The 144179-nt window shown below is 39.3% G+C and overlaps 2 protein-coding genes across 4 annotated transcripts; one reads left to right on the top strand and one right to left on the bottom strand.

Moving 5' to 3' along the window:
* Positions 1–27119: 27119 nt before the first annotated feature.
* OSGIN2 (oxidative stress induced growth inhibitor family member 2) lies at positions 27120–55800 on the top strand. Of its 3 annotated transcripts, none has more exons than XM_062188284.1 (6): positions 27120–27186; positions 33891–34045; positions 42937–43073; positions 43579–43770; positions 48978–49069; positions 52822–55799. In XM_062188284.1, the coding sequence occupies exons 2-6, from the start codon at positions 33979–33981 to the stop codon at positions 53849–53851; spliced, it is 1518 nt and encodes a 505-aa protein (XP_062044268.1). In that variant the 5' UTR covers positions 27120–27186; positions 33891–33978; the 3' UTR covers positions 53852–55799. The 3 variants fall into 3 exon arrangements, with proteins under 3 accessions (XP_062044268.1, XP_062044266.1, XP_062044267.1); XM_062188282.1 differs by lacking the exon at positions 27120–27186 and adding an exon at positions 27203–27306 and having other exon boundaries at positions 52822–55800; XM_062188283.1 differs by lacking the exon at positions 27120–27186 and adding an exon at positions 30447–31582.
* An 8903-nt stretch (positions 55801–64703) lies between these two features.
* NBN (nibrin) lies at positions 64704–122714 on the bottom strand. Its single transcript, XM_062188281.1, has 16 exons — positions 122582–122714; positions 121063–121196; positions 119864–120012; positions 119269–119428; positions 115878–115981; positions 105950–106067; positions 105164–105357; positions 99126–99223; positions 98281–98410; positions 94266–94532; positions 91503–91947; positions 87004–87075; positions 84729–84881; positions 82501–82614; positions 66622–66671; positions 64704–64884 (listed from the first exon to the last, which is right to left on the bottom strand). The coding sequence occupies exons 1-16, from the start codon at positions 122616–122618 to the stop codon at positions 64854–64856; spliced, it is 2256 nt and encodes a 751-aa protein (XP_062044265.1). The 5' UTR covers positions 122619–122714; the 3' UTR covers positions 64704–64853.
* Positions 122715–144179: the final 21465 nt, after the last annotated feature.

Genomic DNA, 144179 nt, shown 5'->3' with positions numbered 1-144179 from the left:
CTCTTTGTGTAATTCTGACTTTCAAATAAAATAAAATAAATCTTTAAAAAAATATACTTTGGATAAGTCTGAATTGTTTATGTACTCACAGGACTGGGCAGGTGATACTTTAGTGTCAACATGCCTTGGTAATTCTAGATCACCAAGAAGACAGAAAAAAGCTTGGAACTAAAAAAGCAGCTAAACTAACCAAATTGCAGTGGTGCTTTCAGATCAAAATGTTATATATCTGGAAGAACTGCACTTTCTAATCAGCATTTTGTTTATTTTTTAAAGACTTATTTATTATTTATTTGAAAGGCAGAGTTACAGAGGCAGAGAGAGAGAGAGAGAGAGAGAGAGAGAGAGGTCTTCCATCCGCTGGTTCACTTTCCAGATGGCCACAACTGCTGGAGCTACGCCAATTTGAAGCCAGGAGCCAGGAGCCAGGAGCCTCTTCCAGGTCTCCCACGTGGGTACAGGGGCCCAAGGAGTTGGGCCATCTTCTACTGCTTTCCCAGGCCACAGCAGAGAGCTGGATTGGAAGTGGAGCAGTCGGGTCTCGAACCAGCACCTATATGGGATGCCAGCACCGCAGGCGGCGGCTTTACCTGTTATGCCACAGCACCAGCCCCGCACAAAAATATTAACTTCAGTTCTAAAGGAGAGATTCTTGAAGAACTTATACTACCCACATATTGCTATGCAAGGAGCATTAAAATAGGAACAAAATTTTCTACAAAATATAAAACCCACTCTTACTTATGCACATGAAAATAGCACCCTCAAAACTAGATCAATCTTAACAGCTATCTTCAGGCTCTCAGTGTCTTTCAAACCAAATAACTCTAATTTTTATTGCATTGTAAGATGATTGATGAGAAAATCAATATATTTCCTTTTACATGTAAGTAGGTTATAAGCTGGCATAGTGTATAAAGAGAATTCCTTGACATTTCAATTTTAAAATTAGGAGAAAAATGTTAGTCTTTGGAGATCTTCTCCCCCACCATGTTTTATCCCAATTATTTTATTTCAGTCAGTTGTGCAACATTTTTAGTATCTCCATAAATAACTTCATAATGTTTACTTCAAGATGCAGTCTTACATTTCAAACTAAAAAAGTACCATCACTGAAATGTTTTTTCCTTTATTTCAAATATTAATACATTTTTTAAAAGTTATGCTTTTATGTCAAATTTAATTCTTTGAATCAGCTGGGACCATATGAGGATGCAGTTTTTGCTGCCCCTATAAGACCAATGGTATTTCTGATCTAACAAGGCACATAATATTCCAAATTACATTTCAAAAGGGCTAGCATTGTACCGTAGAGGCTTAAGATGCCACCTAAGATGCCAGCATACCATGTGAGCAGCACCTTTTGAGTCCAGGCTGCTCTACTTCTGATCCACCTCCCTGCTAAGGCACCTAGGAAGGGGCCAGCACCATGGCATGGCGGGTTAAGCCACTTTGTGCATGCCGCCATCTCTTATTGGCACCAGTTCGAGTCCTGGCTGCTCCACTTCCAATCCAGCTCTCTGCTAATGTGCCTGGGAAAGCAATAGAGGATGGCCCAATTCCTTGGGCCCCTGCACCCACATGGGAGACTAGAAAGACGCCCCAGATTCCTGGCCTGGGCCTGGCCCATCCCTGGCTGTTGCAGCCATTTGGGGAGTGAATCAGTGAATGGATCTCTCTATCTCCCCCCTCTCTCTCACATAAATAAACAAATCTAAAATAAATAAATAATGTGAAAGCAGTGGAAGATGGTATAGTACTTGGGCCTCTGTCATTCATGTGGGAAACTCAGATGGAGTTTCATCACGGCCATTTGGGGATTCAATCAGTGGATGGAAGATCTGTGTGTGTGTGTGTGTGTTTCTGTAACTCTTTCAAACAAATAAAAAATCTTTAAAACAAATTACATTTCAAAGATTACATCAGTCTTCAATCCTTCAGTGTATAATGATGGCCAAAGAGTTAAAATTCTTTTTTTACCATACGAACGTATTCTGAAAAACTACTTAAAGGCAAATATCCATACATCTTCCACCTTGTGTAAAATAAGTGGACAATAAACATTTATTGGTAATAATGCATTTCTAACTGCCTCTTCAGCAATTTTAAAATGTTTTCTGAAAAGATTTACTTATTTATTTGAAAGACAGAGTTACAGAGAGGCAGAGGCAGAGGGAGAGAGAGCTTTCCATCTGCTGGTTCACTCCTCAAATGGCCACAATAGCAGGAACTGGGCTGATCTGAAGCCAGGAGACTCCCTCTGGGTCTCTCACACAGGTACAGGATCCCAAAGACTTGGGCCATCTTCTACTGCTTTCCCAGACCATATCAAACGGCTGGATGGAAAGTGGAGCAGCCAGGACTTGAACCGGTGTCCATATGAGAGGTCAGCACTACAGACGGCAGCTTTACCTGCTATGCCACAACACCAGTCCCTAAAATATAATAATATTGAGACGGTATTTAAACATTGAATGTTTTAACATTAAAATAGTCTGATAGTCTGATTTCTTTTCTTTTTTTTTTTTTTTTTTTACATGCAGAGTGGATAGTGAGAGAGAGAGAGAGACAGAGAGAAAGGTCTTCCTTTACCTTTGGTTCACCCTCCAATGGCCGCTGCAGCTGGTGCGCTGCACCCAGCGCACCACGCTGATCCAAAGCCAGGAGCCAGGTGCTTCTCCTGGTCTCCCATGCAGGTGCAGGGCCCAAGGACTTGGCCCATCCTCCACTGCACTCCCGGGCCACAGCAGAGAGCTGGATGGGAAGAAGGGTAACCGGGACAGAATCCAATGCCCTGACCGGAACTATGGCCTGGGAAAACAATAGAGGATGGCCCAATTCCTTGGGCCCCTGCACCCACATGGGAGACTCAGAGGAAGCTCCTGGCTCCTGGCTTCAGATTGGTGCACCTCCGGCCATTGCGGCCGATTGGGGAGTGAATCAGAGGATGGAAGACTCTCTCTCTCTCTCTCTCTCTCTCTCTCTCTCTCTCTCTGCCTCTCCTTCTCTGTGTAACTCTTTCAAATAAATAAATAAATCTTAAAAAAGATATTTATAGTAAAGGAAAATTTACAACAGATTCATCCTCATTCCATTTGCAAGAAATACTAATACATGGTAGACTGTCTACAACTGTGTCTCTTTGTCAGAGCACTATTAGTTGAGTAAAATCAAAACCAAAGATCTTGAGGTTTTTGGGGAACACTGCAATAAAAACACAGAATAAAATATTTTGAGATTTTTTAAAAAAGATTTATTTATTTATTTGAAAGGTAGAGTTACAGAAAGGAAGAGGCAGACAGAGAGATAGAGAGAGGTCTTCTATCTGCTGGTTTACTCCTCAAATGGCCACAATGGCTGGAGCTGTGCCAGTCCAAAGCCAGGAGCCAGGAGCTGCTTCTTGGTCTCCCTCATAGGTGCAGGGGCCCATATCAGACAGCTGGATCGGAAGTAGAGCAGCCGGGAATTGAACCAGCACCCATACGGGATGCCAGCACTGCAGGCAGCAGCTTTACCCACTACTCCATAGCCCCGGCCCCGAGATTTTATTTTTTAAGCGTCTACAGAACCAGTCTATGAATACACATCATATGAACAAAGACTTCACAAAAGAAGTAAATATTATCCAAAGACAACAGAGGAGGAAACTGAACCTCAGGTCTAGTGTTTAGTTTGAAATCATAGTGACAATGAGGAGCCAAACTTGCACCTCTCTGACTTTGAAACTCTTTGAAGCTCATGATTTAAAGCATTATTTTCACAATTCTTAATCAAATATGAAATCTTTTCTATACCAAGCAAAATTCTGATTTACAAATTTATAGACACAAGACTTAATGAAACTATTTAAAATATGTAACGTAAATTATTTCTATCCTAAGCAAATTGCTCCTATAGATAATACAAAATAATCAAAATCCTCATATCCTATGACTAAGCAGAACTATTTAATTCATATCTCTCCAACAGAAATATTCTCTAAGCAGGAAGTAATATATGACTATTTAATTCATATCTCCAATAGAAATATTCTCTAATCAGAAGTAACATACACTTGAGAAAATTCTTAAGAGCATTTTTGGAATTATAAAGACTAAGAAACAAATTCAAGTTGGGGACTTTTTAAATAAATTGTGATAATAGTCTTTCATAAATAATAAAATTCAGCCTCTTAAAATAAATTAGATATATAAATGGTAGAAGGATACACATGTCATTAAATAAAAAAAGTAAGCTACAGAATATGTTAGTCAAGATAGGATGTATTTTTTTGTTTTATTTAAAAAAAAAACACAAGGTATCATGTAAAAAAAGATGTAATAGGATAGAAAAAATGAATTGTTAAAAATGTTTACATCTCAGAAGGGAAGGTTGCAGGGGAAAATAGACAAAGAAGTAACATAAATATTAATATAAAAAACAGTGTGAGATAAGAATAGCTATTTTAATTTTAGGGAATCATTTGCCATATCTTAATCTTCATGTTCAAGTAAACTTCTTCCTAAGAGATCTTAACAGTAGCACATTGCCCTAGTTAAAAAAGAAAGGCATATCTCTTAATCATCCTAAATTTTACTATAATACTTCTGATATAAGTGCTTTTAAGATGCAAGGTAAGGGGAAAATCTGAACTAGTAAAATTGGTGAATTACTCTAATGACTAGGTAACAGTCATTTTTGCTGGTGACAGGTTTTCCAATTATTTTCTTTCATCAGAAGTGAGAAGGGATTTAACCCATTAACTGATGTATTTTAAAAACATGTTGCGGCGCCGGCACACCGGGTTCTAGTCCCGGTCGGGGCACCGATCCTGTCCCGGTTGCCCCTCTTCCAGGCCAGCTCTCTGCTGTGGCCAGGGAGTGCAGTGGAGGATGGCCCAAGTCCTTGGGCCCTGCACCCCATGGGAGACCAGGAGAAGCACCTGGCTCCTGCCATCGGATCAGCGCGGTGCGCTGGCCGCAGCGCGCTACCGCGGCGGCCATTGGAGGGTGAACCAACGGCAAAAAGGAAGACCTTTCTCTCTATCTCTCTCTCTCACTGTCCACTCTGCCTGTCAAAAAAAAAAAAAAACATGTTTTTATGATAGATCCTTATGTGGGATTTTTGGGGGATGTATAATTTGGAGACTTCAAAATGACAGTTATACAACAAAATTTTACATGCTTATATACTTACTTTTATAACTTATTTAAAATTTCTTAGCAAATGAAATATATATTAAAATAGGTATGGATATATTAAATATTAAATATATATTTAAACTATATTAAATATATATTTTTAAATAGTTCAGTTCTCAGCCTACCTACTAGTAAAATTCAGCAATGTAAAATTATACTTGCTTGAATATTTTAAAAAACAGATCCATCCATCTCCTTAAGGAGTCAATTCCAGTAAAATTTTACCTTTTGTTTTTCATAATTGTATAAACTTTATTTAATCTATTTCTTTTATGGATCAATTAAGATGGTATTTAAAACTCAGTTGAGATAAAAATATAATACACAGAGCTGCAGGATCACAGAAAATATTTTTAATTCAAAATGGATATTTTTGTGCAGAGAAATATGATGAGGTGAATCAAGGCAAGATTTTCAAGCTTAAAATTACATTAAAAGTATTAAGAGAGAATGGAATATGAATCTGAATCCAAAAAGAAAAAGGAATTATGAAATATTTGACTTGTTACAGGAAGCTTGTACATCTATATATATATATATATATATATATATATATATATATATATATATAAATCTATGTTACTAATTTTCAAAATAGTGACTGGCATTGTGACCTGGCATGTAAATCGCCACCTGTGATGTGGGAGGTATCCCATTTGGGTGCTGGTTTGTGTCTGGGCTGCTCCATTTCCAATCCAGTTCCCTGATAATGGACTGGGAAAAAGGGCAGAAGATGGCCCAAATATTTGGGCCCCTGCCCTCCACATGGGCGACCCAACCCAGCTTCTGCTTGGCTCAACCCTGGCCATTGTGGCCACTTGGGTAAGTAAACCAGCAGATGGAAGATGTTTTCTCTCTGTCTATAACTCTGACATACATTTATATATTTATGTATATATATATATATATATGTTATGTATATACTTAGATTTATGTTATTCATTTGAAAGGCAGAAGCTTCTTCTCAGTCAACCACGTGGGTGTAAGGGGCCCAAGCACTTAGTCCATCTTCTGATGCTTTTTCAGGTACATTAGCAAGGAGTTGGATAAGAAGTGGAACAGCTGGGACTTGAACTGGCACCCATATGGAATGCCAGCGCTACAAGCGGCAGCTTTACCTGCTGCACCACAAAGTCGGCCCATAATTCTGACTTTTAAATAAATAAACATAATTTTTTTTAATTTGAAAAAAAAAAAAAACTGGGGCTGGCACTGTGACTTAGAAGGAAAAGTCTTTGGCTGCAATGCAGGTATCCCATATGGACGCCAGTTCAATTCCCAGCTGCTCCACTTCTGATCCAGCTCTCAGCTATGGCCTGGGAAAAGCAGCAGAAAATGGCCCAAGTACTTGGGCCCCTGTGCCCAGGTGAGAAACCTGGAAGAAGCTCCTGGCTCCTGGCTTCGGATTGGCCTAGCTACTGCAGTTGCAGCCTTTGCAGAGTGAACAAGCAAATGGATGATTTCTTTTTCATCTCTCCCTTTCTCTCTTTGTAACTCTGCCTTTCAAATAAATAAACAAATCCTTAAAAAACGCAAAAACAGAATAATATATTATAAACCCCGTCACCTACCTTCAACAATTACTAAAATTTTACCAATTTTATTTCATCTATTTCCCATTTTTTCTCATTTTAAAGCCTATTTCTAAATATTTTCATAATCAATCATATATTTATAAAGTAGATGATGGTAGGTATCAATTTAACTGCATTTACCTTGATTCCTAGCCCCTATCCCTAATGACTATGATGTAGGCATTACAGTACACAGACCCCCCCTCACCTTAGCCAGCAGTTTGCCTGTCTCCATTCTGATGATTATAAGTCAACTCCTTACTAAAGATTAATTCAATAAATTAAGGGTGTGGCACAAGGGTCAGGATGGCCCCTCAGAAACTTGAACTGCAGGACTCAGAATTCAATCACCACCTCTACAGCTAACACACTAGAGGCACAGGTAATCAAAGCCAAAATTGGCAAATGGGATTACATCAAATTGAGAAGCTTCTGCAAAAGAAATACTCAGGAAAGTGAAGAGGCAACCGAAATAATGGGAGAAATTATTTGCAAACTATACAACTGATAAAGGATTAATAACCAGAATCTATAAAGAAATCAAGAAACTCAACAAAACCAAAACAAATAACCCAGTTAAGAAATGGCCATCAGGCACATGAAAAAATGAAAAATGCTCAGGATCGCTAGCCACCAGGGAAATGCAAATCAAAAACACAAAGACTGCGGGGCGCCAGATTCTGTCCTGGTTGCTCCTCTTCCAGTCCAGCTCTCTGCTGTGGGCCGGGAGTGCAGTGCAGGATGGCCCAAGTGCTGGGGCCCTGCACCCCATGGGAGACCAGGAGAAGCACCTGGCTCCTGGCTTCGGATCGGCGCAGCACACCTGGTCACAACACGCCGGCCATAGCGGCCATTTGCGGGGTGAACCAATGGAAAAAGGAAGACCTTTCTCTCTGTCTCTCTCTCTCTCACTGTCTAACTCTACCTGTCAAAAATAAATAAATTAATTAATTAAAATTAAAAAAAAGACAATGAGGTTTTACCTCATCCCAGTTAGAATGGCTTTCATACAGAAATCAACAAACAAATGCTGGTGAGGATGTTGGCAAAAAGGTACCCTAATCTTTTGTTGGTGGGAATATAAACTGGTGCAACCACTGTGGAAGACAGTATGGAGAAGCCTCAGAAATCTGAAAATAGACCTACTACATATAACCCAGCCATCCCACTCCTGAGAATTTACCCAAAGGAAATTAAATCAGCATATGAAAGAGTTATCTACACCTTCATGTTTATTGCAGTTCAATTCACAATAGCTAAGATATGGAATCAACCCAGATGTCCATGTACTGAAGATTGGATAAAGAAATTATTGGATCTGTACACCATGGAGTACTGGAAAGAGGTAAAAGAAAAATGAAATCTGGTCATTTGCAAAAAATGGATGACTCTGGAAAACATCTTACTTAGTGAAATAAGCCAGTCCCAAAGGGACAAATACCATATGTTCCTTACCTGTGATAACTAATTGAGCACCTAAAAGGCAATCTGTAGAAGTGAAATTAACACTTTGAGAAGCAATGACTTTGAACAGCCCTTGTCTTGACTGTTGAAGAACATTTTATCATACTACTTGTTGAACTCTTTACTTAACATAGAGTTAATCATATGTGTATAAAGTTAATTGAAAATAGATCTTAGTGGCTGGCGCTGCAGCTCACTAGGCTAATCCTCCACCTGCAGCGCCGGCACCCCGGGTTCTAGTCCCAGTCGGAGTGCCAGTTCTGTCCCAGTTGCTCCTCTTCCAGTTCAGCTCTCTGCTGTGGCCCGGGAGTGCCACAGGTCCTTGGGCCCTGCACCCGCATGGGAGACCAGGAGGAAGCACCTGGCTCCTGGCTTGAGATCAGCGCAGTGCTCTGGCCACAATGCGCCAGCTGTAGTGGCCACTTTGGGGGGTGAACCAACGGAGAAAGGAAGACCCTTCTCTCTGTCTCTCTCTCACTGTCTAACTCTGACTGTCAAAAAAAAAAAAAAAAAAAAAAAAAGAAAGAAAGAGAAAATAGATCTTAGTAAAAGTAAGTATGAATGGCCGGCGCCGTGGCTTAGCAGGCTAATCCTCCGCCTTGCGGCGCCGGCACACCAGGTTCTAGTCCCGGTCGGGGCACCGATCCTGTCCCGGTTGCCCCTCTTCCAGGCCAGCTCTCTGCTGTGGCCAGGGAGTGCAGTGGAGGATGGCCCAAGTGCTTGGGCCCTGCACCCTATGGGAGACCAGGAGAAGCACCTGGCTCCTGCCATCGGCTCAGCGCGGTGCGCCGGCCGCAGCGCGCCTACCGCGGCGGCCATTGGAGGGTGAACCAACGGCAAAAAGGAAGACCTTTCTCTCTATCTCCCTCTACTGTCCACTCTGCCTATCAAAAATTTAAAAAAAAAAAAAAAAGATTCTCTCTCTCTCTCTCTGCAATTCTGACTTTCGAATAAAGAAATCTTTAAAAAAAAAAAAAAGTAAGTATGAATAAGAAAGTGAGGAGAAAGTTGGGTGGGAGGGCAGGCACAGTGGGAAGAATCACCATGTTCCTAAAGTTGTCATTATGAAGTTTGTAACTGTAAAGCCGTATAGTTCTGCATACATTCCTATGCACTTACTTCCAAGGGTACAGTTTAAAAGCTTGCCATGGGACCCCAAATCCCCTAAAGCTGTGTGGTAAAAATGCCATCTTAAGTGTTAAAAGATCATACAGATCATACAGATAGGATTAAGTGTTAAAGAAATCATGTAAATAAGATTGTCTGGTAATAATAATAGAATCCAAAAGGAGTGACTGCTCCAACATGGGAATCAGTCCCCACAGCAGACTCACAGAATGACAATCACTTTAGGTAGCACTCTGAATCAGCCCTTAAGGCATTCTCATCTGGCTGAAAAGCTCATGAGAGCATTTCAGGCAAGGAAAGCCATGACACTATGGCAAAAATTGTTCTGCATGAAGGACCTTTGTGGGTGAGACCCCAGTGGAAAGAAGTAGTCATCAAAGAAGGAAGTACTTTTCTCTGAAGGGAGGAAAGAAATTCCAATTTGCTTATGGCCTTGTTTAAATACTGAAGGAATTTGTGGATTCAAAAGGCTTCCATAGCATAGGCAGCTCATGTCAAAAGTCTTGGATGGTCACTGATGTCATACATAAGAGTGTTAATTGTTAAATTAACAACAGGAGTCACTGTGCACTAACTTCCTATGCAAGACCTCTGTCCTCAAACAGTTGTATTGAAGTAGCACCTTGACAGTAGGGACTCCATTTTGGAGCACTTGAGACTCCACTCTGGGAAAGCACCCCCCCCCCCCCGCCCTGCACCACTGTGAGACTCTGGTCTGAAACTATGATCTAAAACAGTAGAACAATAGCAGTCCACTACATCACACTTGGCAGAGCATAGAAACCCCCTAGCATAATTGTTCAAGCTTAAAAGTAGAAAGGTTGCACCTGGGTTAATGATAAAAATGTAATTTGTCTATGTTCTACATATAATTAAAACCAATACCTGGATTAATGTCAGGATTATAAGATTGTAACTGGTATTGTCAAGATTATAATTGATACTAGTTTCACATAGGTTTTAGGTCAGCTTGACCCCGGTAACCATGTATTCCCCCCTGTTCCTAGCAACCATGAATTCCCCTCCTGATTTTGTGGTTTTTGCCTTTATAAACCCTGTTGCTTTAGGCTTCAGGGTCGAGAGTTCTTTAGGGCATGAGCCCACTCTCCACCGCTGGCAAATAAAGGACCATCAAATTTTATCAATGTGTGGAGCTCCTTTGTTCATACTCGCTCAGGTACAACAGTATTATGAGAGTTAACAGTAAAACTTGTTCTCAAAGATTTATTTTGTTTTAGTGTATTAAGTGGAGGATATTCTTATGTCTCATTAGTTTAAGTTATGCCTAAGTGTCCAACTCCATTGCTCGTTTTCTTAGGTGCTTCCTTAATTAATGGTAAAACTCGTTCTCAAGGACTTACTTTCTTTTAATGTATTAAATGAAGGATATTCTTATATCTCATAAGTTATAGTCATGTCTAAGTGCTCGCAAAAGATATATCATTCTTGTGTGCTTCTTTAAAGTTAATTAAGTTGGCCGGCACCGCAGCTCAATAGGCTAATCCACCGCCTGCGGCACTGGCACCCCGGGTTCTAGTCCCAGTTGGGGCACCAGATACTGTCCCGGTCGCTTCTCTTCCTGTCCAGCTTTCTGCTGTGGTCTGGGAAGGCAGTGGAGGATGGCCCAAGTCGTTGGGCCCTGCACCCGCATGAGAGACCAGGAGAAGCACCTGGCTCCTGGCTTCGGATCAACGCAGTGCACCGGCCGCAGCGGCCATTGAGGGGGTGAACCAACGGAAAAGGAAGACCTTTCTCTCTCTCTCTCTCTCTCTCTCTCTCTCTCACTGCCCACTCTGCCTGTCAAAAAATAAATAAATAAATAAAGTTAATTAAGTTGATTTTAAAAAAAAGATCTGAAATTAACTGAAAGATGCAATGGCTTTGAACAGCCCTTGTATCGACTGCTGAGGAACAGAGTTTTTTTTTTTTTTTAATTTTTATTTTTTTCATGCAAATTGTTAAACTCTTTACTTAGTATACCATTTGTGTATAAAGTTAATTGAAAATGAATCTTATTAGAGAATGGAACTGGGAATTGGAAAGGGAAGAAGAGAAATGGTGGGAATGTGTGTGGGAGGGTGAGTATGGTGGGAAAAATTACTAGATTCCCAAAGCTGTACTTATGAAATGCATGAAGTTTGCATTCCTTAAATGAAAGGTTTCTTTGGGGGCAGGGGGAAGTTCCATCAATAGTGAATGTCCAGTCTGTGCCTTACCACTGCCTCCAGGAAGCAGGAAGGTTGGTCTTTCCTAAGGTAGCATGTTTGAATGCTGACCAATATTAATCATTTCTCCTATTTGTATTTCTCTATTACCTCTGCTACTACTGCTGTTACTACTACCAGTTCTATCACATATGCACAGATATTTTGCATATAGTATCTCACTTAATATTTTTAAAAATTCTCTGAAGTAAGAACTCCAAAAACTTGTTATTCTCATTTTATAAATGAAAAGACAGAAATCTGAGAGGTTAGGTAAATAGCTGAAGATCACACAGTTAGCAAATATCAATGCACAACAAAGTACAGCCCCCAGCCCCTTACTTCCACATTAATTATGCTGCTGTTTGTTCTGAATATAAAGTTTCTTCTTTAGAATCTTCCCCTATATTAATGAAAGTCGGGCTCTCACAAGCCTATAACCACACTGATGTTTCAATTCCAACTTCTGATTTTGATATAGATGCTTAAAAAGAACATAATCAACTAAATTATTCAGCAGGTTAAAGGGAAACTAGCAAGATACTATAATGTTATCTATTTGCATGGGTTTCAACTACTAGGTAAAGAAACTCAAAATAACCGTAGCCTAACTTATTCTTTCACAGGAAATGTGAGATAAGACATCAAGAATTGTTAGCACTGTTTCACAAACTATTGCACTATCTTTACTGGATCAGTGCAGTACCTTTCTTGAACCAAGAGTGGACCCTCATTTGGGGACTTCTATCTGATAAAAAAAAAGTAGTGTCCATAGTCTAAAAGAACTCTTATAACTCAAAAATAAGAAAACAAACACTCCAAGTAAAATAAGGGGCAAAAGACTTGAATGGGCACTTCACTAAAGATCTGAGAGTTACCAATACATAGAAAAAGATGGTCAACAGTATTGATCATTCAGGAAAAGCAAATAAAACATAAAGAGATGCCAACAGTGCCGGCATCACATATGGGCAGTCCCAGCTGCTCCACTTCCAGTCCAGCTGTCCTCTATGCCCTGGGAAAGCAGCAGAAGATGACCCAAGTCCTTGGGCCCCTGCACCTGCGTGGGAGATCTGGAAGAAGCTTCTGGCTCCTGGCTTCAGATTGACTCAGCTCTAGCCGTTGCATCTATTTAGGAAGTAAACCAGCAGATGGAAGATCTCTCTCCCTTTCTCTTCCTCTGCCTCTCTTTAACTCTGCCTTTCAAATAAATAAATAAATTTCAAAACACACACACACAAACACAGAACAAGATACCATTACATATCACCAGAATGTCTAAACTTCAAAAGTCTGGTAAAATAAGTGTTGATGAGGATACTGAGAAACTGGAACTCCATGCACTTATGCAGATGCAAAAATGACACAGCCAGGTTGAAGTCTCTCATGAAGGTAAGCATATTCCTGACATTTGACTTAGTAATCCTGCTCTAGAAAAACCCAAAGGAAATGAAAACAGACTTCTATACAAAGACCTGTGTGCAAATGTGTAATTTTATTTTTTTTTTAATTTTAATTCATGGTAGCTTCAAGCTGGAAATAACTCCAACATGTATTAAGCATAGATAGATTCTGGCAGTCCAAAGAATGGAATTCTCAGCTATAGAAAGCAAGACACTCAAGGAAAAGCGAATGACAGGCTCAGGACAATAAATACTTTGTTGTACAATATTGATGTTGTCTAGGACAGGATGGTTGCTGGAAGGCTGCATAAAGGGGTAAGAGCAATTAAAGCATTATCTAATATCTAGTATGCTATGCTAAGACTCAAGATTTATGGTTTTGGGAAAAGGGTTAGACTCTGCAATTCAATTTGGAGAGAATAAGAAAAACTGGCAACCACTGAAATAAATAGAAAAGAAAATGTTGGTTCAACAGAGCATGAACTATGCAATGTCAAGGAAATCCTAACCTGTGCGGGGAGATAAGGAGAAAAATACAAGAAAATAGTGGCATCCATGAGAGTTCTCCAAAGGGTATGATTTATATATGTAAAACAGATGAGATCTAAATGTATGTTTCTGTATAATTTCTTTGTGCTTGCATTATACATACAGTTTCTCTTTCAATGTTTAGGTTAATACATTAACAAATTCAGAAAACTATTAGCTGCATAGGCTCGATCAGAAATATCATCCTTTTTCAAGAAAACAAGATTATTGAGAGAAAAGAATATCCATATTTTCTGTCAATAGAGTAAATAACATTTTACCTATATATATATATATATATAAAATATATCTTCTTAATAACGAAGCCTAAAAGTTTAACACAGAAATGAATCAGAATTTACACATTAACCTTCCATTTAAGAAAGTAAAAAGCTTTGTCAAAACAAAGCTCATCAGGACGGTTTGGCCATAGGAGTACCACAGATGAAAATACAAAGTAGGAAGAAGTAGGATCCCAGTCACCAGGGGAAAATAAGAATTAAAGAAACAGAGGTAGTAGGGGAGGCAGTCACCAGACCTGTGCCCAGAAAGCCAAGTTATAACAATGGACGCTTATTGCCAGCTGCTGCCTTTTCACCTAGTTTCCCCTCGGCAGTCCTGAGTGTTCTGCCTGGGCTTGCAGCATCTAAAAGAGGTAATCAGAGGACCATGTCAGAAGGAAAGAAGTGTGTCCAAACGAATGCATAATAAACAGGAGACTGAAGAGTAGATAGAAGATAATGAATTAGCTCCACCAGGTGACAATTCTTTGTCTAACTTTTAAACCATTTTGGACTGACTTAATTGTGGCTGTACCATGTATATCCACACTTCACATGTGTGTAGATTTCTGCCTGTGCATTTTGTTGCTCCACCTTGTGTCCCAATTCTGGTAACTAGGTTTCTATTATAAGCCAGAATTCCAGTGCCCAGTTTGATTTCATTCAGGTTAAAAAATAGGCACATTTTGTTCTATGTGCCAGTGTCATTGCAGTTTGTTTTACTGGTACTTCAGTCAATTTAGAGCTTTCTTGGCTTTTGCTTGTCCCACTCTCTGAGTAATAAGTAATTAGATGGAAATTTTACTGCCAAAGTAGATTTACTGAGTATAATTATATGCCAAACAATAATGAAGTACTGTGCATACCAGTAGTGAATTCAAGTTCAAAGTACTGGTTTGATCCTTTTAAAAGAAAACGATTTTATTGTACCTTGGGAATGATGAAAATTCTTAAAGCACATGTTGGACAAAATTCAGTCAACAGTTTCAAGAGAAAAAAAAAGAAAAAATTCTTTACTATAAATATTTGTATCCATGATACAAGTAAACACAATTATAATGAGAAGAAACAATTGATAACCCAATTAGAACTTTTAAGAAGCAATGCAACTTGAAAGATTATAAAGATTTATTCTGGATACGTCTAAATTCCTTATTATAATAAGGAATCCAGTATGTCTTAAGCTAACACATCAGCACAAGTGTATTAGAAGGACCCTTTCCTCCCAAGAAAAACACAGGGATCAAACATAACAATGGAGGATTTGGGTATACTGTGAAGCTAGACACTGACAGCAAAATGCTCAGATTACAGAAGTAAAGAAATGGATGGGACCAACACTATGGCACAGCAGGTTAAAACTCTGGCCTGAAGTGCCTGCATATCATATGGGCACCAGTTCTAGTCCCAGCTGCTCCTCTTCCAATCCGGCTCTCTGCTATGGCCTGGGAAAGCAGAAGAGGATGACCCAAATCCTTGAGCCCCTGCGCCCACAAAGGAGACCTGGAAGAAACTCCTGGCTCCTGACTTCAGATCAGCTCAGTTCCGGCTATTGCGGCCATCTGGGGAGTGAACCAGCAGATGGAAGACCTCTCTGTAACTGTTTTTAAAATAAATAAATCTTTTTTTAAAAAAAAGGAATGGAAAAATACAGAACAGTTATTAGTGAACAGGGTAACCGCACATGTAACTGTCCATGATAGATCTGCTTTGTACCTGTTACTGCAGTACAATGAATAATAATGCCTTCTTTCAATTTCCAAAGTGTCTTGATTTAGATAAAAAAAATTATAAGGTAGTTCTAGCTAATGGACATTTTAAAACTAGATAGTATGCTTTATAGTGAGGTGTTATGATTCTGGTAAATATGCAAAAGAGTGCCCCGGCCAAAACACCCAACTACTGTTAACATTTCCTACAAACAACCAAGAATCATAAGGATCTGATCATTCAATGAAATGCAGAAATCTCAACCATTAACCCTGCCTAGGAGGTTGCAAGGAAGCTTGTCCTCTGTCTAGGATCTGGAGTGGCAAAGAAGTCACCTAAAGGAAGCCAATAGCTCAGCCAGTGGGTAGCTATGGAATCTAAATTCATTCTGTCTGCTTGGTTCCAATGACTCGAAACTGAGATTTTTTTTTAATAACTCATCCAGATAGAAAAACCCATTCAATCTAGGCAGAAGCAAATGTGAAATTGCCCTGTGGTTAAGATTCTACATCACTGAGTACCAGTTCGAGTCCTAGCTGTTCCACTTCCAATCCAGCTACCTGGGAAAGCAGTAGAGGACAGCCCAAGTGCTTGGGCCCCTGCACCCTTGTGGGAGACCTGGAAGAGGTTCTGGCTCCTGACTTCAGCCTGACCCAACCCCAACCATTGTGACCATTTGGGGAGTTAACCAGTGAATGGAAAATCTCTCTCTCTCTCTCTCTCCTTCTCTCTTTATTTCTCTATCTTTCAAATAAATATATTTAAAAAAAAACATTCTATATTTCTATATTGTGAGAAAATAGCATAAACTCCCAACTTTACTACTGAAGATGAATGTACAATTGGAGATTATAATCTGTTTGAGGAATTAATCACTTTAAGAAACTATTAGCAGACACAATAAACAGAAAATTTGTTTAACAAGAACTAGAAAAAAAATAAAGTCTAATTGGTATTTTTTTTTTTGGTGTTTTTTTAAAACTTTTATTTAGCAAATATAATTTTCCAAAGTACAGTTTATGGATTACAATGGCTTTTCCCCCCCATAACTTCCTTCCCACCTGCACCCCTCCCATCTCCTGCTCCCTCTCCCATTCCATTCACATCAAGATTCATTTTCAATTATCTTTATATACAGAAGATCGATTTAGTATATAGTAAGTAAAGATTTCATCAGTTTGCACCCACACAGAAACACAAAGTGTAAAATACTGTTTAGTACTAGTTATAGCATTAATTCACATTGGACAACACATTAAGGACAGAGATCCTACATGAGGAGTAAGTACACAGTGACTCCTGTTGTTGACTTAACAATTTGACACTCTTGTTTATGGCGTCAGAAATCTCCCTAGGCTCTAGTCATGTTCCAAGGCTATGGAAGCCTCTTGAATTTGCTGACTTCGACCTTATTTCAACAAGGTCATAGTCAAAGTGGAAGTTCTCTCCTCCCTTCAGAGAAAGGTACCTCCTACTTTGATGGCCCATTCTTCCTACTGGGATCTCACTCGCAGAGACCTTTCATTTAGGTGTTTGTTTGTTTGTTTGTTTTGCCACAGTGTCTTGGCTTTCCATGCCTAAAATACTCTCATAGGCTCTTGAGCCAGATCCGAATGCTTTAAAGGCTGATTCTGAGGCTAGAGTGCTGTTTAGGACATCTGCCATTCTATAAGTCTGCTGTGTATCCCGCTCCCCATGTTGGATTGTTCTCTCCCTTTTTTATTCTATCAGTTAGTATTAGTAGACACTAGTCTTGTTTGTGTGATCCCTTCAACTCTTAGACCTATCAGTATGATCAATTGTGAACTGAAATTGATCACTTGGACTAGTGAGATGGTATTGGTACATGCAACCTTGATGGGACTGTATTGGAATCCCCTGGCACATTTCTAACTCCACCATTTGGTGCAAGTCCGACTGAGCATGTCCCAAATTGTACATCTCCTCCCTCTCTTATTCTCACTCTTATACTTAACAGGGATCACTGATAAAGTCTAATTGTAAAAACACTTTGAAATAAATATTTATAATGAAGGAAAGAATATAAATCAGAATGAAGGGACAATACCTTATATTAAGTAAGAGCAAGCAGATCTGTGAAACAGCAAAGCAGAAACTTCCTGCAAATAAAATATTTACCAGTATTCATAAGAAAAAAATACTTAGTAGATAGAGTTCAAACCTTTTTTCTTTTATTAGTTTAACTAAATATCTGATGGCTTTTGTTATTTAACTCTGGAGATTCACCTTTGCATACCTACTATGTTTTAAATAATAAAGGTTATTCTTTCCCCCTAGAATTACACATGGAAGACTAGGTGAATTTCACACTGTTTTGGGAACTGAGTTTGAATTCCAGTTTTAAACTGTAGTTGTCACAGTACATTTCTAATACACTTAGCTTGAATTTTCATTTACTTCTATCATGGTATGTAAATTAACATAAAATGCACACAGATAAGCACATTCACTGCTAATCCCCTAGGACACCCTTATGAAACACCCTAGTTATTCCAACACAATGGGCAATACAATAATTATCAATTAAATGATCATTTTAATTATATCATGAGTGGGACATATTCTAAAACAAAATGTAAGAAATAACTTTATAGATATGATTGAAACTATTATTCCTGGGATTTATAAAAACATTTTTTCAGATTGAGAGCTTGGACAAATATGTAGCTATTCTAGCAAAAGTAAGTATCTAGCAAGGTCATTATTACATAAATGAAAGTTGTCTTACTATAAAATTGTGTAAAATTTTAAATGGCTTAAATGTCCAGTCAAGAAATATTTTTCCATAGAATTGTATCACAAATAAATTATACAATGATGAGAATTCAAGTTTCCTTTCCAAATAATTAGATCTCTGCTATATCTGACATCCAAAGTCTTCTTTCAATTCTATAGGCAATAAATGCAAAATAATAAGTGAGAGTCTTCAAACAAATCACTGTTACTTAAGCACCTCTTATGATTCTGATATCTAGGTTAAGAAATAATTTAACAATAAATATTCACAGAATATCTATGAAAGAAGTGCTGTGTCACAAAACCATTTTATTGACTTTGAAGGTTAATCTTTTAAGGCTAAAAAAAAGAATAAAACTAAGAGCAAAATAACAAAAGTACACTTACAAGGAGAAACACTAATCAGTGTCCTTATGAAATGATCCTATTTGCTGTCATAAATTTAAATTTTCAAGCTTTGGTTGGGAAATGTGGGAAATAAGTCTATCTCCAAATATAACCTTGCCATGCATCATTGTCCTTTATGTAATGGGAAAATAAGCATTGAAGAGGATGATTAGGTAGGAAGGACATCTATAATTTCATTTATGCTAAGCCATTTTTAAGATTAAAAGAACTAATGGAAGGTAATGTACCTTGTAAAGTGCTGATTGGGTAGGTTTTATATAGCACCAACAAAGTAGTAACATTTAAATTAAATGACCTATTAAAGAAAAAAAACTGAAACTATCTATTTTTCTCTAGTCAATATTCTCCATAACTCTGCTAACAAAGGCTTAGCTACAATTGTTAGGTAGGAAGTCAGATATGAGCTTATGTGTGTGACAAAGGCCTAAGGAGACATTTGGGTCCAGTATAAGCATCTCAAAGTCATCCCAATAAGGATTCAGGGGCAGCCCAGTATTTGCATCCTGCCCTGCTCCTTCTACTCCATAACCTGCCAGGTGGGGGTGCCCACCCCTTTTGCCTGATAATCTTGCAGGTGCAGTCCAGTATCTGCACTTCAAATGTGCCCAGCCCCTTCTACTCGATAACCATCCTTCCTCTAAGGTGGGACAATGCCAGTCAGGCTTCCTCCTGTCTGATAACTTCAGGGGAAAACTCAGATAGGAGTTTTTCTATTTACATCCAAAAAGTCCTTTGTTCCAAGAGGAGCAGCAGAGGTGGGGAAGCAAGACCCATCTTGTTACACACACACACACACACACACACCCCGGCCTCAACCGGACTACGCGCTTAGCCCTCTGCCTCTCTGCTGAGCCGCCCACCTGGACTGCCCAGGTGTTATCTCTCCACTCAACCATGTAACTATGCTCTCCCACAGTCTGAGCGACTGGGCACTCTCTCTCAGGTTCTGTCTGGAGAGGTGCCCACCCATTCTTACTGATGTCCCTTCCCTAATAAACCTTGCTACTTTACTTTTCACTGCTCTCTGTCTCACACCTGAATTCTTTCTTGCACGAAGACAAGAACCCTGTCATTCGCCGGTAACACAATCATGACCCACATAGAATCTTGCTGTAGCACTAAACTGGCATTTAATTGGAATAAACTCTGAAACTAATATATTAATATAAATTTCAAAACTGAATGATTTAAATTATCCCTACACTTAATATTCTTCCAAGATATAAATAAAACCTAAATCTATGAAAGATATAAAATTTTACTTTGTTCTTATGTTCCCAAGAGATTGAATATGAAAATGGAAAATGGCCAGACTATATACAAACACAGAATTACAATAAACAATCTGCAACAACCTGCTGAGGAAACTAATCCCTTTATCTACAATGAGCAGTCCATGAAGTCAAATTTCTATTCTCTAGCGACAACCTAGGAAGCTAAAGAGTAATTTCTATATTAACTGGTCCCAAATGGTAGGGACTTGATTAGTAACTAAAAGCTTCCCTAATTTTTGTCCACACATCTAAATTAGAACCAACCAGCGAAAGCCAAACTGTACTTCTAACCAATCATATGGGATAGTTTGATTCTAGTTAGGCCACCTATAGCTTCTTCAGGCCAAGGCTTCCAATCAATGAATACCCAAAGCTTTCTCACTCTTCTGCCTGCCTTTGTGTCCCTGACAAAATGCAAGTGATGGGCATTGACTCTCTTATTACAGCAAGCTTTAAATAAACAGCCTTTGCTTTATCATGTAGTTGGTCTTATTTCCATAAATATTTCATAGAAAGCTAATAGTTAACAGTTAACTAAGTTCTTATCATGAATTATTAAATGCATTAATTGTTATGGGTTTATCTAATTGAATTTCATAGTAAATATAACAATGCCTACCAAAATTGGTACTATTACTTCTTTCATTTTACAGTGGAAGGAACTGAGGCTGCTAGATGCTGAATAACTTGTTTGGTACTCAGTAGCAGTTAAGCAAGGATTAACATAAAAACAATGTGATTCCAAAGAGGGTAAATCTTAGCCACAATACTTAGCCTAAATAGGGAGATAGGTGCATGTTTAAACAGATTTTGTAAGAAAATGAAAAACATAAAATTAACATTTTATTGTATTTCAAGCTTACAATTGGTATAGTAGAAGAGAAAGAGAACTTGGGATTCCCTTTCTTCTTAGGGATTACACAAGTGAGGCTCAGAGGAGTAAAGAAACTTCCCCAATATTAGATAGCTGGTGAACAGACAAGGTTCAGATTAAAGCCCAGCCTTCTGAGTGTCAGTCCAGATATCTAGCAAGCTTCACTGGGAGACAGACATTTGCCGGGAGAGATTCATAACTCCACAAAGACTTTACATAACAGTGTAACACCAGCACATTCCAAACATACATTACATAATGTGTGTACTGTGTGTTTGTAACTTGGCTACATATAAATCCTTTCTGGAGATAATGAGCTAAATGCTATTTAAGAGGCCCCTTAATTTCAACAAATAATTATTGAATGTTCACCAGCACTACACAATGTTCTAGACACTAAAGTTTTATTATTGTACAAAACAAACAAAAAAATCCTATCTCATTTGTTTAGTTTCCAGTGAGAAGAAACAAATATTACACAACAGATGCATAAGCAGGCAAATCATATGTAAGAAGGTGGTAAGTGCTATGATAAAACTTGTACAGAGTAAATGAAATTGGAGTGACGTTTTGAGACACAGAGGACAGGTTAAACAGAATGACTGGGGTCAGCCTCATTAAGGAAGTGACGAACTTAGACATGCATGCATGTTGGGAAGAATGTCCCAGGCAGAAGGAACAGTCAAGGAAAAATCCCAAGGAGAGCTTGCCTGGCATGTTTAAAGAACAATGGGGAGGCAGTTTGCGGGGTAGGGGGGCACTGATAATAATAGGAGGTGAGGAAAGAATAAGCTGGTTTTTAAAAAACAAAGGATAGGGGCCAGGTATTGTCACACAATGGATTAAGCCACCACCTGAAGGACCAGCATCCCATATCAGAGTACCAGTTCAAGTCCCAGCTGTGTCAGGGTATTTGGCTCCCTGCTATTCAAGTGGTAGATTTCAGATGGAGCTCCAGGCTACAGAAAGGTCAAAGAAGTGAATATAGTTCTCTCTCTCCCTCTCTCTCTCTCTCTCTCTAACATTTATTTATTTGTTTAAAAGACAGTTAAAGAGAGATAGAGATATCTTGATCCACTGGTTCACTCTCAAACTGAACTTACCGGCTGGGGCTGGGCCAGACCAAAAGACAGGAGCCTATAACTCCAACAGGTTTCTCATGCGGGAGTCAGGGCCCCAGATCCTTGGGTCATCTTCCTCTGCTTTGCCAGACACATTACCGTGCAGCCAAATCAGAAGTAGAGCAGCCAGGGCTCGAATCTGTGCTCTGACAGGAGATGCTGGAGTTGTGGGCAATGGCTTAACCCACTGCACCACAATGCTGGCACCCATGTAGTTCTTTCTCAGAGTTTAACCATATTACCATCAGAATGGATATGGTTGACAAAGTCTTGCCACTCTAATTTGTTTTGCCAATTTAATCAATTGTGCAGAAACTGCATGCGGCTTGTGCATTAATGATTTGAATCATAGGCCTGAGGTCTCTTACTCAGAGATTTTTCTAACTTAATTGGTAGTGATGGGTGCGGAATGGGTGGGTAGGAAGAAGAGGTGCTGCCTGGACACTGAAGCTTTCGAGGAGCTCCCTGGGGGTTTTTAATATGCAGCCATGGTAGAGAACCACTACTCTGGCATATGTGAAAAAGAGAAGGCTTTGTTTTCATTCCTACTTCCAAGCAGTCTGCCCCTCATGCTCATCATTGTTGCTGCTCCAGTATTATCAACATCTGGAATTCCAAAACCACAGAGCCCCTTGGCAGAAAGATCTGCAGACACCTCCTGCCCACCCCATTGGAAACAAAAGGTAGGAAAGGCCACATTTGTTCTTTGAAGCCCAATTCATGAGTTCCCAACAAACAAGACTGCATGTGGGTGTTGGTAGAAGGAAAGTCTGTGTTAGTGGGTGAGAATTTAAGAGGAATGATGAGATAAGCATGTGGCAACATGGTTGGCACCAACTGCCTGATAAAAACATTTGAAGAGAAGTCTGTTTAATGTTGAATTCCAAATCTGGCATACTTCTGATAGAATATAGCCAGTCTCTTCAACTTTTTAGTAAAGTCCATTTCATTTATGTGTGTTTGGTACATTCTGACATACAATATTTGCTAATAAATAAATGAATTTAAATGAGCTTAACACCACAAAAGCAACAAATCCCAACCCAACCTTTCTCAATCCCTCTAATCTTTTTTTCTAGAGGCAATCACTTATATCTCATTTTTAGATTTCTCCTATTTGTAAATAATATGCTTACACTGCTAATTCTTGATGTATCAATGTTAGATCTTGCATACTTATTTCCTGTCAAGATAGATAAGGATCTAACTACATTAAACTATCCCAAGTTTTCCCAACTTGTAACACTTAACAAATTATGTCACTATTATAAGCTTTTCCAGCGATTAAATTTGTGGTTTGAAATAACAGACTCATATTTCTATCGCTTCATTTTGTCAGGTATGAATCTTGTATCACATACCCTTTTCATAATCTCTCTTCTCCCTTTTACATTATCATGTTTAACATTTACAAAGAGTCCTATAACCATAAAGATTCTCATTAGAATTTTTTTTTTAATTTATAAAAAGGGAGCAACCATAGAGGATTCTTGCTTTGTCTACAGGTCAACTGTAAATTTGAAAACCAGTGAAGGTTTATCTTACATCAATGAAAACATTATTCACTGCCCAGCAAACTTGTATTCGATGATTATATTTGGTTTTCGTACAACTTTTTCCCTCCACCATACTGGATTCCAAGTTGCCTTTTTATTTCTGTTTGAACTATCTACCTTTAGGCACCATTATTTCTTCCTCATCCACAACCACCTGGTATCTAGGGACTCTTTCTCTACAGGCAGTTCCCCTCCTTACAGCCCTGTGGTCTCTTTTCCCACTGGATAGGCAGGCCTCTGGCTACACAACTGTCATCCTGGGACTTACCTTCATTGCTTTTCTGAATTGGTTTTACTGTTTGTAAGATCCAACCTGCTCCAGTTTCTCGAAAACCTCCTTTGTTCTACCACACTACAACCTCAAGTAACATCCTACAAAAGAAAATTTGGGAGGTAAAACTGTCAGTTTATGTTTAATTTTCTTTTCTATTCTGCCCCCATACTCTTCAATGGGTTTTGACTTGGAATCAAATTCCAGGTTCAGAGGCATTGCTTGTCTCCTAATACTCTGTCCTCTTAATGAGAAGGCTGTTGCCAACCTAAATCTCCTTCCTTTATAGGGAACCCGAATTTGCAATCTAGCAGCTTTAGAATCTTTATCGTTACTAGCCTTAAATTTCATATCTCTACATGTGTTTTTCTTTTTCCTGCTCAGTACTCACATCTCCCTTTAGTTCCAAAACTTTTTTCTCTTGTTAAGTACATTTCACTCAAACATTTTTTTTCACTTTCCGGAACTTCTGATAACCTAGATTACTTCTTATGACATAATTTGTCAAATTTTCTATCTCTGTTGCACTGTTTTTTCCTTTCCTCTAGAAGTAATACAAATAGAACCTATTGACCGACCTCCCAGGAAATGAGACAGTAAAATTAGTTCTTTATAATTCATTTTCTCTCCCAATTACCTAACATCAACCCTGCCAGGTATATGGTTTTTTATGTTCATCTAAGTTCTGATTTCAGTGCTTGGTATCAGTGAACAAAGAAGTTCCTGATACCCTGGACTTACTTTTAGCAGACAGACATATAACTTAAAAAAATACATAAATGTGTATATATACACATTTATACATAGATATTTTACACCTGCATCTCAGGTATAGTTCTGGAGCCTTTAACTATAATTTCTGAATTGGCAGGCAGTTTTTGTTCAGGTGGGCAGTGGCTTCCTCAGTGGCCTGTTCTTGCAATATGACAGGAATTTTTCTAAGCTGGATCTATATTTTGTTTCTCCAGCTCTCCTATGGTTCTGCAACACATGTAATATCCTGTAAGAAATTTTTCTGTCTTTAAGTTAGCTACAGTGAATTCTATTCTTTGCAACGAATCTAACTGCTATAATATTCAAAAAAATAAACTGTATTTTTAAGTATGAAGCCTGCTTGGTATTTTTCTGTCCCCTGAGACCAAATCTGCAGGGAAAAACAATCTCAGTTTAAGTCCCCAGCACAGCTCCTGTTTCCAATTTTGCAAGTACTCAGGCAAGCATTCCACCTATTTGCCATCTAGATTCAGAACTGGACTGATGAGAATTCCAAGTTGACAGTTAAACAAAGGCCTTTGCTGTACCAAAAGTGCCAGTGGGCTTAAAGATAATAAATCTGAAGGGCAGCTGAGCTTCACAGAGCTTCAAGTTAATAAAGGAATTTTTTCTAGAGTATTTTCTACAATGCTCTGAGTATTATACTATCAAATGATGCCTTTTCGGACACAGCTCATTGGACAGATTTGCCTAGAGTATATGAAATGAAAGTTTATTTTGAATACCACAATATCAGTCTGTTTCCCTACAATTTCACTAACTCTGGATTTTCATATTTAAATGAAACTTTACATACAACTTCAACATAAAAATATGAAAATTCTGATATGTCCCACTGGTTACAGAAAAAAACTGTCGACGTAGTCATTGTGACTGGATTAATCATAATTCATTGGGATGGGTGTTGTGTGACACTGGTTAAGACGCCACTTGGGATGTCTATGTTCCACATCAGGCTGCCTAGGATTAAATCCTCGCCTCTGCTTCTGATCCAGCTTCATGCTAATGAGCCTGGGAGGCAGCAGATGATGACACAAGTACTTGAGTTCATACCACTCAGATGGAGTGCCAGGCTGCCGGCTTCAGCCTGGCCCAGCCTGGATGTTGCAAGCATCTGGAGCGTGAAGGACTAGATGAAAGATCTCTCTCTCTCTTTCCCTCTCTCCATCACCCTGCCTTTCAAATAAATAAATAAATAAATTCCATTATCCAGTCTCAACCATGGAAATAAAGTCACAAGATTAGATACAAACAAGATTAAGCCTAAAATTTCATATGTCTTATTTATTTACTATATTTACTTAAACTTTCTGGATTGGAATGGAATACCTTTCAGCAACTTGGGTTTTTTAAAAATAAATACCATTGGAAAAGCAATTTCATGCTGTATTTGCAGAACCAATATTAAAACGAACGCATCCAAGTGTCGACAGCTGAAAAAAGGAGAACGTTCAAAAATGGAAAATATATTCTTAGATTGGATAGTCTTAGAGGCAGCTGAATCCCACGATTTCCTTTAAAGCTCCACAGAATCTAAAAAAACCTGCTAACTGCAAGTTTATGCAATGTCTACACTCAGCAAAACTGAAGCGGACTTAAAAAAATGTATTTAAAAACATAAACTCATCTTTCAACTGTGAAGATAACTGGGGCTGTTTTGGGAAGGGATACAGAAAGCTATCCCCGTGTGTGGCACAGTACATGCGGTCCCCACCAGCTGCCTAATTTCTGACAAACACAAAATAGGCACACTCACTTTTCGGTACCAACTCCTAGGTGTACCACAACCACTGTGGAGGGTCTGAGGAAAAAGCCCGTTCTTGCTCTTCCCTCACCACAGACCACCCCGCGAGGCATGGAGGGAGCGGGGGGCACTGAGCACACCGATCTTTAACCAGTACAGGTAAGCCGCACACTCGCCAACGTCTGGGAGCCGGTCCCACAGCAGCAAGACTGCCGTGAACCGCACCTCTGGGGGTGGGCCCGAGGCACCTGTGGTTTCCAGAGTTCTCCCAGCTGACAGGAATACGGGGTCAAGGGCGACAAGCGCCCGGAAGCCGCGGGCGTCTGACACCCAGGCTCACGCCGAGGTGGGCTCTTGGGCGCGGGAAGCTCGGCCTTTCCCCAGGATCCTTGGCGGGGTCGCAAAGGCCGCGCCTAAACGCTGGACTTGGCTCGGGCCCTCCCGCAGGCCCGGGCTAGCAGCGCCTTCCCTTCCGCCCATCCCTCGGCCCTGTCAGCGAGCATCAGCCCGCCTCGCAAGCGCCCCACGCCGCATAGCATGGGGCAGGCCGAGGCGCAGGTCCCGACTGTGCCCGCCACACTCCGCGGGCCGGCCGAAGCCCTCGGCCACTGAAACCTCCCCTCCATCAAGCCCGGCCCCTCTGCCGCGGCCGCGGCTCCACCAATCGCGGGCCTCGTCGGCCGCCGCCGCACCTGCGAGGAGGAGCCCGCGCGCCGCCGCCGCCGCAGCGTCCCCGCCCCGCTCAGCCCCGCCCCCAACGCGGCGCCCCGAGATCACCGGCCGCCACTGCCCGGCTTCCCGCGGGCGAGGAGCGGAAGCCGCTATCTGGAGGCGGACTGTGGCGCGACCGAGCCGGGGCGTCCGCTGCAACAGGGAAGCGCGGGCCCGGGGCGCCCGGCGGAGCCCGCTACGTCCGGCCGACCCGGGGACCGCGAGTGAGTGGGCAGCCCCGCTGGGGAAGGCGGCGGCGGCCCTGGCGGCTGCGCTGGGGCGCCCCTCGCGCATCGCTCCATGCCGGTGTGGTGCTGCCGCTGCTCCCTGACCGGTCATTTCAGGTGATTTCCCCGCTGGGGCCGGGGGTGGGGCGCGGCCGGGCTCGGGTTGCGGCCGAGCGGCCGCCCCACCGCCTCGGCCGTGCCGCCGGGGTCGGTCCGGTCTGGTTCTCCGCCTCGGCCCCCCAGCCCGGGGACTCCTTGCTTCAGGGAACCATATCTGTGGTGGCCGCATTTCGTCGCCCTGGTCTGCGCGGTCACAGGACTGCGATACCGGCTAGGCCCGGCGGGCTGAGACATCCAAGTCGTGCAAAGTTTTAGGAAAGGGCTCCACGGAGGGCTCCCCCTTAAATTTTTTGTTTTACTGGGTGGAAGGAAGGCTGGGAACCGTTTTAGTATTATGATCCAGTTACACCCAGGTTCTGACTGAAGATGTTATGTGTGTATATTTTAGAAACTTGGAAAAATGACAATTGTACACTCACGAGTAAAGCTTTTAGGGGTGATAAAGATGATACCATTTTAAAGTAAAAGTGAATCAAGGCACTTTTACAGGGAGAGGGACCAAAGAGACGGTAGAAACTTTTTTAACTGGGGTCAAGAAATGCTAAGCTTAGTGAAGACTGTAATGTCTTGCTTCCGTAGAGAAATGTTGCGGAATAATGCTGTGTAAACTTTTTTTTTTTTTGATAAGAATTTTGAAAACCTGATCAACAGTTATTATATTAAGGACCATAGGTAAAATTTAGGTGGTCCATGAATTTGGATAGGAAGAACTATTATTTTCACTAAACTTTAAAAACCAACTTTTGGAACAAATCACAGTAGTATCTGTGTCTGTCATCAATGGAAATCACAAATATTTTCATATCACAGTGACAGATATCTAGATATACTGTTTATCATTTTTTGCGGGGATAATTACTGTTACTACACATCAGTGAACTGAGAAGTACATATATATAAAAATGCCACTATGGTAATATATATGTATGTAAATATATGTGTGTGTATGTGCATGTCTATGTATATAAACTATCTTAATTGGTTTCCTTGTTAATCCTGTTAGATTGTTTAGAGAAGACATTGCTAGACTAAAGCAAATTGCAAAAAGGATGTAAGGCACGGGAAAGCTCTCAACTCCCTCTTTTTGTAATAGCAACAGTCTTGCTCAGTGAGTTTTGTGTGAGTCTCCAAATTTTAGATATTATAACAAAAATTTTTATGTATTAGATCTCTGAATTTTAACTTGTAACCAAGGTGGGGTTTTTGTTTGTTTGTTTTGTTTCATTTCGTTTTTTATGGTTTGAGAACCTCAGGTTCACATTGAAGAGTTTGAAAAAAGCAGGTTTCCCTGGTGAAAACTTGTTAAACTGAAGCTCTGAGAAACTCACATGCCTTTCAGAAAATACTGTCCAAGTGCTTTTGACCCCTTTTGAACTCAGAGGGGACAGATTGAGCTTCATATCCTTTCTTCTGATACCATGTGGTCAATACCACCTGCTTACCTTTGTGCAGGGCAGTTTGGAGTTAAGGTGATAAAAGATTTTTTGCTGTATTGTGGTCTTAAGGGACCGAGCAGAAAACAAGTCTGTTATATTTTCATTGGTAAAACAGTTCTGTTATGTCTAAAATTAAAGTTTGCTAGCTGCTTTTGGAATATGCTTCTAATTTACTAATGGTACTTGAACTGTTTCATTAGAAACATATTTTAAAACAAGTTTCGACAACATCTCGATTTTGGAATTTGCTTAATACCTGAATAGACAGGTACTGTGAGGAAACTGACCTCTAATTGTCCATACTTCCGGTTCTGAAGATGAAAAGGGTGACTGACTAAATCTGTGGTTTTAAAACCCTACTATTCATTTAGTAGAATCAGTTTGGTAAATTTTGGCTCCTGTTTCCAGCCTTTCATTTTGGTTTGATCCTTTCAAGAGTAATTGCTATGGTGAAGGAAAAGTCTTTGTTATCTAAATAGGCCTGTATCAATCTTCAAAATTTTTTTAAAAATTGGACTATAATGTTTCAAAAACAAAAAGTGAAAGGGTAACTTTTTTTGCATGTGTATAAAGTGCTATTTTTTATTACAAGGATTCTTCAAAAAGTTCATGGATAACTTGTATTACAGGAAAATGCATGAATTTCAAAATTATTTGCACCAAAATAAACTTTATCTTTTAGTTCTATTGTCCATGAACTTTTTGAAGCCCTGTTTCTTAAATATAGTTATGCATATTTTGTGGTTTGTTTGCCCAAATAAACAAAAAGTAGATTTTTGTTTCCCAGTATAAATTTCTATCTTAAATAGAAATGCTTATCAGGTTGAAAATCTAAAATGGAAACTACCACTGTTCACATTACTGATGTGGTTTGCATTACTTAAAACATTTATAGCAGTACTAAATTTACTAGGCTCTGATTTTTTAAACTAGTTATTAATTAGCAGGCTTTGATTTTATTATTGCTTTATGTAAAACCAGTTATCCATACTTTTTTGTTTGTTACTTTCCCTCTGTTGATTGATTTTTCATATCTGTGCCAAACCACTTTTAGTTTATCAAATAGCATATACGTTTATTACAGATACTTTGCCACATAGATTACATTGATGACTTCTTAAAAATGTGAACAAATTACTTATATTGTATAAATTTGTCTAAGCTAATGTGTAGAAAATTTAAATGATCTGGCCGGCGCCGTGGCTTAACAGGCTAATCCTCCGCCTTGGGGCGCCGGCACACCGGGTTCTAGTCCCGGTTGGGGCGCCGGATTCTATCCCGGTTGCCCCTCTTCCAGGCCAGCTCTCTGCTATGGCCCAGGAAGGCAGTGGAGGATGGCCCAAGTGCTTGGGCCCTGCACCCGCATGGGAGACCAGGAGAAGCACCTGGCTCCTGGCTTTGGATCAGCGAGATGCGCCGGCCGCAGCGGCCATTGGAGGGTGAACCAACGGCAAAAAGGAAGACCTTTCTCTCTGTCTCTCTCTCTCACTATCCACTCTGCCTGTCAAAAAAAAAAAAAAGAAAGAAAATTTAAATGATCTAAAAATTTTACTCTTCTTACTTGAATCCTAGGACATACAAGAGTCAAATTTCTTTTTTCTTTTCCTTTTTATATTTTTTCAAAATTTATCTGTTTGAAAGGCATAAAGAGAGAAAAAGAAATCTTCCATTTTACTCCCCAGATGGCTGCAATAGCCAGAGCTGTGCTGATGGGAAGCCAGAAGCTTCTTCCGGGTCTCCCGTGCGGCTGCAGGGGCCCAAAGATTTGGGTCATCTTTTCCTTTCCCAGGACATAGAAGAGAACTGGATCGGAAGTGGAGCAGAACTGGAGCAGCCGGTACTCAAACATGCACCCATATAGGATGCCTAGGATGCCAGCACTGCAGGCAGTGGTTTTACCTGTTCGGCCCCAGCACTAGCCCCCAAGAGTCAAATTTCTTGAGACACACACAGACACACACTCTCTAACACAACTACGAGACCTAATAAATTCACCAGTATTAAAAAAAAATTTATCAATATTGCAAGATGAAAGATAAACATCTAAAAATGAATTGTATTTCTGTATACTAACAATGAACAATCTGAAAATGAAATTAACATGGCAGTTCTATCTATTATAGCATGAAAAATGATGACATACTTAGAAATAAATCTTTAAAGTTTAGGACATGTATGCTTCAGGTTACAAAACACTGTCAGAAAAAAAGAAGCCTAAATACAGGCATGAGTGCATAATGACATTTGGTCACATACTGCCTGGTGACATATTCATCTTCGTTTGTGTACGTATACTCTGATGTTTGCACAAGAAGTGACCACCTGACACATTTCTCAGACCTTAAAGTGACACATGACTGTACATGGAAAGGAATCCTATGGTTAGGATTGAAAAAACTTAATTTTTAAAAGATTATTTTACTCCCACAATTGATCTACAGATTTGGTGCAGTGTTATCAGAATCCTATCTGCCTCTTTTGCACAAACTGACTAGCAAATCATAGAATTCGTATGGAAATGCAAGGAATCTAGAATAGCCAAGAGAACCTTTGAAAAAAGAACAAAGTTAAAGAATTCACACTTCATCATTTCAAAACATACTACCAAGCAACAATAATCAAGATGATATGGTTCTGGCATATAGAACAATAGATCAACGGAATAGAATTGAGAATACAGAAATAAATCCCAAATACATCGCTGGTGAATTGATTTTGATGAGGACCCTGAGATGATGTCCGAATATCAGGATGGCTGAATATCCATAAATAAAAAGAACGGTGTACTCCTACCTCACACCATGTACAAAAATTAAAACAAGATGAAGGACCTAAAGGTAAGAACTCAAAGTATAAAACTCTTAGGAGAGGGGTTAGTGTTGTGCATAGCAAGTAAAGCTGCTGCAAGCAACACCGTCATCCCATATGGGCACAGGTTCGTGTCCCAGCTTCTCCACTTCTGATCCAGTTCCATGCTAATAGCCTGGGAAAAGCAGTGGAAGATGGCCCAAGCAATTGGGCCCCTGCTATCCATGTGGAAGACCTGGAAAAAATTCGTGGTTCCTGCTTCAACCTGGCCCAGCCCTGACTGTTGTAGCCATCTGGGCAGTAAATCAGTGGATACAAGATCTTTCTTTCTCTCTGTCTCCGTAACTCCGATTTTCAAATAAATAAATAAACTTAAAAAAAAAAAAAACTCTTAGAAGAAAGCTTAGAAATAAATCTTTATGACTATGGATGAGCCAGTGATTTCTTTAGATGTGACAGCAGCAGCAACACCAACAAAGAAGTAAAGTTGGCCTTCAGAATTTAAAGCTTACATGATTTAAAAGACATTATGAAAACAGTGAAAAAGCAGTCTGTGGAATGGGAAATATTTAGAGCCACATATATGAAAAAGTAACTTGTATCTAGAATATATAAAGAACTTCAAAGCTTAGCAATAAAAATTTTAAAAATTGACAGAAGGTTTCTTTAGATATTTCTCCAAAGAAGGTATCCAGATGGCAGATAAGCATATGAAAAGATGTTTAGCCTTACTAGGCATTAGAGAAAAGCAATTAAAAACTCCAGTGAGGTACCATTTCACATCTGCTTGGATAGTGAAGGTGAAAAGTAACAGTGTTTGCACGGATGTGGAGTAATTGGAACCCTTGGATGTTAGGAATATTAACTGTCACAGAGACTCAGTTTGGCACCTCCTGAAGATGTTAATGTAGAGTTTATGACCAAGCCATTGTATTTCTAGAAACATACCATAGAGAAATGAAAACATGTGTCCACATAAAATTTACCCATGTATCTATGGCCACATTATTCATAATTTCCATCATAGCCAGAAAATGGAAACTACCCATATGTCCATCAACTGATGAATGAATAAACAATGTATATGCATACAGTGGAATATTATTCAGCTATCAAGGGAGTAAACCTTAAAAACATGCTCAGTGGAAGAAGAAGCTGGACACAAAAGGCCACATATTGTATGGGTGGTGTCATTGATAAGCGTTGTCCGGGACAAGCCAGAGAATAAAACTGTCAATGTTAAATACTGTTGCTAAGAGGCAGAAGCAAGCAAGACAGCAGGTGCATCTGTGTCTGATCAGAAGCAGTATATGAAATGATTCTGAAAAGGGTGGATTGAGTGTAAGACACATCCTTCCTGAGGCAGGTTTGAAGTGTGAGGAAGGGCCTTCCCTTCATAGCCATGCCCAGTTGGTTATCTCTTCTGGTCAGAAGGGGCCATGCTGGAGGAGTTTAGGTGTTTGTGGGTGGAGGTTACTTTCTTTGGTTCAGGAAAGCTTTCTGTATTCTTCAGAACTCTGCCTGTCTCAGGGTAGATTTGGAACTCTGAATGTTACTGGGAAGCAGAAATAATTTTCTAATTATTTCCAGTTTACCACTTTAGAGATTAGCCAGTTGGCTGAAGTTCTATGAAATAACTGATCTATCCCATATTTATCATTTTAGGACTAATATTAAACATATGCACTGATAGATACTCAGGTATAATACTTTTAGACATTATGAGTATTGCTGACTCTATTAAGAGAAATCAGGATTTCTGTACTAGAGTACTCTCTGGAGGGATGCTTTATTTTGTGAACATGGCAGATAAGCTAAAATTGATTCTGAAGAGGCAGTGAGAAAGGTGGTAGTGAACGTTAAGATCTTATATTAATATGTCTTTGAGGATAAAAAAGTTTATTGCTAATGTCAAAATTCATAATTTATGGTATTAAAGGACAGTAATTTTTCCTTAAACCATGTGACTATATTATCTTTAATAAATGAGAAAAATGGAGAGGGGAAACTAGCCATTCCTGGGAGATTTCAGAGAATTATAAAATCCCCACTACAGTGCTTTGCCTTTGATTATTAAGGAGAGCTTCATATTTAGTAGGAACTTGCCTATAAGATACTAGATAAGCAGCTATTTAGGATTTTTGTCCTTCAAAATGGTGTGAGTTAATACATACCAGAGCTACTAATTTGAAAGCATTAACCAGAAACTTCTCTCTCTCTGTTATGAAACAATGAATATTTTATGGCCTAAATAACATCTGAATGAAGACTGATTTTTATAAAGGCACTATTGACATATCCCTTGTTTTGTTTTTTTCTCTTTTTTTTTTTTCAAAGAAACTATAGTGACAGTGAAACTGAAGGAGAGATTTTTAATTCCCTAGTGCAATATTTTGGTGATAATTTGGGGCAAAAAGTTAAAGCGATGCCATTAGTTGAAGAAACTTCTTTACTTGGGGACTCGTCTGTGACTTTGCCTGTGGTAATAATAGGTAAGTTATTGCATTTTATCTCTTAAAATTAGTTCTGATCCTTATTATTTTTATAAATGTACAATTAGGCAGTGGAGGTTCTTAGGATTATACTTTAAAATAGTGAAAAATATTCTTAGGTTATTTGATACATTAAAATAGCTAATAACCAGGACTGGTGTTGTGGTATGGTGGGTTAAGCTGCTGCCTGTATGCAGCTCTGGCATCCCATATGGACAACAGTTCAAGTCCAAGCTGCTCCACTTCCTCCCTGCTTCCTGCTAGTGGCTGGGGAAAGCAGCAAAAGATTGCCCAAGTTCTTGGGCTCCTGGCACGTACTTGGGAGACCAGAAGAAGATGTTGGCTCCTGGCTTCAGGGAATGGACCAGTGGATGGAAGGTTTGTCTCTGTCCCTCCTTTTCTTATTCTGTATCTCTGCCTTTCAAATAAATTTTTTTTAAAAGAGCTGATAACCAAATCTCTAGAGAATTTGTTTTATCTGATGAGAATCTCTATTAGAATTTAATATCTTTTCATTGAAGGACTGATACTGCATATCATTTGTGTTAACTCTATCACCAGTATTATGCTAATGATGATAACCAGTATTTTTACAGTTCTATTCAGAGCATTCTGTGTGTATTATGGCATTATACCTTGCAACACTATAGCCCCCTGATGTTTGTAGGGCAGATGTAGGGAAATGGATTCAGATGTTGAATGATACGTGCAATATAGTAACTAGTACTCAATTAGCATAGACATAATACTCCACAGTGTGATTATAATTAACCATAATATTGCTATTATTTATCCTTTGTATCACCTCAAAAGATAGGCATAAAAGATATCAGGCATGAAAAATACTAAAATTAAGCTATTAGTAAAATGTAATTTCAAATTATAATAGTTTTATAATTTCATTTAAATACCTGTCATGCATATTTTACATCTAAAATTCAAACTCAAGGAAATCAGACAGTACTGTTTGTGTGAAGCCAAGGCAAAGGGGAGAATTTTGGGACATAAGTGCTTTGGTGGCATTTCACTTCCTGTGTCTCTTTGATAGTTTGTTTCAGAGATAGTAGGAAGAGGGTTAAGGTTGTGTCTATGGCTGGCATATGGGAGATGGTAGGAGGGAGAGGAAGGAGAGCAACATTGCAGTCCTGGCCTCTAGGGAGTTTGATAGAGATGACAGTTTTTACAGTAGTCACATCCAAGATAGCTCTCAGTGACCATACATCGTATTTCTTTTCCCTCTTACGTCCTTCCCTGGTTTGCCATCCTGAATGTCTCAAAATGAATAAAGGGACTGTATCTTCTTGTCTGGTGAGGCTGTAGGAGGATCAGAAAAGAGAAACTACTTTTGTTTGTGCTTGCCTACCTCACTTCTCCAAAAATAATCTATCTCTGTTTTGTCTCTGCTAACTCATGTATGAGTAGCTTAATTTAATGTATTTAGAGCAACTACTGTTAGCATTAGCATCATCGGCCTGAGCATAAAGAATTTATTTCTGTAAAACATGTATTGGTTACTTTTGTAACAAATTACCAGAAGCCTGTTAGCCTTATATATTTTTCTGTAGGTCAGATGTCAACATAGATTTAAAATCAAGGTGTCTACGGGCTTATCTTAACCTTCAGGAGGCTCTGAAAAGAATCTGTTTTCTTACCTTTACTAGTGTTTGAAAGCTGTTTACACTTCTTTTCTGTAGGTTCTTTAGCATCTTCAAAACCAGCAACGATATTTGCTTTTTAATCTTTTTCCATAGTCACATCGTTCTCACCAGTTTGGAGTAGAGAGGATCTCTGTTTTTAGGGACTCTGCCATTATTTTGGGCCCCTGTGAATATCCAGGATGCTCTGCAACTCAAGATTATTAATCACATCTACAAAGGCCTTTTGCTGCATAAGATAATGTTTCCAGGTTCCAGGGCTTAAGACTGAAATATCTTGGGGGTTGAGGGCTCATTCTCCCAACCACAGTTTATTTCTCTTTGAACTGCCTTTTTTGATCTTGTCTTTGGTGTGTTGTATCATTTTGTCTTGAGAAGTTTAGGTTTTTTTGTTTTTTTGTTTTTGTTTTTTTTTTTTTTTTTTTTTGGGCAGAGTGAACAGTGAGAGAGAGAAAAACAGAGAGAAAGGTCTTCCTTTACCTTTGGTTCACCCCTCAATGGCCACTGCGGCCAGCACACTGTGCTGATCCAAAGCCAGGAGCCAGGTGCTTCTCCTGCTCTCCCATGTGGGTGCAGGGCCCAAGGACCTGGGCCATGCTCCACTGCACTCCCGGGCCACAGCAGAGAGCTGGCCTGGAAGAGGAGCAACTGGGACAGAATCCCGTGCCCCGACCGGGACTAGAACCCAGTGTGCCGGCGCTGCAGGCGGAGGATTAGCCTGTTGAGCCGCGGCTCCGGCCTAAGAAGTTTAGTTTTTTTTTCTTATATCCTAATTTCTTCTATTTGTCATTTATTTAATAGATTTTACTTATTAGAACAATTTAAGTTTACAGAAAAACCCAACAAAGTTCAGAGAGTTCTCCTGTACCCCTCCTTTGCCCCTTTCCCCACTTCCCCTGCTGTTAAAATTAACATCTTGTATTGATTTGGTATTTTTGTTAACAGTTGACAATTCAGTACTGATGCATTATTGCATCAGTCAGTTTTTTTGTCACTACAGTGAAATACTTGCCATAAGCTACTTAAAAAATTTTATTTAGCTCGATTTTGGAGCTCAGGGGCATGTCATTGACCTGATTCTGGTGAGGACATTTCTCTCTCCCTCCCTCCCCCCTCCCCCCTCCCCCTCTCTCCCTCTCCCCCTCTCCTCTTCTCCCCCTCTCCCTCTCTCCCCCTCTCCCCTCCCCCTCCCTCTCTCCCCCTCCTTCTCTTTCTTTGCATCACATCCTGGCAGATTACAGTTACGGGAGCATGTGTTGAGACAAGAGGTCACATCTCAAAGCTGTACAGTGAAGGGACCAGTCTTGTTCTTTTTGTAACAACCTTTTTGGGAGAACTACAAAGGAGTCTCATCTTCCAAGAGCATACCCCCAGTGACCTAAGGACTTCCCTCCAGGCCCAACCCCTCATAGGTTCCACCACTTCCCAGTAGTACCACTCTCAGAACCAAGCCCCCAAATTACATGAAACCTTTGGGGCTGGGTAATGCAAACCACATACAAGCCATAGATATCATTATCTAAAATTTGTAGTTTACATTGGAGTACATTCTCCATGTTGTATATTCTGTGGGTTTTTGGTGAATGTATAATGTCGTGTATCCACTATTACAGGATCCTACAGATAATTTTCATTGCCCTAAAACTCTGTGTTCTACCTATTCATACCTCCTTTAGCCTGCACCCCCTGGCAATCATTAACCTTTCTTCTGTGTTACTGATTTTGCCTTTGCCGTTTCCATTCATATAGTTATATTCATACAGTATGTAGCCTTTTCCCTTTTCCCTTTTCAGATTGACAGTTCTACTTAACAGTAGGCATTTATTGTTCCTCTATTTTGTTGTGACTTGATAGTGCATTTCCTTTTATCACTGGAAAACATTCTATTGTGTGGATGTACTGCAGTTTATCTGTTTGCTGTTTTTTTTTTTTTTTTAACATTTTATTTATTTATTTGAGAGAAAGAGAGAAAGATGGAGATCTTCAGTCTGCTGGTTCATCCCCCAAATGCCTGAATTAGTTATAGCTGAGCCAATAATCAAAGAACCTGGAAATCCATCCCAGTCTCCCATGCAAGTGACAGGGACCAAAGTACTTGAGCCCTCACCTGCTGTCTCCCAGAGTTCACATTTGTAGGAAGCTGGTTTGAAAGTGGAGCTGAGACTCCAACCCAGGTGTTCTGATATGGAATGCAGGTGTCCCAAGCGGCAACTTAACTGCTGCACCAACACCAACCTTTATCTGTCTGCTTTTTTGAAGGATATCTCGGTTGCTTCCAATTTTGACAATTATGAATGAAGTTGCTATAAACATTCTGTGAAGATTTTTGTATAGATGTAAGTTTTAAGCTCATTTGGGCAAATACCTAGGAGTATGATTGCTGGATCATATGCTAAGACTATATTTAGCTTTTTAAGAAATTTCCAAACTGTCTTAGAATATGACTATATAATTTTGCATTCTCTCTAGCTATGAATGAGAGTTTAGATTGTTTTATATCCTTGTCAGCATTTGGAATGTCTGTATTTTGGGTTTTAACCATTCTTATAGGTGTGTAGTGCTGTCTGGTTTTAATTTGCAACTCCATAATCATGTATAATTTTTTTTTAAAGATTTATTTTATTTATCTGAATGACAGAGTTACAGAGGGAGGTAGAGACGGAGAGAGGTCTTCCATGTTCTGGTTCACTCCCCAGATGGCCACAATGGCAGGGGCTGAGCTGATCCGAAGTCAGGAACCAGGAGCTTCTTCCGGGCCTCCCACATGGGTACAGGGGCCCAAGGACTTGGGCAATCTTCTGCTTTCCCAGGCCATAGCAGAGAGCTGGATTGGAAGAGGAGCAGCCAGGACTAGAACCAGCGCCCATATGGGATGCCAGCACTTCAGGCCAGGGCTTTAACCTGCTGTGCCATAGCACTGGCCCCCATGTATGTTTAGTCTTTTCAAATGCTTATTAGCTATTTTTGCATTATCTTTGATGAGGTATCTGATCAGCTGTTTTGTCCAATATTTAATTGGGTTATTGTGGATGATCCCATGAGACTGCCTGCCCTGCCCAGGCAAGAGGTTGAGAGGGCATGGTGTACCGTGCTTCCCAGGAGGGACCCCGCTGCCTGGCTGTTGGCAGGTGGCGGGAGCCCTGGGCACATTTCTCCCCACCCCCAGCTTCTACCAGTCAGGTAAACTGCTCCAGGGTGTGGCCCAGGCCCACCTGGAAAGCTACCCTAGCTACCTGACCTTCAAGCTAATTGGAGAGGCATATTGGTGCCAGTGTCGGTTCTGACGTGTTGCCCTGAATTAGTTACACCCCTTCTGCCTGTCTGTTAAAAATTGTACATGGTCGTTAATAAAGCAGACGTGTTCACCGAAGCCTGTGCCTGGTGCTTCTTGTTGAAGAACACTGTTGTCCCACTCTCCCTGACAGTGCAGACCTCACAGGATGAGTCTGCACAATATTGATTTTCTTCTAGCTGAATTTTAAGAGTTCTCTGTGTATCTTAGGTACAAGTCATTTATCACATATGTGCTTTGCAAGTACTTTGTCCTGGTTTGGGACTTTGCTTTCCATTCTCCTAGCAGTGTCTTTTATGGAGCCTTAGTTTTAATTTTTTTTTAAATGGAGTTATTTTTAAAACTATTTTTATTTATTTGAAAGGCAGAGAAACGCAGAGATTTTCCATCCACTGGTTCAGTCCTTAGAAGCCCACAATAGCTGAGGCTGGCTAGGCCAAAACCAAGGGCCTGAATGTTACTCTGGGTTTCCTCTGTAGATGGGAAGGACTTAAGTACCTGAGCCTTTATATAACACTGCCTCCCAGGATGCATTAACAGAAAGCTGGATTGGAAGTGGAAGAGCTGGGACTAGTATCAGACACTCCAAAAGAACACATGCATCCAAAGTAGTGCCTTAACCACTGTGCCACAATGCTCTTTCCAAGTTTTAAATTTCAGTGATGTCCCACTTATTTTTTCTTTCACAGATCCTGCTGTTGGTGTTTTATCTAAAAATTCATTACCAAAGCCAAGGACTTTTAGGTTTTCTTCTGGAAATTTTATAGTATTGCATTTTTAAATTGATTGTTGTGAAAGATGTATTACCCAGATTTGTATTTTTTTCCTGAGAATATCCAGTTGTTTCAGCACATTTGTTGAAAAGACTCCTTTCTCGATTGGATAGCCTTCTTTGTCAAACGTCAATTAAACTATATATTTTTTTCAAGATTTATTTATTTATTTGAAAGTCAGAGTTACACAGAGAGACGCAGAGGCAGAGAGAGAACGAGAGGTCTTCTACCCGGTGGTTCATTCCCCGGTGGGCTGCAACAGCCTGAGCTGCACCAATCTGAAGCCAGGAGCCAGGAGCTTCTTCTCGGTTTCCCATGTCGGTGCAGGGGTCCAAGGGTTTGGGCCGTCTCCTACTGCTTTCCCAGGCCATAGCAGAGAACTGGATCAGAAGTGGAGCAGCCATGACTAGAACCAGGGCCCACATGGGATGCCGGCACTGCAGGTGGCAACTTTACCTGCTATGCCACAGCACTGGCCCAATAGACTATGTTTTTGTTAACTTTATGAGGACTCTATTCTGTGCCATTTATCTGTTTACTTTCAGCATTTACATAGCGTCTTATTTACTGTAGCATTAGAGTAATACATGAAATTGAATTATGTTCTCTGAATTTTTTTTTTTTTATTCTGGGTCATTCTCTTCCTATATAAACCTCAGAATCTGTTTGCCAGTATCCACGAAGTATTTGGCTGAGATTTTTTTATTATAATTATGTTGAATCTATAAATCAGTTGAGAAAAACTGACATTTTATAATATTGAATCTTGCAATCCATGAACATAGCATATCTTTCTGCCTGTGTGGTTCATTTTCAGGTTTTCTTTGATCAGAGTTTTGTGATTTTTATCATGTAAATCTTTATTTGTTTATTTTTGACAGGCAGAGTTAGACAGTGAGAGAGAGAGACAGAGAGAAAGGTCTTCCTTCCAATGGTTTACCCCCCAAATGGCCGCTATGGCCGATGCGCCACACCGATTCAAAGCCAGGAGACAGGTACTTCCTCCTGGTTTCCCATGTGGTGCAGGGCCCAAGCACTTGGGCCATCCTCCACTGCCTTCCCGGGCCACAGCAGAGAGCTGAACTGGAAGAGGAGCAACCAGACAGAATCCAGTGACCCAACTGGGACTAGAACCCCGGGGTGTTGGCGCCGCAGGCAGAGGATAAACCTATATCATGTAAATCTGATCTGTATCTTGTTAGATTTACACCTAAATTAATTTTTAGTATAAATTTAAATGGTATATTTTTAATTTCAAATTTTACCTGTTCATTGCTGTTGCTGGTGTACAGGAAAGCAATTGACTGAGGCCTGCATTGTAGCACAGTAGGTTAAGCCACTGCTGCCCATATGAGCATCCTTTGTGAGCACTGATTGGCGGCCTAGCTGCTCTACTTCCCAACTCCCTGCTAATATGCCTGAGAAAGCAGCAGAAGATGGCCCAAGTGCCTTGGCCCCTACCACCCTTGTAGAGACCCAGTTGGAGTTCTAAGCTCCTGGTGTTGACATGGCCTAGCCAGGTCCGTTGTATCCATCTGTGGAGTGAACCAATGGATAGAAGATCTCATATGTCTCTCCCTCTCTCTCTAACTCTGCCTTTCAAATAAATCTTAAAAAAAAGGGAAGCAATTGACTTTTGCCTATTGATTTATATGCTGAAATCTTGCTGAAATTGCTTGTGTCTTCCAGGATGTTTTTTCTTTGTTTTTGTCAATTCCTTGAGATTTTCTACAGAAATAATCATGTCCTTTGTAAACTGGGATGATTTTTTTCTAATCTTTATCTCTTTTATTTTCTTTCTTTATTTTATTGTACTAGCTTGAACTTTAATTATGGTGTTGAGTGATGAAAAGGGACATCCTTGTCTTGTTCCTGATCTTAGAGGGAAAACATCTAGTTTCTCACCACTGTGTATGGTGTTAACTGTGTATATTATTTGTAGATATTCTTTACGATGTTGAAGAAATTCCCCTCTATTCGTCATTTATTGAGTTGTTTAAAAATTGTAAGAGAATATTGAAATTTGTTAAATGTTTTTTCTACATCTCTTGATACTAGCATATGATTTTTCTTCCTCAGTATTTTGTGCCTTTTTTGTTTGTTTCAAGTGAATTAACTCTATGCCTCAGATCCTAATTCCTGCTGTTTGTCATATGTTTTTAATTTTCATCAAAAAAGTAGCTTACTGTATTTTTTTGATTTTCTGTCATGTTTAGATATTTTCTACTATAGCATTATATGTACAGAATATTATTTCTTTTCTAGTATTCTTACAGTTATCATATTTACATCTTTGAGTATATTTTATTTAGTGTAATCTGTTAGACAAGAAATAGAATTCTTTCATTGATAGCTAGCAATTGTCATAGATGAATTAAATTTTTGGTAGAGGGCATACATAAGTGGCAACCAAGACTAAAAGAACTACATAAATGGAAATAGTTCAACTGAGTTCAACCGTAAGTCCAGTTTGGTTTTAGTTAAAGTATATAAATATAAAGGAAGGCGATACTTGTATTAGGATCTGGGCCTGGAAAGAAAATTGAGATCAGAACATGGAGAATACTAGATAGTCAGACACAAACAATTGAAGTTTTTAGAGTGGAGGAGAATGTTATATCGACTGTGTTACCAAATTCATCTGAATGCCCTATGTGCAGTGATTTGGGAGTGGGCAAATCTAAGGAAGGAGAAACAGTAGGAGACTGTCTTCTAGGTGAGAGAACAGGAGTGGGCTAGATATAGATGGTAAAATAAGTGTAGAACTGGAGCCTAATTAGTTTAGGATTGTGCTAAAAATTATGCCTTGAAATGGGATACGGTTTAAAGAATAGGGAACCTAAATGAAGGGATTCAAGAATTTGCCTTTACACATTGTGTTTACATTATTAATAGGTTGGAGTGAAGAAGTAACATATAAGAAAGTGGAATGTAATCTAAGGAAAGAGGTCAGCCTAGAGAACCAATTTCTGGAACATAGAGAGTTGAAGCCTTAATAGATGAGACTCACAAAAGAAAATAGTAGAGAATCAGAATCTTGCAAACGTCTGACTTTAAAAGGTTAGAGAAGGAAGAATTGGCAAAGGAGAAGCTGTCTTCACAATAGGAGAAAAACAAAGAACCAGATTGTAAACATGTATGATGTATCTCTTTGCACCTTTTTTTAAATAGGAAATGGACCTTCAGGAATATGCCTCTCCTATATGTTATCAGGCTACAGACCGTATTTATCATCAGAAGCAATGCACCCCAATGCAATCTTACATAGTAAATTAGAAGAAGCAAGACATCTTTCCATTGTTGATCAGGTATTATCTCTTACTTACGTGTAATTTTTAAAATTTTTATGTTAAAACATTAGCTTTTACTTAGATGAACATTGTGTCTTGGCTGAAAATTTGAAGTAATGCTTTCTGTCACTTTTTAGATTAATAAATCTATTTTTCTGGGTTCTATTTGCTTCACTGAATTTATTAGAACTGATTTTCTGAAATAATTTCTTGATGGCATCTTAAGAGATGCTCGATGTTCAAGTAAGTTTTGAAAGGACTTATTTTTTATCACCAGACATGAGGATAAGACATTAGCATGTAATAGCCTCTTAAGTTTTCCTGTATATTGATCTGGTTGGCTTTATTGAAACCTAGCCTTTTCCTATATTTGACCAAAGAATCTATTGAGATCTGTAGGAACTTAACTTCAATGCTGGATAGCCCGTTACCAGGGAAACACTGAATTAGAGTAATGATCATTATTATGATAGCTATTTTTAATTTTTCCAAACTGTACCTTTTTTTTCCACTTTTCTTTTAGGACTTAGAATATTTGTCTGAGGGTCTTGAGGGCCGATCATCCAATCCAGTCGCAGTGCTTTTTGACACACTGCTTCATCCAGATGCTGACTTTGGGTATGACTATCCATCCATTTTGCATTGGAAATTAGAACAGCATCATTATATTCCTCACTTAGTTCTTGGTAAAGGTCCACCTGGTGGGGCTTGGCATGTGAGTATATTTTTCCTGGAATTTTAAAGTACGTGAAGTGTATATGTTGTTTTCATAAACCAACTCAATTCTTAACCATTATAATACTGTAATATGTAATGTTTATCACCTTAATCCTCTTTATATGCTTAAATATGCATTGATTAATAGTAGTAATCAAGCCAGTTTGATTACTGATACAGTCTTAGGATATTCATTTCTCAGAAAAGCAGTTCATCTGTTTATCTCTACAATCGTATAAGAATTATATGTAAAACACTATAGGAATATTTTCCACAGTAAAACATTTAAAATCCATGTATTTGTTTTAGAATATACAAAATCTAACACAGTACAGTGTTTCAAACCAGTATGTAATATTTCCATACATTTTTCAAGATCTTAAAGGAAAAATGTGTTGTGAAAGAGAGTTGTGTTAGTCTGCTTGGCTGCTATAACACAATTCCATAGACAAGGAGACTTAAACAACAGACATTTATTTATCTTGGTTGTGAAGGCTAGAATGTCTGAGAACAAAGTCCAAGACTGATGTGGTTTCTGGTAAGGTCCTTCTTCTCTTTCAAATAGCCACCTCATTGTGTCTGTACAGGACAGAGAGCAACTTCTCTTCCTGTTTTTATAAAGCTACTGATCCCATTATGAGGTGCCTGCCTTCACGACCTCCTGTAACCCTAAATTACCTCCCAGTGGACTCATCTTCAAACACCATCACATTGGGGATTAGAGCTGCAAGCAAGGATTCTGGGGGAGATACAGTTCAATCTATAGTAGAGATTAAACCAGAAAACCAACAAAGATTTAACCAGTAAATTTCATTAGAGGACCAATAATTAATAAATATTTTTAGGTGATTACAGTTAATAGTGTCTAGTATGTAGTGAGTATTCATTTGCTATACAAATAAATGTTATAGTTTAGTTTGCTATGTTAATGAAGTAGACTTCATGACAGCATTAGCATTAAGTATCAAATATCAAACGTTAGTACTTCAGTTGGCTGTTTCTATGGCAGTGTTACACATCTAAGAAGTTGTGTACCCATAATTTATCAAGTAACTTCTTCAGGGTATCAAAGGACATTCCTGGAGTAAATATATCTCTAATTAATTTTAAAATCTTAATTCTTTTTATGGTAATAAGAAACAGCTACCAAAGTATCTATGCCTATTTTACTTAAGTATTTCTTAGTATTTCTGTACTACTCAAGTTGTACAAATTCAAGCTCTTAATTTTATTCTCTGATCACAACTTTCTTTTCTTCCATCTGCATCACCCAATTTCTCACACTTATACCTAATCTTAAAACACAAAGAATGCTCCAGGTCCTCTGCTTTGCCACCTTACCTATCAAGTTAAGGTTCTGCAGTTCTTTGATTTAGCATTCTCTTTCTTTTCTTGATGTCTTATTACATGTGTTTGGAAAAAAAGGAAAAAACAATTCATCCAACTATCCACTTTATCTTTTTTTTAATTGAGCTGTCAGACCTCCAGAGGAAAAAATTTGTCTAAATGTGGGAAGTGTCCTGTAAGCTTAGTTGGGCTTTAAAGATTACTTGATAACCCTTGATTTCTTTATGAGGTTTCTTCTTAGCCCTCCTTTTTTTTTTTTTTTTTCTTTCTCTTTCATGTTTGGAAGTGCTCTTGCATCTTCTTTTAAAGAGAAAATAGAACATAGCAGGATTGAACTCGTACAGTTTTGTGCTCAAACCTGCAATGTATCTCATTTATGATATTTCTTTATTTTCTGTCCCCAGTGTGATGGTGTTTGAAGATGAGTCCACTGGGAGGTAGTTTAGGTTACAGGAGGTCATGAAGGCAGGCACCTCATAATGGGATCAGTAGCTTTATAAAAACAGGTAACACTGGTATCCAGAGCTCACCTAGTTATTATATTCTGGATCCCAGTCTTCTCAAAAATATCTTATAGTTGGTGTTCTATTTCTCTTCTTTTGCCTTAAATTTCTGTGCCATAGAAATTATTCAGTATGTAAAATTATTTCTAGCTTTAAAAAAATTTAGATGCCAGCTTATGTCTTTTGTTTTATAGCCAACTTCTTGAAAGTATTGCCTGTACATATTGTCTGTAAACCTTTGTGTACTACTCCTTAGTTCATCCATGCTAGCTTCTGTCACTGGTTTTCCACTGGCACTATTTTTCTGAGGGTCACTGACTTTTTTCTTAATTTGATGAAGGGGCTGAAAATCTGAGCCTGGGAGCATTTGAAGGTGTTGATAGCATTCTTATCTGAACTAGCCTTGTTTGGTCTCCTTTTCAGTTACTTTGTAGACTTTGTTCTTAAAACTGGTTCTGTAGACTATATCCCAAGCTAAAGTCTTTTCATAACTTCATTTTCCCTGCCTTATCTTCCAGCTTCAGTGTGCATATTGATGCTGATTGAGTCTCAAATCAAAATCCCTGGCCCAAATTGTTCTTTCTCTTACATCAAATAGATATGCCCTTCTGATTATTCCACAGGTGTCCTCAGACTCAACATGTCTACAATTAACCAACTTTATCTTCAGATTTCTTCAATTTCCTTATAAATGTCACCATTCTATAGTTACTCAAGGCAAAAGCTTGGAGTCTTCCTTGATTTCTTTTTTCAATTCCTACTTCAAATTAATTACCAAATCTTTTCTGTTTTGATAAACATTTTTGAGTAGACTACTTCTCCCCAGCATAATTATAATTTTGCAAATATTAGCCACTATTAACTTTTATCCAATTCATTGCAAAGCCTTTCCCACTTAGCTTCTTCAAAGCATTCTTTTTTTTCCAACTTTTATTTAATAAATATAAATTTCCAAATTTTGGATTATAGCAGCTATCCCCCAAAACCTCCCTCCCACCCGCAATCATCCCAACTCCCACTCCCTCTCCCATCCCATTCTTCATCAAGATTCATTTTCAATTATCTTTATATACAGAAGATCAACTTAGTATATACTAAATAAAGATTTCAACAGACTGCACCCACACAGACATACAAAGTATAAAGTACTGTTCGAGTAGTAGTTTTACCATTAATTCTCATAGTACAACACATTAAGGACAGAGATCCTACAAGGGGAGTAGGTGCACAGTGACTCCCATTGTTGATTTAACAATTGACACTCTTATTTATGGCGTCAGTAATCACTCGAGGCTCTTGTCATGAGCTGCCAAGACTATGGAAACCTCTTGAGTTCACAAACTCCGACCTTATTTAGACAAGGCCATAATCAAAATGGAAGTTCTCTCCTCCCTTCAGAGAAAAGTACCTCCTTTGATGGCCCATTCTTTCTGCTGGGATCTCATTCACAGAGATCTTTCATGTAGGTCATTTTTTTTTTGCCACAGTGTCTTGGCTTTCCATGCCTGAGAAACTCTCATGGGCTTTTTAGCCAGATCTGAATGCCTTAAGGGCTGTCAATCCATTCTTCATATCAGAACCAGAATTCATCTTTCTAAAACACACATCTGAGATATACTCATACAGAAAAACCCTTCAGTTGCTCCCTATTCATCTAATGTGTAGTGTGCAAACTTCCTATTGTGTTTTCCATGTTACATTGATCTTTCATCTACTTAGTTTTCTTGCCTTACTTCTCTTTCTCTTTTTATTTTTTACATTGTGCTTGTGAGAAGTTCAAGTTCACCCTCACTAGACTTAGAAAGGATGGTATACTCTTTGTTACAGTTTATTGCAGTGAAAGGATATAGATTAGAATCAGCAAAGAGAAGAGGCTAATGGGACAGAGTCAAGGAGAAACCCAGTGTATGCTTCTAGATTTCCCTCCTAGTGGATTCAGATGGGGATGTACTTAAATCTCCCAACAGTGGTATATAACAAACCATTTGAAGAGTTATCACCCTTAAAAGCTCACCTGTGCCTGGTGTCCAGGGAATTTTTGTGGGGTCAGTCATGTTTAGGCCAGCATTGCCCGTGTGACTGACTGTAGCCAGTCAGACCTCTCTGCCTCCTAGAGCAAAAACTGGCATTCAGCATAATCACATTGTTAGGATAAACTTAAAACTCAAAGCAGCAGCCACTTGGCTGCATTTTTTGCCTTTGGTGATCTATGTAGTCACATATAATGCTTTACAGGGTCTAGCACATAGTACTCTGTGTTAATTACAATTTTATTAGGATAATATGTCCCCATTTCCAACAGTGGGCTATATAAATAGAGTACGAGAATTTATGAGAAACAAAGCCATTGTTTAAAGAACTGGTTGGAAGAGATTATTGAGGTCATTGGGATAGGTGCCTTGGCCCTTGAGCTTTTCGTACTTTGTGTTGAATAGAGCAGAAGTAAGTAGATCAAGGGAGCTCACTTCCCAGATGGCAGCATTAGCTTCAGCAGTGAGGCTGTTTCTCAGGCAACTACTGCTAATTCTCCATTCTGAAGAATTGCTGCTGTAGCCAGCCAGCCTATATTGCAGAATCATAACTGATGAGAAAAGGGATTTTGTTGGTAATTTTTGAAAAGCTGTTAGTAATATTAAAAATAAAGACATCTACAGTTTTAGAAGTTAATGAACATTTTTTTAAAAAGTGAAAATATTGATTTGTTCTAAAACATGTACATTCAGACTTAATGTTGATCATAGGCCAAATCTATGAACATTGTATAGGCATTGGTGATGTTGTAAATTTGTTTCATAAGTGTATAGTTGTGTGAAAGAAGAATTACCAATGGGTAATACCAAGTGTTAAAAGTATTAAGGGGGCCTGGTGCTGTGGCATAGCAGGTAAAGCTGTTGCCTGCAATTTTGGCATCTCATAAGGGCCCCAGTTCAAGAGCCAGCTGCTCCATTTCCAAACCAGCTCTCTACTATGGCCTGAGAAATCATTAGAATATGGCCTAAGTCCTTGGACCCCTGCACTTGAGTAGGAAACCCAAAAGAAGCTCCTGGCTTGTGGCTTAGGATCAGCACAACTCTGGCCATTGCAGCCATCTAGGGAGTGAACCAGTGGATGGAAGACCTCTGTCTTTCTCTGTTTGCCTCTCTCTCTCTCTATCTCTGAACTCTGCCTTTCAAATAAATAAATAAATCTTTTTTTAAAAAAAGTATTATAGTTTATTGATATAAAGCTTTAGAGGTAATTTACACAACCATTTTTATCCATAGTCTTATTAAGTATAATTAGATGGATTTGGCTTAAAGAAACCTGTTACTGCCTAAGTGTGTTTTTTTGACTGTACTTTTCTTTATTTCAATAGAATATGGAAGGCTCCATGTTGACAATCAGCTTTGGAAATTGGATGGAGCTACCTGGACTTAAATTTAAGGATTGGGTGTCCAGTAAACGAAGGTAAAGATCAAATGAATTAGATTTCTTCTTGTTTTTTAATTTTTTAGAAGTGTATTGTTTTTATTTATTTGAAAGGCAGAGAGAAAGAGACAGAGATAGATTTCCCATCCACTGGTTTACTTCCCAAATGCCCACAACATCAGGGACTGGGCCAGGCAAAAGCCAGGAGCCTGGATCTCAGTCTTAGTGTACCACATGTGTGGCAGGGCAACATGCTTGAGCCATGGTCTGCTGTCTCCTTGTGTACACATTAGCAGGAGGTTGAACTCCGAAATGGAGCTGAGACATGAACCCGGGCACACTGATATTATGATGTATGGCTTTCCAAGTGTCATCTTAACTGCTGTGCCAGATGCCTGCCACATAATGAAATTCTTTGGTATGCAGTGAAAATGAAAATATTTGTGATCTTGTATGAATGAAGAATATATATATATATATGTATGTCATTCAAATAAAAATACCTCTTTGAAACAGTAGTTATAATCTGATTTCCATTTAGATGTTATAAAACCAAGCACAGACTGGTTTTCTGTAACTTCTCACTCCCTCTGTGGTTACTCTCATTTACCCACACACTTGTATGAGTATATATGTAATTTCATGTTTGCATATCTTTTGTGTGCCTATCTAAAGTGTTGGGCTCTCACAGTAGAATGTGTATTGTATGATTCATAAATTAGAATGGAGTAAACTACAACCTGGCACATGGTTTTCTATTTGATCATGTAGGTAAATATTTAATGAGAAGCCATTGGGTGAGAAAAAACCGTACAATTTAAAAATATAGATGAAGAGCTATGTAATTTTAAGCATAGTAAATTTTTTTTTTTGACAGGCAGAGTGGACAGTGAAAGAGAGAGACAGAGAGAAAGGTCTTCCTTTTGCCGTTGGTTCACCCTCCAACGGCCGCCACGTCTGGCGCGCTGTGGCCGGCGCACCGCGCTGATCCAATGGCCGGAGCCAGGTGCTTCTCCTGGTCTCCCATGGGGTGCAGGGCCCAAGCACTTGGGCCATCCTCCACTGCACTCCCTGGCCACAGCAGAGAGCTGGCCTGGAAGAGGGGCAACCGGGACAGGATCGGTGCCCCGACCGGGACTAGAACCCGGTGTGCCGGCGCCGCAAGGCGGAGGATTAGCCTAGTGAGCCGCGGCGCCGGCCAAGCATAGTAAATTTTTAAATTGGATAAGAACTATTAATACAGAAAATATACTGTAATTTGAGTATTAAAAAGAAACAAGTTAAAGTGGGAGGTTACTTAGTAGCCTTTGTTAGAACAGGAATATAAATTTAAGTACTTGATTTCCTGCTAGAGAGAAGCTATGTTAATCCATGGAAATTTTCCTTAATTTGAGGAGATTTAAGGAGAACAAATTTAGATCATCATGGATAATTGAGATTAAACCTTTCAAAAAATTCATTTTAGCTTTTTAAAAAAGGAAATATGTGTTGGGTTGAAACTTAAAATTTCAAAATCAGTAAGTGAGCAAGTGAAATTGCACAACACATTCTGGATGAGAAATGGAAAACTTTATGATTTTGTTCCATAAGCATTTATCTTTCTAAATTATTTATATTCTTTTAAATATTATGTGAAAAATAATCTTCTGGTAAATAGTAGCTTTAGATCTCACCTTTGCTTAGTGGTAAGAGAAGACTTAAGACTAAAGATTGGCAAGGTTTTAAGTCCTGACTGTAATTTCTAATGTTAAAACCCTAGGCAGATAACTTAAACAAGCAGTTATTCCCTAGTCTGTGTTAGGGAGATGATAACAATAGTAACTACTCTATAGGTTTTCTGTAAAAATTGAGAGTTCGTACAATCTTCATCTTTTTTTTTAAAAAAAAGATTGGCTTATTTATTTGGAAGTCAGACTTAGAGAAAGGAAGACACACAGAAAGAGCTTCCATCTGCTGGTTCATTCCTCAAGTGCCTGAAATGGCCAGGGACGAGCCCAGCTGGAACCAGGAGCTTCATCTAGATCTGTACATGGGTGCAGGGGCCCAAGCACGTGGACCCTTTTCTGCTGCTTTCCCAGGCTGTTAGCAGAGAACTGGATGGGAAGTGGAGCAGCAGTGATGCTAACTGGTGGTCTGCCACAACACAGGCCCCTGAAATTCTGCATCTTAATTACAATCATGAAGCGTTTAAAAGTGAAAAATTTTATGCACTTCAAGTTACAAGATAAAATGAATTATGTTTATGGATTTTTTTTGTTTTTTTGTGTGTGTATTTTTTTTTTTTTTTATAGTTCTACTTGCATCTAATTGGAACAGGAGGTTTAGGGACATTACTGCCTGTTGCTTTTAAATTCAAATGGAAAATAAAAGATGTACTAATCCACTTTTAAAAAAAATGGGTTATCTACCTTGCGGTGCCGGCACACCAGGTTCTAGTCCCGGTCGGGGCTCCGGATTCTGTCCCGGTTGCCCCTCTTCCAGGCCAGCTCTCTGCTGTGGCCAGGGAGTGCAGTGGAGGATGGCCCCAGTCCTTGGGCCCTGCACCCCATGGGAGACCAGGAGAAGCACCTGGCTCCTGCCATCGGATCAGCGCGGTGCGCTGGCCGCAGCGCACTAGCCGCGGCGGCCATTGGAGGGTGAACCAACGGCAAAGGAAGACCTTTCTCTCTGTCTCTCTCTCTCACTGTCCACTCTGCCTGTCTTAAAAAAAAAAAAAAAGGGTTATATCTGTAGATCTCTCGATGAGTAGGAAAACACATAGACAGGTCGGTGTTGTGGCATAGCAAGTTAAGCCCTGCCTCTGTTGCCAGAGTCCCATGTGGGCAGCTGGTTTTGAGTCCTGGCTGTTCCACTTACGATCCAGCTGCGTGCTAAAACACCAGGGAAAGCAGCAGAAGATGGCAAAGTGCTTGGGCCCCTGCCACTCATGTAGACCCAGATGGAGTTCCAGGCTCCTGGCTTTGGTCTGGCCCAGCCTTGGCTGTTAAAACCATTTGGGGAGTGAACCAGCAGATGGAAGATTGCTCTCCCCCCTCCCCCATTCCTTTCAAATAAATTTTAAAAAGAGAATACCTATTACGAAATGTTAAATCTTAATAGGCATAAGATGATTTTGTTCATCAGAAGACAGATCAAAATTCTTTCAGTCATTAGGAAAATAAAACTTAGTAAAAATGTCAAGATGGTCTATATAATCTTTAAGAAGCTTCATCTAGGTCTATACATGAGTGCAGGGGCCCAAGCACTTGAACCCTCTTCTGCTGCTTTCCCTGGTTGTTAGCAGATAACTGGATGGGAAGTAGAGCAGCAGCGATACTAACTATACTAAGAAGTGTAGATTTTAATTAAACCTGTAATAGCTCAACAGTTATAAATTCTCAATGGTTATAAACTGGCTTAATTTTAGATGTACACATTTTAATCCCTTTATTTATTTAATGAAAGGTTATCAAGCAGCTAATTTGAGCACTATATATGGCACTGGAATCACAAAGGCACGTTAAATACTGTCTCTTAATATGCTCATTAAATAGTTAACATATTTTATATATTAAATTTAAATATTTAATATACTCATTAAATACTGCTTTCATGGGATTCCTGTTGATAAAACTAATTCATCAGCATGTTTAACTGAAAAAGTAAAACAGGCTTTCTGTGTGAAGTATTAGGATAATTTATAGCTAAGGTAGTCCAGACAAATTAAAAGTCTATAACAGCATATGACAGAGAGAAGAGATACTCATGGAAACTAAAAGTACTGTCCTCATAGAATATTTTCCCTTTTCCAGGAACCTAAAAGGAGATCGAGTTATGCCAGAGGAAATAGCTCGCTACTATAAACATTATGTAAAAGTCATGGGTCTTCAGAAGAACTTCAGAGAGAATACATATATAACCTCCGTATCAAGACTCTACAGAGAGCAGGATGATAATGATAGTCAAGATGGAGATGTTTCAACAAAGCATTTACAGATAGAGAAGTCAACATTTATCAAGAGAAACTGGGAAGTCAGGGGTTATCAGCGGATAGCAGATGGTTCTCATGTTCCCTTTTGCCTTTTTGCTGAGAACGTAGCTCTAGCAACTGGAACATTGGATTCTCCTGCCCATCTGGAAATTGAAGGGGAAGATTTTCCTTTTGTGTTTCATTCAATGCCTGAATTTGGAGCTGCTATAAACAAAGGAAAGTTGCGTGGCAAAGTAGATCCAGTGTTAATTGTAGGTTCTGGGCTAACTGCAGCTGATGCAGTCCTGTGTGCTTACAATAATAATATCCCTGTGATTCATGTATTCCGTAGACGAGTAACTGATCCAAGCTTAATTTTCAAACAGCTTCCCAAAAAACTCTATCCTGAATATCATAAAGTCTATCATTTGATGTGTACTCAGTCATATTCTGTAGACTCAAATCTTTTGTCTGATTATACAAGTTTTCCTGAGCACCATGTGCTTTCCTTTAAGTCGGATATGAAATGCATTCTTCAAAGCATCTCTGGATTGAAGAAAATATTTAAGCTGTCTGCAGCAGTAGTATTGATAGGTTCTCATCCTAACCTATCCTTTTTAAAGGAACAAGGGTGTTACCTAGGCCATAACTCAAGTCAGCCAATCACATGTAAGGGCAATCCTGTGGAAATAGATGCATATACCTATGAGTGTGTTAAAGAAGCCAACCTTTTTGCGCTGGGTCCCTTGGTTGGAGACAATTTTGTTAGATTTTTAAAGGGAGGGGCACTTGGTGTTACACGCTGTTTAGCTACAAGACAGAAGAAAAAGCATTTGTTTGTTGAACGAGGAGGAGGAGATGGGATATCTTAAACCAAATTTATAAATAAATGGACAGTTTACCATTAAAGATTTTTAATATGGTTTTGCAGTGTACTGGCTTGAATTTTCTGGACTTGAATTTACTGGAGGAGAACCTCAAGCTATAGTTAACTTCATTTTGCAGTTCCTAGAACTTGGTGGCCTGATTTGTATAAAAACGTATCAAAGGTGTCACTATTCGACAAATAGAAACACTGCCAACTTCTTTATACTTTAAGCTTTCAGTAACTAAAAATATTCTTTTCTTCCAAGATGTATTTTTAATGGTCATTTTTGGGTTGTTTCTTCCGTTTGATTCCAAAATATTACAACCTTAAATCTATAAAACCACATAGTCTTTAAGTGAGAAATTGTCCTCACTATATATTGGATCACCTTGATGCTCAAAAGGTGGTCCAGGGACCAGCAGTATCCTCTTCATCTGTTAGTCATTAGACATGGAGATGCTCAGGCCCCACAGCACTCTTACTGAATCAGAAACTGCATTTTTTTAACAAGATCCCCAAGGGATATATGTATGTTCATTAAAGTTTGAGACACTGGCCTAAGTGAAAAATGGCTATGTATATATTGCTGGGGGTGGTTTAAGGGCAAGGGGCATTTACAACTCAGGTTTTATTTATTTTGAAATTACCAATTGTAAATTAATTTATTACCAAATATGATAGTCTTCTAAAAATATTTTTATTGTTGGAACCTTGACACATACTTCATAATCTTCTAATAATTTAAACATTCCAGTAATGTTGGTATGTGCTTCGACATCTGAGAACCAAATATATTTTCAGAGATTTGTTCTCTAATCACCATAAAATCTAATAAATCTGATTTCTAATAAATTGTGAATGGAACTACTTATCCATGAGTGTGAACATAGTTCATTTCTGTAAGACATCTGGGCATGGTAAGTACTTCTGAAACTGTAATGTATTTGGGTATTACCAGAATTATTAAAGCTTAAAGTAGAAAAGGTTAAAATTTTTATTTTCCAATCCCAAAATTTCCATTCTCAAAATTAATTTGAGATCACTAATATTGTTTGTTCATTGGAGATGAAAGTAGCTTACACAATGATTATTTATTTGATGTGCCTGTTCTAATTATCTTGATTTGCATTTAAGTGGACTTAATGTCTGTATTTTCACACAGATTGTCAGAATTTTTAGTATAAGACAACATCTCAAGTTTTCCTTTGTAATTGAATCTATCAGTATTTTCTTTGGTATAGTAATTTCATCTTGGAATGTGTTCATTGAAGCTCTAATTCTATTTTTCATAGAATTTTAAAAAGTGGACCTGTTAGTATTTTCATGTACATTCTTAACAATGCTATGTGCTTGGTTAACTAAGATCTTAAATATAATGTTTTAAAATTATTTGCTTCCACTAAGTAATTGCTTCAGAAGAATTCTTAAGATTCTTGATAATGGCATACCTGAGTTAAAATTGAACTGTAATCCAGTTTCATTTTATGGCAATTTTTAAAAAACTGTTTACACACTTTATTGAAATGGTATTACATCCTCTGACTATACATGAGTCAATATTCTTTTGCTTGCCTTTTTTGAATTCTGAATGAATTGGATAGGATATTTTTCTTAATGTCAGTTTTAAATAAAAAATGACAGTATTGTACATATGATTTCTAGGAAGGAGTAAGACCTATTGACATCCTCTTGTGCCTCCGAGTCTGCTCCTACTCAACAAATAGTATTTCTTCTGATGAGAGTTTTTGTTAAAAAAGATAAGAAAAAAAGAATCTTTAGGGAAAATAAAGCTTCAGTAAAACCCTAAACAAATATGGTGGGTAATTTCATCTTTGACAGCCTCTTGTTTATCGAATCTGTTAATGGTAGGTCTCCTCTGTGGCATATAACATTCAGGCCTTTCCACTTATGTTTAAGGTTATTAACTTCTATACCACAATTCCAAATGTTTCCTAATTTTTCAGTGTTAACCAGCTATTAAAGAAAAGGAAAATCACTACCCACTCGAGGAGTGTTATGATGTGAGCATTTCCTCCTGATTCTTCTAAGTCTAGCTTGGTACCTAACAAACATCCCATACTTAATAATTGTAAAAGAATGTTTAGGAAACAAGCAGAATATGTTTTGAGTTTTAAAAATCAGTGATGTAATAAAAATAATATTCATTTACAGCTTTCAGTACTTTAAGCAGCTGGAGTAAATGAACCTTATCCAACTTTACTTTTTGAAAATCTAAGCAGTATTATCATGTAGTTACCATAGTACCAAACTTTACTAAACACGTATTAAAAATTCAAACCAAGGGTATTTAAAAATATTATGTAGCGGCCAGCGCTGCGGCTCTCTAGGCTAATCCTCCACCTTGCAGCGCTGGCACACCAGGTTCTAGTCCCGGTCGGGGCACCAGATTCTGTCCTGGTTGCTCCTCTTCCAGGACAGCTCTCTGCTGTGGGAAGGCAGTGGAGGATGGCCCAAATGCTTGGGCCCTGCATCCCATGGGAGACCAGGATAGGCACCTGGCTCCTGCCATTGGATCAGCGCGGTGCACTGGCCGCAGCGGCCATTGGAGGGTGAACCAACGCAAAGGAAGACCTTTCTCTCTCTCTCTCTCACTGTCTACTCTGCCTGTCAAAAAATTTTTTAAAATATTATGTAGCCATTAGGCAGTGATGAAAAATTCTAAATAAATGCTGCTGTTACGTAAAAGTAACTTCTGTTAAGTCCCTGCTTGTGGAACAGTGAAGAACTCAGAATGAAAGAGAATTAGATTGAGTTTAAATGTGATCTTAAACCTAGCTTGTTTTAAAGGAAGGCTTTTGGCACAAAGCCACTTTGATCTGATTATATCAGGTCAGATAGTCTTAAAAACAACACTGTATACATTCCTAAAAAAGGAAAAACATGACAATAGTCTCCAGGGCTAGCCTTAAAAACACTGAATTAAGGATTAGACATATCCTGTTGATTTTGAATTACCCTGCCACCCATGTTATTTGAGAAAAATTATGCCACTGGGAAAGGAGCTGACCAAAAAGATAAGGAAAAAATGATAAACCACAAAATTTAAAAATCCTTCAAACTTAAAACTAGTAAAAGGACGGCTTCCTGGTTCCAATCATGATGAAGTGGTGGGAATTCAACTTACTTTCCACTGTTACCATGTATAGGACTGATTGTTTGATAGAAGTGAGGTGAGCGCTATAATTATCCTGCCTTTTTTGCATTGAGTCAAGTCACTCTGCAAACTATTCCAAGGAATAGAGTGTGTCTGGATCAGAGAAAAACATCACAGTTGAGAGTTCCTGCTGGGATTTGCTGAGCAGTGCACTTGACAAGGAAGTTTCACAAAGAAGACACTCCAGAAGTTTGCTTGATGATTTCCTTAAGTCTGGCTTTGGTGATGAACCACGAAAGTTGCCAGAGGTCAGCAGCTATAAGCTAGGGGCTGGGCTGTATGGCGATTCTAGAGGCATACCATTCTAGAACACCGTTCTGGCCTGCCAGCCAAACCAGGCCTTTCTAAATACCCTAGGCATTCTTCGATTGTGACTCTCTAAAAAGGCCATAACTTTAGAATAAGGTTACTAAGATTAAGCCTTAGCAGAATCTAGCAGAGCTGCCAGTAAATTTACTGCCTGCCCACACCAACACTTGACACTCTTAAAAGACAAAAATCCAGGGCCGGTGCCGCCATAGCTCACTAGGCTAATCCTCCACCTGTGGCGCTGGCACCCCAGGTTCTAGTCCTGGTTGGGGCACCGTGTACTAGTCCCAGTTGCTCCTCTTCCAGTCCAGCTCTCTGCTGTGGCCCAGGAGGGCAGTGGAGGATGGCCCAAGTGCTTGGGTCCCTGCACCCCCTTGGGATACCGGCAGGAAGCACCCGGCTCCTGGCTTCGGATCGGCGCAGTGCCGGCCTTGGTGGCCATTAGGGGAGTGAACTAATCAAAGGAAGACCTTTCTCTCTCTCTCTCTGTCACTAACTCTGCCTGTCAAAAAATAAAAAAAAAAATTTAAAAAAGCAAAATCCAGAATCAAAATAGCATCCACAGTGTCCAGCATACACTAGAAAATTAGGTGAGCAGATAAAAAAGGAAAATACGGTATATAAACAGAAAAAAACAAGGAATTAAAACAGTTCCATAACTGATACAAGTGTTGAAAATATCAGACAAGAACTTTAACACAGTTAATACAGGGACAAAATTCAAAAACTTGAAAAGTGTGGAAGAATCTCAGAAGAAAAACTGAAGCATGATTAAAGTACAGATGAAAAATGCATTCTGAAATAATCCGCTGGATGAGCTTAGCAACAAATGGAGACACTGCAGGAAGAGGGTACCTGGTTGATAGAAGAGGATGGGTTAATAGGACTCAACTGAAGCACAGACAGTGGTAAAAAGACTAGAAAATCACTGCCATGCTTAATGGTCTATGGGTCAATTCAAATATCTACAACCAACTTATATTTGATCAAGGAGCTAAAACTAATTCCTGGAGCAAGGACAGTCTATTAAACAAATGGTGCTGGGAAAACTGGATTTCCACATGCAGAGGCATGAAATAAGTCCCCTACCTTACACCTTACACAAAAATCCATTCAACATGGATTAAAAATCTAAATCTACGACCCGATATCATCAAGTTATTAGAGAAAATAGGAGAAACCCTGCAAGATATAGGCACAGGCAAAGACTTGTTGGAAAAAACCCAGAGGCACAGGCAGTCAAAGCCAAAATTAACAACTGGGATTATATCAAATTGAGAAGTTCCTGTACTGCAAAAGAAACAGGAAAGTAGAGACAACTGATGGAATGGGAGAAAATATTTGCAAATTATGCAACTGATAAAGGCTTAATAACCAGAATCTACAAAGAAACTCCACAACAAAGCTAACAACCCACTTATCTGTGCTCATCCCAAATGAGCACAGATTTTTGTCCCGGCTGATGCAGCTGCCTGCTAATGTACCTGAGAAAGCGGCAGAAAATGACCCAAAACCTTGGGCACCCGCACCCACATGGGAGAACCAGATGGAATTCCAGGCTCCTGGTTTTGGCCTGACCCAGTCATTTGGGGAGAAACAGCAGATGAAGATTTTTCTCTCTTCCTTTCAAATAAATTTAAAAATCTTTTTTTAAAAAATGACAAAAAGGCCTGCAGCAGAGCTCAGCACCCTTTAGCTCCAGCCCCTCTCACTGACAATATTGGGGTTTTCTGTGCCCTACCTATCCAGGGAATTACTCCGGGCTCTTGCCCCTCCCAAGAACAACTGCTTGAGCTTTAGGCTTTGTTGCTGTCTTGCTCTGGGCTCTGGCCTGGGCTTTCTATGCTCCACCTAGCCCAGCAAGTAGCGTGCTCACTTGGGGCTCCGGCCAGGACTTGTGCCAGGACCAGCACAGCAAGCACACTGCTAGCTCATTCAGGGTTCTGGCCCAGGTATTCTGTGCTCTTACCAGTCCAGCACACCATTGACTTGCTAGGGATTCCAGTCCAGAGTTGCTATGCCCCACTCAGGTCCAGCTTTGGTCTAAGGGATCCTGCCTTTCCCACAGAAATAGGCAGGTTTCTATATCCCTCCAAGGCTACTACTTGCTTGGAGCTCCAGGCGGGGGTTCCTGTACCCACTGCCTGCTTTTGATCTGTAACCTGCCCACCCCACCCCTTACCCTTACAGCTCAGCACATGGGCGTGGTCTGGGAGTACTTGCTCTTCTGTCCCAGGGCCAAAGTCACTCTCACAGATCCATCCACTCAGAAAGCATCTTGGGGAACCCACCTCCCCTAACCGGCATTAGTGCTGTTATTGGGGCTCTGTAATCAGTCAGTGGCTGGGAGTATGTGAGCTCAACCTGCTCCTGGAGCCACAGCTGATCTCATAACACCAGATCCTGACTTTGGTGTTTGCTAGGAGTCTGTATGCCAGGCCCACTTCCTGTAGAGCAGGACCTGCTCACTATACCTGGGAAGCTCCTGACTCCAGTCCCTCCCTCAGGAAATTACAGGCAACCCATATGACAGGGATCTCAGCAACTATACTGGGCCACAGGATCACCCCAGATCTCTAATACTATTATCAATTGTAGCATAAAAAGATAGAAGGACACTATACTATAAAGTCCAGCTGGAACTAATGCCAAAATAGTCTACAAAACTGATACCCTAAGGCATATGTTAAGGCAAATCTTCAATCCATGAAAACCATGCTCTAAAAAAAGGCTAGGAACTGGTCCCCCAGAAGTACAAAAATCAATATAGGCACACAAGAAATACAAATAAACAAGGCACTAAGATGCCCAAAAGGGAACAAATTAACACTTTAGCTAATGAAAACATGAAGGGAGACTGATGAAATGTCTGATTAAGAATTCAGAGGAACTGATGTTGTGGCACAATGGGTTTAAGCGGCCGCCTGTGACACCGGCATTGTGGGACACACGGATTAAGTTCCTAGCTCCTGGCTTCAGCCTGGCCCAGCCCTGGCTATTGTGGCCATTTGGGGAGTGAATCAGTGAATAGAAAATCAGTTTCTATCTCTATCTCTATCTCTGCCTTTCAAATAAATGAATAAATCTTAAAAAAAAATCAAAGGTTACTCAAAGAGACAAGAGAATACAGATAAACAAAATAATGAAATCTGTGCATGATATGAATAAGAAATTGGCAGAGAAACTGAAAAAGAACCAACAGAAATATTAGAAACAAAAAACTCAGTGAGTCAAATAAAAAAATACAAATGTTGGGGCTGCTGGTGTGGTGTAGGGGATTATGCTGCCACCCACAATGCCAGTAGCTCAAGTCCTGCTTACTCTCTCTGTAACTCTTTCAAAATAAATAAACCAATCTTTAAAAATATAGTTTAAATGATAAAAAGGTTGGAGGCTGAGGGTATGCAATATCTAATTTTCTTCTCCTCTTGAACACAATAAAGGCTGACACTCCACCAAGAGAGTATTAGAACTCATAAATGAATTCAGCAAAGTGGCAAGATAACAAAATCAACATACAGAAGTCAGCAGCATTTTTATACACCAATAAGGGTGTTGCTGAGAAAGAACTTGAGAGCAATCCTATTCACAGTAGCAACAAAAATACACACATATATATGTACCTTGAGATAAATTCAAGGATGTGAAAGACATCTACAATGAACATTACAAAACACTGATGAAAGAAATTGAAGAAGACATAGAACAAAAAATATGGAAAAAACTCCCATGTTGATGGATTGGAAGAATTCATATTATCAAATTGTCCATGCTACCCAAGGTGGTTTACAGAGTCAGTATAACTCCCATCAGAATACCAAGGATATTCTTCATAGAATTAGAAAATAAATCCTGAAATTCATATGTAAACAAAAAAGACCCCATAGCCAAAGCAATCTTGAACAATAAACACAAAGCTGGAGGCATCAAAATACCAGATTTGAAGACATACTTTAGGTCTATTGTAACCAAAGCAGAATGGTAGTGGCACAAAAATAGACACATGGAACAATGGAATAGAATAAAAGCTTCAGAAATAAATTTATGTATCTATAATCAACTTATCTTCCCCCGCCCCAGAAGCCTTTATTTAAGATATACAAACGTCATGCATTTCAAAAATACAACTTTAGGAACACAGTGATTCTTCCCACTGTAACCACTCTCCCATCCGCTCTCTCATACTTCTTCCTCCTCCCTCTCCTATTCCCACTCTTATTTTTTACTAAAATCTATTTTCAACTAACTTTATGCACAGAAGATTAATTCTATACTAAGAGGTCAACACACACACACACACACACACATATATATATATAATAAAAACTGTTCCTTAACATTTTTTTTATTTCTCTTTTGATTTCTTCTTTGACCCACTGTTCATTCAGGAGCATGCTGTTCAGTCTCCATGTGTTTGCAAATGTTCTAGACATTCTTGAGTTGTTGATTTCCAGCTTCATTCCACTGTGGTCCGAGAAGATTTGGCCTCTGTGGATGAGTAGAGTGTCTGCTCTTTACATGAATACCCTGAAGCATATGCTGGGTGTTGCCAGGGAGCTCTCTTTAGTTCTCCAGTATGAGGGGCGTGTCCAAGGTCACACCTAAATTGGGTATGGTACTATCTTTTTTTTTTTTAATCAGAAGGGAGGTTTGTTAAGCTCTGATGGCATAGTCTCATGCTCACCTCCTCTCCTCCAAGGAGACCAATGCCTGTTTCCTAGCCCCAGTGGCTATAATATCCAATCAGTCTGCCACAAGAACCACACAAAGGATCCTTGTAGTTCTCGGTGTGCACACCGATCCTGCAGCAATGACTCTCACCAGGGAATCAGGGAGCTCCAAGCATGTGGAGCCACCCACAGTGACTACCCAAAGACCCAGCCACACCCTGTGCCCACAGCCTTGTTCAACTTGAGAGATCAGATTTTACCCCAAGTCTCAACTTACTGCAATCTCTTAACAAGGAAATTTGGGTCATGACCATAATTCTGATAACCAGAGCTACATTAAGTGGACCAACCAAAAGGATTCAATTATGGAATTAGGAAGAAGTGTGAGACAAAGATACTCCTAAGTATTTTTACTAAGAAAGTAAAGAGGATGTGATCCAGAAAGGCTGCTGGGGAATGGGCAGCCGTGATTATCACTAAAGGGAAGGGCACCTGTTCCTTGACACCAGGAAGGTGGGCTGACCCATGGCTAAAGCCCTAGGCTAGTAAAGGGGGCATAGCTCCCATCTATCTAATGAAGCAAGAAACAAGGCAGGATAGTCCTCCCCTTCATTCTCCAAAACTGTACAAGACTAGGAAAAGAACTCACATTAGAGCCAGAGGAAAAGGCATGTAATGCTATCCAAGTCGGTCTGTGACTGAAGTTGTTCAGGACACAGTTAACAGCCTGGTAAAGACTGAGCAGTGCTGAAACATCTATGCACAATGATAAAAAAATTCCATCTACTGAATAGTACCTTCTTTTTTTTTTTTTATTTGACAGATAGAGTTAGACAGTGAGAGAGAGAGAGATAGAGAAAGGTCTTCCTTCCGTTGGTTCACCCCCCAAATGGCCACTATGGCCAGAGCTATGCCAATCCAAAGCCAGGAGCCAGGTGCTTCCTCCCAGTCTCCCATGCGGTTGCAGGCGCCCAAGCACTTGGGCCATCCTCCACTGCCTTCCTGGGCCACAGCAGAGAGCTGTACTGGAAGAGGAGCAACCAGGACTAGAACCTGGTGCCCATATGGGATGCCGGCGCTGCAGGTGGAGGATTAACCTAGAGAGCCACAGCGCCGGCCCTTGAATAGTACCTTTTATGCTAAGTAAAACTTAGAGGGTTTGTATTAACTCACGCTGTCAGTTCCCATGGAGATGAGATTTTTTCTCATTAATCATTATATTCTTTCAGTGTTATGGAGGGCAATGCTTTGTATGTACCTTCAGCAACTTTTTCCTAAACAAAATATTTGAAAAGATAATGAAGGGTGAGAATATGACAAAGAAAAAAAAGAGCTACCATATTTATAAACTATCTTCATAAACAGAGTATTCTCTGAGGATTGGTTAAAGGTAGAAGGTATCTTAGCCAGATACTACATGTGGTGACCTGCCTTGATTGCGTATGGGGAACACCAAGATCAAGCAACAATATATATTAATTTATGCTCTAATTTTCCATGCTTGGTCTAACAACCTAAAATGGTAAGCTTATTAGGGTGGTAGAACATGTAAGACCAGGAAGCTTTAAGTTTAAATGACTTCTTTTTCAAGCCTCAGAATTGATTAAAACTTCATCCAAATTCTAATGTTTGGGGATGAAAGTCACTTGTATATGCAAGAAAATTTGAAAGAAGACATTGATTCTTACCACATCCCTTTAAGGTTTAACAATAACAACAGAGTCTCATTACTTCTACTTTATAGGCAGGAAAACCGGGATTCAAGAATCTCTACGAGGGTACACTCAGCCCGTTTAAGACCACCAGAGGGATATACAAGGTCTTTTTGTTCTCATGACAGTAGCCACAAGCTTGATGAAGTCTTCCATATATTCTTCAGTTTTTAATACTAGAACAGTATGTGGCCGACATCTCAACCACTGAATCATTTCAGCTGGGTCCCTTCAGTTTTAGATGACAACAAAACAGAAGAAAAAAATAAAAGTAAAAATTATGTTGATATGACTATGATCTTACAATTATTAAATGAAAAATCACTAAGTGCAGAACACTGTATATGTTATCCTATTATTTGTACAGGAAATTACTGAAAAATTACATGAAGGAATTTGAATAGGTATTAAAAATCTCTGGAAAGACTCACAGGAAATAGGTACCATGGATTTCTTTTTCTGAGGGGTATCAAGTAACTAGGACTGCAGTGGAAGGGAAATTTTGGTCTTTAACTGTACATACTTTTAGACTTTTGAACTGTGACTATATTAACAATTCAATAAATAAAAAGCACATTTAAAAGTGAGAAAAAATTGGGGCCAGTGCTGTGGTTTAACAGGTAGAGCTGCTGCCTTCAGTGCTGGCATCCTATATGGGTGCCAAGTTCTGGCTGCTCCATTTCCAATCCAGCTCTCTGCTAATGCAGTTGGGAAAGCAGTGGACAATGGCTTTGTCCTTGGGTCCTGCACTCATATGGGAGACCCGGAAGAAGCTCCTGGCTTCTGGCTTTGGATTAACCCAGCTCCAGCTGTTGAGGCCATTTGGACTGAACCAATGGATGGAAGATCTCTCTCTGTCTCTCTCAGTACTCTCTGTAACTCTTTCAAATAAATAAATAAATCTTCAAAAAAAAAAAAAAGAAAGAAAAGCTTAATTAGATGGTATGATAGCCTGAAAACAGAAGAATATTCAAAGTCACACAAGAAAGGAACAGAGTTTTGTGCATTTTATTTAACAAATTTAGGTCACAAAATGTTTGCAACTTAAAAATCTCTTCTATATACTATATATATCCCAGTTAGACTGAAGTAAATACTTGCTGGAAATATTTTTCAATAGCTTCCTTTTAAAACCTTCAGTTATCTTCTCCTTTTTGCATTAGGATTATATCTGTTAAGGAAAGAAATGAAATTGAAGGATATTTAGATAGGGATGGTCACTCATTTTAAAGCTAAGGGCTTTCAAACTATAGCCACACTTTAGCCAATAGGATGAAAATAACAATTTTATCCTTAGGATCTGATATTAAGTACTGAAATTATATTTTTATTTATTCTTTTGATGTTGCTTTTATCACTATTTTTAAGACTGTAACATCATCAATATTTTAAAAAAATCCTATAAAGCATTAAAATTAATGAAAGCAACAGTTTAAAAATCAGGACGTGTTTATATTTCTTACAACATGGCTTGAAACAGATCCCACATACTTCTACCCCCAACTGCAAATTAAAGTATACCATTTGCACAAAAGAGCACAATGAACCGAAAATATAATTATTGGTTTAAAAATTTTCTCCTGCATCAATTAAACAAATATAATTGGGCAACCTGACAATCTCATTTACTACTTAAGAAAATCAGTATTAAGCCATAATAATTGTCATCTTAAAAAAATCCATATTGGCGGCGCCAGCACACCGAGTTCTAGTCCCGGTCGGGGCACCGATCCTGTCCCGGTTGCCCCTCTTCCAGGCCAGCTCTCTGCTGTGGCCAGGGAGTGCAGTGGAGGATGGCCCAAGTGTTTGGGCTCTGCACCCCATGGGAGACCAGGAGAAGCACCTGGCTCCTGCCATCGGAACAGCGCGGTGCGCCGGCCGCAGCGCGCTACCGCGGCGGCCATTAGAGGGTGAACCAACGGCAAAAAGGAAGACCTTTCTCTCTGTCTCTCTCTCTCACTGTTCACTCTGCCTGTCAAAAAAAAAAAAAAAAATCCATATTGGGCTGGCACCGCAGCTCACTAGGCTAATCCTCCGCCTTGCGGTGCCGGCACACAGGGTTCTAGTCCCGGTCGGGGCGCCAGATTCTATCCCGGTTGCCCCTCTTCCAGGCCAGCTCTCTGCTGTGGCCCAGGAGTGCAGTGGAGAATGGCCCAAGTGCTTGGGCCCTGCACCCCATGAGAGACCAGGAGAAGCACCTGGCTCCTGGCTTCGGATCAGCGAGATGCGCCGGCCGCGGCGGCCATTGGAGGGTGAACCAATGGTAAAAGGAAGACCTTTCTCTCTGTCTCTCTCTCTCTCTCACTGTCCACTCTGCCTGTCAAAAAAGAAAAAAAAAAAAAAATCCATATTGTCCGTCAGTATTTTCAAAATCAGGGAATCAACCAAACTGGCTGCAGAAGGTATAGTACTTTGTTCTGTCACCCATTACAACTCCTCTAAAACCTCCCACAAAAACCTGCTTTGAAACTCTAATCCAGCCTTCTGTTTTTCTGTATGTGCCAATTAAAATTAAACAAATGGTCTGGCATTTTATTTGTCTTAATTCAAAACCCATTCATTCATAATGCTTCTGAGAGCTGAAAAAACCTCACAAATTTATAAGCCAAGTTCATCAAGCTCAGTAACCTGCCTTTTGCCTGAATGACCCCACACAAATTTTAAGTACTTTGTGATACAGAACAAGTGCATCAACCCCAAATCACAATGCTATATCCAGAAAACCCAGTTATAAGGTATTCAAGTAATACAAGGAAATAGCTATGTTAAAAACAAAACATTCCTCTGGTGAAGGACTAGGTATCTACATGGAGAGAAGGAAAAAAATTTAATCTCTATGAATAGCAATGAATCTATATACATTTTTGAAAGCAGAAAAGCATATGAGAAAGCTGAAATCAAACTTTACCTAAAGAGATCATCAGCAAGAGATTCTTCTTTTGCCTGCTGAATTTGTACCTGTCGAAATTAACAGAATTTCAAACATTTGCTCAGGAGTGAATATAAAGTTCATGAACATCTAGATTGATAGGTCACAGTTATCTTTGAGATTTCCACACCAGCAGGTCACCATGTCTTCCAGCTCTTGCCTCCATCCTGTCTCCACCTTCAACAGGTCCTTTCTGTTTTCACTTCATGCTAAGATTATTACACAAGTGCTTCAACCAAACAACACTCATTATCCTGTCTCCTCTTACAGGTAACCAACACAGACTGCTAACTCGTTGAGTTTCTAATCAATGTTTCAGCAGAACCCTTTTACTAAATGAAACGTCAGTGCTTTGGAGTAAGACCACTGATGACTTGAGATGGCAGTATTTTCCCAGTGGCAAATGGGCTCCCTTCTGTTTGGTCCCAAATCAGGATGTTGAAGCCGCTGCTGAATTACCCCAGCCAGACAGTAATTGTAAACACAAAGTCATCAAGCCACTAGCATCTTAGAAAGTTGGGACTGGAAAAACTGTGTGCTGAGGGCATTTTCCTCAAACCCAGCTGTGATGCCATCATTTGCCATCCAAAACCCTTCAGTGACTTCACCCCCCCACTAAAGAAAACAAACTCTGGAGTCTGACCCTTAAAATGTAAAAGTCTCTTTATAATCTAGCACCAAGTCACTTTTTCACTTTTCATCTGCCTCTTCACAAACCTGTATGTCATTTAAAACTGAACCACAAACCAAAAGCAACAAAACCCCAGAATCACCATGATTTCTTTATGACTTTTTCTCTTCTTTCGTTCATGTTTCTATCTCTGCCCAGATTTCCTTCTTTTTCCTCCATTCCACATTTTACCATCTCACAATGTACATTCATTCAGTAATGATTTAGCAGCTACTACATGTCAAGGAACACGTTCTTCACTTCTTTAAAAAAGGAATCCTGATTGCTTTCATTTAAAAATAATGCCTGCTATGAAGAACTTACCCCAAAATTCAGCTACAGAATTCTTACTTCTACTTCTACTCCTAATTCTACCTAAAAAACCTTGTTTCTTAAATGCAGATGCTGTTTATTTTCATTATTAATAATTTACATTTATGCTTCCAGATATTAAGTTTTTATCTAAGAAAATCATTTAATCTTCATTTAAGTTCATTCCTATTTTTACACTATTTTCCCAAAGGAACAGAAGCTATAGGTTAATTAACTTGCCAAAGGCTAAAGAACTCAACTGGAATATATGAGATTTGACAATGTCAGCTGTTAAATTGGGGCTGAGTCTTTTTAAAGAGCCTACAAGGGTACCTGTAGGAACTAGATCTATTCATATAGTGAAACATCAAAATGAAATTACATCTTTTCACTTTTTCTAATAGGGATCACAAAATATAAATAGAAAGACACATGATTTCCATAAAGCAGCTGTGAAAAAAGCTGCTGGTATCATTATTCTGCATATTTTTAGAAGCTTTCTGGATGCTAATTTTAAATATGTAGAACAGTATAAGAAAAAATGTAAAAAGTCTTATTTCATATACCTTAGAAAAACATTAAGCAAAACAGCATTAAGAAATAGAACTACCTCGATTCAGTATATAATTAGTAAAGATCTCATCAGTTTGCACCCACACAGAAACACAAAGTGTAAAAATACTGTTTCAGTACTAGTTATAGCATCACTGCACATTAGACAACACATTAAGGACAGATCCCACATGAGATGTAAGTACACAGTGAATTCTGTTGCTGACTTAACAATCTGACACTCTTGTTTATGCTGTCAGTAATCTCCCTAGGCTCTACTCATGAGTTGCCAAGGCTATGGAAGCCTTTAGAGTTCGCTGACTTTTATCTTATTCCGATAGGGTCATAGTCAAAGTGGAAGTTCTCTCCTCCCTTCAGAGAAAGGTACCTCCTTCTTTGCTGGCCCCGTTCTTTCCACTGGGATCTCACTCACAAAGATCTTTCATTTAGGTCTTCTTCTTCTTTTTTTTTTTTTCTTTTCCATGGTATCTTGGCTTTCCATGCCTACAACACTCTCATGGGCTCTTCAGCCAGATCCGAATGCCTTAAGGGCTGATTCTGAGGCCAGAGTGTTGTTTAGGACGTCTGCCATTCTATGAGTCTGCTGTGTATCCCACTTCCCATGTTGGATCTTTCTCTCCCTTTTTGATTCTATCAGTTAGTATTAGCAGACACTTGTCTTGTTTGTGTGATCCCTTTGATGAGATCTTTACTAATTATATACTGAATCGATCTTCTGTATATAAAGAGAATTGGAAATGAAAAAAAAAAAAAAAAACAAACCTGGTGTTAAATTGGAAATGGCATAGAAAATTAATTAATTTTTTAAAAAAATATTATGTAAGATCTCTGTCTTTAATGTGCTGTACACTCTTATTTAATGCTATAACTAGTACTCCAACAGTATTTTTTTCACTTTGTGTTGCTATATGGGGGCAAACTGGTGAAATCGTTACCTAATATATACTAAACTGATCTTCTGTATATAAAGAGAATTGAAAATAAATCATGATGTGATTGGAAGGGGAGAGGGAGTGGGAAAGGGGAGGGTTGTGGGTGGGAGGGAAGTTTTGGGAGGGGGAAGCCACTGTAACCCATAAGCTGTACTTTGGAAATTTATATTCATTAAATAAAAGTTCAATAAAAAAAAAAAAAGAAATAGAACTACCTCATATTACTAGCATTTTTCAATGGTGTGAGAGAACCCAATTCAGAGAGACTTTTAAAATGCAAACCAGTTTTGTACAGAGTTCAGATAATTACTATGCCTGATATGCAGAATGGAAAAGTCCTAAATTGAATGAAACTTCAGGAACTGACTCCATCAGTAATGAAAACCAACACTGGTTTGCAATGGAAGTAGAGTAAGAATGACTCAAAAAGAACAAAAGATAGGGAATTCAGAAAAGGAGTGTTTGTGTAGGGCATGGGTGAGGGCGTCTTGGGAAACGAGCAGTCAACACAGTAATTCCTTCATGTATGTAAGCAATAGCTAGGCAGCAAAAGTCAAGTCTTAGAGTAAATTTCACATAGAGCACCTAAAATCATTCTGGCAAAAAGAGATTAGGTAGAATAAATCTAGAACACAGCCCTTTTTCTTTAATTCCTAATGAAATAAATAAAAATAGAAAAAAAAATAGCTGCAGCACTATCATTCTCTTAACTCCCCCCTTTCCAAAACCATTCAAACAACATCCAGCAGTGGAGATCAATTAAGGAGAATATGACCCTATACCAAAGAGTTTGAAAACACGGCTGTGTAAATTAAATAACCCAAAGATTCTGATACAAGTGATTCCACACGTTGTGCCCAACCACTGAATAGTGCTCTAGAACTGGTCAAAACTTAGAATTCTTACTAGTACCTCAAGTTTCAGGAAAAAGTAACCTGAGCAGGGAAAGCAACTACTGTCAGGCTGCTGAGCCATGACCAATGGCATGGGGAGGTAAGCAAACAGGTTGTTGACCAAAAGCAGAGGCCCGGGGACACCTGACAAATTGGGTCAATTGCCTAAATACTAAAATGCGAGGTTATTGTTTTTGTGGGATAGAGAATACTGCCTGGTACAGGAGACAGCTAGCTCACCCTTTCAGTAAGAGCTGCACGCAGCACAAGCTGAGCCTCCTTTCCCCAGTTCCATGCATGCAGGCAACAGAAACTGGATGGGACACACTGTGTGCCTTGCACTGAGCAGGTGGTCATACTGATGGTGGGGCAGCAGAGTAATTCTATTCTTCAAGGACAAGCTAAGAAAGTTGAGAGTAATTCTGATTACATTCAATTTCTGCCCCTACCTCCCCCAAAAAACTGACTTTACAATGTAACCCCTGCATAAAATGGCACACGGTGTTTTACACAACAGATGCTTTACACAGCAAAAAGAATGAAGGAACAGGGACATAAGCCTCAGCCATTTTAACTCCTTGCCTGAAAGTAGATAAAATACCATTTTATCCCTTTCCTCTGCCTTTTATCAAGAGACCAGTTCAGCCTCATGTCCTGTATTGTTCCATGCCCCACCCCCTGCATTTTTTTCCAAGTTTGAAAGCCTGGGAAAAACCTGTATGGAGAAACTCACCTCTGCCTATTAACCCCTCCCTCCGGACCCTAGAGGATTGTGCTCTCTGCCACATGTTCAGTGTGGGTGCACCTCAGCAGTTTTCCACCTCTGTGAGTTTATTATTCTTGAATAAATTCATTTTGGCTGTGAGTTCGTATCCTACCTTCTCTCTGTTCTGTTTCCCTTTTCCTTACACAGAATGTCTGGATAGGATATTTCACTTTAAAAAATTGAAGATGAAAGAAAACTGCAAAGCCACTCCACATACTAGAAGGGAAAAAAGAGATACTGGAACAGAACATGCAAAAGATAGATGAAGAACCTAGTCTGTAAGAAATAACAGCTCAAGAACAATAAATAAATAAAATTAATTAAATTGTGAAACAAGAATAAAATGTTAGGTTAGAAAAACCCCAATTAAAAAAGGAGAAATGCTAAGTAAACAAACTGAACCATAATAACATCCTTTTGGAACTAAATAAAATTATGAATAGTTAACATTGTTTCCACTGATAAAAAATACTTTGTTTAAACTTTTTTATTTTTTAATTTATTTGACAGATAAGAGTTAGACAGTGAGAGAGAAAGAGAGAAAGATCTTCCTTCCGTTGGTTCACCCCTCAAATAGCCACTACAACTGGAGCTACGCTGATCCGAAGCCAGGAGCCAGGTGCTTCCTCCTGGTCTCCCATGTGGGTGCAGGGTCCCAAGGACTTGGGCCATCCTCCACTGCCTTCCCGGGCCACAGCAGAGAGCTGGAGTGGAAGAGGAGCAACCAGGACTAGAACCCAGTGCCGATATGGGATGCCAGCGTCATAGGCAGAGGATTAACCAAGTGAGCCATGGCGCCAGCCCAGTGCTTTGTGAATAGTATGTTATTTAATCCTTAGAGCAAGTATATGGAATAGAGGTACTATTATTTTTCTCACTCTGTACATGAGGAAATAGATGCACAAAGTTAGATATTTTGTCCAAGGCCACACATTTGGTAAGGAACAGAACGCATCTGAAATCTGAATGTAGTAAAACAGCTTAAGAAAACCAGTGAATACAAAAGAAACAGAAGTTACGCCTTAAACGTAGAAAGCCCAGCAAATATAAACAATATTAAAAGATACAATAGAGAAGTTCTTAAAATGAAGAAGAACTACACTTGAAAATCAAAGTACTGGGGGGCGGAGCCAAGATGGCGGATAGTGAGGACGTGTGCCTTAGTTTGGGAAAATAAACTTTCAGAAAAGTGGAATTACTGTAGCCTCAGGAAAAGACTCAAGAAAAAAAACTGCAGAGGAAACGCTTCCGGATCTTGTGGATGAGACACAGAGGACTTACAGGGAACCCACCGCGTGGAAAACCAACCGAGACGAGCCAAGCGGCAGCGGCGGGAGAGGAGCCAGAGCCACAGAATCTCGCCAGCGCAGGAACGGAGGACGGTAAGACAAAGACCTGAGAAGTCCGAGACATTGGGGGGAGGGGGAACAGAGGCCTCTCCCTTCACTCACCAAGCAAAACAAAGAGCACCGCGATTTTACATATGTAAAGCTCAGCCAAACTCAGTATCTTTAGCGAAACTGGAGAACACATTGAGGGCTGCATAAACTCTGTGTATGGTCCCAGGGGTAGATCAAACGAATCCCTCAACTCCACTCCCAACTGAGTCAAAAGAAAAAAAAAAAAAAGAGAGAGAGAGAGAGGGAGAGCGTCCCAGCAAGGAGCAAGTAATCTGGGAGAGTCGCTCTTTACACAGCATAGCTCTCTGGCCACACCCATCACAGCCCCTAAGGCTCCAACAAAACAGACAGCTCACTTAGAGGCATAGTATAACGAGAGAAAACAAAAACAAAAACAAAAACACCACAAATTATCTCTAACATGCCAAGCAAGAAACATAGAAGCGGAGGTACCAAGAACAAGGAAGGCACTATGACGCCCCCAAGTGAACAAGACACGCCAATGCAAGATTATGAAGATGAAGAGATAGAGCAAATGCAAGAAGCAGATTTCAAAAAATTCATAAGAACAGTAAGAAGTTCTCAAAAACAAATTCTTGAACTACAGAAATCCTTAATGGACAAGATAGAAAATCTCTCCCGTGAAAATGAAATATTAAGGAGGAATCAAAATGAAATGAAAAAATTAGTGGAACAGGAAACTGCGATACTGACAAAAAACCTCAATGAAATGAAGAACTCAATAGATCAAATGGCAAACACATTAGAGAGCCTTAAAAACAGAATGGATGAAGCAGAAGAGAGAATATCGGAATTAGAAGACAGAGAACAGGAAAGGAAACAGTCAAATCAAAGAAAAGAAGAAGAAATCAGAAATCTAAAAAATACTGTCAGGAATCTACAGGATACTATTAAAAAACCCAACATTCGGGTTCTAGGAGTTCCTGAAGGCATGGAAAGGGAGAAAGGATTAGAAGGCCTTTTTAGTGAGATACTAGCAGAAAATTTCCCAGGTTTGGAGAAGGACAGAGACATCCTAGTACAGGAAGCTCAGAGAACCCCTAATAAACATGATCAAAAGAGATCCTCACCACGACACGTCGTAATCAAACTCACCACAGTGAAACACAAAGAAAAGATCCTAAAATGTGCAAGAGAGAAACGCCAGATTACTCTCAGAGGATCTCCAATTAGACTTACAGCTGATTTCTCATCAGAAACCCTACAAGCCAGGAGAGAATGGCGAGATATAGCCCAGGTACTAAGAGAGAAAAACTGCCAGCCCAGAATATTATATCCTGCAAAGCTCTCATTTGTGAATGAAGGTGAAATTAAGACCTTTCACAGCAAACAGAAATTGAAAGAATTTGTCGCCACTCGTCCAGCCCTGCAAAAGATGCTTAAAGATGTCTTACATACAGAAACACAGAAACACGGTCACCAATATGAAAGAAGGTAAAGGAAGGAAACCTCAGAGCAAAAGATCACAGGAATCTCAAACCAGATATTAGAAAATATCTTTGGCAAATGGCAGGGCAAAGTTACTCCTTCTCAATAGTCACATTGAATGTTAATGGCTTGAACTGTCCAGTTAAAAGACACCGATTGGCCGATTGGGTTAAGGAACAAAACCCATCCTTTTGCTGCTTACAAGAAACCCATCTATCCAACAATGATCCATACAAGCTGAGAGTGAAAGGCTGGAAAAAGATATACCACGCCAACAGAAATGAAAAGAGAGCGGGCGTAGCCATCTTAATATCGGACAACATAAACTTTACCACAAAAACTGTTAGGAGAGACAAAGAGGGGCACTATATAATGATTAAGGGATCCATTCAACAGGAAGATATAACGATTATCAACGTATATGCACCTAATTACAGGGCACCAGCTTATTTAAAAGACTTGTTAAGGGACTTAAAGGGAGACTTAGACCCCAATACAATAGTACTGGGGGACTTCAATACTCCACTCTCAGAGATAGACAGATCAACAGGACAGAAGATCAACAAGGAGACAGTAGATTTAAATGACACTATAGCCCAAATGGATCTAACAGACATCTACAGAACATTTCATCCTACATCTAAGGACTTTACATTCTTCTCAGCAGTACATGGAACCCTCTCTAGGATTGACCACATACTAGGCCATAAAGCAAGTCTCAGCAAATTCAAAAGAATTAGAATCATACCATGCAGCTTCTCAGATCACAAAGGAATGAAATTGGAAATTGGCAACTCAGGAATCCCTAGAGCACGTGCAAACACATGGAGATTGAACAACATGCTCCTGAATGAACAATGGGTCATAGAAGAAATTAAAAGAGAAATCAAAAATTTTCTGGAAGTAAATGAGGATAACAGCACAACATACCAAAACCTATGGGATACAACAAAAGCAGTGTTAAGAGGAAAGTTTATATCAATAGGTGCCTACATCAAGAAATTGGAAAGGCACCAAATAGATGAGCTTTCAAGTCATCTCAAGGATCTAGAAAATCTGCAGCAAACCAAACCCAAACCCAGTAGGAGAAGAGAAATAATTAAAATCAGAGAAGAAATCAACAGGATTGAATCCAAAAAAACATTACAAAAAATCAGCCAAACGAGGAGCTGGTTTTTTGAAAAAATAAACAAAATTGACACCCCATTGGCCCAACTAACTAAAAAAAGAAGAGAAAAGACCCAAATCAATAGGATCAGAGATGAAATGGGAAACGTAACAACAGACGCCACAGAAATAAAAAGAATCATCAGAAATTACTACAAGGACTTGTATGCCAGCAAACAGGGAAATCTATCAGAAATGGACAGATTCTTGGACACATACAACCTCCCTAAATTGAGCCAGGAAGACATAGAAACCTAAACAGACCAATAACTGACACAGAAATTGAAACAGTAATAAAGGCCCTCCCAACAAAGAAAAGCCCAGGGCCAGATGGATTCACTGCTGAGTTCTACCAGACATTTAGAGAAGAACTAACTCCAATTCTTCTCAAACTATTCAGAGCAATCGAAAAAGAGGGAATCCTCCCAAATTCTTTCTATGAAGCCACCATCACCTTAATTCCTAAGCCAGAAAGAGACGCAACATTGAAAGAGAATTACAGACCAATATCCCTGATGAACATAGATGCAAAAATTCTCAATAAAATTCTGGCCAATAGAATGCAACAACACATCAGAAAGATCATCCACCCAGACCAAGTGGGATTCATCCCCGGTATGCAGGGATGGTTCAACATTCGCAAAACAATCAACGTAATACACTACATTAACAGACTGCAGAAGAAAAACCATATGATTCTCTCAATAGACGCAGAGAAAGCATTTGATAAAATACAACACCCTTTCATGATGAAAACTCTAAGCAAACTGGGTATGGAAGGAACATTCCTCAATACAATCAAAGCAATATATGAAAAACCCACGGCCAACATCCTATTGAATGGGGAAAAGTTGGAAGCATTTCCACTGAAATCTGGTACCAGACAGGGATGCCCTCTCTCACCACTGCTATTCAATATAGTTCTGGAAGTTTTGGCCAGAGCTATTAGGCAAGAAAAAGAAATTAAAGGGATACAAATCGGGAAGGACGAACTCAAACTATCCCTCTTTGCAGATGATATGATTCTTTATTTAGGGGACCCAAAGAACTCTACTAAGAGACTGCTGGAACTCATCGAAGAGTTTGGCAAAGTAGCAGGATATAAAATCAATGCACAAAAATCAACAGCCTTTGTATACACAGGCAATGCCACGGCTGAGGAAGAACTTCTAAAATCAATCCCATTCACAATAGCTACAAAAACAATCAAATACCTTGGAATAAACTTAACCAAAGACGTTAAAGATCTCTACGATGAAAACTACAAAACCTTACAGAAAGAAATAGAAGAGGATACCGAAAAATGGAGAAATCTTCCATGCTCATGGATTGGAAGAATCAATATCATCAAAATGTCTATCCTCCCAAAAGCAATTTATACATTCAATGCAATACCCATCAAGATCCCGAAGACCTTCTTCTCAGATCTAGAAAAAATGATGCTGAAATTCATATGGAGACACAGAAGACCTCGAATAGCCAAAGCAATCCTGTACAACAAAAACAAAGCCGGAGGCATCACAATACCTGATTTTAGGACATACTACAGGGCAGTTGTTATCAAAACAGCATGGTACTGGTACAGAAACAGATGGATAGACCAATGGAACAGAATAGAAACACCAGAAATCAATCCAAACATCTACAGCCAACTTATATTTGACCAAAGATCCAAATCTAATCCCTGGAATAAGGACAGTCTATTCAATAAATGGTGCTGGGAAAATTGGATTTCCACATGCAGAAGCTTGAAGCAAGACCCATACCTATCACCTTACACAAAAATTCACTCAACATGGATTAAAGACTTAAATCTACGACCTGAAACCATCAAATTATTAGAGAGCATTGGAGAAACCCTGCAAGATATAGGCACAGGCAAAGACTTCTTGGAAAAGACTCCAGCAGCACAGGCAGTCAAAACCAAAATTAACATTTGGGATTGCATCAAATTGAGAAGTTTCTGTACTTCGAAAGAAACAGTCAGGAAAGTGAAGAGGCAACCAACAGAATGGGAAAAAATATTCGCAAACTATACTACAGATAAAGGGTTGATAACCAGAATCTACAAAGAAATCAAGAAACTCCACAACAACAAAACAAACAACCCACTTAAGAGATGGGCCAAGGACCTCAATAGACATTTTTTGAAAGAGGAAATCCAAATGGCCAACAGACACATGAAAAAATGTTCAAGATCACTAGCAATCAGAGAAATGCAAATCAAAACCACAATGAGGTTCCATCTCACCCCGGTGAGAATGGCTCACATTCAGAAATCTACCAACAACAGATGCTGGAGAGGATGTGGGGAAAAAGGGACACTAACCCACTGTTGGTGGGAATGCAAACTGGTTAAGCCACTATGGAAGTCTGTCTGGAGATTCCTCAGAAACCTGAACATAACCCTACCATACAACCCAGCCATCCCACTCCTTGGAATTTACCCAAAGGAATTTAATTTGGCAAATAAAAAAGCCATCTGCACATTAATGTTTATTGCAGCTCAATTCACAATAGCTAAGACCTGGAACCAACCCAAATGCCCATCAACAGTAGACTGGATAAAGAAATTATGGGACATGTACTCCATAGAATACTATACAGCAGTAAGAAACAATGAAACCCAGTCATTTGCAACAAGATGGAGCAATCTGGAAAACATCATGCTGAGTGAATTAAGCCAGTCCCAAAGAGACAAATATCATTTGTTTTCCCTGATCGGTGACAACTGAGCGCCAAAGAGAAAACCTGTTAAGTGAAATGGACACTATAAGCAACAATGAACTGATCAGCTCCTGTCCTGACTTTAGATGTACAATGTAATACTCTATGCTTTTTAGTATTTGTTGTTGTTGTTGTTGTTCTAGTACTAGTGGTGAACTCAGTAATTAACACACAATTTTTCTCAGGTGTTTAAATTTTAACTGAAAAGTGATCCCTGTTAAATTTAAGAGTGGAAAAAGAGAGGGAGGAGATGAACAATTAGGAACATGCTCAATCGGACTGGCCGCAAATAGTGGAGTTAGAAATGTGCAGGGGATTCCAACACAATTCCATCAAGATGGCATGTACCAATGCCATCGCACTAGTCCAAGTGATCAATTTCAGCTCACAATTGATAGCTCTGATAGGTCTAAGAGTCAAAGAGATCACACAAACAAGACAAGTATCTGCTAATACTAACTGATAGAATCAAAAAGGGAGAGAAAGATCCAACATGGGAAGTGGGATACACAGCAGATTCATAGGATGGCAGATGTCCTAAACAACACTCCGGCCTCAGAATCAACCCTCAAGGCATTCAGATCTGGCTGAAGAGCCCATGAGAGTATAGCAGGCTTGGAAAGCCAAGATATCATGGAAAAAAAAAAAAAGACCTAAATGAATGATCTCTGTGAGTGAGATCCCAGTGGAAAGAACGGGGCCAGCAAAGAAGGAGGTACCCTTCTCCGAAGGGAGGAGAGAACCTCCACTTTGACTATGACCCTATCGGAATAAGATCAAAGTCAGCGAACTCTAAAGGCTTCCATAGCCCTGGCAACTCATGACTAGAGCCTAGGGAGATTACTGACGCCATGAACAGGAGTGTCAAATTGTTAAGTCAGCAACAGGAGTCACTGTGTACTTACACCCCATGCGGGATCTGTCCCTAATGTGTCGTCTAAAGCCAAGTGATGCTATGACTGGTACTGAAACAGTATTTTTATAATTTGCGTTTCTGTGTGGGCGCAGACTGATGAGGTCTTTGCTAATTATATACTGAAGTGATCTTCTGTATATAAAGTGAATTGGAAATGAAAAAAAAAAAAAAAGAACCTGGTGTTAAAATGGAAATGGCATAGAAAATTAATTATTTTGAAAAAAAAAATTATGTAGGATCTCTGTCTTTAATGTGCTGTACATTGCTATTTAATGCTATAATTAGTAATCCAATGGTAGTTTTTTCACTTGATGTTGCTATATGGGCAAAATGTTGAAATCTTTACCTAATATATACTAAACTGATCTTCTGTATACAAAGAGAATTGAAAATGAATCTTTACATGAATGGAAGGGGAAAGGGAGCGGGAGGGGGGAGGGTTGTGGGCGGGAGGGAAGTTATGGGAGGGGGGAAGCCATTGTAACCCATAAGCTATACTTTGGAAATTTATATTCATTAAATAAAAGTTTAATAAAAATAAATAAATAAATAAAAATAAAAAAATAAAAAAGAAAATCAAAGTACTATATGGTACTCCAGGAGAAACTAATGGAGAAAAATCATCACTCAGCAATTAATAGATTGTTATTAATTTTCAAACTTAAGAAGGATTACTGCAGACATGCAAGTCACCTGGAAAGTGGAAAAAGGACTATTATAAGGTAGAGGATGGGAGGTAGACAGTACAAATAACGTCTTCCCTCTTTATGGCAGGAAGCCAATAGTGCCTAAAACTGAAGCATACAGTTTGAAATCAAATATTGAGTACAACCTCCCAGTGTTTCTCCTATTTCCTTCCCTAGTCTTAGAGGGATCTCAGTAGACAGAATACATGTACACAAAATCAGCAAAGCCTTCCATTTAACTTCCTTCTACCAAGCTCCCTCCCTTCTTAGTCCTCTGCCTCTCATCCCTCATCAATAAAAAGATGTCTGGAATATTGCTTCCGCTTAAGGTTTACACAGGTAATTTCTGGGCTTTCAGTTTTAATTCTTCATTCAGTCTTTTGTGTACTATCATAATTCTTTAGTATGTACATTTATGAAATAATAAAGAACAGTTGGTTCTTTCAAAAGAGGAAAGGAGAATGTGACTTCCACTCTGATTTTTGGACATTAAATCTGAGTAACCTTCCTAACAACACTACTTTTATAAGCGAATTTTCCAATAACATTTATTAAAAAAAAAACAATTATAAAAGCATTTTAAGAAATGAATTCTTAAAGGATACACTACACTCACAACAAACCAAATAAGGAAACTTAAGAAGTTAGCCAGTACGATAGCCAGCTTCTGTCCTGCCCTGCAGTTAGCTGAAAACCATGAAAAACCTGTGCTCTCTTGGGTGCCTGTAAGGTGTAGAAGTGACAAAGAAGAAAATCCAAGGAGAGGACTCTAACAAAGACTCAGCACCAGAGTGGGGGGGGGGGGGGACAAAAAAAACAAAACAAAACAAAAAAACAACCCTTAAAGCACAACAGAGAGCAAAGAAACTTGCCTGCTGACTCTAGCACTTGGTAAAGGAAAGAAAGAAAAATCTCACTTCAGGCTTCTGCTCCCAAATACACACTAACCTACCTAAGTGATCCCAAAAAACAATCACAACAGACTGTGAAGTAGACTCAAGATCGGCAGACAGAAACACAGCTTTTCTGGATGAAATAAACCTGAACTCAGAATTCAAGGAAATACCACAGATAAAATTCCAAGGAAAATGATCAATTCACAGTGTAAAGAAAAGGGGACAGAAACAAAGAGGAGACAGGATACCAATTCACAGCCAGATCAAATTTATTCAAAGAAAATACAATCAGAGGTTGACCAACTGCCAGCATGCACACAGACCAAACATGTGGCAGAGGGCCCAGACCCCAGGGCCTGGGCTTCTTTATATCTCAGGTGAGCTAGGGATGGGGGCAAGGGGCAGTAGGCAATGAACTGCTTCATACAGGACTGCTTCCAAACCTGGGGAAGAATGCAGGGGGTGGGGTGGGGAACAGCAGGATATGAGACTGAACTCATCTCTTGAAAGATGGCAGGCCTAGCAAGAACCTAAAATGACTGAGACTTATATTTTTGATCTCTCACACAGAGATTACAAAATAGATACCCAGAAACAAGGCAGCCTAAGAACAGAAAATAGAGCCACAAATACTTTAGGTATTGGTCTTATTAAGCAAAGAAAACAGTGACTTAAATCAGCAAGGAACCAGAAAATTTAGAAAGAATGTAACAGACTTTCAGTAATACAAAAAATACATAGGCTGAACTATGACTCAATGGATTGAGGAAATAGCAACCAGAGTTGAAGACAGAAGTTGTACACTGATGACAACCTGAAGATACTACCAAAAATAAAGTACAGTGAAATAAAGAGATGAAATATATAGAAAACAGGTCATGTTACATGGGAGTAAACAAGTGAGAAAACTTAACTGATGCCAAATTGGAATTCCATAAGATCACAGAGACAACAAAACATGAACTCTTGGGGTTCTAGTAATGTTTTGTTTCAGTTTGGATGTTGGTTATGTGTGTGATCAGATGACATAAAAGCCCTCATCTGTATGCTAATGCGCATTTCTCAGTATGTATGCTGCACAATATACAGGAAAATGGTAAATGAGAAATCTTCAGATTTGTTTAATCAAATTCCTAGATTTAGAAACAACAGTCTGTCTATCTATATTATCACCAATTTACCTGTAATAAACTACATACTGTGAGGAGTCAAGTGGGTCGATAGACAGGCTGGTCCCCTAAGATGGTGCAAAATGCTTGCTTTTCTCAAAAGTTATCTTTAGCAAGATCAAACTGCTGAATCCCTCTGCATGTTTCTCCCCTAAAAATAGACAAAAGTACCTATCCCACTCCTTGGGAGCTTCCAGTTTTATCATGAGAACAGTAAGTGAGTGGTGATTTCACCCTTCTGAGTTCCCTATTATTGTGAAAACAGAGGTTACCAATCCCCCTTCTGATTTGTCTGTTTGTTTGTTTGTCATATCATGTGCAAGCCAGACAGGACAGACAATATTACATATCCAGCCTTTTGATGGGTTTTGTCCCTACCTTCTAACTGACTGTTAGCTACTGTTCTGGTTTTTTACCCCCAAAGTGTGCTTAAAAAGACTAAGACCCTCAACAAATAGTATGAAGAAAAAAGAAAAAGAAACAAAAAACACTGTTCCTCAACCGTCAAGACAGGGCTGTTTAGTATAGGGTTAATCTTATGAGTATAAAGTTAACTGCAAATAGAGTTTTGTAAAAAATAAGAATGGGAATGGGAGAGGGAGGAGGAAGAAGGGTAGGAATATGAACTGGAGGGAGAGAGGGTGGGAATTATCATTATGTTCCTAAATTTGTATATATGAAACATATGAAGTTCATATTAACAAAATAAAATAAAATAATAAGATAAAATAAAAAAATAAAATAAATAAAATAAAATAAAAACAGGCTATGCAACACATTAAAAACAAAAGGCTCAGACCCTCATAGTTCAGAGGGTTTTTGAATCTCCTGGAACCCCTCTCCAGGCTGCTTCAGCAGGAGGTCTCTGACTTAAACAAATCCTTTTTTTCTCTCTGCCTTGTCCTCCTGGAAATTCTTCTTTCACACAAGACAAAGTACTGAGGTCATCTCTCTTCACTGCCAATTCAGCCCTAACAATAATGACTACATGCCCACACTTTTTTGTTATTCTTTAGTTTGCTTTTAAACTTTTGTGGTTTAGGTTTTTTCCCCTGTTTATATTAGAATGTAAACTAATCTACTTGTTTAGGTCCCACTTTTTTAATTTAATAAAAATAAATCTAAAATTTCCTTAAAGGAGTGTTATGAAAAGTACAGATTAATCTTAATACTTCATATATCAAGGAGTTTCCTGAATGATATCAGTTCAATTATCTTTTTTTGCCTGGGTTTAAGAATTTATTCTTAAGAAACCGTAAACATGCAATTTAAACCAGTTTCTGGGCTTCACTTGCAACTAACCTCCATTTCCTGCCTTAACCACTCTTCTAATTCTGTGTTCTTTCGAGCATTATGAGCTATTAGATCTGATCCTCCGATGATGTGTGGCAGTTTTCCTGCTCCAGGAAATGTGACCTGTTAAATAGTAAAAGTAGTAAGGTAAAACATATTAACAAATTATGATGATCTATTTTTTAAAAAAGCTTAAAAAGCCGAGACTGCAAATCTTACATGTCAGATATTTATAGTCTATAAACGAAAGTCAGAAAGAGGTAACTCTGAGCTAAGTGCATCTATTTTCACCCTTATCTTTTCTAGCAATTATTGTTATCTAAATTGAGGTATGTCACTAGGATTTATGTGCAAAGAAGATTCTAAGATTTTTTTTTTAAAAGATGTATTCTATTTATTTGAACGGCAGAGTTAGAGAGAGAGAGAGAGAGAGAGAGAGAGAGAGAGGGAGGGAGGGAGGGAAAGAGAGATCTTCCACTCGCTGGTTCACTCCCCAAATGGCCGCGATGGCCAGGGCTGGACCAGGCCAAAGCCAGGAGCTTCATCTGGGTCTCCCATGTGGGTGAAGGGGCCCAAAGACTTGGGCCACCTTCCACTGCTTTCCCAAGTGCATCACCAGGGAGCTGGATTAGAGGTAGAGCAGCCAAATCGGCATCCATATGGGATGCTGGTACTGCAGGTAGAATTTTAACCCAGTATGCCACTATGCTACTGCTCTAGCCCCGATTCTAAGTTTTAAATATGGAGTATTTAATTCAAAAATGGCTTTAGCTTACCACTTAGCAATTAAAGCAACTCTAAGTAAACACATATACTGTAATACAAAGCACCATATTTTGTTTTAAAGATTCTAAAGTTTATGCTTTCTAGTACTGATAAAAAAATACAAGTCTTTTCAAAAACCTTCCAGTTTTGTTTTTTTAGGCAAAAGATATCAGAGATGGAATTAATTTATACTTTGACATTTTTACTGTTTACAAATAAATAGCTCACATTAAAAGTGAATGACAAAAAAGAAAATGTATTTTATTTATTTGGAGACTTAAAGGAAAACTTGAATTCCTTTATTAGAGGCAATCCAGTAAAATATCTTTCTATAAATTTTGTTTGACCCCTTTCTTTAAAAAAATTAAGGATATCATACTGTTAATGTTTTTTTACATTTTCAAACTACTTTCCAGGTTATTTGGACTATTCTATACTTTTTCAGAGTTATTAATATACAGATGGTGAATAATACTGCTTTTCCTTTGGTAACTTAATCAGTACTAAAACACCACATCTTTTGAGTTTTGATTACTTTAACTATGATATTTTATAAAACAATATTAAACATGGAATAACCATGAATAGGAATGTCACAGTGCTATTCATGACTCACAATTGTGAGGTGGGAAAGAGTAGGTACACAAATAAAAAGGTGTCATGGTGACATGTAAGGGGGAGACATTTTCATCTTTTCTGCTCGAAGCAAAAGTTTCTTCCTGTCAAATGGAGTTCCAAACCCTTTAGATACCATCATAAAAGGTAGAAACCACCTGAACTGGGAAATGACAGTAGTAAATACTCACATTAGAGAAAAAAGCTGCACCACGTCATAGTCATGGCAAGAACTGCATATGACTGAGAAAAGCAGCTTCCTACAAAGACTGCTTCTGAAATAATTACTGTTCTCTGACCAAATGTACAGGCAAAGACCAGCAATTAGTATTCAGTCTGGATCAAGAAATAAATGTCTCAAATGGATAACAAAATACTGATCAGAGATATTCCGTTAGCCATACTAATAAAATCAGTATGTCAGTTCCCTAACAAGGAGGAATACTCAGGTCTGATGTAATATTCAGTGTCCACAAAGTAATGTGCCCTATAACAATATTTAGGTCAACAATGTACTACACATACAACAGTGGTTCCATGTGATTATTATATAGGCTAGTTATGTAGTAGGCTATACCACTGTGTTATATACTACTATACTGCACAATGACAAAACTGTCCTTTCAGGGCATTCTCCATTGTTAAGTGGCACATGACTGTATTTGTATTTTGTTTTATAAAGGCATGTAATAATAAAATGCCTATACTTGTCATTACTGGATGTGCTCTGTTATTTAAGCAGAAGAAATAGATCAGTTTTGAACATAAAATGCTTTTATTACCAGTTAGCACTAATAGTATTTCTGAAAACATTTCAAATACTGCCCTCTTGTGATACAGTTTCAAAAAATACCTACCTTTTTGAATTTCTTGAAATTCTTTAGTTGTCCATAATCATTATTTACATCAGACAGATTTCTGGAAGTGGAGATAACCACCAGTGATCTAAATTCAGTCAGTAATACATTACTTGGAAGCACCTCGCTGTTTTCCTGAAGTTCATCATTGTTCTCAAATGGAATTAAAATGGATAGGAAAGGAAAAGAAGGAAAATTACTTGTTATTTAGGGATTTACAGAAGTTCCAATGCTTGAGAAGACAGAAAGAAGTTTATTTCTGGTATCTGCACTTTATATTTGGAATTAAATCATACCTATTTCAAAAGCAGAAAATTATTTATTCAATTGCTTTATAACTTTGCAAACATTTATAACATCTGTAGCAGAAGACTAAAAAACAGACAGTATTTTAAATTTAGTATCCTGTCCTAATACATAAGCAATTTACCTTCTCGTATAGCTTCTCTTTATAGAAAATCTCAGCATTGTCTGCTTTTGTTAAAATTGTTTACAAAGATTATTATACAAGCCATTCTATAGGTCTTCATCTATATATTTAAGCTTTTGTGGATTCACAATTTGTAATTTTTTTTCACAATTTGTATTTTTAAAACCTCAAAAAAATCAATTTTAAATTCTAGACACTATCTCATTAACTGACAAGCCATTACGTTCTTCTTTTTTTTTTTCTAAAGATTTGTTGATTTGAAAGTCAGAGTTACAAAGAAGTACGAGCAGAAAGAGAGAGAGAGAAAGTCTTTCATGCACTGGTTCACTCCCAAATGGCCACAGCAGCCAGAGCTGCGCTGATCCAGAGCCAGGAGCCAGGAGCTTCTTCTGGGTCTTCCATGTGGGTGCAGGGGCCCCAGCACTTGGGCCATCATCCACTGCTTTCCTAGTCTACAGCAGAGAGCTGGAATGGAAGTGGAGCAGCCAGGACTTGAACCAGTGCCCATATGAGATGCTGGCTCTGCAGGCAGCGGCTTTACCTGCCATGCCACAGCGCCGACCCTGACAAGGCATTTGTTACTCCAAATGAAGAGTTATAAAATCAGCTTGAAGACTCCTTTGTGTTATGCTTCAATTGCTAAAAGAGATTCTTCCTTTTATATCATTTACTATTAGCTATAGTTTGTTACATACTGTCATTGTTACAGCCCCCCCCAGGCTGGCCATCTTGGCTCCTTTAACTCCTTAACTATAAAATTCATAGGGAAAGTTCTAACAGATCAAGACGAAAGGCAGTCAAGAAAGAAAGGAAAAAAAGGAAAAGCCAGAAAAGTTCCACCTGAGACAGACAGGATGCAATCAGGAGATCTTAATATTAAAACACAATGGTCTAATATTTCTAAAATTTACAAATATCTCATATCCACCACTTTCTATGTTTCAATCTCATTTTATTTTTTTAAAATTTTTTATTTATTTATTTATTTAAAAGTCAGAGTTACACAGAGAGAAGAGAGGCAGAGACAGAAAGGTCTTCCATCCGATGGTTCACTCCCTAATTGGCTGCAACAGCCGGAGCTGCGTCAATCTGAAGCCAGGAGCCAGGAGCTTCTTCCAGGTCTCCCACGTGAGTGCAGGGGCCCAAGGACTTGGGCCATTTTCTTCTGCTTTCCCAGGCCATAGCAGAGAGCTGGATCAGAAGAGGAGTAGCCGGGACTAGAACCGGCACCCATATGGGGTGCCGGCACTTCAGGCCAGGGCGTTAACCCGCTGTGCCACAGCGCCGGCCCCTCAACTTCATTTTATAAAAGACTTGAAGTTTACAAATATGAAAATTACTTGTTGAAGGTCATATATCTACCGCTGAAATAGGAGGAAGGGAATTACTATAGACTTTCTACTGTCATGGTTACAACGGTATCTATCCATTTCCAGAGGAGGCACATCCAAATTGTAAAAAGTTGGGGCTAGTGCTGTGGCACAGCGGGTTACAGCCCCAGCTTGCAATGCCAGCCCCAGTTCGAGTTCCGGTTTCTCCACTCTCAATCCAGCTCTCTACTATAGCCTGGGAAAGCAGTGAAAGATGGCCCAAGTCCTTGGGCCCTTATACCCATGTGGGAGACCCAGAAGAAGCTCCTAGTTCCTGGCTTTAGATTGGTACAGCACTGGCCATTGCAGCCATCTTTCTGCCTAACTCTGTCTTTCAGATAAATAAATCAATCTTTAAAAAAAAATTGTAGAAAGTGAAATAATTAATTCTAAGAATGTAAAATGAAAGAAACTGATGAGATAATTGGTCCTTATAGGTCAGATCTTTATGAAAATATGATAAAAATTTCCTCACAGATACTTCTTCTTTAGTTGACCATAGTGACTCTTTGTTGAGATCACACTTCTTCCCAATTTCGTTTTCTTCCTAAAATAATAAAATTAAAAAAAACTGTTCATAGGAGTTATATATATATTTTCACATACACACACACACGATTTATTTGTTTGAAAGGCAGACTTACACAGAGAGAGGGAGAGATAGAGAAAAAAAGATCTTTTATTTGCTGGTTCATTCTCTATAATTGGCCACAATAACCAGGGTTGAGCCAGGCCAAAGCCAGGAGCCAGGAGCTTCATTCAGGTCTCCCAAGTGGGTGGCAGAGGCCCAAGCACTTGGACCATCTTCTGCTGCTTTCCCAGGCACATCAGCAGGGAGCTAGATCAGAAGTGGAGCAGCAGCGACTCAAACTGGTGATCATATGGAATGCCAGTGGATTAATCTGATACACCACAACACCAGTTCCCCAAAAAAGGACTTTTCTAAAAATCTTTGATATTCATGCTCTAACCTAGCTATCTGACTTCAAGTATATTTCCTAAAGAAATTTTAGGATGAAAATAAAAATAAATATAGAAAGATCTACTGCTATGTAAGAGCACAGAACTTGCAGCTGGCACTGTGGTGTAGTGGGTAAAGCTGCCGCCTGCAGTGCCAGCATCCCATATGGGCGCTGCGCCGATCTGGAGCCAGGAGCCAGGTGCTTCTTCCCAGTTTCCCATGCGGGTGCAGTGGCCCAAGCACTTCGGCCATCCTCCACTGCTTTCCCAGGTCACAGCAGACAGCTGGATTGGAAGAGGAGCAGCCAGGACTAGAACTCAGCACCCCTATGGTATGCCGGCGCCACAGGCGGAGGATGAGCCAAGTGAACCAGGATGCTGGCCCCCAAAATAAGATTTAAAAAGAAAACATCAAAATGCTAACTATGGTTGGTTGTCTGTAGAAGGTAGTAGTGAAGCTCAGAAAACAATACCCCAAAGACTGCAGCTCTCGCCTGCTGAAAGGCCTTAGAATCACCCTCACAATCAAGGTCCTTCTCATCTTTCCTTGTTCCCTGGCTTCCCAAAGCAAGTTGTGGTTTCTGCCAAGGTCCCTTATCTTTTGAATGTCTGGCTGACAAAGGAGGAGGAAGTACCCCTGCTCTCTTCATGAGCTTTATTAACCAATTTATATCAGGGAAAAACTGAAATCTGTCCACAGATTTTGGCAGACTTTTGTGGCACACTAGTGTCTTCTGTTTTTGTTTCACTCAATGTTTCAGAGAATCATATACAAACCACTGTTCAGAGGCCAGCATTCTGGTGTAGCAGTTAGGGCCAGTATCCTATATGGGCTCTGGTTTGAGTCCTGGCTACTCCACTACCAATCCAGCTCCCTGCTAATCTTCTGGGAGGGCGACAGAAGACGGCCCAAGGGGCCCCTGGCATCCACATGGGAGACCCAGAAGACACTCCTGGCTTCAGCCTGGCCCATACCTAGTAGCTGTAGCCATTTAGGGAGTGAATCAACTGATGGAAGCTCTTTCTCTCTCTGCCTCTTTGTAGCTGTGACTTTCAAATAAATAAATAAATCTTTAAACAAAGAAACCACTGTTCATTGTGCAAGCCAAACAGACTTTGTCCAGGCCTATATAAGTTCTCCAAGTCCTCTAAGTTCCCCTAAAAATCATTTGCCATTGCATCGATACTCCCTACTCCTTCCCTTCCCTGTGGAAAGGGGTATATAAATTTCTGAATAACTGGGTTTGTGGTAAACACTCCTGTGGCCTTGCCCCGGGATGTGAATTTTTCCCCTTTTGCAGATGAATATATTTATATGCCCTTTTTAAAATTTCTGTCAGTTATTTCAGCAAACTTTCATAAGGCAGAGCCAAACTGTTCCTTCATTCCTAGAGTAGGATTATCAGTAAATTGTCAATTTTTTTTCCTTTATCTTCCACATTTCTATATGGTCATGGATTACTTTTATAGTCAAAAGGAAAAACAAACACTTTAAAAGAATTCTATTTAAATTTAAGTTACAATGGAACCTTAAGCCACACTTATAATAAGAAATAATTAAGTCACTTTAACTGTTCAAGATATTTGTTTGCAATGAAAGTGGAGATTGACTTATAGTATTTTTCATATTCATATATCCAGATCATATTCTAGACAAAACCGTATTACATAGTTTTTTTAATACTTTCAGTAAAAACTATAATCCCTTTGGATACAATAGGGGCATTTCATTTTACATAAAATTTTCAATGTTACAGCATTGAAAATTCACAAAAAATTTTAAAAAGAGATTGAAAAGTGCTTGCTTAGGAACTAGAGAATTAATGTTTTACTACTCAATAATTAAGAGTAAATATGTACATTCCAAGCCTACTACGTGTATTTTCATATACATGAAGTAGTTACCACCATCAGAATATTTTTTTCCCTCTATACACAACCATAACATAAACCCCATTTAGGCACCTTCTCTAACCTCCTCTGCAATACTCTCTCAAATGTGCTCACTCTCCTAAGTTTTTTATTTTATTTATTTTTTAATTTTAAAGATTTTTTTACTTGAAAGGCACAGTTACAGAAAGAGAGGGAGAGATAGGGAGAGAGAGAGAGACCTTCTTTCTATCTGCTGGTTCACTTCCCAGATAGCTGTAATGGCCAGGGCTGGGCCAGGATGTAACCAGAAACTTCATTTGGGTTTCCCACATGGCTGACAGGGGTCTAAACAGTTGGGCTATCTTCTGTCACTTCTCCTAGGGCATTAGCAGGGAGCTGGATTGGAAGTGGACCAGCTGGGCCACAACCTGGCATCCATATGGGATGCCAGTGTTGTAGGCAAAAGTCTTATGCACTATGCCATAATGCCAGCCCCAAAGTTTTTATTTCCTAATTCAGAGAATCACATAATAACCTATGCAGATACTCAGACTGTAGGCTTGGGAATTATTCTATATGTTTTCCCATTTCTCATGTAACTCAATCACCAGGTCAGAGATTTTTTTCTCCTCAAGGCCTATCTCATATTGCCTTTCATGTTTGCATGCTCAATGCCTAATGTAACTAAATAAGTGAATAAATGACATTTTGAGAAAGCTGACAAAAGAAATAACCAATAGAAGTTTGTCCCAGTTGTCAAAACCTAGCTATGAGACATTTTTGAGTAACTTGACACCTTCCATTGTTAAGTTTCTTCATGTGTTCAATGGGTATTTACTACTTCATTGCAGGATTATTATAAATATAATGATAAAATCCCATGAGTAGCAGCATTATGACTGGGCATTGGAGAATTAAGTGAGAAGGAAATTTTAATTTGGGACAGGTTAGTGGAATGAGGTGAGGAGGAAATACACTGCAGACACAGTGGATGATGCTAAGAAGAATATTAACAAGGATCCCAAGTCACATCTGCATTCTATGGAGACTGGAAAACTGTTAAATACGGCCATGACTCAGGAACAGCTATCATTTTATATAAGGATAAACTCCTGGCAGGAATATCACATAGTTTTCAGCTTCAGCTTACAGTAAATCTTACAGACACACTATAATCTACATTTAGATCCCGAAGTAGAAAATAACAGTTCTAGGGGCGGACATTGTGGCACAGTGGATTAAGCTGCAGCTTGTGACACCGGCATTCCATATCTGAGTACCAGTTGTTCAAATATTGGCTCCTCCGCTTCCAATTCAGCTTCCTGCAAACGTGCCTGGGAAGGCAGCAGAGTTAAGCCCCTGCCACCCATGTGGGAGACCAGGATGGAATTCCTGGCTTCAGGCTTTAGCCTGGCTGTTGGAGCCATCTGGGGAGTGAGCTAGCAGTTAGAAGATCTCTCTTTTAATCTCCCTGTCTTTCAAATAAATACATAGATCTTAAAAACAAACAAACAAAAAACCAGAATAGTTTTACCATCACCATATATTAGAAATTGCCTTTCTGGGCCGGTGCCGTGGCTCAACAGGCTAATCCTCCGCCTTGCGGCGCTGGCACACCGGGTTCTAGTCCCAGTTGGGGCGCCGGATTCTGTCCCGGTTGCCCCTCTTCCAGGCCAGCTCTCTGCTATGGCCCGGGAAGGCAGTGGAGGATGGCCCAAGTCCTTGGGCCCTGCACCCGCATGGGAGACCAGGATAAGCACCTGGCTCCTGCCTTCGGATCAGTGTGGTGTGCCGGCCGCAGCGCGCCAGCCGCAGCGCACCAGCCATTGGAGAGTGAACCAATGGCAAAAGGAAGACTTTTCTCTCCATCTCGCTCTCTCACTGTCCACTCTGCCTGTCAAAAAAAAAAAAAAAAAAGAAAAAGAAATTGCCTTTCTGAAATATAGCTAAGGAAGTCAACATGCCACCCATGAGGGAGACCTGGATGGAATTCTTGGCTGTGGGTTTCAGCTTGCCTAGCCCTGGCTTTTGCAGCCATTTGGAGAATGAACCAGAAGATAGAAAATCTCTCTCAATCTCCCTGTCTCTTTCTGTCACACAAACATAAATCAATCAACGAAAAAATTTTTTAAAGATACTTACAGATACTTTGTCACTTTCTGGTGCTGTTTCATCATTAAAAGTGCTGCTTGTTTCTAGGTCTAACCTTGGTCTTTTTCTGATACTGACATTTTCCTCTTGCTTTTGAACTTTCACTTCAATTTCTAACTCTGGTTTTGTGTTCTTGAATAACTCTTCCAATACTTCATCTTCTATGGCCAAATCATCAATTTCTTTTCTTTTTTTTGTTATTACCTTTTCTGTGCAAAGAGATTTACCAGCAGAATTTTTCATATCAGTTTTTAAATTTTTGTCTGTAATTAGGTTATCTGTTTTTTGGTCAAGAGTCTCATTCTGAGTTAGAGGCTGCTCTGTATTTTTCGATATTGAAAGTGTAGCAGGTTGGGTTTGTTCTAAAAGAGAATAAGACATTTCTATTCTTGCTGATTTGGATAAAGACATTTCTTGACTTTCTTCATCTCTTTCCCTTAGATTTAAACAAAGAAAAAAACAAATCAGAACATGAACACAGCTAAGTAATTTTTCAGCCTGGCAATATTCACTGTTCCCTCCACCTAATTTGCAATGTACTCTTGATTTCAGTAATTTACAGTATCACTGGAAATCAACCAGACACTTGAAAGCAGTTCACCATTCACATACATTTCTACAGTTGTGATAGGATTAATGGACTGTGCGGCTTAAGCAATATGGAGATCTGTATTTTCTTTACTGAAGCAGAATTAGTAGATAAATCAACATGGAGGAAAAGGTAAAAAAGTATAAAAATACTTTGTTGCCAGGAGACAGCAGCTTATGTGTAATGTAGGGAACTGTGGTCAGGGAACAATTACCCCAGGAATATAATTTGACAGGTTAATGAGAACTGGATTCAAGATAATAAACCAGAATGACTAAATCTAGAATATGGTACTGACTGTACAGTGCAAATACTAAAAGGCTTCTGTAAACACTGAGGTTCGTGGAGGACACAAGACTCAGGTCTCTGCTCCTCTAGTGCTTATTGGGTTTATGTTGAACAGGAAGAGTCAAGGTGATATTCTGTTAACACTAAAGTTAGGATACAGGACAGGCAGACTAAATATGAGGCTTTTGTAATACTGTAGATGGTCAGAATTTGAACCAGGGAGCTGTAACACAAATAGGAAGGAACGGACTGAAAAGATACTGAAAATAAGAATCAACAAATTCAACTTGCGATGCAGAGAAGTCAAAGATGACAAGGTAAACTACCAAAAAAATAAAAGCAAACAGCCAAACATTCAATGAAAGGACCAAAAAGTTTTTGGTCTATTATTTGTAGACTTGTCCCTGTGCACTTGCGCCTGTGGACAAAGTGGTCATGAAGCTTGAAGGAGAAATTAGGGCCAAATATACAGATCATTTATGAGAGTCATGACCCTGAAGGTAGAGCATACAGGGTTTAACGGACAGTAGGAAGAAGTAAACCAGTCCTCACAAAGGGAAGCTACAGAGGCAAAAGAACCAGGAGAGGTCACTACCACAAAAACCAAGAGGAGACAACCACAAGGAGAAAGACTCACCAGTTGAATGTTAGCAAAAGGCCATTCAAATGGCAATTGTGTCAATGTTAATTTCTAGGATGTCATTTGAAGATGACAAGTCATGGGGCTGGCACTGAGGCACAGCACATAAAGCTACCACTACTTGCAGTGTCAGCATCCCATATGGATGCAGGTTTGAGTCCCAGCTGCTCCACTTCTGATCTAATGCCCTGCTAATGCACCTGGGAAAGCAGCAGAAGATGGTCAAAGTCCTTGGGCCCCTGTGTCCATGTGGGAGACCCAGAAGAAGCTCCTGGCTCCTGGTTTCAGTTTGGCACAGCCCTGGCTGCCACAGCCATTTGGAGAACAAACCAGCCAATGGAAAATCTCTCTATATCTCTCTCCCTCTCTCTATAACTCTGCCTTTCAAATAAATAAATCATAAAATAAAAACTAGAGAGACAGGTTATCCAGAATGTTAGAAACAGCAATAATCTTTTTTTAGAAAAGATACATTTGTTTGTTTATCTGAAAGGCAGAGACACTTAGGGATGGAGAGACAAGACAGAGCTTTCCATCCAGTAGTTCACTCCCCAAATGGCTGTAATGACCAAAGTCAGAAGCTTGGAATGCTATCCAAGTCTCCCATGTGAGTGGATGGTGACTAAGCACTTGGGTCATCTTCCACTGCCTTCTCAGGCACACTAGCAGGTACCAGGATTGAAAGCAGAGCAGTCAGGACTTGATCCAGTGCTCTGACAGGGCATGCTAGTGTTGCAAGCAGCAGCTGAGTGTACTGCACAATGCTGACACAATAATAATCTTTTTGACAAGTTTAACAGTGACTTTAAAAACAAAAGGCAATAGCTTAAAGAGGATACTAAGAAAAGGGAACGTTTTCAAAAATAAAGGAATGACTGAATTTTGAAAACAGAAGAAAGAGGCCTAGGACAAATTAAAGATACTAGAAATTGAGAAAACAATTGCTGGAGCATGATCCCAGCAGGAGAGAGGCGATCAGCGTTCACAAGCAGAATGGTGATTATGAAACTCAGGTATTAGTTAGTAAGCCAAAGAAGAAAGATGAAGGGAAAATCTGTCTCATGGCCCTAGCGGAGGAACAGATTAGGACATTTCTGAGAGGGAACCTGGTTCAGGAGCAGCAGTATCACAGAAGCACACATAAGCAACACAAGACTAAAGACAATGCCACTATACAATAATATAAAAATAGCAATATATTTTTCAGAGACACAAGAGGAATTATTTAAAAATATACCTTTTTAAAGGAAGTGGCTGAAAGTAGTTTTTGATGGAGTTGGTCTGCTGCTGAGAGGCCCAATTTCTACTTTTATTTTCATTTGGAAATTTTGATGGTGAAAGCTGATAGTCTAAGATTTTCCTCCTTCCCAGGGTATTTGATACGATATTGTGAGAGTTTGTTTGGGGAGGTTCCTTTCCAGTGGATGTTTCTTGTCGAGCCATTATGAATTTTTGTTCCATTCTGGAGATTTTGATTTCTTTTGGCCTTTCACTCAAATCCATACTGAAGTATAGGGAAAAAAAAAAAAAAGCAAACAATCAAGTTTATAGCAATTTTTATCTAGAAATAATGATGTTGACACAGATTTAATGTAAGATAACTTTAGAAGCAAATTCTCGACAGACAATATTTCAGTGGATATATGTTACCATCCCAAGAGGTCAGCTCCTGGGTCAGCCAAGCCCCTGAGGAAAGGCAATGCCTTATAAGTACTGTCAGACGTGCTCTAGTTCAGACACTGTCCCGACCCATGGAAAACCAACCTCGTCTCTTATTATAAAGTAAAGCAGGTAATAATCCTAGGTAATTCTTATTTTTTTAAAAAATTAGAATTATTCCTATTGTAAATATGCCATAATGAAAAATAAAAACTGAAAATCAGAATAATCTGTCATTTCAGTATCACATATGAAGAGGTATTTATATCACTCTAGATGAGTTGATATGTTTATATTGTAGCCAGATGGCAGTCTCTAGAATAGAACAGAACTCCACACGCTGCCAGAAAATATTTTAAACACACTGTTTTACAACGTATGGTTGAATAGATACTGCCACTGCTATTTCCTTCACACACACACACACACACACACAATAAGAGGTAAAGTTGTCATTCAAGCAACTTCTGAAACAGTTTTTCTCTTTAAAAAGTTAAATTTGCCCTCAATATAAATGTGGGTATAGCAACAATTAAATATAGACCAATATATGAGTCGTGACATCACAAATATCTTAATATGAATACTTCATTGTGAGATATTTAAAATAAACTGTTTAAAATTAAAAAAATCAAGAATACAAACAAGTAACCTTTTGCATTTCAAAAAACACTCACCGCAAAAAACAAAAAACCCACAAACCCATATTCAATTATAAAAGCACTAAAAAAAAACTTCATAGGTTAATATCTAATGGTTAGACAGTAAAATTATAAGTAATATTCACAGACAATACCATACAACACAAGTATATTTCTAGAGGTAACCTCTCCCCATTATCTGCAAGGGATACATTCCAAGACCTCCAGTGGATACCTAAAACTGTATAGTAACAAAACCTATATATGTCTTTTTCTTATCTGTACATATCTATGATAAAGTTTAATGTATAAATTAGGTGCAGCATGAGATTAGCAGCAACAAATAATAAAACAGAAGAACACAAAGGTATGCGAATGTGGTCAGTCAGTCTCTCTCCTCTCTTCCCTCAAAACACCTTATTGTGTTATACGCACTGTTACCTCTAGATATGGTTTATCCTTCAAAGCTTCATGTGTTGAAAGCCTGGTTCCCAGTGAGGCAATGTTAAGAGGTGGTGGGACCTGTAAGAGGTGGCATCCATTTGGAGGTAATTATGTCAGTGGAGCATCACCCTTGGAAGAAATAGATGTAGTTGTTATGGGATCCTTGGTTGGTTCTTGCAAGAGAGTTGTTATAAGAGTGAGTGTGATTGCTCTTCCGCCAGATCCGAATGCCTTAAGGGCTGATTCTGAGGCCAGAGTGTTGTTTAGGATGCCTGCCATTCCATGAGTCTGCTGTGTATCCCATTTCCCATGTTGGATCTTTCTCTCTCTTTTTGATTCTATCAGTTAGTATTAGCAGACACTTGTCTTGTTTGTGTGATCCCTTTGATTCTTAGACCTATCAGAGCCATCGGTTGTGAACTGAAATTGATCACTTGGACTAGTGAGATGGCATTGGTACATGCCACCTTGATGGGATTGTATTGGAATCCCCTGGTACATTTCTAACTCCATCATTTGCGGCAAGTCAGATTGTGCACGTCCCAAATTGTATTGTAGGCATGGAAAGCCAAGACACCATGGAAAAGAAAAAAAAAAGAAGAAGACCTAAATGAAAGATCTCTGTGAGTGAGATCCCAGTGGAAAGAATGGGGCCATCAAAGAAAGAAGTACCTTTCTCTGAAGGGAGGAGAGAACTTCCACTTTGACTATGACCCTATCGGAATAAGATCAAAGTCAGCGAACTCTAAAGGCTTCCATAGCCCTGGCAACTCATGAGTAGAGCCTAGGGAGATTACTGACGCCATGAACAGGAGTGTCAAATTGTTAAGTCAGCAACAGGAGTCACTGTGTACTTACATCCCATGTGGGATCTGTCCTTAATGTGTTATCTAATGTGCAGTGATGCTATAACTAGTACTGAAACAGTATTTTTACACTTTGTGTCTCTGCGTGGGTACAAACTGATGTGATCCTTACTAACTATATACTGAATTGATCTTCTGTATATAAAGATAATTGGAAATGAAAAAAAAAAAAAACCCTGGTGTTAAATTGGAAATGGCATAGAAAATTAATTAATTTTTTTAAAAAAAATATTATGTAGGATCTCTGTCTTTAATGTGCTGTACACTGTTATTTAATGCTATAACTAGTACTCCAACAGTATTTTTTTTTTCACTATGTGTTGCTATATGGTGGCAAACTGTTGAAATCGTTACCTAATATATACTAAACTGATCTTCTGTATATAAAGAGAATTGAAAATGAATCACGATGTGATTGGAAGGGGAGAGGGAGCGGTAAAGGGGAGGGTTGTGGGTGGGAGGGAAGTTTTGGGAGGGGGAAGCCATTGTAACCCATAAGCTGTACTTTGGAAATTTATATTCATTAAATAAAAGTTTCATTTAAAAAAAAAAAAAGAGTGAGTGTGATTGCTGATTGCTCTCTGCCATCCTATCTTGCCATGTAATTGATTCCCCCTGCAAGCTGTCCTGCCATTGTGGTGCCATCTGCTGTGAGTCTCTCACAAGAGCAGATGATGCTGGTGCTGTGCCTCAAAACTTCCAGCACTTTGAGCTAAATGCACTTCTTTTCTTTATAAAGTATGCAGCCTCAGGTATTTTATTAGAGTAGTCGAATATAGACTAACACACTCAACCTTTTTATTTTTTGCAATGATTTGAAATGACACAATACTTGTATGAAGTGAGGTGAAAAACAGAGACACTGTGATGTAGTGTTAATCTACAGTGTAAGGTTTACTGAAAAACAAATACCACAAGACATGATAGTTGATTTGATAACCAAGACAGCTACTGAATGACTAATGGGTGGGTGGCATCAACAGTGTGAACCCCTTGGATGGAGGAATGACACATATCCTGGATAGGGTAGAGTTGGAAGGAAAAAATTTCATCACACTGAGAATGGCACAAAAATTTAAAACTTATAAATTGTTTGTTTCTGGAATTTTCGATCACATATTTTTAGATCATGGCTGACTGTGGGTAATTGAAACCCAAAACACAAAACTATGGACAAGGGGAAACCACTGTATTTCAAACCTATTTCACAAGTGTCAAATGAAGTTATATAATTCTTTTTAGTCTTCCAGTTACATCTGAAGGAAATGAAGAAAACTATCCCTGATAAGACAAGCATTGGGAACCTACAATCTGCAGGCCAAACCTAAATTCTATAAAGTTTTATTGGAATATAGCCACACTAATTCAATTTTACGTTGTCTATGGTGGCTGCTTTCAAGCAATAAAACTGAGTAGATAAAACAAAAATTCAACAGTCAAAAAGCCAAATTATTTTCTTGCTGGTCCCTTAGAGAAAAATGTGCTGATCCCTATTCTAAGATGTCATTTTCCCTGCCATCCTACTCTTCCATGCTTTACCTCGTAAGAGATGACATGATGAAGGCACTGACTGTACTTCTTGATTACACTATTTATCTACTGACAGCATACTAACAATAGTTTATTACCATGGAAGCCTTACCATGTATCTGCTTGCTCTGATTCTGTGTCAGCTACATATGTTGTAGTGTTCACTGGGATACTTGGCCTCAGTTTTTCATCAACCGATAAGGCCTGTGAAAGGCTTGGCCCTGGAGTTGTTGTCTTTAAACCTGTAAATCACACAAGTGAACAAGCGGGGGGTAAAAAAAAAAAGAATCATAACTGCTGGAAACAAAATGGACATTTGGTCACTGCACTTCCACTACCACCACACTGGTCCAAAGCACCAGGCTCTTTCTCACCTGGGCCTGCACAGGAGCTTTCTACTTATATCCACACTTCCATTTTGGACCCCAAGAATCCATCCTCCATACAAATGTCAGACTCATCATTCCCTTCTATCTAGAACTCTGTGTCACACAGATCCTCACAAGGCTGCCTTTTCCCGTCATTCAGGATGCACAAGGCTGATGCTTCAGTGAAACTCTCTGTGACTGCCTATGTATAAGAGCTTGTTCTCAGTCACTTTTACACCACTCGTTTTACCCTCCTCTTTCTTTGTACTTGGCCCTGCCTAAAGTGAACCATTAGTCTGCCTGTTTACTTTCTGATTCTTGACCTTTAGAATATAAAATTCATATGAGAACTGGCTTACTTTATTCACTAATGAGTCTGCAATGCCTAGAAGAGTGCTTAGTATCTGGCAGCCACAAATACTTATTGAATGCATAAATAAATAAATGTATGCATGTATAAATAGATGAGTTTTAAAAGATGATAAATATGGTTACCCCTGGTAAGCACAACATACATAATATACACACAACCTATCATTAATTTATAAAGTAGTTACTAAAGAAATCAATAAAATCACATTTAAATTACCTGAACTGGGCTGGCCCCGAGGATCACAATAATTCTCTGTAGTCATGAAAATAACTGCCAATCCAATTTCTGCTTCAGGAATAGGTCGAAGACCTTGTCTATTAGAATAAAACAGTTTTTTGTGATACTACATTAAAACTAACAATTTTATTAAGATAATGTCAAGCTAAATCAACCTTATTTCCCTCCCAAACAGATACTATAATTTTATGGTATGAATAGAATTTCAAATACACAGAGCCTAGCTTACACTAATAATAATGCTGGGGCAATGTTATATTAGGCAAGTCTACCACCTTTTAGTAACTCAGATAACTTCATCTGTTTAAAAAAAAGGTCAGAATAAAGGATATAGATTTTTTCTACAGTTTTCAGAATGAGGAGAAAACAGTATTACAAGCTAACCTATGATGAATAAGATATGATGGTAAAACTTAAAAAGAGGAAAGAAGGGAGGTAGGGAGAAAAGTATAAAGACCTAAATTTAAGGTATAGGTATACATGTGTTAGAACTACAGTACCTCAAATTACTTTACCAAAATTACATGTATTTAAGTATCTTCTTATTAAAAGAACCTTATAGAAAGGTAAACCAATTTTCTGTTATTCTATAATGTGAATGAATGATTTTGCAAAACAAAGACAATTATGAACTGAATTGAATCTTAAAGAGAGTTCAACTACAGGTGCGATTGTAACTATTATACTGAAGCTTTTTTTAGACATTACAATCAAGTGATAACATATACCTATGTATAATTCAGGCAATCTAAAACCAGTTTTTAAAATACCCTAACTTTCTGAAACTATAAATTATATGATGTAAATTAGTTCTGAAGATTGGTTACCTAAAATATTTCAAATACTAATTTAATAATGCTATACAGAAACTGTATCACTAAGTAGGAAGACATAAGAAGCATCTTTTATATTATTTTAAAAAGTTCTTTATTTATTTATTTGAGTGGAAGAGACAGAGAGCTCCCCTCTACTGGATCACTCCTCAAATGAGTGCAGTGTTGGGGGCTGGGCCAGTTTGAAGCTGGCTAGCTGGGAAAGCAATTCAGGTCTCCCATGGTTATGACAGGAACCCAATTACTTGATCCATCACTGCTGCTTCCCATGATCTGTACTGTTGGGAAGATGGAATCAGGAACCAGAGTTGGGAACTGAATCCAGGCTCTCTGATGTGGGATGCAACATCTTAATTAAACATTAGGCTAAATGTCTGCTCCATTTCTTTTAAAATCAATAATGAGATTAATGTGGCTACTTTTACTACATCTATTCAACATTGATCTGGTAGTCCCAGTTAGTACAAAACAAAGTGAGAGAAAAGGAGAAAAAAAAAAAACAAAAACAAAAAAGAGGTATCACAGACATAAGGATTAGAAGAGAGGACAGAAATGTAATTATTGATAGATACAATTTTTACAAAAAAGGATAAAATTAATAAGAATGAAAGAGAAGAATAAGGTGATGGATGGATACAAAATGAATATTTAAATGTTGGCAATTTATATACATTAGTAGCAAACAACCAGAAAATGTAATTAAAGAGACAATAACATTCATTAGTAATAGTATCAGAGAAATGTGTACTGTCTAGGAATGAATCTAATAAGAGATATTAAATATTTCTACACAGAAAGCATATTTAGGGATTTTAAAAGACCTAAGTAAATGGAGGGAGATATCACATTCACAGATACAAATGACTAAAATTGTAAAAACTGTTACATCCAAAGCTGATTTGCATATTCAACAGAATTCCTAAGAAAAACTCCAATGTGGTTTTTGGGATGATGATTCTATATATATATATGGAAAATTAAGAGTCCAGGAATAGCTGGGATCCTTCAGAAGAAGACAAAAAAGACTATCCCACCAGATAGGAGCTCACTGAAATTCTAGTAATTAAGACAATGTGGTAAATGTGGTACTGATACAAAGAAAGATTAATCAATGAAACAGAATAAAGCCAAAAAAGCACAGCCACACATGTAAGGAACTTTGGTATAAAACAGAATCAATTCCAGGCAGATTAAAAACAACTTTCAAAAACAAAATAAGAGAATACTAGTAAAATCAATAAAACATATCATATTATCTTTTTGATATATGAAAAAATTTCTTACATGATATACAAAAATCACTGACTATAAAGGAAAAGGTTGTCAATTTTAATATATTAAAATTAATGGGCTTTATTTATCAACACACCAAAAACACAAGTTATAGGGCTGGCATCCTGGCATCACAATGCCACCTATAACACTGGCATCCTAAATGGGCACTAGCTGGACTCCCAGCTGCTCCACTTCTGATCCAGCTCCATGCTAATCCACCTGGGAAAACAGTGGAAGATGGTCCAATTCCTTGGTCCACTGCACCCATGTGAGAGACCCAGTGAAGTTCCTAGCTTCAGGCTTCAGCATGACCATTCCTGGCCTAGCTCTGGGCACTGCAGACATTTAGGGAGTGAACCAGCAGATGGAAGATGTCTCTCTCTCCCTCTCTGTGTAACTCTGCCTTTCAAATAAATAAAAATAGATCTTTTTAAAAAAGGTATAAAGTTATGTTATAAAAACTAAAGTAACAAATTTGCAATGTGCCTAAGTAAAAAAAAAGGATTACTAGAAAGGATACATAGAAAGCTCCTACAAATGAACAAGAGCACAGAAACATGTAAATATCAAAATGTCCTAGCATTTGTACTGGTGGAAATTTATCATGAGAAATAAAAACTTACATTCACCTGTATATGAATGTTTCTAACAGCATATTTATTAACAAAAACTGTAAAGAATGCAAATGTCCTTTGATAGGTCAATGACTTAAGAAACAGTTAAGATTTATTTATTTATTTTCTTTTATTTGAGAGGCAGAGAGAGAGAGAGAAATAACCATCTTCTATTCACTGGTTCATTCTCCAAATGGTCACACAGCCAAGTCTGTACCAGGCCAAAGTCAGGAGCAGAACCTAGAACTCCATCCGGTCTTTCACATGGGTAGCAAGGGCCCAAGTACTTAGACCATCTTCTGCTGCCTTCCCAGGCACTTTAGCAGGAAGCTGGATCTGAAGCAGAGCAGCCAGGACTGGAACAAGAACTTCCATATGGGATGTTGTGGTGTTGTACGCAGTGGCTTAATCTGCTGTGCCACAACACCAGCCCTAACAGCCTTTTTCAAACTATAAGATTGCCCTGTCCACCACCACTACTCCTCCACCCTACTCTGACCCAAAACAAATTCTAACAGGGGCCAAAGACTATAGAACCAAATGTCATCTTATGATCAAACTACCAGAGTTTGAGCAACTTTGTACTCCAGCGACTTACTTTCTCGGTATCTATATACGCTGAAAATAGAAACATGTAGCGGTGAGGAGCTCAGATGAGAGAACCAGACTACCTGGGTCCATATCCTGGCTGCTCACTATATGTGTTTTATTCAAATCCCTTTATCCTCAGTTTACGTCATCTACACAATGGGGCCATAACAGCAAATACAGCTACATGAAGATTAAATATTTGTACATATCTATACTCTTAGAACGATTTCTAAAAATTAAGTTCTCCATATGATTATGAATTTTTAAATTATAAACACTTTTGCTGCTTTTCTGCCTGGCACATTCTTTGTCTGGCTCCTTGAAAGACTGGTCACAGGTAAAAATGTTGCCTGAAAGGGACATTATAATTTAGAATAAGTTTCTCCACCAAGCCCTGTTACTCAGTCACCTTGATGCACCTGCATAATTATCTGTTTACTTGTCTTTATCTGTCTCTGTCTCTCTCTCTGGACAGTAAGCTCTAACGGTGGAAGGGACCATGACTGTCTTGCTCACTATCATATTCCCAATGCATAAAACATAATGAAACAGGGACTGGTACTGTGGCATAGGAGGCTTAGCCTCTGCCTGCAGCACTAGCATCCCAGATGGGTACTGTTTCACGCCTTGGCTGCTCCTCTTCCAATCCAGCTCTCTGCTTATGGTCTGGGAAAGCAATGAAGATGGCCCAAGTCCTTGGGGCCCTGTACTCATGTGGGAGACCTGGAAGAAGCTCCTGGCTTCTGGCTTCAGATCAGCTCACCTACAGCTGTTGTGGCTATTTGGGAAGTGAACCAGTGGATGGAAAACCTTTCTCTCTGTCTCTCCCTTTCTCTAACTCTACCTCTCAAAGAAATAAATAACCACTCTTAAAAAAAAAAAAGCATAATGAAACAACAGTAAATTTTTGTTATCGTAGTAATATAGTAATTTTCTCTTCTAAAGCAGTTAATATAACTCTGTAGAATATTTATGGGACAAGTGAATGCAGTTTATTTTTTATTTTAGCAAACCCGTAAGAGGAAAGGTAATCTCCATCACCAGAAGGACTCCTGGGACAGGAAAACAATCTTTTATAGGAAGCTAACAATGAACTTTTCAGGCAATATCTGTAATCAAGGCTCCAACTATGCATCTTGCCAGGTGGACAGAAATTCAGTCAACAGACTAGCAAGCCTGATAATTCTATTGCAGGAAGTGACTGAGGCTGACATCACAGGTGGTAAGAACACCTCACTAGAAGGGCCAATGCCATGGCTCAATTGGTTAATCCTCTGCCTGTGGCGCTGCCATCCCATATGGACACTGGTTTCTAGTCCTGGTTGCTCCTCTTCCAGTCCAGCATTCTGCTGTGGCCCAGGAAGGCAGTGGAGGATGGCCCAGGTGCTTGGGCCCCTGCATTCGCATGGGAGACCAGAAGGAAGCATCTGGCTCCTGGCTTTGGATTGGCGCAGTGCTGGCCGTAGCAGCCATTAGGAGAGTGAACCAACGGAAGGAAAACCTTTCTCTCTGTCTCTCCCTCACTGTCTGTGACTCTACCTGTCAAATAAAAAAAAAAAAAAAAAAAAAAAAAAAAAACCCTCACTAGAGGAGAGAGGGAGAGAGTGCGCGGAGCTAGATTTTCTGAACACACACTGCAAGGAAGCAACGGGCAGGCAGGGCAGGTAAGGGGCTGACAATTGCTACAATGCAGATGAGGGGTATACCCGCAGCAGCAATTCTTTTTTACTTAAGGTGACTGTTGCCATGTGTTTGGAAGGGAGCAGTGGGCAGGAGAGCCAAAGGCTGTTTGTTAGAATATGCACTACAATCAAAGAAGCATACCTGTAATTGCAATAGATCCTTAGATAGGATGAGTTTTCTATGGCCCATGAGGTTTTCCCAGGTAAGGTAATCTGCATTTCTAGATGGAGCTGGGGAACCTATATCCTCCTTTGTCTTAAGGGACTCCACCAAATGCTCTGGGGACATTCTCCACAATTTCTCAAATCCTTTTTAACTTCAATAATGCTAAAATTAATAGTTTATGGACATAAACCCCTGATTGGGCATATTTACAGACCCTCCCCACTACAAGTACCATTCTAAGATAGCTGACCTATTTTTTATGCTTTCTCAAAATACAGAGAAATTTTATATGCATTTTAATGTAGTTATGAAGGTGCAAATACATTTCAGCTCCTAGAAATTTCAGAAGGAAATCATCTTTGAATTTTAGCCTTCTCAACTGTGTCGTATACTGTAGAAAAACTTAATATGACTTTAAGTCAGAAAGTGAAATCTATAAGTTCTATTAATATAAAAAAAGAGGCAGAAAATATTGAGCTAAAACTGTCATGGATAAAACATTATATTTCTAGCATACCAAGTCACAGTCAGTTTTAACTGTCATGGATAAAACATTATATTTCTAGCATACCAAGTCACAGTCAGTTTTCAGGTAAACCAGACGACAAAACTTTTATAATTCTTGTATCTAGGATAGGTCTTCAAAAGTTCATGGAAACTGCATACTATGAAAAAACTACACATGGACTTAAAAATGTTTTTGCCCCCAAATAAATGTATCTTTTAATACCATCTTCCCATGAACTTTCTGAAGTATTTTAGTACTTTTCCATTGTTAAATTAAGTGCAACCAAAACTATGTCATATAAAACTTTCTACTTGCATTTTCTTTACCTAACAAAGAATAATACTGTACCTCTGAAGCATATCCATAATTGAATGAATCCATTTTTTCTGAGGGTCAGGAATTATGATTTGTGTATTTGTTATTCCCACATCAACAACACAAATTCCAGGAGCTGAAAAGAAGCTATCTTTTTCTTCATTTTCTTCTGTTATCAACCTAGCTTCTCCACCTCCAAAAACAACTGCGGAACTTAATTTCTTATGCTAAAAAGTGAAAAGAACGTGTTTTATTAGCCACAATTAATTTTCTGAGCTCATTTGTTATGTAAGAATTTGATTTGAAAACTAAAACAGAAGCAGAATTAAGGAAGAACTGGTTCTTGTCCTAGAGTGGACAATTTGAGATTTCATTTTGAGAAAATCCCTAGCTCAAAAGGTCCCTCAGCAGCCATGGAATCATTACACCGTCTATAGTAACATCATCATCATCATCACCACACTTGGCACAATGTACAAACCACTGGCTTCCCTGCACCATTTTTCCACTGTAACAAAAACCGTTGGAACCCCAATTTTGGCATACAGAAGACATTCAACAGATATTTACTAACTAAATAAGTTAGGACAAAGTTTCCTGTTCTCCCAACTTACATATTTTTATAAAACAGACCAGTTAACAGACATTAAGAAAGATGATAATTATATACATGATCAATACATGATCACTATGCAGACATTACTGCCTGGGTTTCACACTTCTACACAAAATCCCAAAATCAAATACCTTAACAATGTAAGAATAATAATACATTTTAGTTTATAGTTTTATTTAGGAAAATGTTGCTTCTAACATTACCTGCTTGGCATTTAAAAAAATGAATGTTTTCCCTTTGAAGATCTGTTTTCTTTCCTGCCGTCCTGATAGATCAATATCTTTACTTCCAATAGCTGGCTCATCAATAGGTGGGTAAAAACTGTAAAATTAAAGTATATTGTAATTACATGCTACTCTGTATGTTTACTATTAAATTTGTAAATAGGGTCACTTTCTGATACAAGAAAGTCATTATTTCCATAATATCATTATAATTTATTTATGTATTTGAAAGGCAGAAATAGAGACAGGGAGAGATAGAAAGATCTTCCATTCACTTGTTCACTCCCCAGATGGCTGAAATGGCCAGGGCTGTGCCAGGCTACACCAGGAACCAGGAGCTTTTTCCAGGTCTCCCACGTGGGTGCAGGGCTCCAAGTATCTGGGCCATCTTCCACTTTCCCTGGTGCATTAGCAAGGAGCTAGATTCAATGTGGAGTAGTTAGGACTTAAACCAGCGCCCATATTAGATGCAGGCATTGCAGGCAGAGGTTTAACCTACTATACCACAGTGCTGGCTCCAATCTATCTGGTACAAAATGACCAAAAACATCTAAACGCCTTTTTGAGAAATATGGTGAATAGTAACACAGAATAGCAGGATTGGTTTTCATTTCCTCAGAATAAATTATCCAAAGCAGACAATCATGACCAGACACATATGAAGCATACATGACTCAGTTTATGCAAATTACAAAGTATGAGAGATATCATCCTATAAAGACCAAATGCTATTTAGCACTTTGTATTTACTTGGGAGCCAGCTTGTGTTAATAATGTTCATGTTCTGTTCTGTGAACACTATTATAAAAGATGACTTTAGAAAAGTTCATAAAATTTTAAACCCACATCAAAGAAGATTAAAGGACATCCTTTTTAGCTCTTTAATATGATGCTATAATATTATCTTAATCATCCATGGAAATGAGGAGAAAGAAAAAAATAGGAAGTAAAATTCAACAGATAATTCTTATTACTTTCATTGGTCCACAGTTTCAATTTCCTGGATAATCAGATATTTTGTTACAGTTGTTCACAACCAATCAACCTTTCAATTTTTCTCTTTACCTTCTAGTAAAAATATTAACCCAATATGATGGTAATAGAGGACAATTCACAACCTGGACAATCAGTTAATAAACATTCGAGTTAACTATCTTCAGAGAGCAACAGCCAATATAGCAAAAATAATGCAGTCTGAATGGTCATCAACCGACTGTAGAACTAATCTCCCTACATTCCTCACTCTGAGCCTCCCCCACCTTGATTTCTCCTTGCCCACCTATAAGAATGTGTGTATCTCCTAAAGTAAAGCTGAACTTGATAGAGCAGTTAACATTTCTTGATAATTAGAAACACAAATGCATTGCTCCAATCCATTCCACGAATGCTCTAAGTCTATCCTGAAATAATGATTTCCAGAAATTGTTATCTCAAATTACCGGGTTATCAGGAGGGATCACAGCAGACTTAATTGGCAGAATAGAATGGAAGTCACTGTGTTATTTCTCATTTTTCTAAACAACTGGCTTTAAAATTTTATAGTTTACTTTTAGAGATACATAGAAAAAATCAAACAATTCCAAATGTTAATTAAAATTACAGCTACAATAAGAATGCTAGACATTCTAACACTTACATAGGAAAACCTTTCAGTATCTCTTCAAATCTCCCTTATCTCTTTTAACAAAAAAACTCCAGTATTTAACCTTCTTCTAGTATAAAAAACTAGTTACTTCACTATATACAAAAACACTTTACAAATTTGTCTATATATATAGTAATGTAACACAAAAGTAAGATTATAGAGCCAATCATAAACAAACATGGTAAGTATTTAACATACGTATGACTAAGTAGAAGTGAAATTCTTAACTGCTTTCTAATGAAACTAGAATGACTTCAAAATTACCTACAGCTTTGAATTAATCTATCATTTTTAAATTTTGCTATAGATAATAATTTACTGCACCCAAGAGAACAGCGTATTGAAGCTTAGTTAAAAAAGTTTGAGCATTTGTTCTACACTGAACTAGGTTCCCAAAAATGTAAGCAGAATATGCCTATAGATCTCGCTAATGGATCTACCAGAGTCCTAACTTTATTTGTGTGAGTTTTGAATATTTGGCTCCTCCACTAAGTACCAAGAGGGAAGAAATTGTAACTTTTAAAAAAATTTTTTTAAGGATTTAATTATTTTATCTGAAAGTCAGAATTATAGAGAGAAAGGAGAGAGAAAGACACAGACAGACATTGATCCATCCACTGGTCACTCCCCAAATGACCTCTACAGGCAGGGCTAGGCCAGGATAAAACAGGAGCCAAGAGCTTCTTTCAGGTCTCCCACATGGGTGGTACGGGCCCAAATACTTGGGCAATCATCTGCTGTTTTTCCCCATGGCATTAGCAGGGAGTTGGGTCAGAAGTGGAGAAGCCAGGAAGCAAACTGGTGCCCATATGGGATGTTGGTGCTGCAGCAGCAGCTTAATCTGCTCCACCAAAACATCAGCCCCTATACCTGTTTTGGCTAATTATTATTACCCTCAAGTATATCTTGACTGATGTGTGATAGACATTCAACAGACACTTGATAATAAAATTAGTTGATATTACAAACTATATATTAAAATTTTGCTAATAAAAGTAGAAAATATAAACATCCCTCAACTCCCTTAATTTAAACTTAAGTATTAAAATTCTGGGATTAGAATCTGTCCAGATTCTTGGACACATACAACCTACCTAAATTGAGCCAGGAAGACATAGAAAACCTAAACAGACCCATAACTGACACAGAAATTGAAACAGTAATAAAGGCCCTCCCAACAAAGAAAAGCCCAGGGCCAGATAGATTCACTGCTGAGTTCTACCAGACATTTAGAGAAGAACTAACTCCAATTATTCTCAAACTATTCAAAACAATCGAAAAAGAGGGAATCCTCCCAAATTCTTTCTATGAAGCCACCCACCATCACCTTAATTCCTAAGCCAGAAAAAGATGCAACATTGAAAGAGAATTACAGACCAATATCCCTGATGAACATAGATGCAAAAATCCTCAATAAAATTCTGGCCAATAGAATGCAACAACACATCAGAAAGATCATCCACCCAGACCAAGTGGGATTTATCCCTGGTATGCAGGGATGGTTCAACATTCGCAAAACAATCAACGTAATACACTACATTAACAGACTGCAGAAGAAAAACCATATGATTCTCTCAATAGACGCAGAGAAAGCATTTGATAAAATACAACACCCTTTCATGATGAAAACTCTAAGCAAACTGGGTATGGAAGGAACATTCCTCAATACAATCAAAGCAATATATGAAAAACCCATGGCCAACATCCTATTAAATGGGGAAAAGTTGGAAGCATTTCTGCTGAGATCTGGTACCAGACAGGGATGCTCACTCTCACCACTGCTATTCAATATAGTTCTGGAAGTTTTGGCCAGAGCTATTAGGCAAGAAAAAGAAATTAAAGGGATACAAATTGGGAAGGAAGAACTCAAACTATCCCTTTTTGCAGATGATATGATTCTTTATTTAGGGGACCCAAAGAACTCTACTAAGAGACTGCTGGAACTCATCGAAGAGTTTGGCAAAGTAGCAGGATATAAAATAAATCCACAAAAATCAACAGCCTTTGTATACATAGGCAATACCACAGCTGAGGAAGAACTTCTAAAATCAATCCCATTCACAATAGCTACAAAAACAATCAAATACCTTGGAATAAACTTAACCAAAGATGTTAAAGATCTCTACGATGAAAACTACAAAACCTTACGAAAGAAATAGAAGAGGATACCAAAAAATGGAGAAATCTTCCATGCTCATGGATTGGAAGAATCAATATCATCAAAATGTCTATTCTCCCAAAAGCAATTTATACATTCAATGCAATACCAATCAAGATACCGAAGACCTTCTTCTCAGATCTGGAAAAAATGATGCTGAAATTCATATGGAGACACAGAAGACCTCGAATAGCCAAAGCAATATTGTACAACAACAACAAAGCCGGAGGCATCACAATACCAGATTTCACGACATACTACAGGGCAGTTGTTATCAAAACAGCATGGTACTGGTACAGAAACAGATGGATAGACCAATGGAACAGAAGAGAAACACCAGAAATCAATCCAAACATCTACAGCCAACTTATATTTGACCAAAGATCCAAATCTAATCCCTGGAATAAGGACAGTCTATTCAATAAATGGTGCTGGGAAAATTGGATTTCCATGTGCAGAAGCTTGAAGCAAGACCCATACCTATCACCTTACACAAAAATCCACTAAACATGGATTAAAGACTTAAATCTATGACCTGAAACCATCAAATTATTAGAGAGCATTGGAGAAACCCTGCAAGATATAGGCACAGGCAAAGACTTCTTGGAAAATACTCCAGCAGCACAGGCAATCAAAACCAAAATTAACATTTGGGATTGCATCAAATTGAGAAGTTTCTGTACATCAAAAGAAACAGTCAGGAAAGTGAAGAGGCAACCAACAGAATGGGAAAAAATATTCGCAAACTATACTACAGATAAAGGGTTGATAACCAGAATCTACAAAGAAATCAAGAAACTCCACAACATCAAAACAAAAAACCCACTTAAGAGATGGGCCAAGGACCTCAATAGACATTTTTCGAAAGAGGAAATCCAAATGGCCAACAGACACATGAAAAAATGTTCAAGATCACTAGCAATCAGAGAAATGCAAATCAAAACCACAATGAGGTTCCATCTCACCCCGGTGAGAATGGCTCACATTCAGAAATCTACCAACAACAGATGCTGGAAAGGATGTGGGGAAAAAGGGACACTAACCCACTGTTGGTGGGAATGCAAACTGGTTAAGCTACTATGGAAGTCTGTCTGGAGATTCTTCAGAAACCTGAACATAACCCTACCATACAACCCAGCCATCCCACTCCTTGGAATTTACCCAAAGGAAATTAATTTGGCAAATAAAAAAGCCATCTGCACACTAATGTTTATTGCAGCTCAATTCACAATAGCTAAGACCTGGAACCAACCCAAATGCCCATCAACAGTAAACTGAATAAAGAAATTATGGGACATGTACTCCATAGAATACTATACAGCAGTAAGAAACAACGAAACCCGGTCATTTGCAACAAAATGGAGGAATCTGGAAAACATCATGCTGAGTGAATTAAGCCAGTCCCAAGGAGACAAATATCATTTGTTTTCCCTGATCGGTGACAACTGAGCACCAAAGGGGAAACCTGTTAAGTGAAATGGACACTATAAGAAACAATGACCTGATCAGCTCTTGTCCTGACTCTAGATGTACAATGTAATACTTTATCCTTTATAGTATTTGTTGTTGTTGTTGTTGTTCTAGTACTAGTGGTTGAACTCAGTAATTAACACACAATTATTCTTAGGTGTTTAAATTTTAACTGAAAAGTGATCCCTGTTAAATTTAAGAGTGGAAAAAGAGAGGGAGGAGATGTACAGTTTGGGACATGCTCAATTGGACTTGCCGCAAATGGTGGAATTAGAAATGTGCCAGGGCATTCCAACACAATCCCATCAAGGTGGCATGTACCAATGCCATCTCACTAGTCCAGGTGATCAATTTCAGTTCACAACCGATGGCTCTGATAGGTCTAAGAGTCAAAGGGATCACACAAACAAGACTAGTGTCTGTTAATACTAACTGATAGAACCAAAAAAGGAGAGAAAGATCCAACATGGGAAGTGGGATACACAGCAGACTCATAGAATGGCAGATGTCCTAAACAACACTCTGGCCTCAGAATCAGCCCTTAAGGCATTCGGATCTGGCTGAAGAGCCCATGAGAGTATTGTAGGCATGGAAAGCCAAGACACCATGGAAAAGAAAAAAAAAAGACCTAAATGAAAGATCTCTGTGAGTGAGATCCCAGTGGAAAGAACGGGGCCATCAAAGAAGGAGGTACCTTTCTCCGAAGGGAGGAGAGAACTTCCACTTTGACTATGACCCTATCGGGATAAGATCAAAGTCAGCGAACTCTAAAGGCTTCCATAGCCCTGGCAACTCATGACTAGAGCCTAGGGAGATTACTGACGCCATGAACAGGAGTGTCAAATTGTTAAGTCAGCAACAGGAGTCACTGTGTACTTACACCCCATGTGGGATCTGTCCTTAATGTGTTGTCTAATGTGAAGTGATGCTATAACTAGTACTGAAACAGTATTTTTACACTTTGTGTTTCTGTGTGGGTACAAACTGATGAGGTCTTTACTAATTATATACTGAATTGATCTTCTGTATATAAAGATAATTGGAAATGAAAAAAAACAACCTGGTGTTAAATTGGAAATGGCATAGAAAATTAATTAATTTTAAAAAAATATTATGTAGGATCTCTGTCTTTAATGTGCTGTACACTGTTATTTAATGCTATAACTAGTACTCCAACGGTAGTTTTTTCACTTTGTGTTGCTATATGGGGCAAACTGTTGAAATCTTTACCTAATATATACTAAATTGATCTTCTGTATATAAAGAGAATTGAAAATGAATCTTGATGTGAATGGAAGGGAAGAGGGAGCGGGAAAGGGGAGGGTTGCAGGCGGGAGGGAAGTTATGGGAGGGGGGAAGCCACTGTAACCCATAAGCTGTACTTTGGAAATTTATATTCATTAAATAAAAGCTTAATAAATGAAAAAAAAAAAATTCTGGGATTAGGCCGGCGCCACGGCTCACTAGGCTAATCCTCCGCCTGCGGTGCCGGCACAGTGGGTTCTAGTCCTGGTTGGGGTGCCAGATTCTGTCCCGGTTGCTCCTTTTCCAGTCCAGTTCTCTGCTGTGGCCCGGGAGTGCAGTGGAGGATGGCCCAAATCCTTGGGCCTTGCACCTGCATGGGAAACCAGGAGGAAGCACCTGGCTCCTGGCTTCGGATCGGCACAGCACGCTGGCCGCAACTTGCCAGCCGTAGCGGCCACTTGGGGGGTGAACCAATAGAAAAAGGAAGACCTTTCTCTCTCTCTCTCTCTCACTGTCTAACTCTGCCTGTCCAAAAAAAAAAAAAAATCTGGGATTAGAACAATGTAGCTGAGTTTACTTTAGAACACCATGTATACCATGTTCTCGAACTTTATATACCTAGATAAGCCTTTTCATCTTATACAGCATACTGATAACAAGAAAGCATAGTGAGAACTGTGAAGATAATTAAAAGTCACTGTTTCTGGAGTACTACTTTCAAGAAGTTTCAAACTGTTTCTGATACTCTCCTGATTAGACAGCTAGTAAGGAAACCGGAAAACATGAAAATAACCTTGAAGAAATTTAGGTTAGAGGCAGACTGCTTCAATACAAGGCTGTCATATATGGGAAGTGATCCTTACTTCTCTCATAAAAATATTAAAATATATTTGACTTGTTTGTATAGAAACTTTAAGAGCTACAAATAAAATGTTTAATTAGTAACCAGCATGTATTATTTACATCTCCTATTAAATGAATATCTAGAAACAGTTACTTTTTCCCAATCACATTATATGGCTTGTATATAATTCTTTATCTAATCTTCAAAAAACTTCATCTAATCCTCAAAAAATCATTTTGCTTCTAAGATTTTTTTTTAAAGATTTTTTTATTTATTTAAAAGGCAGTGTTACAGAGAGGGAGTCAGGGAGAAAGGGAGAGAAAGAGAGAGAGAGAGACAGAAAGTCTTCCTTCTGCTGCTTCACTCTTCAAATGGCCACAACAGCTGAAGCTGTGCTGATCCAAAGCTAGGACCCTGGAACTTCTTCCAGGTCTCCCACGTGGGTGCAGGGGCCCAAGGACTTGGGTCATGCCACTGCTTTCCCAGGCCATAACAGAGAGCTTGATGAGAAGTGGAGCAGAAGGGACTCGAACTGGTGCCATATGGGATGCCAGCACTGCAGCTGGCAGCTTTACACCACAGCACTGGACCCCTCAATATTTTTCAAATACAGAATTTTTCCAAACACAGGTGTAATTCTCACCATGGAAACTGTATTCCAAGCAACAACTATTTATTTCACCAGGATCTGTACAGCTACTTATTCCATCAGTCTTCTAGGCATATGTACATGATTTCTAAAACCAGTTACTATACTGCTTTTTCAGGTGATCTCTAAAAGGTCAAGCTAACTGATATCCGCAACTTGCAAATATGAGGTTCTAAATCTAGGGAAAATATTTACTTATATGTGTCAGAATGCACTGCACAGGACTTCAATTGATTATATATGCTAATCTCTACAAGTATAAACTTCCTAAATGTTCATTTACAGATTGTTTCTGATTAATGTGTCTATTGGGTCTGAAATCTGATTACCAGCTAGTTAAGTTAACCTTGTTCTAGTTTCACACATGCTGGCAGAAGACACAGATTCCTGTATGAGAAAAAGCAAGCAGCATGGGCATTACTAAAGGTCACACCCCTGATCAAGCCCCACGGCATGACACAGTACAGTGTTTGTGTTACAGGAGAGGAGAACATTGACCCTGGGAATCCACCAGTTTTTTGTTTGTTTGTTTGCTTTGTTTTTTTGTTTGTTTGTTTTTTCCCACCAGTTGATAACAAGCTGTAAGTAAGCCTGCTCTTTGTCCCTCAAGGTTTCTCAGTGAGAACATAACTAAGAAAAAGCCTGTGTAAAGCACCATTAGGGCCATGCCTTCTTGGTATATTCAACAAGTTGTATATAAATGCAGAATACTCATAAAGGATCCTTCTCCTAAGGGTGCCTTCCAAAACAGTACATATTTGACATAAAATAATTGAAAGAACAACTCAGAGTATGAGAGATTCTAAAAATTCAAATAAAGGCAGATTCCTCTCTTTTCTAAGGGGTAATTTCCTTACACTTAAGATAACATTCTATGAACTTCCTCTATCAGAATACAGTTTATCAAAATTAAGAACTCTTTTTTTTTTTTTTTTTTTTGACAGGCAGAGTGGATAGTGAGAGAGAGAGACAGAGAGAAAGGTCTTCCTTTTTGCCATTGGTTCACCCTCCAATGGCCGCTGCGGCCGGCGCATCTCGCTGATCCGAAGCCAGGAGCCAGGTGCTTCTTCTGGTCTCCCATGGGGTGCAGGGCCCAAGCACTTGGGCCATCCTCCACTGCCTTCCCGGGCCATAGTAGAGAACTGGCCTGGGAAAGGGGCAACCGGGATAGAATCCGGCGCCCCGACCGGGACTAGAACCCGGTGTGCCGGTGCCGCAAGGCAGAGGATTAGCCTGTTAAGCCACGGCGCCGGCCAAGAACTCTTTTTTAATGAAATCTTCTAAAACTGATTTCACCTACAATGGTACATTGATGACAATTCAGGAAAATGAAACATTGCAGATAATGTCAAGTACATGAAGCTGTAACTCTGGATTACTCTGTTTCTTGGAAATACTGCAAAAGTACAGATGTAGCTGTATTAAACATGACTTTGTCATGGGTAAAAATATTACACTATGTTTCTTAATTTAAATGTAAGAGTAGTGATCATGTTTTTTTCTCAGAAATAAAATATTTATATAATCAAAAGTCACAATTTATTCTATATCTCTTTTATAATACATTACTACTTTTGTTTTTAAATTGGTAATTTTTATTAATAATTAAGTACTAAGTCAAATCAGTCTTCAATAAGCATATCAAAATGGATCTAAATAGGTACAGAATCTACTAAAGCAAATGATCACTTTTTATTGTTTTAATTTAATTTAGTAGTATTAAATTTAGTAATTTCATAATATTAAAAATTTGATTATCAGTTCCCATTATCAAATATGGGCTAATGTAAACATACCTGAAAATCTGAGTAAGAAAAGGTATCAACAAATAATTCTTACAAAAATGCCATCATCTTTTGTATGTGATATCTTGTGAATGTGAAACACATACTATACCTTTCAATTTGTGGAGGCTGTTTCTTGGACTGAACTGCCTTAAGAAATTCAGTAAAATATTCTGGCTTTACAATAGGACGTCCACAGATGAGTGCACAAATCGTCTAAAAAGGAAGAAAACATATATGAATGTATATATTCATTTGATAGCTTTTTTCCAAAGAAAAATTTAAGTTATAAACTACAAGGACACCTTTCTATAATGGCTTTATTTCATTTTCCTAGATTCATAGAGGAGTTATAATCTATAAAATAGAAGTGCATATTTGGACATTACTCAGTGTTACTACAAACCTCAATCTAAACAATTATCAGAAGCCATTGATACAGTAATTTAAAAAACTATTTTTGGGTAAGTAGAATAACAGAAGAAGATCTTAAGAAGATCTTAAAATTGTATTCCAATTTTTAAAACATTAAAATGCTAAGAGTATATTTTGGGATTGAAGAAATCTAACATATTTGCTGCAGAGATAAAAATTTATTAGGAGATAAACTTGGGGTCGGTGCTATGGTGTAATCCTGGGGTGCTAGTGTCCCACATGGGAACCAGTTCATGTCCTGGCTGCTCCACTTCTGAGCCAGCTCCCTGCATTTGACCTGGGAAAACAGTGGACGATGGCCCAAGTGCTTCGGCCCCTGTACTCAAGTGGGAGATACAGAGAAAGCTCCTTGCTCTTGGCTTCAGATCAGCCCAATGCTGGCTATAGCGGGTATTGGGGTGTGAACCAATAGATGGAAGACCTTTTTCTCTGACTCTTTCTCTCTGTGCTTGTAACTTTACCTCTCAAATAAAAAAATGATTTTTTTTTTTTTTTAAAGAGAGAGGTAAAGAGAGAAATGTGACAGAAAGATCTTAACAGCCTAACTGCCTTTCTGAAAAAGTGTAACTCTGGAATAAAGCCTTTTCAAGAAAGCAGATAAAGGAGTAACTGTTTAGGCTGAGTGAAAGTTCAAGGTGGGGCCGGTGCTGTGGCATAGTGGTGTCTGCAGTGCTGGCATCCCAAATGGGCACCGGTTTGAGTCCCGGCTGCTCCACTTCTGATCCAGCTCTCTGCTGTGGCCTGGGAAAGCAGTAGAAGATGGCCCAAGTCTTTGGGCCCTTGCACCCACGTGGGAGACCCGGAAGAAGCTCCTGGCTCCTGGCTTTGGATTGGTGCAGCTCTGGTTGTTGCGGCCATCTGGGGAGTGAAAAAGTGGATGGAATACCTCTCTCTCTCTCTCTCTCTCCCCTTCTCTCTCTGTGTAACTCTGACTTTTAAATACATAAATAAATCTTAAAAAAAAAAAGAAAAGAAAGTTCAAGGTAAGTATATATAAAGAGGAGAAAAAGAAATTCCAACTAACATGTGAATTAAGTATAAGCCTCAAATAAAATACATCCACAAAATTTGAAAAAGATTAGACAATACTATTGTGGGCAATGAAAATGAAAATAAGAAAGATCTAGCATATTCTAGGAAATAATCCAACTACAGGGTTTATATATATATATGCTTTTAATAACACAGAGTATTTCCTAAATAGGAGCAATCAGAGTTAGGGTGTCTATACAGTCTGAAAGATACCAACTTCCTATGTGCATGAGGTAACTAACTTCCAACATGAAGCAGTGAAGTGCAATTCAACATAGGACTGAGTAAACTCCAACACATGTGTCTCTGGGCAAAGCATTAATTGCTTCAAGCCTCAATTTGCTCATGAAAAAATAAAAGTTGAACTAAATACTCTTTTATGTTTCCTTCTAGTTGTAACAATCAATAATCTAAAAAACAAAACAAAAACAAAACTCATAAGCCTAACTATACTTTTGAATAGTCTACCAAAAAATAATATAACAACAAGCATTTCTTTTTTGGCACACGACTGATCAGAAATACTGATAAAGAAATGTCTCTAATGGTGGTTATTAGCTTACCAGTTACTAGAATAGTGCCCAGTTCTGTCACAAACTTGGCAAAATCACACCACCTCTGACCTTATTTCAGACCCTCCAAGCACATGTATGATTACCTATTCCATTTAAGTAACTTAATATCTTAAAGGAGATTATGCTAAAACTTAAATATTTTGGTAACAATAATGGGGCATAACTACTGTAAATGGACACTCTCATTTATGAATTTACTACATGTGAGTTTATTGGCATAAATTAGTACAGAAGCTAGTCATGCTGCAGAAGCTATAAAATCAAATTCACAAACTTGCCAAGATGGATATATTCTTGTTCAGAGGTAACTTCACCAAGGTACAAGTTTAACTTCAGGTTCAATCTAATGTTAATATTCTAATTTAATTATTTTAAATACTAAAAGACTTTTGCATCATCAAATAAAGGAATCCAAGTATTTGCTGCTTTTCACTACAGCTCTCAGCCTAAAACATATCTTTTGTATAGTCAACTTGTTTAAAATGAGAGGAAATCGGGGCCTGCGCTGTGGCGCAGCGGGTTAACGCCCTGGCCTGAAGTGCCAGCATCCCAGTGGACACTGGTTCGAGACCCAGCTGCTCCACTTCCAATCCAGCTCTCTGCTATGGCCCAGGAAAGCAGTGGAAGATGGCCCAAGCCCTTGGGCCCCTGCACCTATGTGGGAGACCCAGAAGTTCCTGGATCCTGGCTCCTGGCTCCGGATCGGCACAGCTCCAGCCGTTGCAACCAATTGGGGAGTGAACCATCGGATGGAAGACCTCTCTCTCTCTACCTCTCCTCTCTCTGTGTAACTCTTACTTTCAAATAAATAAATAAATCTTTAAAAAAAGAGAGAGGAAATCATTTCTCAATGCCATTCTTCAATTACCTTTAGATATACCAAATCTGATGAAGATGCAAAATCTGAAAACGTATCAAAATATATCACTGCTTTAATGAATAGTCAACATCTTTGAAAGGTACATATCTATGTATCTCAGGACTATAAGGATATATTAAATTAATAGTAAACTACAAGAACTTAAAAAGTTTTTGTGATTAGGGCCTGAAGAAGAGAGCATGAGATCATGAGACAATGTCAGAGAGTGGAGGAAGACAATCTTACAGAAGATATAGGAAATGCTAACTTTGAGGACTGGCAGTTAATTAAGTCACTTAGCTCTTAGAAAACAAAAATGCTGTGTGTAAGGAAGTACTTGATTAAAAGATAATGATCTTTAGAATGCCAAATTGAAATCTGAAGTCTAACTGTGCTTTTGCTTTTCTCAGATAATAAACCAGTTATCTGAAAAGCCATTTGAGACTAAATAGTAAATAAAAGGCTTGGGGCACATACATGTAAATGTGCCACTAATAGTTCTGATAGCAGCAAAGTGAATTTTTTAAAGTCTGTATATGGTGGGTGATTATGCTTAGGTTCACAGAACTTATTTTAACATAGTAACAAGGCATTCAACCTACTTTAATGGTAACTTTAACTGACATCATGACAAGGTGAGTGCATTCTTCTGTCCAGTTGTTTACAGTGAGTCCTCCAAGTTGCAATACAGCTTGATTTAAAGCAGTTTTCCCAGAAACATCTAAACAAGAAGAACATGCAACCAAAGGCTCATACTCTACCCTGTGAATGAGAATAAAGTTATATCATCACAGTTACAGACAGGACAACTTACAATACTTTAAAACTTTAAGCTTACATCATACACAGATATTTTAATTTTAATATATTACTAACTTTCTAACTTATGAAATTCTTACTCCCTAAGTCTTGTGTCCCAATGAAGAAAAAGCAATGAGAACATTAACATTATATTTTAACTTATGAGGCATCAAGCGAATGTAGCTCCTATCATGACTTGCAGGAACTACTCAAACTTTCACTCACTTGACACCACCCAGTATTGACAAAATGCACTAACCATATGTTGCACAAAGTTTACTACTGCACTAAGTAGGAATTATATTGCTTTCTTATAATCCTTTAATCTCTTTCCTTTAAAATTTGACTAGTGTTAAATAAAGTTATCCATTTTAATACCATTTAAAAAGTCCGTACCTGAATTTACTTTCAAACACTCCAAAGGTGACTCTATCTCCTGTCTTCAAAGTTTGGGGAAGGTTATTCTGCATTTTCTCCTCATTAATAAAGGTACCATATTTAGAATTATCTTTGATTGTCAATACAGGTATTTCATCCGTTTGACTCTGCAAATTTGACAAATAATTTAAAGTCTTTTACCGCTCAGTACATACAATTTCCATGGAGGAAGGTTCATAAGAAAAGCCTGGTAACTTTCAAGTAGGACAAAAGGAACAGACAGCTGGCTACCCTGCCACCACTGTAGATGGTAGTTATTGTTCTGTTGCCTTCAGAGAATGAGCACTCAGCCATCAATTAAAATAAAGATTTCCCCTTAAGGAAGTCTCTTAATCCCAGGATTACATCTCTTAGAACACATATTTTGTTTATTTCTATCAGGCAGTTATGATTTTCCCAATCCTTCCATTTCACATATCTGAGAATTTACTGGTTTGAAACTGTTTGCTTCAAATATAACATGTCAGTTTCATTCCTTATTTTTTTTTTTAATTATGAAAAGCACACGGTAACCACTGGTCTATTGAGAATAAGGGATCAAAACCTAGAGTTTCTGACTTAGATTAATAATTTTATTTTTTCTGAAGGAATTTCCATAATAAAGTTTTTCCACACCAAAAAGATATGACACAAAACCTAACCATCACCATACAAAAACACCAATTCAACAAAATAATGGTTTACTTGCTTATTAGTATCAATATTATCCTGAGCACATTTATATATTTTTATCACTTTTACCACCCATAAAATGATTAAAGCTAACAAACACATTTGAAGCCATTCAAAAGCGCTGTGGGACAGAAGCAACAGCTGTCTTCCCTAGTATCACCTATCAATTCCCACTGTGGAAGCTCATTATATATCCAACGTTTGTGTCCATCAGCCACATAACCTCTTTAAGAGTAGGAGCCCTGAAGGTCTATCATTGTCGCACTCCCAGGCTGGGCCCAGGGACTCTCACACAGTAAATATTCACTACATGTTTGTTACTATATGTTTGTTAAGTAAATAAATATAAATATGTCCTGCTTCCTCTAAGTTTCTAAATCACCAAAACAAAAAATACATACTGAAACAGCTCTCTCTCACATCAAGACAGTACTTTGATTTCAACTCCCTAACCACAAGCTAGCAAAATAAAATTAGTAACATACCAGGTTGGTCACAGGAAAGTTAGCAATTAACACTGCATGATTTCGACTGATTGACTGATCATCTTCAATTAGGATGGCACAGTTTTTCCTTCCAACAATGTACTCAACACCAGTCAAAAGTCTGTATGGTTCTCCTAAAAGAAATAAAATAATGAAAGACAGACACACATACATATATGTGTACAGTATATATAATAAAACCATAACAAATTTAAATATTTATTTTGCTATTTAAATGTTAATCAACCTATCATATGCTTTCCCTGATCCCAGGTAACTAACAGAGTACCTGAAATGTCATGTATTGGGATGAAATAGACATTTGGAGATTTGATGATTGTTTATAGCCCTTGACTCTTCCATTGAGAAACAGGGTTTTTTTGTGTTTTTTTTCCCACACTATTTGTTGAACTCTTTTACTTGTTCCCTGAACCTCCACTGCTCAGGGTGCTGCCTGATTCATGAATCCTAATTTTCTCCAGTACCAAACTGAATTTGTCTCAAGTCTGTTTTCCTGTAACATGCCTAAAGGAACCCTGAGAGCCAGCTTCAGGTTACCATTTCTTGAGCTAAACTAAATCCTTTATGTTCTATCTTTGCATTGGTCCAAGTTTAGTGTTTATGGTATTTCTTCACACTCCCTTATAAAGCCAGTCAACATTTAAACTCTTCACAGTCCTTTTTCTCCACAGTATGAACTTCCTGAGGACAACAGGCAATCATGGGTACATGGGCTAACCCTTACATCAACCAATACAGCAGGCAGTCAATCAACAGCTTCTATTACACAAAGTGTAGAGACGAAGAAGACAAAGTGGGGTTGGCATTTGGTGCAGCCCACGTGAGAGCCTGTATTCAGTCCAGGCTCCACCCCCAACCCAGCTTCCTGCTGGGGCAGCCGATGAGGGCTCAAGTGCTTGGTTCCCTGAGTTCCTGGCTTCAGCCTGGCCAGTTCTGGGTGCTGCAGGCATCTGGGGAGCGAACCACTACATGGAAGAGTCCTGTCTCTCTGCCTTTTCCTAAACCTTTTTTTGCTGTTCTTCTGAGTTTTAGGCTCGGAGGCAAAGCCGGAAGTAAGCCTCCCCGTGCACGTGCTTCTTCACAGAGGGGCGTTGCCACCCCAGGGTCTGAGCGTCTGATCTGGGATAAATCAGTTCTTTGTCCCCCTGAAAGCTTAAAAGCCCAGACGTTGCGGCAGGCTCGCGGCCACGGCTCACTTCCGGGGTCTCGAAGCCAAGGCCGGCTCCGGACCCGGAGAACCGGTCCGTGGGCGAGGGAGGGCCGCCTGCAGTCGCCGCCCCGCGCCTCCGCCACAGGGCCAGGGAAAGCCTGTTTCAAAGTGGCTGCGCAGCCTGGTTCCCAGACGCCAAACTCCCGCCTTTCCTTCCCGCTTCCGCAGCCCGCAGAGGCGGCGCCGGAAGGCGAAGCCAGCGGACCGGAAGCAACGTTCCCACACCTTATTCCCCCCGGGAGCCGCGCCCCAGAAAAGGGGCCCCTGTCGTCTCCCTTCCGCCCTTACCTCGGGCTGAGCCCGCATCTGGGAGTAGCTTCCACATGGACCCGAACCCTCTCAGCTCCCAGCAGCCGACCGGCGGCCGCGTGGCCGACGTGCACGGCCACAGCGCCTGGCAGTCCGCACGGGCTCTGGGACGTGCGCGCTCCCGGGAGCCGCGCTAACCCCTTCGGAAACGGAGGGATGAAGAGGCGACGGAGGCGCCTCGTCGCCACCTGGTGGTTGGGAAGGAACAGCGCACTCTATATTAAATGCGGGTTTTTTTTTTTTTTTTTGGTGCCAATGTTAAATACAGGTTTATTTAAGACATTGCATTTTCCACTTAAGATACAGTGCTTATAAAGTGCAATGTTATTTCTTTTCCCTGTGCACATGTTCCATATTCAAGTATTGAGAATACCCAGTAATTTATTATAGCAGCTGAACTTTAAAACTGCCCCAGAATTTGCGACAAATTTGGGTCCTTCCATCTTTTACTGTGTGGAACAATGCAGAAATGCGTTTTTCAAAACGTTATGAGGTACAAATTGCATTTTGAGTGTTTTTGGATTGTAAAATTATCTGTTTTTATGATTATGAATGGACAGATTTTCTTTCTTTCCTTTTTTCTTTCTTGTTCTTTCCTATTCTTTTCTTTTTTTCTTTTCTTTTCTTTTCTGAAACAAAGAGAGACAAATGTTCCATCTGCTGGTTCAAAAGTCCAGGCCGGCGCCGTGGCTCAACAGGCTAATCCTCCGCCTAGCGGCGCTGGCACAGCAGGTTCTAGTCCCGGTTGGGGCGCTGGATTCTGTCCCAGTTGCTCCTCTTCCAGGCCAGCTCTCTGCTATGGCCCGGGAGTGCAGTGGAGGATGGCCCAAGTCCTTGGGCCCTGCTCCCCATGGGAGACCAGGAGAAGCACTTGGCTCCTGCCATTGGAACAGCACGCTGCGCTGGGAGACCAGGAGAAGCACCTGGCTCCTGGCTTCGGATCAGCGAGATGCGCCGGCCGCAGCGGCCATTGGAGGGTGAACCAACGGCAAAAAGGAAGACCTTTCTCTCTGTCTCTTTCACTGTCCACTCTGCCTGTCAAAAAACAAAACAAAAGTCCAGGAGAGTGCCAGGCCCAAGGGGGCCGGGAGTTTCATCTGGGTCTTCTATGTGGGTGACTGGGGCCCAAACACTTGGGGCATCTTCTGTTGCTTTGGAAATAATTTAAAAAAATAGCTCTAATGCAAGAAATATACATTAAAATATACATTAAAATACTGACTAGTCGTGTAGATCCATGAATTTGTAATTTCATAAGTTAAAATCATTTGTATGGCTCTTAATAATAATGGTAACAGTAAAGATAAGGATTTCACCCAAAAGTCAAGTTGTTATAGCTTTTCTTTTTCATGTTAAAATCAACTTACCCTAAAGCGGGTTCTAGTCCCGGTCGGGGCGCTGGATTCTGTCCCAGTTGCTCCTCTTCCAGGCCAGCTCTCTGCTGTGGCCAGGGAGTGCAGTGGAGGATGGCCCAAGTCCTTGGGCCCTGCACCCCATGGGAGACCAGGAGAAGCACTTGGCTCCTGCCATTGGAACAGCACGGTGCGCCAGCCGCAGCGCGCCTACCGCGGCGGCCATTGGAGGGTGAACCAACGGCAAAAGGAAGACCTTTCTCTCTATCTCCCTCTACTGTCCACTCTGCCTTTTCAAAAAAAAAAAAAAATCAACTTACCCTAACTTCTCTATTTCATAACATCACACTGTCATCTAATCATATGCGAAGTATGGATAGTCCACCACGCCTTACTGTTTCTTTCTGTCCCAAATTGGTTTAAGGTCTCCTCCTAATATACAAGTACCCTCCTAACCCGTCACCACCCACCTTCAAAACTAATCTGTTCTGCTAACTGCACACTGCCAGATACTTGAGAGTACCACAAGTACCACTTGTGATTGTATAATCTCTAGTTTTCAAAAATTCTTTTACAGGAAAAACAATATCATCTTAAAAACTGATCTGGGGGGCAGCACTTAGCCTAGTGGTTAAGAAGCTTGCTTCCAACATCAAAGTTTCTGGTTTGGTTCCTGGCTCTAAATCCTGACTCCAGCTTCTTCCAATGTAGACCCTGGGAGACCTTTCTCTCTGCCTGTCTCTCTCTCTCTCTCTCTCTCTCTCTCTCTCTCTCTGTGTGTGTGTGTGTGTGTTTGTGTCAAATTTTATTTATTTATTTTTTTATTTATTTATTTTTTTCATTTTGATAGGCAGAGTGGACAGTGAGAGAGAGACAGAGAGAAAGGTCTTCAAATTTTAAAAATGTTCGAAAAGACTGGTTTACCTATCTCTTATTAACATGATGGAAAAAATTCCTAACAGATTAGCAAATTGAATCAAGTAGTAATATAGGAAAAATAATCACGACTAAGTGGAGTTTATTCCAGAAACAGAAGGATGGATTAATGCTAAGGGGAGAAAACAATGTAATTAACGAGAGTAATTGTTTAAAAAAGAAAAATCATATGATCATCTTGATAGCTGCAGGTAACAAATGTGATAAAACTCAACACCCATTCATGATAACTAAAAAAAACTCTCTGCAAATATAAGTAGGGGGTGTATCCTTGATCTAATAAAGAACAGCTACAGAAAACTCACAGCTTATCTTATGCTTTAAATAAATTATTGAATATTTCCCCTGATACCAAGAATGATATACTCTTACCACTGAGTTTTAACATGGTATTGAATGCTATAGTCAATACAATAAAGGAGAAAAAGAAACATAAGGCATGCAGATTGAAAAGGCAGAAATGGCAATTATTAATCACAAATTACAAAGTTATATGCATAAAAAAAGATCTATTATCAAACTATTCATATTAATAGGTGAATTATAATAAGTCCACTGAATACAACATCTATATGTAAAATTTAGTAATATACCTTTATTCCAAGAAATAAATGGAAGATAACATATATAAAATAACTAAAATGACAATAAAATGATCAAATATTTCATGGTAAATTTATAAAAAATATGATGTAAAACACTACATATATCACTGACAGAAATTTCTAAAAGTTCTAAATAAATGCAAAGATAATATACCATGTTCACGAATTACTAAGATGTCATTTCTCCCAAAATTGATCTATAGATTCTGTGCAACTTCAATAATTTCCTAGAAGATTTTTTTGAGCAGAAATCTATAGGCAAATTGTAAAACCTATATGAAAAATGAAAACTCATAAAATAACTCATGAAAAAATAGCCAAGGCAATTTTGAAAAACAAAGCTAGGTTAGTTATACTATAAAATATCAAAACCAATTATAAAATTATAGTTTTAGGTTAGGCTCTAGTGGCACAATAATCAGAATAGAAAGACATAAGAAAAGATCCACACACATAAGATAATTTGGTTTTAGCAAGATGGTACTCCAGAGCAATGGAGAAACTTCTTCCCCCTCCCTAATAATTGATCTTGGAGGTACTGATTAACACTAAGAAGAAATTAAGATCAACTCCCTACCTCACACAGATACAAAAAAATCAATACTAGATAGATCATGAAAGCAAAATAAAAATATTTTTGAAGAAAACATGATTGAGAAATAGACAAACATTTCTCTTTTTTTTTTTATTTGACAGATAGAATTATGGACAGTGAGAGAGAGAGAGAGACAGAGAGGTCTTCCTTCCATTGGTTCACTCCTCAAATGGCCGCAATGGATGGAGCTGTGCCGATCTGAAGTCAGGAGCCAGGTGCTTCTTCCTGGTCTCCCACGCGGGTGCAGGGGCCCAAGGACTTGGACCATCTTCTACTGCTTTAAGCATGAAAGCAAAATAAAAATACTTTTGAAGAAAACATGATTGAGAAATAGACAAATATTTCTTTTTTTTTTTTAATTTGATGGATAGAATTACGGACAATGAGAGAGAGAGAGAGACAGAGAGAAAGGTCTTCCTTCTGTTGTTTCACTCCCCAAATGGCCGTGACGGACGGAGCTGTGCCGATCCGAAGCCAGGAGCCAGGTGTTACTTCCTGGTCTCCCGCGCGGGTGCAGGGGCCCATGGACTTGGACCATCTTCTTACTGCTTTCCCAGTCCACAGCAGAGAGCTGGACTAGAAGAAGAGCAACTGGGACTAGAACCAGCGCCCATATGGGATGCCAGCACCACAGGCGGAGGATTAACCTAATGTGCCATGGCGCTGGCCCTAGACAAATATTTCTTAAATAGGATGCAAAAAAGTGTGCCCTGGACCTCAGAATCTAAGTTTTCTGATGTACTGGGACTTTAACAATTTGTAGTTTTCTTCCACATTCTGGAGTATGCATATCTCACCGAAGTTTCCAACATCCTTGCCAATCCTTACTCATCCAGTTTTATCAGCATAGTACCATCAATGTAGTAGATCACAGTGATTTTTTTAAAAGATTTATTTATTTACTTGAAAGTCAGAGAGTTACATGGAGAGAGAAGGAGAGGCAGAGAGATAGAGAGGTCTTCCATCCTCTGGTTCACTCCCCAGTTGGCTGCAATGGCCGCAGCCATGCCGATCTGAAACCAGAAGCCAGGAGCTTCCTCCGGGTCTGCCACGCGGGTTCAGGGGCCCATGCAGGTTCAAGGGTCATCTTCCACTGCTTTCCCAGTCCACAACAAAGAGCTGGATTGGGAGTGGGGCAGTCGGGACTCGAACCAGCACCCATATGGAATGCCGGCACTTCAGGCGGTGGCTTTACCCACTACACCACAGGTCTGGTCACCACAGTGATGTCTTGTGTGATATCCTGACAGTTCAGATCCCTCTGAATTTGTGGAGTATTGATACTCCCTAGGGACAGCAAAATCATGACTGTTAAATAAAATGGTGCCATAATAGCAGATAACTTATGAAAGCCTCCTATATATATATATATATATATATATTTTTTTTTTTTTGGATTGTCAGAATTAGACAGTGAGAGAGAGGGAGGGAGAGAGAGAGACAGACAGACAGAGAGAAAGGTCTTCCTTTTTCCGTTGGTTCACCCCCCAAGTGGCTGTTGCCACAGCTGGTGCTTAACGGCCGGCGTGCTGCGCCGATCTGACGAAGCCAGGAGCCAGGTGCTTCCTCCTGGTCTCCCGTGAGGGTGGAGGGCCCAAGGACTTGGGCCATCCTCCACTGCACTCCCAGGCCACAGCAGAGAGCTGGACTGAAAGAGGAGCAACCAGGACAGAACCCAGTGGCCCAACCGGGACTAGAACCCAGGGTGGCAGGCGCTGCAGGTGGAGGATTAGCCTAGTGAGCCACGGTGCCAGCCAAAAGCCTCCTATATATTTTAAAAATCATTTCTATGTTATTTACAATACCTCATATAATGTAAATGCTAAATAAATAGTAGCTGTACAGTGTTGTTTAGGAACTAATGACAAGAAGAAAGGTCTACTGATCAGTACCATTTTTTCCCTGAGGATTTCTGATCCACAGTTGATTCAATCTGTGGATGCAGAGCCGATAGATACAGAGGGCCACTACATATTATGACAGAGATTAGGAGAGACAACACTGTACTGGGACAACACTGTAAATATTTTCTATAATTTGTTCCAAATGAATGTGAGCACTCTGATTATACTTTCTGATAAAGTTGGGAAAGTACACATTCATCATACAAATCACTTCTAACCAGTTACCTGAGATCATGTTGCTATAATCTTATAAAGATTTCAGATCTGGTACAGCAATCTAATTGGGGTTATTATTTGATTGAATTGCAATAGTCTAATTTTTTTTCCTCTAGGAACTGTTGGTCTTTAGAGAACTACAGTGGTGAATTAGATGGAGATTTAATGAGAACAAAAAAGGTCTTGTATCTGTCATTCTCCTATAAATTTTTTTAAGTTTACTATTTTAGTTGTACAATTTCAGAGTCTCCCTGTTGGCCTTTACCTCTTTGATAGTTCTTAACCTATAGGACAAGGAACTGATGTGGGTATTGTGCTAACAAGCAAGGATGTCTATTTCAGTTAGGCATTTGGGAACTGAAGAAATGACCACCAGATAGGTCTGCATGTTTAATAGACTCACTGTATACCAGACTCAGGTGAAGACTATACAGACTATCTTATCCTGCATTATTAGGGGCTATGCTAGTATTTTTGCTTCATGGATATCAGTAATGATCACGTACAACAATCCTCAAAATGTTGGGTTATCAGAATCAGCCCTTAAGGAATTCTGGACTGGATGAAAAGCCCATGAGAGCATTTCAGGCAAGGAAAGCCAAGACACTGTGGGAAAAAAATCCTACATGAAGGATTTCTGTGAGTGAGACCTCAGGGGAAAGTAAGGGCTATCAAAGAAGGATGTACTTTTCTCTGAAGGGAAGAGAGAAATTCCACTTTGCTTATGGCCCTGTCTAAATACTGATGGAGATTGTGGGCTCAATAGGCTTCCATAGCCTTGGCAGCTCATGTAGAGAGCCTCCGGTGATCACTGACATTATATATAAGAATGTTAATTGTTAAATTAATAACAGGAGTCACTGTTCACTTACTCCCAATAAGGGACCTCTGTCCTTAATGAGCTGCACTGTGAGAATTAACTGGAAAACTTGTTACTTTATATGTTGTGTGTGAGTGTGTGTGCAAACTGTTGAAATCTTTACTTAGTATAGAATTGGTCTTCTATGTATAAAGTTAATTAAAAACAAATCTTAATGAAGAATGGGATGGGAGAGGGAGGAGGAGGTGGGATGGGAGTGGGGGTGAGAGAGCGGGGATGGAGCAAGAACCACTATATTCCTAAAGTTGTACTTATGAAATTTATACTCATTAAATAAAAGGTTTCTAAAAAAATGTTTGGTTAGTCCCTTGTCCTTGGTGTATGATTTCCCAAGTGAATGGCCATGGGTCTCTTTGGGCAAAGGACTGGCAGTGGAATCATTATCCTTGCCATGAAGCTGCAGGGTCATGACTTCTGGAAACCTGACTCTCCTTCAGTAAATGGGTTCTGGATTGGTAAACTAGTTCAAGTCAGGAAATGAGTCAAAGACCGATTGCTTTTTGAGATGCTCCTCTCAGACTTATGTCATCCATCTTGTTATTACCTTTTCCTTGTGTAGAATGAGCATGCCTTGTTGTCCAGCATCTATTCTTTACCATAGGGATACCATATTCCATCAGCCATCTTTCAAGCTCTTTATGAGTCAAGAGCTCTGGCTGCTGCTCCAGTCTTGCCTCTCATTAGGGCAACTGTAGCTTTCTGATGCCACCACCACCAGTCCTCCATTATTCCTGAATTCTATTATGCCTATTGTTATTTGTGAATTTACTTCTATGATAGCATATTTTAGCATCAACCATGACCTAAAAAGGAAAGCTACCACTTAGCTTCTCAGTGATACTGGTGTTCCCCTCACCAGAGAATTCCTTGTCACTTTAATAAATGAAATATCTGAATCAGAACTTTGACAACTGACTTACTCTAGCAAACCCACTTCTCTGAGCATTTTGATCCCTATACCCACCATCTGCCATGCTGCTCTGGCATTTCTACTTCTCTCAGTCTGAGTCACTTTTCCTAAAACTCTTGGAGTATCATAGAGTTATGGTTATGGGGCAGCATCTGGTATGGTGGTTAAAATACCATGTGGGACACACCGATAGCATTTTGGAATGCCTGGGTTCAAGCTCAGACTCTGCTGCCTGTTCCAGCTTTCTGCTAATGTGCACCTTGGGGGTCAGCAGGTGCTTGAGTTCTTGTCACCTACGTGGGAGACCCAGATGGAGTTCCCAGTTCCTGGCTTTGGCCAATTCAGCCCTGGGCTGCTCTGGACATGTAGGGAGTGAATCAGAGAATGGACATTTCTCTCTCTGTCTTTCTGTTTCTTTACCTTTCAAATAATTTTTTTGTATAAACAAGCATTATGGCAATGTTTCCAAGGATCCTTGCTAAGGTGTTCTTTATGACGAGTGCTCTCAGGTTGATAAACTTGCTTTCATCCAAATGTATTCCTTTTTCTTCTTGTTCAGCATCCTCAGAATATAGTCCTGTAAATACTGTTCTGCTTCCTGCTAGTACAAGCTGGCTATTCCTGCACCTCATTTAGGGCAAAGTCACTTCCTTCCCTTATCAGACTTGTGTCCTTCCAGGCCTTATTTACTGTTGGTTTCCAGGAGGATAGATGGCAGTGACAGAGTGATAAAGAAAAAACGGGACCCAGTGACTTCTATCTGTTGCTTGGCAACCACAGAGGTCTGATAATCCAAGCCCAGAAAAATAGAAAAGAAGGGATATGATGCAAATAGGGTTTAAGACGAGTAGCAAACTGGTCTGCTTATTGCTTTGTGCTCTCTGCTTTGTTTAGCTTGCTAGCATCTCCTCTCACCTCCGTTCTATTATAAACAAACCATTCTAGATCCTTAGGGACTTCCCTCTACATCTGCCTTAACTGTTACATGGCTCTCACCCTAAATCATAGCTTCACCCGACAAGTTTTAGGATAATTTGCTCCAGCATGTCTCCCACCAATATCCACAATATCTATGGTTCAATAGAATTACTAATTTATCCCCAAACCTTCACTTTACATTCTGGATCACTTTTCCCCACCTAGCGAAAAAAAACCAGTCAGGACCATTTCATATGACTGTGCACTCTTTATGCTTCCTTATACAACACTTATGGCAAGTGTGTTCATGTTACCTGCCCATATTCATTGAGCACCTTGTCACCTATGTGAGAGGTTTTTTTGATCCATCCCAATTTCTGCCATCGTTGTCAGTTAATCATTAAGACACACAGAGAACACATTCTACACACATTTATCTAACTTTCTCAGCTCCTGTTACCTTCATCTCCATTCTCTCCACTCTGGAATGGTCATACTTTAGTCACATCTGCAGAACCTTCCCCACCTTTATTATCCTGCTTTCTGATGGGAGCTTCCTGATGTTCTAGCTTGCTTGTATACCCACTCCCGTAACACAGCTGTTTAACCTCACCCAGATCTCCAGCCACTTGACCCTTCAACTTTACTCAGATTGTCATTCTCTTTCTACCCTCTTTCCTAGGCAGGATGGACACCAGTATCTACAGATTGCTAACTTCTTCTCTCAGTTTAACTCGCAGTTCTGAGCTGTAGCTCTCAGATCTCTCAGCTCTCACTTTCATTTCTGTAGCTCACTTGCACATGAGCCCTAACAAGCCTCCAACCACAAGTCAAGTCTACAGTAAAATTTTCCACTGAGGCTTCCGGGCAAAATCTGTCCATCTTCAAAACGTGGAGCCAGTATATATCCATAAATTCTAATATCAGTTGAGCCATTGAATACCATTCATCAGTGCCTTATTCTGCTTGTAACAACACCCATTCTTTGTAACCCTAAAGAACTACATGTATTTCATACCATTGCCAAACTTCTCAAATCTAGTCAATCATTCCCTGCCTTCCTTCTAAGGATATGGTATCACACCCTATTGAGGAAACTAATAGAAAACTTCCTTATAATTGCTGACTGTACTCTGCTTTTATGCCTATCAGTAGATAAACATTTCTTTCTGTTTTTAAAAGATTTATTTATTTATTTATTTATTTGAAAGTCATAATTATATATATAGAGAGATCTGCTATCCACTGATTCACCCTCTAGAAGCCCACAATGGCCAGTGCTGGGCTAGGTTGAAGCTAGGAGCCAGGAGTTTCATGCAGGTCTCCCACGTGTATTCAGGGACCCAAGCTTTTTTTGTACCATCTTCTATTGCTTTGCCAGGCATGCTAGCAGGAGGCTGGATGGGAAGTGGAGCAGCCAGGATTCGAACTGGTGCCCATATGGTATGCTAGCACTGCAGATGGTAACTTTACCTGCTACGCCACAGCACTGGCCCTGACAAACTTTTCTTTCTTTTTTTAAAAAATGTTTATTTATTTATTTGAAAGAGTTACACACACACACACACAGAGAGAGAGAGAGAGGAGAGGCAGAGAGAGAGAGGTCTTCCATCCGATGGTTCACTCCCCAGTTGACTATAATGGCCGGAGCTGCGCTGATCTGAAGCCAGGAGCCAGGAGCTTCCTCCGTCTCCCACTGAGTGTCAAGGGCCCAAGTACTTGGACCTTCTTGCAGTACCTTCCCAGGTGCATGAGCAGGTAGCTGGCTCAGAATTGGTGCAGCTGTGACTTGAACATGTCATATGGGATGCTGGTGTCACTGGTGGAAACTTAACCAGCTGTGTCACAACACTGGCTCCTAACTCTTAAATTTAAGCTAAAGTATAGATTTTTTTTTGAAATCTTTTATTTAATGAATACAAATTTCATAGATATAGCTTTAGGAATATAGTGGTTCTTACCCTCATACCGCCTTCTCACCCCCGCTCCTGTCCCACCTCCTACTCCCTCTCCCATCCCATTCTTCATTAAGATTCATCTTTAATTAACTTTATATGTAGAAGACCAACTCTATACTAAGTAAAGATTTCAACTTTATTGCTTTACGACCACACAAGGAATGGCCAACAAAGTATCTCTATCTCGTCTGTAACTAATGGCTACCTTGCAGGCTTAATGATAGGCTTAGATGAGATAATGCTCACTCATGGTAAGTGTTAAGCAAATTTTCATTTCTTTTTCATTCCATGAGGGCAGGAGCAGTTGCTAAGTTATATTTTGTGTTCCTGTTGTCTACATCACTTTCATATCACTAATATACCGTAGTGGTGGAGGCATATCAGACACATAATTGTTGACTTTACTCATTGCACTTCTTATCCCTCTCATTCCAGCTGTTAATTATATTGGAACAGTGAATATCTGTAGGGTCCAGGGGAGTCAGGAGCATGGGGAGAACAGTGGCGACTCAAAGGGTATCTTTATCATCGTGAAGATGATCTGATAAAATAGAATGAATTCTATTTGTGTATTTCAACCCTAATTCTACTTTACTACAATGATTTTACTTAAGTCATTTTATATTTTACTAGAATAATTTAACATCTATATATCTCACTTGTTTATTCTTTATATGGAAATACATGATGTATCTACATGGTTAATCTGTGTATAATTAGATTTAATTGAAGCATCAGTGGGTTATTTGAATCAAATAGACTGGTGATACTTTTTTTTAATTTAAAGATAAAAGAATGTTAGACCCCAAATTGCTGATATAGGACTTGACTTTAGAGAATAATGATGAATAAACTTTGTTAATGGGATCATGGGTAAGACTTCCTTACGGTAGTCATTCAAGAAGCCCATTAATGATTGCAAAACACTTTGAAAATCTGAAGGTTAGTAATCATCTAAAATGTGTATATTAGATGAAGCATTAAAATGCCAGAGATACATAAGCACTAACATTCTTTTAAAAAGACCTATCTATCAGTTATTTTATCTTAACAGCATTTCACAATGACCTCTTTTGTACCAAGCCAGGTGGCTTATAATAATTTTGCCAAATCTAGTTTATTTTTAAAATCACAGATTCTTAGACCTACAAGTGATGTTAGAAATAATTTACACTAACACCCTCTAATTCTTTTTAAAGATTTTATTTATTTATTTGAAAGGCAGAGTTACAGAGAAAGAGAGAGAGCTTCCATCCACTGGTTTACTATGTAAGTGGCCACAACAGCTAGGGCTGGGCCAGGCCCAAGCCAGGAGGCTGGATCTCCATTTGGGTCTCACACATGGGTGACAGGGGCCCAAGTACTTGGGCCTTCTGCAGCCTTCCCAGGCATACCAGTAGGGAGCTGAATCAGAAGCAGAACAGCCTGGACTAGAATCTGTGCTTATATGGGATGCCAACACTGCAGGCAATCGCTTACCCATTGTGCTACAACACAAGTCTAAACACCCCCTGATTTTATGAATTAGTTAAATAAGGATGATGAGAATATTTTGTCCACTAGCAGAAAGCACATTTATAGTAGAGTGGTGACAATAGCAAAATTATCAGCCAGTGCAGCTGTCTTTGGATCCCTTCATTCCTAACTTGACCAGGTCTTAGGAGAACTACACTTGAACAATCCCTGTGCCGTGTCACCATGGGAGTGAATACTGGACCAGAGGCCAGAGGGAGGAACATAGCCAACTGTAGCTCCCTTTATTCACACTCTGATTTGTACTTTTAAGGGTGGCACCAGTCACATGTATGAGACCTCCCGCCAGAAGTAAGCATAACTGCCCCTTTCAGATGTGTGTTACTGATATTCTTTAGCAGTGAAAAAAAAAAAAAGCCAAAAATCTTCCAGTACCTCTATTTCCTTTCCAACACAATGCTCAGCAACCCTCTGGCCCTTTCTGGAAGGCATGGTTCTTTTACTCAGCAGTCCAGGCTGGGGTCAATATGTTTCTTGAGGCTGGCATCCATGAATTTGCCTTAAATTCACTGTTGTTGGAGCAATAGAATTAAAAACAAAACCTGCCACTCCAGAAGGCCTTTATACAAAGGAAATAGTTTTATTACTGAATGATTATTAAACCAGAATCTAAAGAGTTTGCAGAAACAGAAATAAATCTAAACCTTTTGTATAGCCGTATATGGATACACACACATGCACACATGCTCGTGTGATAAACAGCCTACATTCTCAAGTGCTTGATAGCAACACTTGTCACACACAGTTCATCCCATTTTCACTTAGAAATAGGGGTGGCCATCTGTGATAGTTAACTGGTTTGATCTAAAGGAAAAATAAACTTGTCATATCTTTATGACAGGAGGTAGGTTTGCAAGTTGGAGCCAGGTGGCAGCCAGCAGTTAGGCTCCTGCCCTCCCACAGAAATGAGAGTTAGGGATGGCTACATTTCAAAGGGATGCTTTGAAAGACATTGCTAGTTGTAAAGCCTGCAAGAAGCTTAGTTGGCCTTTTCAAAAAAGATTAACATACATTTCAGAAGCAATGAAAGGATTTACAATGGCAAAGTTTATAATATACAATGTCTTAAAAAAATTAAAGTTCAGTATTCATTGGAGATTGGCTCCAGGACCCCCTGTGAATACCAAAATCCTTGGATGCTCAAGTCCCTTATATAAAATGGGGCAGCATTTGCATATAAGCAGTGCACATCCTTCCATCTTCCATCATTTAAATCATCACTAGATTACTTAAAGTATATATTGCAAAGTAAATGCCATGAAAATAGTTTTAAACTATATTGTTTAGAGAATTATGACAAGGAAATAAAGTCTTTACATGCTCAGTGGAGACATGCAATTTTTTTCAGTATTTTCTATCTGTGGTTGGCTGCCTCTCCAGATATAGAACTCCTAGACTTGGGGCACAGACTGTAAATACTCTCAGAATAGGAAGTGAGGGTGGGGGAACTCCCTCTTCCTTTATCCACCCTTACATTGCCAAGTTGGGATCACCCTCTTAAATCACTTCCCCTGAGCCAGACATGGTGAAATTAATTTTGTTGAAGTTCAACTTTGTAAAACTGATTTGGACACCATATATCAAATTTTTGTAACATTCTCTTAAAAAATATTAAGCAACACTAACAGTAATTTCTTGGCAACAATGCCTTGATCAAGGCATTTTATGGGTTTTGTTCACTTTTTTCCCCCTTGGGTAGTTTATTTTCTGGATAATCTTTTTTTTTCTAATTTTTTAACTTTTATTTAATGAATATAAATTTCCAGTGTACAGCTTATGGATTACAATGGCTTCCCCCTCCCATAACTTCCCTCCCACCCGCAACCCTCCCCTCTCCCGCCCCTTCTTCCCTTCCATTCACATCAAGATTCATTTTCAATTCTCTTTATATACAGAAGATCAATTTAGTATAAAGATTGCAACAGTTTGCACCCACATAGAAACACAAAGTGAAACATACTGTTTGAGTACTAGTTATAGCATTAAATCACAATGTACAGTACATTAAGGACAGAGATCCCACATCAGGAGCAAGCGCACAGTGACTCCTGTTGTTGACCCAACAAATTGACACTCTAGTTTATGGCGCCAGTAACCACACTAGGCTCTCGTCATGAGTTGCCAAGGCTATGGAAGCCTTCCAAGTTTGCCGACTCTGATCATATTTAGACAAGGTCATAAAAGACAGAGTGAGGATAGTAACCAATGATCCTAAGAGTGGCATTTACCAGGTTTGAACAATTATATAGCATTAAGTGGGGAAGAGGACCATCAGTACACACAGGTTGGGAGTAGAGCCATTGGTGGTAGAGTAGAGGTTATGATTACAAAGGAATGAGGCCCAAGTGCACTAGACAGGGTCTAGAACAAAGGACAGAGTCATTATTAGAGGAGCTAAGAAAGGTGCTGTCTAAGCTACAATTAAGTTTTCTGATTGAGAGGCAAATAGAACCTGATAGAAGGGGCTTGATAATAATCTGTTGGGCTTTAGGCCTTGTAAGTTAAGAGGCCCAGACCTATCTATCTCTTCACATGGGGTATATCCTAAGGGAGGTGTGAACCTCATAGGGGAAGGCACTCTGTTGACTTTCATCACTTGGCTGGGCTGGGAGGAGAGCTGGCCTGGTAAAGGCAGGTGGCATCTCTAACAAGAAATTTACAGTTCTGCCTGCAATGTTGCTGACCCTACTTGACCATCCCCTCAGCTGCAGTGGTCACTTTGGAAGTTGGGCTGAGTGAAGGGCTTTTCAGCTTAGAGCCAATAAGATCTGTGGCTCTGACCTGGGCATCCTTCGACTCCAGGGCAGGTCCATTTCCAGTGATCCAACTCTTGGCAGAGCTGCCAGGGCTCTTCACAAGCTGACTTCTGCTGAAGCCCAGGCTTACCACATTGAAAGCCACTGCAGTGGACTGGCCTGTTGGGTCTCCTTGAGGGCAGATCACTGTACAGATCAGCCATTAATAGGCCTGCCACCCATTGCTTCTGATGCCTAGCTTTCTTTTCCTCCTGGTTTGTGTTAAAGCAGACCAGAGGATGCAAGTCAAGGGAGTGCCCAAATCCCATCTCTAATCTTCGGTGGCCTGAACTACAAGTCTATAGTCACAGGCATGTTCTGTAGTAGTTTTTCTAAGGCAGACAATGCCCATGAGGAAAATTATATTCTCACTTTAAAACTTTCTTTCCCTTTTGTCTGAAAGGGAGGTTTTTTCTACTTACTGTATACTTTGCTGATGGCGAAGTGAATCTAGCTATGAGATTATTATTTAAGTTCTTATTTTGGCTATGCTATTACAGAAAAATGTTAGCCGTCTCTTTTATAAGGTCTAAAGATTAAATTCTGTGTCCTACAGATTCCTTCATAATAGAATTAGTTTCCTACCTTGAAGAGAATAGAGAAATGAAAGAACATGTTTGGCTTTGAATAGAGAAATGAGGGAGCAAGTCCTAGATCGCTTGCTGACAATAGCAATATTACATGAATACTTAGCAAACCGTTTCAACCATTAGATAACAACTTAAGAAAACATTTACCAGAAGGTCCAATGCCTTCTATAAAGTTTAAGAATCATGTATTTGGAAACACCTCTTAAATATCTAACATGGTGTAGTTTGTTTAACCAGTAAACTTAGGCACAACCATATAAAATGTTTTTAGTTTCTTTCTACCAACATGTTTAAAACATATGATACACAGATTCAGGTCATACAAATTAAAATGTATCTTTGATTGATTTTAGCAGCTTAAATTTATGGACAATCTTATCTATAAGCCATTTAAAATAAAACTCTTAATAAAATTTCCCCATGTGGACATACAATATGTACACACATATAACATAGCATGATAGACCAATATAGCAATTTTAATAATAGCTTTTAAAATCTTTAACTCTTTTTATAGATTGCCAATTGATTTGAATTGCTTTTTGTTTTTAGATTACTTTAACACATTGCTTTAACAGAGCATCAGAGTTTAATTCTATGTCAAAGAGAAATTGAGCTTCCTGTGATCTTTTGCTCTGAGGTTTCCTTCCTTTACCTTCTTTCATATTGGTGACCATGTTTCTGCGTTTCTGTGTGTAACACATCTTTAAGCATCTTTTGCAGGGCAGGATGAGTGGCAACAAATTCTTTCAGTTTCTGTTTGCTATGAAAAGTCTTAACTTCACCTTCATTCACAAATGAGAGCTATGCAGGATATAATATTCTGGGCTGGCAGTTTTTCTCTCTTAGTACCTGGGCTATGTCTCGCCATTCCCTTCTAGCTTGTAGGGTTTCTGATGAGAAGTCTGCTGTGAGTCTAATTGGAGATCCTCTGAGAATAATCTGTCGTTTCTCTCTAGCACCTTTTAGAATCTTTTCTTTATGTTTCACTGTGGTGAGTTTGATTACAACGTGTCGTGGTGAGGATTTCTTTTGGTCATGTTTATTAGGGGTTCTATAAGCTTCCTGTACTAAGATGCCTCTGTCCTTCTCCAAACCTGGGAAATTTTCTGCTAGTATCTCACTGAAAATGCCTTCTAATCCTTTCTCCCTCTCCATGCCTTCAGGAACTCCTAGAACCCGAATATTAGGTTTTTTAATAGTATCCTGTAGATTCCCGACAATATTTTTTAGATTTCTAATTTCTTCTTCTTTTCTTTGGTTTGCCTGTTTCCTTTCCTGTTCTCTGTCTTCTAAGTCTGATATTCTCTCTTCTGCTTCGCCCATTCTGTTTTTAAGGCTCTCTAATGTGTTTGTCATTTGATCTATTGAATTCTTCATTTCATTATGATTTCTTGTCACTATCACAGTTTCATGTTCTACTAGTTGTTTCATTTCATTTTGATTCCTCCTTAATATTTCATTTTCACGAGAGAGATTTTCTAGCTTGTCCATTAAGGATTTCTGTAGTTCAAGAATTTGTTTTTGAGAACTTCTTAATGTTCTTATCAATTTTTTGAGATCTGCTTCTTGCATTTCTTCTATCTCATCATCTTCATAATCTTGAATTGGGGTGTCTTTTTCATTTGGGGGCGTCATAGTGTTTCCTTGTTCTTGTTACCTCGGTTTTTGCGTTTGTTGTATGGCATGTTGGAGATATTTGGTTTCTTCACTGTGGTGTTTTTTCTTGTTACACTATGGCTCTATATTAAGTGGACTGTCTGCTTTTGGTGGAGCCTTAGAGGCTTGAGATGAGTGTGGACTGAGAGCTGTGTTTGGTTCCTCAGGGTTGAGGGTGTGTCAAAGATGACACTCCCAGGTTAGGCGTGGTAAATCTCTCTTTCTTTCTTTCTTTTTTTTTTTTTTTTTTTTTTGATTCAAAAGGGAAGTAATTCCGCACAGCTGAACGTAATTGGAGGTAGTTAGCAGGCAAATGATATACCCACAGGAGCCAGAGATTGGAAGCTCTTTCCCAAGGACCACACAGGGAATCTCTGCTGCCCTCGGTGTGGGCTCCAATTCTCCTGCAGTCTCCCACTGGGTTGCCAAGTTAGATGCTAATCTCCAGTTATTTCACCCCTCCCCCCAGAGTCAGGTGTTTCTGCTAGGCTCAGGGCTGGTGCAGACCTGAGGTCGCCCTGCTTATGACGAATGTCCAAAATGGTGCCTGCTCTTTGTCTTGCTCGCCTTTGAGGGGTGAGCGGAGAGAGAGAAACTCGTGTCCGTATCGGTCACTTTTTTTTTTTTTTTCCTCTCTCTCTTCTAGTTAGCCTGGTGAACTTTTCCCCACGGAGTTTCAAGCCTCGTTCCCTCTAGTCTCTTCTTTCCGCTTGCCCGCTGGTGTCTCGGGCTATTGAGGTTCGGCTCACCTCGCGTTCCAGCGCTGGTGTGTTGAGTCTGCCGCTGGTGTCCCGAACCTGTGCTCCCACGCTCTCCACGCAGGTCCACTGTGAATCACTAGTTCCGGAAGAGTTTCTGCTGCTGTTTCTTCCCCTACTCTTCCTTGACCCTGCAGTATCTCCACTTTTATTAACCTGTGTGTCTTGCTGAACTATCAATGTGCTCCCTTCCTATTCTGCCATATTTTCTGGATAATCTTATCAAACTTGTTTAATAGTTATAACTTGTGGATCCATGAGAAAAAAAAATTATGTAGTTGATGTCAGGGGCTGTCCTCTGCCTCTGGGTTAACAATTGACCATTCTCTACGTGCATGACAGCAGTGAGTGCTTACTGGCTCTTTATGTGCTAGGCCCTCTTCTAAGTGCATTTTTTTTTTTTTTTGGAGAGGCAGAGTGGATAGTGAGAGAGAGAGACAGATAGAAAGGTCTTCCTTTTTTTGCCGTTGGTTCACCCTCCAATGGCCGCCGCGGGTGGCGCTGCAGCCAGCGCACCGCGCTGATCCGATGGCAGGAGCCAGGGGCTTATCCTGGTCTCCCATGGGGTGCAGGACCCAAGCACTTGGGCCATCCTCCGCTGCACTCCCTGGCCACAGCAGACAGCTGGCCTGGAAGAGGGGCAACCCCGACCGGGACTAGAACCCGGTGTGCCAGCGCCGCAAGGCGGAGGATTAGCCTAGTGAGCCGCGGCGCCGGCCTAAGTGCATTATTTTTATTATACACTTTTCTGGGGCAATGTTATGCTTCAATGCATTGTATCCAATGCATAATGACCAAATCAGGGTCCTTAGCATTTCCATTTTTTGAACATTCTCTTAACATTCTTATTAACATAATAATTGAACATATTTCAGTGGTACAATGTAGTATTTCAATATGTGTACATGATATGTACTGATCAAATCATGGTAATTAGCATTTCATCTCCTTTTTAATACTTTTGTTCAGAAACTTTGTGCTCTTCTCCTCTAGTTATCTATAAAATATATAATAGTTTGTTATGAATTCTGGTCACCTCACTGTTCTGTAAATCACCAGAGTGTACTCTTTTCATGTAACTGTATATTGGAATGCATTATCCAGCCTCCATCTATCTGCTAGCCCCATATCCTTTCCAGTCTCTAATGATCATTATTCTACCTTCAGATTAACTTTTCTTTTTAAGCTTCCTGATTTGAATAAATGATCTTATCTAAACCTGAGTAGAACTTTATGAGGTCTGTATTCTTTCTTGTTAAAGGTTAATTGTTTATTTGAAAAGCAGAGTGATGGCAGGGAGGGAGAGAGAGAAAAAGAGAGGGAGGAAGAGAGATGCTCTATCTACTTATTACTACCCAAATGCCCATAGCATTCAGGGCTGGGCAAGACTAAAGCCAGGAGCCAGGCACCCCATCTGCATTTCCCACATTGGGTGGCAGGGACCAAATTACTTGAGGATTCTTCCATTGCCTTCCTAGGTGCATTAGCAACAAGTTGGATTGGAAGTGGAATAGCTGGGATTTGAACTAGTACTTTGATATGGGATACTGGCATCCCAAGTGGTGGTTTAACCTGCTACACCAGAATACCCACCCAGAGTTATGCATTATTAATATCTCTATTTCACAGATGAGGAAATCAGAAAGACAGTTTATAACACATCGAGCATTACACCTATTGCTCAGTCTGAATCCCAGCAGTCTGACGACTAAGTCAATACTCCTAGCCAAGGGTAACACTCAGTGGCTGATAACACAGGCCTTACAGACAGGCAGGGCTGGGCTCTGAATCCATCTGATTCCTTTAGCTAGGCAGTTTGCTTAGCAGCTCTGCACCTCAGTTTCTCAAATGTCAAAAATAGTATTACAAACCTCATACATTCTTGTGAGGGTTAGTGAAGCATGTACAATGGATACCTAACACACTCTGAGACAAAGAAGATAACTGACAACATTTCCTTTCCTAGTAATACATCCTCAGGCACTGAAGCAGGCACTGGGACACCTTTGTATTTAAAGGAATTCATTACATTTGGAATAGTCTTCTTTCATGCTCCTCTTCTGTTCCTTAGTAGCTCTTATCAGTGCGACAAATTTTCCTCTCATTTGGCTTCATGGCATTTTATAGTTCTTTAGAAATAGCAGTAGTCTTAGTACTTATTCATTCAACATACATTTGTTGAAGGCTCAATATGTACTGAGTATTATGCTGGACGGGGGGATAGAAGCATGGTAAATTAAAACAACAGCCACCATTCCTCCCAGCATACACTTTTTTTCAGATTTGTTTATTTATTTGAAAGACAGAGTTTCACAGAAAGGGGGGAGGGGAAGGAGAGAGAATTTTCCATCCACTGGTTCACTCCCCAAATGGCTGCAATGGCCAGGGCTGGGCCAGGCTGAAGCCAGGAACCCAGACATTTTTACAGGTCTCCCACATGGGTGTAGGGGCCCAAGGACTTAAGCCATATTCAGCTGCTTTCCCATGAGCATTAGCAGGAACTTGGATTGGAAGTGGAGCAGCTGGGACATGAACCAGTGCCCGTAAGGGATGCTGATGTCACAGGTGGTGGCCTTACTTGCTATGCTATAATGCCAGCCCCTCAACATCCACTTCTAATATTCAGCAGAAAAGTGAAATTGTGATCAGCGTAAGAGATATACTCTGAACATGAATTGCAAGAACAGGGGTAGATTTACATAAAGCTGGTAAACTTCAAGCCTCTTTACTTATCTGGTCCTTCTGAGGTTCCATGGCCATCTATTTTTCATTAAAATTTGAAAGGTGGCTGGCACTGTGGTTCAATAGGCTAATCCTCTGCCTGCGGCGCTGGCACACGGGGTTCTAGTCCCAGTCGGGGCACCGGATTCTGTCCTGGTTGCTCCTCTTCCAGTCCAGCTCTCTGCTGTGGCCCGGGAGTGCAGTGGAGGATGGCCCAAGTCCTTGGGCCCTGCACCCGCTTGGGAGACCAGGATAAGCACCTGGCTCCTGGCTTCAGATCAGCGTAGTGCGCCGGCCGCGGTGTGCCGGCCGCAGAAGCCATTGGGGAGTGAACCAACAGAAAAAGGAAGACCTTTTTGTCTCTCTCTCTCTCTCTTTCTCACTGTCCACTCTGCCTGTCAAAAAAAAAAAATTGAAAGATAAGATATATTAACAATAAGGTACATTGAATATCATCTTCCATTTCTATTTCTGTTCTTCAAACTTTTCACATTAGATACTCTTGGAGTTTTGGCTGCTGCTAAAAGGAAGTTAGTTTAGAGACAGATTTAACTAAGATTAACTGAGAATACTTGTGTTGGTAGAGTTACATCAATACTAGTTGTCCTGCTATAAGACCATCTTCCTGGAATATCCTTTCTGCCAATGCTGTAATACTGTTTTGGGACTATGAGTGTGATCTCAGTTCTTGTCTTACATCAAAGAACTTCCATGCGGACAGGGACAGTGAGCAAAGACTTATTGAAAGCAAGAAACCTCCTGCCACAGCAGTCAGGAGGGGGACTCTAAGGGAGGAGTTGCCAAAGAAGCTTGCCGGTGCTAGGTCTTTTATACACAAAATGGCTGTCTCTTATTGGCCCCTTTCTGAAAAGTGAGTACAGATTTAAACAGTCAAGAGGATGGACAGAGTAACAACCAATCAGAAGGCAGGGATAACCTCCAACAGTCAAGAGGCCAGAATAGCAACCAATTAGGGAACTGAAAATGCATGCTAATAATGCATGTTACATCAACCAATCAGGGAACTGGCACTGGAGTATCCTGTTTGCATGGAAGTGTGCAGAGTGCTCAATCAGGTCCATTAGGCAGACTCAGCACTGAAGATTACATTGTATATATTTCCTCCATTTCCTATCTCCTCTTCCCTCAAGAGGCCTAGAGAGTTACATCATGTTTTTTTCTTTCCTTTCCTGGGGCCCTTGGAGTTCCTATCAATAGGTATGAGGGGGTCTTTAAAAAGTTCATGG

This window comes from Lepus europaeus, chromosome 4, assembly GCF_033115175.1.
Source record: "Lepus europaeus isolate LE1 chromosome 4, mLepTim1.pri, whole genome shotgun sequence".
In the NCBI taxonomy this organism is placed as follows: Eukaryota; Metazoa; Chordata; class Mammalia; order Lagomorpha; family Leporidae; genus Lepus; species Lepus europaeus.
The sequence above is the reverse complement of the archived record's forward strand: the minus strand, read 5'-3'. Positions and strand labels throughout refer to the sequence as shown.

Excerpts from the sequence above, each read along its gene's own strand:
- OSGIN2 (XM_062188282.1), top strand. The coding sequence starts at position 27,263 with ATGCCGGTGTGGTGCTGCCGCTGCTCCCTGACCGGTCATTTCAG. Across the intron at positions 43,074-43,578 it reads ATCTTTCCATTGTTGATCAG|GACTTAGAATATTTGTCTGA; the intron begins GTATTATCTCTT and ends CTTTTCTTTTAG. Across the intron at positions 49,070-52,821 it reads TGGGTGTCCAGTAAACGAAG|GAACCTAAAAGGAGATCGAG; the intron begins GTAAAGATCAAA and ends TCCCTTTTCCAG.
- NBN (XM_062188281.1), bottom strand. The coding sequence starts at position 122,618 with ATGTGGAAGCTACTCCCAGATGCGGGCTCAGCCCGAG. Across the intron at positions 94,533-98,280 it reads TCAGAGCAAGCAGATACATG|TATGGATTTGAGTGAAAGGC; the intron begins GTAAGGCTTCCA and ends CCTATACTTCAG. Across the intron at positions 91,948-94,265 it reads CAGCCACTTCCTTTAAAAAG|GGAAAGAGATGAAGAAAGTC; the intron begins GTATATTTTTAA and ends TTTAAATCTAAG.